We start from the raw sequence: 140,185 nt of genomic DNA, 5'->3' as shown, positions 1-140,185 counted from the left end.
ATTTGTGACAGCCCGAAAAAAGTTCCTCACCTGAGGCTTCTGATCGTCTTTTCCGTGAACCGCTTGTGTTCCGTGAACGCCTCTCCTCGACATCCTGCCGGTTGTTGTCTTCGGGCACGTCAACCTCTCGCTGGGGCTGCGGGCGTCCGTGAGGCGGTCTGACATAAAACTCCGGTGGGTCGTCGTCCTCCCTCCAGTCGTAATTTCGCGGAGTGAGCGGTCTGTCTTCGACAGGATCGAAATTGTACGTATCCCTAAACGATTGCACACTTTCCTGCACCGCATCATCCACATTCCTCCGTAACTCCGTTGGGTCAGGTGTACCGAAAAGATTTCTGCGAACCGAAGGTCTGATGTTGTCCCGCTGCCGCGCATCCACCCTCTCCAATGTCGGGCTCGCATTAGAAAGGCGAACATCTGACATTTTGTTGCACATATGACAAGAAAAAACACACACACGAGCAAGAACCAAACCCTTTCAAACGGCTATTTCCAAGTAGTATTCCTTTCAAATGCAAAGTCACGGGAATGCTGCGTGCATGCTCCGCGCGTATCATCCAAGACGCGTGCGCGCACGAAAAATGGGTGAAAAATAGCGTCTCCAAAGGCGCAGGGGGATTTAAGAAAGCCACTCCTGTCAAGTCCGTAGTAAGGCAGATGAAAACACGTCAAGTCATAACAGCCAACATGGCGTTAGAGGGAGCTATGAGTGAAGAAGAAAAGTTGACATCAAGGACTATTTAAACAGAGAAGGCGATTCATTGGTCTGCGCTCTAGGACCGCCCACTGAGCTCTTAAAGTTGAACAGGGGTAACAACAACACAGAGCTGAATTGGATTAACTCTATGCATGAATATGGCCTAATTAATCTGTTTGGTTAGTTAAACACACACGAACAAATGAAAGGGAGACTGCAGTTATAAATAAAGGCATGATCATCTTTTATCTTTCCATTCAGGATCAGGTTAGACATGAAATAAACACTTAAAGGTCACAGATTTTATTTGATCTCATCCACTGACATTTAGTATTAAGCGCACTGTAAGTTGCGGTGAATAAGAAAACATCAGATAGCTGTCTTGACTGTGACACCTGATAAGAAAGAACACCAAAAAAAAAAATAAAACACCCACTGCTTGTGCCAGTTTGAAGCCTTGCTGCAGGCTGGTAGCACTATCAGATAAATCAATCATCAAATGATTGTATGCTGATAGATATCACGGCATGATCTGATTTGGTGGCTCATAAACGGCTTAGGCACACTTGATTCAATCAGTGTAAATCTATTCAGTTACAAATTCAAGGTTACCGAAGGGCACGGAGGCGCAGGCTGAGGTTTTTGTGCAGGAAAAACTGAGAGAGAAAGCTTCAAAAATCAGCCTCCAATGACATCAGCTCTCGGCCAGAGGCCTTCCGTCATCGTTGGCACGGCGCCTATCGCTGTCAGACTTTGTCACTGGTGCCACAGGGGTGGTTTGTGTGCTTCACTGCTCGTAATTGCGCATGTGTGCTTAGAATTTTAAAAGCCAAGGAGCACAGTGAGGCTTTAAAAAAAAAAAAAATAAATAAATAAATAAATTTCCCCATTTAAGATTTAACATCTCAAAGAAATTCCTATTCTAAATTTATTTTCTGTGCATCCCAGAGCTGCATGATCCTGCAACGACTGGCCGAGAACAGCAACAGTAAGCGCTACTTCACCAGGAGTTCACGATGTCCCGCATTAAACTGTGCAGCGAGTGACATCTGCATTCCTCTGCAGCCTTTGCCAGTAAAAATCGCTGGGCCTGCCTATGAGTCCATGCTGTTTCAATTAACCCTTGAAAAGACTCAAACATCTCGTGATAAACACAGCGAGGCCGTCTGTTTTATCGATGTTATCGCCGCCATCGCACTTAATCCATAATGTGTTTATGCTGCTGCTGCAAACTGTGCGCGCCGTTGTTTTCCGAGTGCTTCTCGAACTGAAAATCAGTCTGAACACACTGATTAGACGGGTAAGTGAATAATGAGGCAAGGGAACATTTTGTTACGGTCACACATGCATAACCAACGCTTTAAGGGCCACACTTTTCTCCGCTATTAGAAATATTAAGACTAAGGCAGTATGACCTAGATAATCCACGATGTAAAACCTCAGCAAAGGAACTCAAATGTTCTGTTTTCTCCACCAGTAAATGTAATTGCACAGATATATTATTGTCATCTCTGTACAGCGTTATGTCTAGCATTTTGATTGTTAGGTAAAAAGGTTGGTGCATTTAGAGCGTCTCGTGAAAATGCCAGAATGGAAGTAACTGCTTAACACAGATAAATGTGACTGAGTGGGCTGATGCAACGGCGTCAGATTCAGACACTAAAACAAACATTAGTTACACAGTTACTACTCTAGTTTGACTCATACGTTCGGGGCTGTAATATCCCAGAATAGCAGCTGAACTTGCCTGAACAAGCGACAGGCTGAAAATGGAATAACTGTAATTTTACATCTGTATTTGATTCTTAATATATTTACCAGTCGTGACATGAAGGTGGAAAAAGCCCCCCGGCAAATAAAAGATATTATATAAGTCTTTATGATTGAGGTGATTCACCAGTTCTCTGATTTACCATACCCTACGTAGTGTTTTGATCCTGTGTGATTGTGTTTGAAAAGTTCTGGCGAATCCTTTGCACGTGTTTTGCTGCGTTTAAATGCACTCTGGCATTTGTTGCAGACTGGTGAGCAGGTTATGAACCTCTCGCAAGACGTCATGAGACGGCAGCCTTGGAGCTCTGCTTCTTCTTGGCCAGCTCAGCCTGAATCTGATGGGGGAACTGGTCCAAGTGTTTGTTCACACACTGCATGCAGAACCTCTTGGTGTAGAAGAGGCTGCAGTCCTGTCAGGAGACAAAGCAAAGCTCAGTGCAAGGTGCTCCGGTTTCACGCAAAGTCCCGACTCGTCACATTTACCCCCAAGGTGCAAAGACGCCTCACTGTCCCATCAGTTAAAGTGGATTAATTGATTTCAAGAGCTTCACAGTCACAGTGCGCTGGGTCAGCACATACGCCGCATGATTACAAAGTCATCCCACAAAAAAACATCCAAACCACAGATGCATGTTTATCAGCAGTTGTGCTCCTCTGCAAGGTCAGTTCATGCCAAGCGAAAAACTATAACAAGAGCGTATCAACCTCAGGGAGGACGTTCAGTTTTAGCTCATGATTACAGTTTTTCTCTCCCAACGTACTACGGCTTAGAAATAACTCAGTCTCGCACAGGCGAGTTGTGTATCCTTACAGAAACAGGGCAACGTTTGTGCACCCAGACACTAAAATGATTTGATAAAGTGAATTACAAGACATCATGTGGCAAAAACAAAGTGTTGAGAGACGTCTTACCGATCCAACACACACACACTTGTTGCACAAGCTGCAGGAAGACCCCAACACTAGAAACTTTTCCTTGTCTGGACTGAAGGGGTCCTTGGTCACAAAACACTCCTCAAGCAACCTAATGGGGACAAAACCAGCGTAATTATAATTTAATTGTGATTTGTAAGGCCGAACTAGGCATGTGAATATCGTATAGTTGGTGTAAGTGTGACTGTGACATAGTTAAGTAGCTTCTCTGCGCTTCCACAGCTGCAAATGACATGCTAACACGTAGCGGCTAACAACATTAGCTTTAGCAGCAGCTAGCCCCGGGGCGCTCTCAAATGCGCGTTTATTCTTCTTCACTTTCACTTACACAATAGCTCTGGTGTTGGGCGGTTTCTGGCCGTAGTAAGTAAAAGGGCTACTCAAGTCACACAACTGGCAAGTAAATGTTTTTTGAGGTTTTTCACTTGTAGTTTGCTCCATCGTTGACGGCAGAAAAAAAAAAAAAAAGTTACTTCCTGGTTTTGGTGTCGACTACACGTTCAATGTTTCGTGAAGCTTTAGCGCCACCACATGGAGCGGGGGAGTAGAGCATTAACCCGCGCTTTAATGCAAATGATAATGCGGTCGTTTTAAAATGATTGTTATTTAGTTATAACCGCCTTAGTGGTGTCATTTCACATGTTTAATATTCACAGACAGATGAATAAGACGTTCTGAACATTTGAACTTGATTATTTCGAAGTGAAGGATTTATTTTTATTATTTTCTTTTACAGTTTATTTTAAGATGCATGTGTCTTGTATATAAAATTTAATTAAAGTTTAAAGAGCGGGTTGCTAAAATAGGCAATTTACTATAATAAAAAGAGTAGTAAAATAAGTGGTAATAATTTGCTTTTTTTTTTTTTTTTTTTTTTTTTCCACAGCAGATAGTTAAACAACACGTCATTAAAAGAAAAACCCAGGCGTGATTAATAACATGAAAGGCTCAATGGGACGCCTGGAACAAAGCTATCATTAAGTTTATTAGTTCCTTCTGTGGGTTTCCTTCCATGACAGCTCAAAATGTCTGCCTCAGAAAAGCCTCTTAACAAATTCTTTTAATTCAAGAGTTCGGCGACTGAACAGACACGCCAGGCAAGTAAATAAATCACGCATCACAGATAAAACCTTGTTAAATATATTAGTTTATTTTAAACCACCACCGACAGACCCCTGACTTCACAAACGGCAAAGGAATTTTATTATACACTCTACTATACATAATAAAAAAAATTATTTATTATGACGTGACACAACATTTTAATATTACATTAGGATTTGAAGCACAGGAAGTGGCGCAGGGCGCTCCTCTTTTCGAGGGCCTACCTGCAGACACACGAGTCCCTTTCGCTGTTGTCACCACATTCTTGTCATATTTACAAAATACAACAGGAACCAGTTGAACAGATTACTGTGTTTATGGTGGAAATACTCAACACTGGCCACTGCCATTGTTTTTCTGGAAAGAAAAATGAATTAATGGCAGGACTGTACTCTGTAACACTGGTAAAAAAAAATGTTAACGCTTGTTGTACATAGGATTAATATAAATACATGAAATCACAGTCTTTCATTTTTTTTAAAAAAAGGTTCCTTTCGGTAGAAGTAAGGCTGAGTATTTGTTTTGAGGGGGATGCACAAGAAAATAAATGTGAGGTCAGATAGTGGCATGTGATGAATACTGATGCAGGCGTTTCTTAAACTGTAATCTCAAACTAGTCAAAGGAGATGTTACAAACTTCATTAAGGCACTAGTACACAATGTGACAGGACAATATTAATATGTGGACATTCATTTTAAAATGCAAATTTGCAGAACCTGCTCCCTGTTTAGCTTAGATACCTCTACACAGCAAGTGTTGTTCTCTACAAGAGCTGCCGTTCCCCTCTAAAAACATTAAGGTTTTTGCTCCATTAGCAGAGAGTCACATGGTCACAGCAGTGTGCAGCCACGTCAGGCTGCACTTGACACTACTTACAGTACATTAATAAGCATTATCAGTTAAAGCTGTGTATGCTTTATTACGTGTCCCCCGTTCAAGACCGCGTGTTAGCGTTTTAGTACATGTCCCTGTATATTTCTTGCAGGAGCGGGTGCAGCGAAGTGTCCTCCGTCGTCTTGATTTCCTGCACCAACTGAGCATGCTCCGTGACCAGCTCTCGGAGGTCAGCCAGTTTCTGCAGCAGCCTGGGGAAGAGGAAGGTGTCGTCTGGGTGGTTGGCCAGCAGGTGGAGCCGTAGTGCCTGAATAATGCTTTCCTGCAGCTGCTCCACGAGAGACACGTCCACCAGGCCTGGACGGTCTGAGAGGGGAAAGGACAACAAAGAAGGAGGATGATGTTTGACGCAAATTCACGCTCTTTTCGCATTTATCCGTTTAACCCTTGTGATCTGTTGTCAGTCCGTGCAACGTCACTTACCTCCACAGCAGATAATAGCAGCCACAAAAAGGGAAAGGTCGCTGTCGTCCAGCTCTAGAGAGTTGAAGCGCGTGGCAAACTGGAACTTTGGCTCCATCATGTCGCCAAACGGCCGCCGGAGGCTCTTGAGGAACTCACGAGTGATGAAGCCTCCGCCGCGCGCCACTAAGAGCCCGTCTTTGTTCATGCAGGAGGCCAGGAGGGTGAAGAGGGCTTCGTAGACTCCGTACTTCAAGAGAGTCACCTAAAGGTAGATGGGAAAGTAAAGCATCACTCACACATATAACAATACAGAGCATCCTTGACATAAAGCAACCTTGAACCCACCTGATCATTTAAATCCAGGCTCTGGAATCCCGGCACAGCCTTGGCGAACTCCGTCAGCTCCGTGACCGTCTCCACCGAGGTGCTCTGGCAGCAGTGGAAGAGCCTGGCTTCGGCCTCCGTCTGCTGGAGCTCCTCACACGCCACAGCTGGAAACACCTGCCTAGCTTCAACGCCGCTGTCAGACTCCACATAGTCACCGCTTACCATGTGGACCGCTAGCGTCCTCTCCGCCAGCTGGAAGGTCTCCATGTCATGAATGATCAAAGGCTGCTGGAAAACGCAGAGGAGACTATGTCTGTAGGTGTCACAGAGCGAATTCTCAAACTTAAGTCTGTGGCTTTATTATTCTGTTTACCGGTGTGCTTGTTTTTCCGGTGAGTATGAGCCGGGCTTTCGCCTTGTTCATGTTGAAGTTCTTCATGTAGGCTTCATGGATCTGCTTAACCAGGATCTTGTGGTCAGCCTTCATGGGATTTTTCACCTCTTTCTCCACCATCTTGCTTTCCTCCTTCAGCTTCAGCTTTTCTGCCTGGGGCATCCGACCAAACCTGATGGCTGGGGCATAAAACATTCATCATTAGAAACTTATTAAGGAGTTTAATTTCACAGTTAATTTACACACAGACACATTAGGGCTAATGCTTCTGCTGCAAGCGTACATGCATCCAAACAATCGCGCACAAAAGTTCTGTTCTATTTCTATCTTCCTCTCATGTTTCTGACACGGCCCTGTCTGCAGTGGGAGGCAACAATAACAAACCCAATGACCCCTCAGCAGTCAGCGCAGATGACAGGCCAGATGTGGAGCTATATGGGCTTGTGTTTTCTCAGCGTCAAGCCAGCTCCGAGAGGACGGCGTTCAATGTAAAGCATGTTGGGCTGGAGCTAAATCCCGAAAGGATACATCTTGCTGTTGTAAAAAACACATGGTATGGTGTAAACTGAGGACGTTCAGAGCCCAGGTTTATGTAACTGCTGCAATGCATTGGGTACGGTACATGCATGTTATTGCACTTCCATATGTATCAATGGATTTCAATGAAATACGATCATTACAATTAATACACAAAGTAGCCTTTATAAATTTGTTCCTGAATTAATACGATTTTAGCCGTTAGCAGAGTGCTTTCATTTACATATATTTATGTGTTTCCTGTAAAAACAGACCTAGATACGCCTGAAAAAGCCCAGTTTGCTCTGCTTGATCGGCTCTAGTGGCCCGGGCAGGATGGGGAAATGAGAAAGCGCTTCATTGGATGCAAAACTAATATCCGCCTCCGAGTGCAGAATGAGTCATCAACCGTCTCTAAGAATTTTCCAACACATTAACTCTAAAAAAAAAAAAAACATTAAGAAAATATACAAAGTGACTTTTTTTGTCACTGTTGGGCCAGATTATTACCTTTAAGTGACTTTCAGTACAAGACACTTTAATTAGATGAGAAGACTTTGTGTCAGCTTGTGATATCTAGTAGCTCATTTTAGCCAACATTAGCTAGACACTGCTAAAGGGTTTGGGTTTGACATTGTGATTCATCATACTTGCTACTGTTACATACATACTGTTAATCATTTCCCTGTAACACGGCCTATTATTTGGCTTAAGCAGCATGTAACCCTTACCATTGTGAGACATGCCCACAGACAGGCACTTGTGGAATCTGCAGTACTGGCACTTGTTTCGGTTCTTCTTCTGGATTTTGCAGTTGCGCTCACATTTGTCATACTCCAGCTTCAGCCTGATGGTCCTCCTAAAGAAACCCTAATTGAGAAAGAAGGATATTAGTTGTAGCCATCAACTAATTTAATATGAATATATCTTAAAAATTCACATTTAACACAAAAATACACTTTTCAGGCACCTAAGTGAACATAATAAAGCCTTTTAAACTGGAAATAATTTCATAGTGCTGTGCGTTATAAATGCAGACACTCTTGGTATCCTGATGGTAAAAAGTGTGGATTCACTTATTGAATTAATAGTTGTAATTCGAACGTTGATGCTGATGTTGAGGCCATTTTTGATCTCTAGGACAACATATTGGCTGAGAGGGAACATCTACTATCCATCCATAATGTCTGAACACAAAGGTCATCATCACTCAGTAACACCATCCATCTGCGATGTATGCTACACACCATAAATCTGACACCTGTATCAGCAGCACGTTATAAAACATGCATCGCGTACATGTTATGCTCCGGTCGGACCGGTGTTGTGTTACATTTTGGATTGCACCCCTTTGGATTTGCGTCTATTCATAAAGAGAGATGCACTCAAAGGTGTGCTGACCACCTTGACCTTTATGAACGAGATCCCTGATTGGATGAGACATCCTGCAGCCCTCTAACGTACACTGAGACACACGGAGCAAACAGATGTCACGTATGTGGCAAAACACACGAGCCTCTGATGTCAGCCATTATCTTACACAAGGACGCGGCTGCTTTTATGTTGAAGAGCGATTTTTGCGTCATTTTGAGTGATACAAAGAGGAAGAAACTGGGGAGACTCAGGCAAAAACGTCAACTCTCAAGGCCGTGGGATACAGTTCAGCACCACGAGAACTGCATTAAAGGACAACGGGAGAGAAAACAGATGTGTATGTTTACAGCATGCATGTCCCTGCATGCATGAAGGCAGAGGCCAGCACGGTGTTACCATATCTTACGTGAGACGTGAGTAACAAGACAAGCAAAGAGGTGTATTGTGCAACCCTTCCTTAAAGGTAAAACAGACAGAAAGGTTTAAATTACATCTTATTCAAACTTCCATTTATTGAGCAAGTAACGGTTTTATGATCTACCTTTTCCAATACTTTCTAGTTTTTCTCTGAATGTCCTTCTGGGCTAAACGTCCCACATATGTTCCATATAATCCTCACACCAGAGCATCACAGCACATTGCATTCACATTCCCACTGCTGGGTGCTCTCTCTCTCTCGCTCTCCCTCCCTCCCTCCCTCTCTCTTCAAAGCAATGTGTTGAAATGACACACAGAGCCTGCCCAGCGTGGAAGGCGTGTATTGTGACTGCTGCATATCACAAGCAAGACTTTTCCATGATGCCGCAACATCGTCAGTCAGAGAACGGGGTGCTGTCAGACTCTCACATGCGCCGCGTCAAACCGTCCAAGGTCGTCACGTCCCTGCATTAGAATAGACACAATGATGGATAGTGTGCCAGGACAGGCGGCAGGATGAGCACCCTTGGTGGTGATTCTGATGAATAAAATGCGGGTCATAAACCAGAGGTGTTTAATGAGACCGTTTTGCATCAAAAACTCTCAGATGAGCGTTGTTGTGCAACTGTCAGGGCTCTCTGCAAAACTTGGAGAGAGAGAGAGAGAATTGCGAAACATAAACCTCCTGCCTGTGTCTGTGGATGCACAGTGCCAGTCCAGATTACAGGAAAAATCTCCAGTTACTACACATGTGGCAACTCAAACAAATCTGTAATATATTAGCAGTACCACCCACACTCTGGATTTCTTTATCATTACGGTTATCAGGTGGATGGGGAGAAAATTTAAAGCAGGCAAGGACACAAGTTAAAATAGCAAACAAAGGCTCAGATTAGCAGCAGCAGCAACCTGCGGTCAGCTTAGAGAGGTATGAGGCTACGACCAGCACACATGACCGCACAAACAATGCGGTGATGATCCTCACACATACACAGACCAGATCACTGAGGTCTGAGTTACAGAATGTTCTCACTGTGATAAACATGTCCGTAATGCTTAAAATCCCAGGAATCCAGCGCGTAAATGTCCTGCTGAGCTGAGCAAGTTCAGACTTTGAGGATTTCCTTTCAATCCGGTGAAAAACAATGTTAATGCAAAGCAAATATCCCTTATCATTAAATGCCAAAAGTGACCCTGTGGGAGGTAGTATAAGCAGCGCCCTGTAGCAGCTCCATGTGTGTACAAATGTGTTTGTATTAATGTCATTGAGTTGGGCTGCGTGCCAAGCGGGGCAGAGGTGATAAGTCGATCAAGGCCACGTACCCCACCTCACATGACCTGGCTGCATGGCTCAGAAATTTTCCACTGGCCTCTAGGTCAGGCGGCTCGGCGTGCCTGACTTTGTGTGTGTTTGGGTGCCTGCGTGCGTGCGAGTGTGTTTGTGGGATGTTTTTCACCTTTGCACAGCTACACGCTGGCACACAGAAGTCAACATTTGTCTTTGAAGCACACGTTATATCAAAATCTACATAGGACTTGTACGGCCTTTGCCTCATTTCTCAGTTCACAGTCTGCCGACTACAATGTGCTGCGCCATTCCTGTTTTAGTCCCACACTTCTTACCTTGCAGCCTTCACAGGCATGCACCCCGTAGTGAAAGCCCGAAGCTTTATCTGAGCACACCCGGCACTCAAGGTTGAGGAGGCTGAAACTCTCTTCTGGGCTGGGTGCTGCTCCACACACCCCCGATGACGGACTGGAGGCTGGGGTCAAGGTGTCTATAGTAGACAATACAACACTGAGTCATTTCACTGAGATACTGGTTTAAAAAGCATCTGTTCCAATTTGGCAGATCAACTTCCTGGAAAAATCTACATCTACTCCCAAAAAAGCAGTTGCACATTTATAAATAAGAGCAGGTGGATTAGGGAACTAACAACACTTTAAGTTTTGTTTTTGTTGGGAAGTTGGGAAATAACGATTATTTGCTCCCAAGCTAAGAGGTAGATGAGGAGCGATGAAAAATAAAGCTAACGCGGAAGTGCAAAAACTGCAGTTCTTCAAATGGCCACTTGAGGGTTGCTCCAAAAGCGAGTAAATCCCAATAGGCCCAATTTTAGATGTTTCAGTTTATCGGTTTAGTGTATGAATTTAATACTCCCAACTGTAAATTACTGACTTAATTCTTCAGCAGTTTAACTACAATATTGACTGGATTAATTAAAACATTTGACGTTTGTAAAGTTTTGCAAACAGCCTTTAAATGGGGCTTCTAAAGGCAGCAGTATGCCGTCTTGAAAACATTCAGGTCTACGCTAATGAGTTGTGATGTGTTTGCTTAAGTTTTCAGCAATGGCTTGGGTGAATGGTGAATTCATATACTGTTACATAAAGTGGGAGTATAGAGTTTTCTTTATAATTTCATACTGAGTCTGTGGAAAAAGTCCTTTCATTAAGCCTTTTTATTTCCTACATTAAGTTAGCTTGCTAAGCTATTAGCCTCAGTGTACGGCAACAGTTGCCTAGCAGTGCCTTACGACTGAAAGCCATGCATTTTTTTTTTTTTGCACCATTTCCAATGTTGTAGCCGCAAGTTTTTGAGTTCCACCTGAACACCAGACAGGAAATATATCCCTGTTACGTTACTATATCACCACCATCTTACTAAGGACCAGACCTCTGGCTGCTGAATGCACGGAATGAAAATTAGCCACCATTAGCTTCCACACATAAGTATATTACACAGTGAATGACTGGATTATAATAATAGTGTGTGTTAAAAAGGACATTTTAGGATTAAAGTTGGCTAACAGTCCCGTCTGCATAGTAAATTCAATAATTCATATGATGAATACTTCTGTTATATTGTGTTTTAAGAAGTTTGAACAAACAAAAAAAGAAATGTGGCTATGAAAATGTGGTAAATGTGACCCGATGTGTCTCAAATACCAATTTGTGTAAAATAGTGTCAAATCTTACAATTGAACAGTGACTGCTCGAACCAATAATACTGGTGGAAAAACGTGTGTGACAGAGACGGTATTTCAGCCAACACAGGGGATTACTGTCAGACTGGCCTTTGCCTTTGTCCACTTCAGCAGTTGGTTAAGTGTCTCCAGCAGACCAAAAATGCTTTTGGTAAATTTTTTCAAGTGCTGCTCAGGAATGCGGGGGCAACATCATGGAGGAGACACAGGCCTGAGAGGACTGTCTGTAATCTTCTGTTATCAGATACAAAGTGCTTCATATGAGCCTCTTTAGTGAATATACATAAGGCTGAAAGGAGCCAAAAGGCCGGGAGGTCAGTGTAGTAATGATTCACATTACCTGTCAGCAGCAAGATTTTAAGAGCATTTTAAGACGATTACTCAGACAATTACGCATTTTTGTGTCTAATTTTAACACGGCTACTCATGGCCACTGTTAAATTTTCTTCTCTTTCCTTGCCACTTCTTCTCACCCAGTGCGATGGCGCTCTTGGACCCCAAACCAGTGCTCTGGTACTCTGGGAAATCAAACCCCAGCGTGTCGTCTCCTATGGACTGAGAGATATCACGAAGATCGTCCATCAGGTCCCCACACAGCGGACTGTCCAGGAGGGAGTCCCCCAGTGGGGACGGGGGACAGTACAGATCCCCCGCCATGGTGAGCAAGCCCTCACTCACGCACACTGTGACAAGGAGCAAAGTTAGGATGAGGACGTTGTTCTTAAAAACAACTCTTTTTTCATTAGTGCATGTATCTTAATATTCATATCAAATGAACACATTAACCAAACTGTAGTGGTCTGTTTGGCAAAAAGGCATCTACAAGCTACTAGTATGTAAATGGACCATGAATCAACAGAGGAAGAGCCGGGCGATAAAATTACAGCTCAGTAGTATACCATTACTGCTATGACAACATTTACAGTATACAGAAGCAGCACGACATGTATGGAGGTAGCTAGGGGCTGTTTTTTTTATTGTTTTGTTGAATTTTCAGGAAAGATATTCTCTGAATGAGTCCGATTACCTCCAACCTGTTGTCTTCTTTACACACTCAAGACATACTCCTGAATGAATGCATCAAAATTTCAGGTTTAGGGTCCTGGCATGGTTAAACTCCCTGCTGCAAACAAGGGGCAAGTTCAGGTAATGTTTTCTCACCTTGATGAAGGCTAACTAAGGTCAAAGCCCATTATTTCAAACAGCCATGCCCCCACCACTGAGTGCATCTCAAGATTTACTCATTAGGTGCACTTCTATCATTTGGAGTTAAAAGGTTGATTAAGCTAATTAATGCACTGGTACCAAAGCATTTTAAGCACCGACTGTGCATGAAAACAAATGTCAACCACATTCTCTGTAAATATATATATATATATTTTTTCTGCTGTAGCGTTGGGCATTTGACAGAGAGGTCTGCGGGGATTGGCGCGTTTTTAAAGCTAGCCTCAAGTGGCCATTTGAGGAACTACATGTTTCAGTCAGAGAAACAGCAATGGTTGGGTTGCTAAAGTTGAAGGAGGTGGCAATCATGGAGATGGAGATGGGGTAGCCTAAAGCAACTAGGAGTATGGTGGAAGAAGAGTTAAAAATGTAGCTAGGGCTCTATGAATTCACTGTTTCTGATCGCCACAAGGAATGAAACGGAAACTAGGAAGTCCAAGAAATGTTTCTGATGCTCCAGATAAACTGAAGGCGACAAATACAAATTGCTGTTATTGTGGGTTTTCCTCATTAAACAGCAGTGAAAAAATAGAAGGGACTGAGGAAGTGTAAAATGCAGGAATAAGTCATTTGCACACGCCAAATACGTGTGTATGTAATTCCTGTCTCTACCAGAAGGGGGACACAAAAGTTTTAACTGCAGCTTTAACATCATCTCCAACTAACCAGATTAATGTCTTACTATGTTCACATAAAACACTACAAGACATAAATCTTGGCACATCAGTGACTCCTCCACCCTTTCCTTTGCAAAACAGACGACTAAAATGTGCAACTGAAGCTCTTTCTGTGTGCTAATGAAGGAGTAAAGGCTGTTAAGTTCATAATATGAGAGTTATTGCTTGATAAGTGAACCAGGCGCTATGAGTCAACAGCAGCACGTCATTTCAACATGAACTGTCATCACATGCCAAATCTCAACTTGTTCTCATTACAAACTCTTTCACTGTGATTTATTGGCCGTGACCAAGTGTATTCTGTACATCACGCATGGTGTTTACACTGCACCAAGAGCATTTCAGTCTCTGCTTTGTCTCCTAAAGTAAACTGTCTACCTGTGTGTCTCTGCCTGTCCATCCAGGATATGTCAACTTTTTAAGAGTGGTTCTTAAAGTATATATGTGTGGGTGGGAGCTTGGTGGAGCTCGCAGCTGCTCACAGCGGGGTAAAGGACATCTGCTTGAGCCATCGCAACACATAACAGCGCTGCGGCCAGTGATCGTGTTCTGCAGCGCTCACTCTCCAACTTCCAGCAATTCATAGCGACAGATGTTTCTGTTGTTTGACTATAAACTATATGTACTTTGCAGAGTAGATCTTTGCAAGGCATATTATGGCTGTGAAAGGACTATGGATTAATAATCATATGATCCAGAACACAAAATTGTAGGATAAATGTAGGTGGTAAGACCTATCCCCCTTTTTTTTTCAAGTGGCATTATCACAATACAATTGTACGTGTTATAATGGCAACAAATCTAATCTAAAGAGATTGTCGGAGCCATCACACAGCTCATGTGATGCAAAATCTCAGTTTACACAGCTGCACGCATCAGCTTGTGCAACTTTAACTTTCATGCCAAAGTGTACTAACGGTTATAATCGGCAATTAGGTAAAGTGCAGTCTTTATTTGTACGGGCAGAAAACGCGCACTCTGTCAACCCCTGACGCCAAACAGTGAGGACGTGATTGATCCAACGCATGCTCGTTCTTGTTTATCTGCTCTTTGTGTTGCAGCATGTCGGGGGGACAGGTCCTGACGGCGCACCAAAATTGTGTAAGGGGGGGAAAAAATGTTTGTTTCTGTAAATGGGCGCGTTTTTCAACCTACAGTGTGCCTACCCACTGCGTACCATATCATATAGTCCGTCTGTGAAGTCTGCCTTCTCTCTGTTCTGGTTTACTTTTGAAATTAAAGGAGAGTAAGTATAATGCGGCTGTACACACTGAGACAACTGTAGACTAACTGGTCTGGCAGGTTGGTTGCACGTTTGACAAAGTGATGCTCCTGGCAGCTAGAATTAAATGGCAGGCTGGGTAAGTCTGGCACAACACAATAAAACAGTGAGATCACTCAGCACATGAACTTAGAAATGTATCTCCATGAATATCTCATCCGAAATTGACATATTTTGAGAATTTGAATTCCCACGTTCGATAGGATCTGATAATTTCTGCAGGGATTCATGTTTTGAAAATACTGATTTAAGTAACTCATTTGGAGTAACTCATTTAAGAGCCAAACCTGATTGTTCCAGGTTCTCAAACATCTTGGACTTACACAGTAAATTGAATATTTGGACGTTTCAGAACCTAGGATGGCCAGAAAATGAAAACTGTTTTCTAATGGGGTGATGAAACCTGCACTGAACAAACAGGTCAACAGCAAAACCTTTAATCGACTTTATTTCCCTTTTCAGATGACTCCGGCCCAGCCCACGTTTCCCCATCATCTCCGAGGACATTGTGTTTTAAATTCCCATAGGAACTATAGTCTCAGACGGTGGCCTCTATCTTTAGAAGAGGAAACGGGAGCTGTGACGAGAGACGTCAAAAAAAAAGAGACCTAAAATCAAAACACAAAGCAGTGTACCTGCTTGATGCTCCTTTTATCTCAAGACTGGCCGCCTGGTATTCAAGATCTCGAGCAGAACAGGGCTGTCTGTTCAGAGTAAAGAATAGCTCACATCTGTTAGTGCCATCTGCTGACTCTGGGTCAGCTGTCTGGACCTTTGATCTCGCTGCAGCAAGGTCACCCATGTGCCAAGGAATCCTCCACATGTTAAGAGTTTAGTTTAGTGGCTCTACTCTGTTTCTGTTGCACGCGCAAAGAGATGGAAAGACATCCTGAGCTTATCTTGATACAGCGTGGGTGGTTTGTTCCAAAGACAGGTGAAAGCTCCATAGGAAGTTAATTTAGAGCAAAAATCTTTATGCAAAACAACAAAAAAAAAAAGTTAGCAGCTACAGTGCTCACTTATTCTTTCTGTGCAAGCTATCAAGTTTGTCAAATCCACATGCATTGGGATGGGAATCCTCTTAAAGGCTGATAATCACGGTTACATAACAGCATTCTCTGGAAATAAAGAGTGTTGATTACCTCAGAGGCTGCTATCCGGAGCATTTCCACACCATGTTGCCGGGATGGTCGCCTGCGTGATAGAGGAGGGAGGGTGTTTTGGTCCTGGACGCGCAGAGGTCCCGATCGGCTCTGTTGAGAACTTGAAGCCTCCCTCCCTCGCTGTCAGAGACGTCGTTATTCCTCCGCAGGAAATAACGTAGCTAGGGACAGCGGCGTGACGCACGCACACCTCCCGACACACCTATGGTTGCGACCAATCGGCGCGCGCGGATCCGAACGCGGACCTCGTCGCTTTGCGTGCGTGCGTGCGTGCGCGTCTGCGGGACGCCGTCACTTCCCGGTGGCTCGGTATGGGACTGTGCGGGGGCGTGTTGGGACGTTTTGCCTCTTTTATCTCCTTTAACTGCGCAATAAAATAAAAAAGCGAGGATGTAACTGATTGACTCTGTTTGTCAACAGCTGTAAAATGGATGGGCTCAGCTGATCGCTTCCAACAAATCACTCCCTGCAATTACGAGTCAGTAACATCACACGTGACAGGGTAGTAACTGCTAAGAGCTCAATAAAATCCGTTTCTCCCTCAGTGAAATGCCAACTTGCAGGCGTCCCAGAAAAATACAGCCTTACAGCAAACAATGTGTATTTAGTTTTCAGTAATGGGAAGAGAGTGAGAGAGAGAGAGAGAGAGACGGATCAGGCATAACATTATGACCAACTTTCTAATATTGTGTAGGTCTCCCTTGTGCTTCCAAAACAGTTAGTGGGGGGGATTTTGGGTCCCATGAGTTGAGGGGAGGGGCCTCCATCTGTGGATCATCCCACAGATACTTGATCAGTTTGGGATCTAGTGAATTTGGAGGCCAGGTCAACACCTTGTGCTGTTTTTCATGGTTTTTTTTTTTTTTAGTTGTTCCTAAACCATTATTATGTGTGTACCTGTGTCAGGCTGCATCCTGCTGGGGATGGCTGCTGCTGCCATCAAGCACCAAGTAGTGTCATTGCTATGGGGTGGGGGGTGTCTGGTCTGGTCTAGGTGGGTGGTGCGTGTCTAAGTAACATCCACAAGAATGCCAGGTCCAAAAGTTTCCCCAGCAGAACATAATGTTATGCCTGATCGGTGTAGATAGATAGTGGTCGTAATTCATTCGTTTGTGCACAAAAACAGCTCTGCACTTTCTCTACCATTGCATGTACAGTACCTATGTTATATAGGAAATGTTAAAGTATATATAGAATCTCCTGTTTGTATTCAAAATGCAGATTTACTGTGTTTTTTTGTGTTGGTAACCCAGCAAATGTACAAATCTCATGACGTTTTAAGGAATCATTAGTGTAAAACTACAATGTGCCTTGACGCATGCTTTATGTGATGATTTAATCTATTGTCCGTGCAGGATTTTTGTCTTCATTGGAGGGTCGCTGCAGTAAAATCACACAATGAAATGAAATAATTGTTTAGTTTTCTGTCTCCCATAGTCTATAAGAACATTTGACTTCTTAGAGTTAGGGAGGGAGTCATTCTGGTGTCAGTAGTGGACCATGTAGTGAAACTATAGAAGCCACCAGTTGAAAACATTTCATTCTAGATTTTATTTAATTAAATATCAAGCTGTAAAACCTAAAGCATACTTGTCCTATTCCCATTTCTAATTCCAGCCTGTAGCTGTACTGTATGTCTTTTTGTCTGTGCAACAGTATGTAACGTGGCTTTAGATAGAAGACTGTCACCCTGCTTTTCAACTGTCCTCCTTTTATATATAGATCGGCCCTTTTCCGTGCCAACGCTCTTCGTGTTTTTATAGCCTGTAATAAATCTTATCCAGCAAATGTGTATTGACTGTTAACTGCCAACATCCCAGATAAATTACCGAGCAGTAATGCACTATCTGGCGCCATCTACTGTGAACCAACGCATCCCAGCAATCTCAGCTCGTCTCCTTCCAGAGACCTGCTGGGCTGTTTTGGCCGTCATCTTTTCCTGTTGACTTCCACAGCAGTGAATCAAGACAACATAACTCTTCTAAGGGTTCTCCGTTGCGCCTGCCCGAACAAGTGGGAGGGTGATAATTTATGATTTTTTCCTTTTACCTCAACACCTGGTCTCCTCCTCCTCCATCTGAGAGAGAAATCACATGCTTAGGTTTTATGAATTGTTTTTTCTAGACTAATCTCTTACTGAAGTTTCTGTTAAACTCTTTGTTGCTTCTTTTGTCTGCCTTCAATTCATTTCTGGGATGTTGCTCTGGTCCAGTACATACATTATTAACATCTTACATTGAAAAATCATGAGTAATTACCTTGGTTTTAGAGTAGAAATGATGCATTAAGTTTTAAATCCTTAACATTTCATCAAAGCTTTTAATATTTGTACACCAAATACAATGCGCTCCATCAAGGGTCATTTAGATTTAATGTAGCTCCTCAATGCAATCCTTATTAGCCACAATGATCAGACCAGTCAGTTTAGTTTGCCATTATTTTTTGTCCAATCTTTATTTAATTGTTGATGAAAAAATACAAAGAATATATATGAATGAATCTTTCTAAAGACGTTATTATTAAAAGTTTCTAAATGCCAAATACAAATCTACGCACATACTGTAAGTCATAGCCACTCACCCATGCTGTGACACTTATGAAATTAAATGCCAGTTCCTTTGTCTGGCTCAGTAAATGAGGCATTTTCCCTGAGCACAAAAGGTGACAAGGATGCGCGTGCTCCTGTGATGTATTGCTGCCCTCCAGGGAAGGCAGTAGGTTGTATAGTTAGCTCCTGATGGGGTAAAATCACAACCCTGAAACCACACAACCTACTACCTCACCCTGTACGAACACCATGAGTCACCCAGGTGGGACGGGAGAGGATGTGGATCGGAGGTCAAAACTTAAATGGAGCAAAGAGTACTTTGTCGTCAGTGAAGAGAGCGCAGTGAGGTTTGTGACGAGAACATGAGTTCAAATGAAAAACTGAAGCACTTGCAGATATAAAAAGCGCAATTTAAGAACATATTAGAGTTTAACTAAGTCCAAACAAGATGCTAATGGAAATTTAAAACCTGGCTCATGCTTTACAATGTACAGTACACTGTAACACATCTGGTCTCTTACCTTTCTGACTGCTTTAACTTAACTAAAAACAATACAAGACTGATCACTCTATACACAAAGTCGTATTTCTTGTCGCGACACCGATTCTGAAGACGATGCCATCACAGCCGCTTCAGGAAAGACAGTAAGTTGTATAGTCATCTGACAGCTTGGGAATAACCCTAAAACTATACAACCTACTACCTCACCCCAAAGGACAGTTTGTCTCCTGCAGGTGTCTCTCGTGTCAAGGAGCCGACGGGCGACCTGTGGGAACTGAAACCCGAAACGCCTCCAGGAAACGAGAAAGAAACACGTGAAAACAAAACTACAGAGAGCTGTGTGTTTATAAAAGAGGGAAGTCACTCGCCAGTTCATTAGGTACGCTAGTGAAAACGAATGCATCCTAATATAAAAGTCCTGCTTGATGAAGACGATGGCGTTCAGACTTTGTTTTAAAAATAATCGAGAGCTGTTTACTCGATTGTGTTTTCGTTTGGAAGGCTGTGGTTTGTAGTTTCTATTAAACAACCCCATTTTATTCAGTGGGCTAAATAATAGAAACACTTTAATTCGATGCAGTTTAGCAGCGCTACGAATCCTCTAAAACCTTCCTGACACTGATTTTCAACATGAACTGAACATTCAGTGAACAATCATGAAGAGAACATTTAGTGCAGGGCTATTTATATTAAGATGATGTGTGTAAAATTTAATGTAATAAAACAGTACTGATCACAAGTGTGAGATGCAGTGTGAGTGAACCTTGATGCTCACATATTATTACGCCATTAAACGTATTGTAGGTTGGTATTGTATTTAATTTAAACACACCTCTGTGATGATTATATATTTTAAATTAAATCGTTTTTCTTAATGGCGTGGCAGCATCGACACATCGTTAGAATGCGGCCTAAAGAATCACCCTGCTATAGCACATTTAAATGAATTTGTGCTTCTTATTCTAATAACTCTTTAGATAATTGAGTAATTTCCAAAATCTTTTTCATCTCTTCACATGATTTAACTGCTTACTGATACTTTTTTAGTTTTATTACTCTCTATATTCACAAAACAAAAGCCAAGTTGACGTGACAGTAGAGCAGAGCGAGCCCTGCAGTGAGATACGATCACTTCTTCATGCATTAATTGTTGCAAATCAAAGAATGCTGTCAAAATACTTCCTGTGTGTCACTTGAGCTTGACTGGTCTCCTCCCCTCTGCACGTCAGGTCTGTCTGCTCGTCTCCTCTTAGGTTTCCTCGTCTCGATGCTGACAAACGAGAGGAGAGAGTGAACTGCTGCAGCCGGCTGCTCAAAGGTCAGACTTTCATTTCTCGTCTTGACACCCGAGCATCAGTGCTTACACCTGCGTGCTCGCACATGTCACACACGCTAGCTGCAACCGTTTCAGTGCTAGCGTGTGTACACCTGCGTGCAGATGCAGGTGTTTGCATGCGTGCCGTCTTATTCATTAGAGTTGAGAAAAACAAAAACTATCTGTTGGACCGGTTCCGTGCCTTATTTGCGTGTTGCCGGAAAAGTCGGTGCAAATGAGCCTAACTTTGTGTGTCTGAGCGCGTGTTTGGCTGGAAGGTCAAGCACACAGGTTGTGGTTGTTTCAGGGAGTTTCCTGAGTGAGACAGGAGAGACTGCGGCTCTGCTGTGGTTTCCTCTCGAGCTGGCGAGCGACGGGGGGAAAACGCGAGGGAGCGAGGTGGGGTCCAGCTTATAAAAGTGAGTCACTGCCTTAACTCCTCACGCTCACACACACACTCACGCACCAGTTTGCGGCTGTTTTATTGCAGGTCGGTTATCCCATAAATGCCACACAAATCTCTATATGAGCTACTTAATGTCCAAGCCTGTGAGGTATACGGCAGACCTGACTGTGTGCAGCTCGCTCCCTCGCTTCCACTGCTAATGTGTGTTTAGACGGTATCAGGTTTACACTGGAGAGGACCTTTTACTTAAAGGGTCGGTTGAGGTAAATTACACAAAACGTATTTTCTCATTTAACTCTGCTGGTTCTATTCAAACAGATCGTTAGAGGTAAAGGTGGCTGACAGTCAAAGTGAGCTGAATTTCATCTTTGGTGTGCGCAGCTTAGGGAGCTTTCATGTTACAAAACTCAAAGGCAACTTTTTTTCCCCTCAGAAGCAACGTCTCCATCACTCAGGAGAATCCGAAGAACGTGCTTTTCTAATTTACACTTCTACTCCCGAGGAGATAGTCTGTTCAAGAGATGGATTATTCAGAGTAATGGGGACAATATTTCTGCGGGGGTTACTTAAATCTTTCTTTTTTATTTTTGATTTACTGCACGAGCACCACAGAATATTTCACCTCTGTAGTGTCAGTGGAATTAACTGGAAAGAGAAATATTTTTGGTACACGTTTTTAGCTATATTTAGCTCTATTTTTCTTCAGTAAAGATATATATATAAAATTTGTTCAGAGCTTCTTATCATATAAATATATTTGAAAACGGATCCGTATGCAGTTGGTAAAAATGAAAATATTTTAAATTAGAAGGGGTTTCACTGAGGAGCCCTTTAATGGCATAAACGCTCAAACAACTCCCAAAAAAATCCAAAAACTCCATGCTCGTCCCGAGTTTTAGATGCGCGGCGCCATGAACTGTAAAACTGTAGTGAACTGTCGAGATTGATCTATACATTTATTTGAGATTAACCACCGTACTCTTTGACGTGAGAGGAGGGTTGAAATAAAACAAAAATGTTTTATTCCAATATAAATCAAAATGATTTGCTTTTTTCCCACCGCTTTTTTTTATTATTATTATTTCTACATAAAGGCACACTCTCTGGGAGATAAGGAGAATGACATGAGATAAAAACTCATGACCCTGAATCAAACCCGTGACTGTATTTGTGTGGGAGTCTGCTGATCCATGCCGCAACTGGACTTGTTCATGTACCTTGGACTGGCATCTAGTTTCAGAAAATGACAACAAAGCCCAAAGCATAAAAGCTGGAGCTCCACTCTAGTGAAGGTGTCCTGTCACTCCGCGTGCAGTTGACCAAAACCACCAACAGGTGTCATGGCTCCCCAAGAACGCAGGGAAAGTGTGTGCGGAGCAGAGGGCTCCCGTGACAATGAGGCCTTTGTGCAGTTCCGGGGTGCCAGCCGGTGTGCCCTCGTGTACTGTTTCCCTCTAATCTTCATTTGACCTTTAGGCTGACGGCTTTTCTTTCCCCTTTTTCCTGACTAATTTCCTTTGAGGAGATTATCTTTGAGCTGCAGCACAGACTTACTGATTCAGATGACACGACACACACACAACGTGCCAGAGCCGGTTTTGACACGACGCATCGCTCGGTCGCCGAGAATGGTGGCGTTCGATAAACTAACAACAAACTGCGGTGACTGTGTTGTGTGCCTGCGTGCAGCTGAAAGAGGAAACCAAACGATGCAGATTCCCTCCTACCAGTCAAACATCATTTTGGACTTTGGGAATTCAAAGATGTGGTGGCACGCACACAGATACACCAAGTCAAACACTTGGAGAGCTAAGTAAACATATGCTTAGATGAAATAACAATAAATTAAAAACAGACAAAATGAATAAAAAGTTAAACTGACCTTGGTATTGATGTCTGAGCAGGAAAAGTCGAGTAATTCCCAAATATTGAGTCTGTAAAAGAAAGGGAAAAACAGAGACATAAATATACACACGTATCCACGTCCACACACACAGTACTGTTCAGATCTATTCACGAAAAATACACAAATGCACACACACAGGCCAAGGTGTCCATGTAGTGCTGAGGTCATAAACCTGCCAAGCAGTTACTTGAGTGTATCATTAAAGCTGATGTAGCACATGTTAGAGTGATCATGGCTCAGAATACTGTGGCCGAATTTAGACTGGATAACTGTATTACCATCTACTGGGCCAGTGCTGCAGAAGCTTAGTTTCATCTCTCAGAAAAGTGGTTAGTCCAGAAAACGACTGGCTGGGTTTTATATCAGTGTGTGTCTGTGGATTAACAAGTTCATGCTTTGTGTTAAGAGTTTTTTTTTTAATTTCTGTAATTAGTTGTTTCTTCGGGTCCAGTTTTAATTTCTAAAAATAAAATGCAGAAATTTAAAAGAAAATACTTAATATTTTAAAACATTTAAAAGACACTGGGTACTGCCCGGGAGACAGATATTTAACATTTAGAAATAAACATAAATAAAACGTAACATAAATCGGAATTAACCGTAATTTATTTTGTGCTAAAATATTTTTTATATTTATTTATTTCCCAATTTTGCCTAATCTATGTTTACCTGTGCCACATATTAATAAATAATCCAGGTGTGCCAATCACTGTGTCACACTCTCTCTCTCTCTCTCTCTCACACACACACACACACACACACATCTATAAAATATATTTATTACAATATATAATTTAAAAATATATAACACAAAAATACTATATTCTTTAACAATTAATTATATATATATATATTATTATTATTATTATTATTAATAGGAAAATTAAAATAAACTAAATATTTTTTTTAATTGTAAAACAATACAAAAAAAGTATTGCCGGATATTCTTTTGAATTTAAGTTTGAAATTAAGTTATATATATATACATATATATATACATATATATATATATGTATATATAAATAAACAGGAACACTGCACAAAGACACACACTCGTAAGGATGTTGCTTTCCTATATTAAATTCTCCCTCTCACACACACACACACACACACCCTCTCTCTCTTCCTCTTCCTCTCTCACACACAGGAAAAGAGGTGTAACTAAGTAAAACATTATAAAGACACCCCATACTTTATTTCCACGCTGCCTAACATAGTCTTTAAATGCCAAACTCCAAAAGCTCGAACAAAAACAAACAATCTTCTATTCACAACTTCTACTGTGGCTTCAAAATAATAATCAATATATTAAGTGGGTCGGTGCGTGTTTTTGTCTCTTTTTGCGATTTGTGTGTGTCTCTGTGTCACTCTTGCACCTGTGTGTGTGTTCGAGTGTGACTGTGTGGCCATCTGCAGTGCGTGCATTGTGTGTGTGTGTGTGTGAGAGAGAGAGAGAGAAGAGTGTGTGTGAATGCTCAGAGGAGGAGGCTGTGCCCTGCACTCCTTGGGAGAGGCGTGGGAACCCCATTCATCTTAGGAGCCTGGGTTCATTGTGGGGTACATAGCATCAAATGTGTCTGGGTGTTCGCCTGTGTGTGTGAGCCCTGGGCGTCTGGTGGTGCAAGATGTGCTGTGATGGGCTTTATGTTCTGTTTAAAATGTTGTGCAGCGATGAAACGTTTGTTTTGTTCGATTCAAATCCACAACTGCTTTAATTATTTTGTCTCAAATAAATCGATGCAGGATAATTCGTGACAGGACGCGAAATCAGCGGGTGCTGCTTTAAATCTCACGGCAAACTACAATTTTCTGCCAGTTTTACGTGAAAATATGAAATTCTTATGAATTCCAAAAGCTAAGCGAGTTTGTTTTTCTCATCTCATCGAGGTTGAATATTCTTTCGTAAGCCTGCCAATATTTTGAAGAAACATACTGTATAACATTCTTTGTCATTTGTGACATAAACCTCAAAAATACAAGATTGTAAGTATGTAGCGGACACGCTGATGTCTGTAATAAAAAAATAAATGCTACGAAATATTTCTGTATCTTCCCAATGTTAATTAAACAATAAACAGTTTTTAAGTTACAAAAAGCGTGAATTAAAGCGTGTTTCGCTCCGTTTCCCTAAAGACTGGACTGTGCACTGCAATGCATTGAAAAACATGGGCTGTACTGTATTTCTACAGTCCATGTGCTGAACAGTTGCACGGGATAAGAAATAGAAAACCAAAAAAATTAAAAATAAACAACAAAAAAAACCAACAGTCTGTCTGTATTCTATTCTTTATCGCTGCACCTTGTGAGCCAGTTGGTGTCCAACAATGACGCGTCTCTTGTCTAAATATTGGTGTTTCAACTCATAAATTCACCCAACCGAGGGTCTCAGAAAAGATTTTGGATGCGGTGAATGCGGGAAGCAACGTCAGGATTTCCGGCCAGGGTGATAGTGATGGAGGAGCTCGTGCCAGGGCCTGTGGTGTGAGAGTGGCAGATGAATAGGTCTGTCAAACGTAGGACGTAGGTGGGATGACTAGAGCTATCTGTGATGACTCACGCTGCCTCCACTCCTACCTTTTGGTCGTGGTGTGTTGAGGTGCTCAACATGAAGCCATATCGACAATTAATGTGAGAGAAGGGGAAAAAAAAAAGAAAAAAAAAAAGATTTTCAATTAGTGATCATCTGAAAAACTGATTTATGGGCGATAATTAAAAGATGCCGTGCTGGATGGTACTGATGAGGGGTGTGGCGCATGGAGTTTTTTAATTACGGGGAAAATTTGATTTAATGCAGACAAAAATTAGAGCTGATATTCTTCCTCAGGGATGAGGCAGGTTTGATATTAACGTTGATGACGATAAAACCTTTTATTTTGTTAAAAAAAAACAAAAAAACACCCATACTGCGGTCAAAATACGTCGCCTAAATACTGTGTACGTACGTACGTACTTTTTAAAATGTGCCTTCAAATTGTATAATCAGACTAAAGAAGAAAATGTCTAAAGCGTATTACATTGACGCTTTTTTGTTTACGCATGCTGAGAAAAATTTAAAAAACGCAAACGGCGGCTTCTAAGTTGTTCTGTATTAATAAGGAATAATAAACCCTACGTGCAAAAGGCCTATTTGAGATACATTAAAGCTACGTGGGGCCACGTGTCAGCGTTGACCCATTTTCAAATGTAGTACGATTACTATTAAACCTCGCACGTATTCACTAAGATGACAAAACTTAATATGAGATTGCGGTTAATATTTTTCTAATAGCTGACCAAGGAAGAAAAGGAGATAGAGACTCACACACAGACTGAGAGACAGAGAGGGAGAGAGAGAGAGAGAGAGAGAGAGAGAGAGAGAGAGCGTTGTGGTGGGGCTCGGCCTTGTGTAGCAGGCCTTGTCTGGCCCTCAGCCCAACATTACAGCACTAGTCTCTCTTTGCTCCCTCCAAAACGTCTCTCTTTCACACGCACTAAAGGACGGTCCGGAGTGCAAATCTGCAGGTAGGAATGTTCCGGAGAAGCGATTAGCTCGGTTTCATCAAAATTTCTAAGCCCATGCCACATTCTTCCCCAGGTTTGCCTATATTTAGTTAAGCCTCCTTTCGCTGGATAGCCGTGTAGCCCAGGAGGAAACAACACCCAGACACAGCGTTTAAATGCACCAACATGGAGGTCCGGTCAAGCGATGCAGCTCTCCTCCTTCGTTTAGTCTTTGTGCTTCATCGTTTTCCCAGAAGAAAACCTCTGCATGTGTCTTCACACATAATTCATGCACACACACTCTTACCTCCACACCCACTCTCTGACTTACCCACTGAGACTTTGAAGTAGCTGGCACACACCACAGCTATCCAGGATAAAGCTCAGAAATCTCCGCTGTTCATTGTGCCGGACCCGTCGGTAGCTGCACGCAGTATGTCCACATCTCCTCTCTGTAGAGAAGGGCAGAGAAGGAGCTCGGATTCAGTCACACAGCTCTGCACTCCCTGCAAGGAGTAGGCGGGCACGCCAACGAGGGACCCATTCAGCGTCCCAGAAAGTACCAGCCTCCCTGTCTGCCTCGATGCCTTTTCTACACGTCTGTCTGCCCCTCTGCCTGGGATTTACCCTGACAATCTGGTCTCCTTACACCAAACCCGACTCTAAGCCTCGGGTAACCTCTCTAACCTCAGCTAAAAGCTTTCTAATATTTACAAACCAGCTCTTCTTGCTCTCTCCTGTCTGCCACCTCCTAGTCTGAGTCTGTCAGGGCCCCGCCACAATGGGGAGGCCATGTGGGTTTCCCATGGAGTCGCGTGTTCCTCCCGTCTGGCAGTTAACAAGGCTTTGAATGAGGAATGTTAGCAAACAGAGCTGCTGAATGTCGGGTGAATGCTAAGCCAGGCAGCCAGTCAGATCGCAGCACTGGCCCGGGCATATGAATAATGCAGAAGACTCGGCAGGGAGGAGAGGAGGCGAGGCTCCGCCTCACTCTGCCCCTTCCCAACTCCAGCCGCTCCTCCTCCTTTTCCCCGCTCGAAACTCAAATGCCTTCACGGTAGCGAGAGAGCAGAGAGGGGTGGGGGGGTGGGGGGGGGGTAAGGAGAATTCAAGATCTCTGCTGCTGCTCACTCATGCAATTAAAAAAAAGTAACGCAAAAGGAGGACAGTTACACATGCACACACATGTAATTACAACAAAACAGCTCTTGAAACATGCCACTCTTTCCCTGTCGTTCAGAACTATCTCGCTCTTTTTTGGCTTTTCGTGTCTTTTGTCTGGAATTGGCACCTGTCCCAGAAAAAGCCCCGTCGCTGCTCCGCCTTCCTGCTCCCCTTTCACTGGAGACTGCCCACGAGTGAGAGAGGGAGAGATGTAGAGAGAGAGAGAGAGAGAGACAGAGAGAGAGAGAAGAGGGTGGGGCAGAAAAACCCAAAAGAGGGACAGGTTTAGAGATGGAAAGGGTTAGGAAGGTGGAGGGCAAAGGAGATAAGAGCGCAGGAAAATACGCGAGAAATGATCTGCTGAATTCTAGACAGGTAACGTGAATTCAAGCAGCTGGTCCAGCAACATGTTGAAAACAAATTGCTGCCTTCGTCCTCAGCTTCAGGGAGGACTCGTGAGCCAAAGAAGCATGGCGAGCAACCAAGAAACACGTGCTCAAAAAGCCTTCGCATCACGCAAGGCGTAAAACAAAACCGCAAATTCTTCCCCCCCACCTCCCCCCCCCCCGTCCTGTGGATCTCTGCAAGCAAGAAGAAGCCAAATCTGAGCGAATGCACGCGAAAATGGTGGATCCGAAAAATGCCATCGCAAATGGCGCAGCAGTGTCGAAGCAGGAGTAACGCAAAGCCACTTGTTGCATGATATTGAGGAACAGATCTTGCAGAGAGAAGTGAGAGCAGGCACAGGGTTAAAATCCTGGGACTGGGAGTAGTAAAAAATCCCTCCCTCTTTTGGCACAGACTAGCTAAAGGGGAGGGCCCGCCTGTAGAAATAGCAGCAGAGCGTTTTTCCCCTCTTTTTCTTTTTTTTAATTTTTTTCAGAGCTGCAGCGTCCTAGTCTACCCTCTTGCATGTGGCCGGGACCCAGGGAGAGAGGAGGAGGAGGAGGGCGATGGATAGAAAAAGAAGCAAGAGCAGAGAGGGGAGGGGGCGAGAAAGGGAGGGGAGACGAGCTGTGAGTGGAGGAGAAGGAGCTCAGCTGATGATGAAACAGGGACGTGTGCGAGTGCGTGCCCACTACGCGTTTTCATCACCGGCCCGGCACGACGTGCGCGTGCACGGTGCAGGGTGGGGAGGGAGCTGGCTTGGAGGTGGAGGAGGGAGGGGGGGGGGGGGGGGGGGGGGTTACAGTACACTTCTCCTGAGGAGGACAGTCAAAAACTCACTAATGAATAAAGGATTCTGGGAAAACTTGCAGCACCTATCTTACTAACAATGTATGTTTTCTTTCGGCGCTGCTTTGACTTCAATATCAGCCAGTTGTCTTTGACCTACATGTCCTTTATCTCAAAACTTCCAGGCAGCGCGGACGCAACGGCGTTCCCCTAATAAAGGCCAAAACAGAATGTGCGGTATGATCGGCGACGAAAATTGTTTTCGCTTACGCCTTCTTTCTCTCGATCAAAGACACATTAATGAGTTGAATGGCTTCACTGGCACGCAATCAAAGCCAGATAAGCACCTGGGTGCGACTGCCCCGTCATGATTGCAACAGCGAACCATGCTGTAAAATCCTGTAATATTTACCGCAGTGCGCCCGCCATGTGCTGTTACTAGGCCAACCTCGCATTGCTGCGAACTGCGGCAGCGGTCCTGTGCGTGAATAAGGAGAGGAGAAATGTCGGGCAGTAACCGAACGATAAAATGGACCCTGCTGATGACTCTGCTCGTGTCCTGCACCCTCCTTCCCTCTCCGCCTCCCCTCCAGTGTCCAGCCTTTTCTGTCTCCCACCCTTTCTTGTCCTCGCAGTAGCACTGTTATAGCTCACAGTAATAAACAGCTCTGAGCACCTAGTGTTAATTTAAGCCTGCACAAGAAGGATCTTTTTTAGGTTTTTTTTTTTTTTTTTCTGCCACATACCACCCCTGCTGTCTTTTTCTCTCTCCCTGTCTCATGCACACCTACCAACCTCTGCATCAGCATGCTGAAGGTTATTCACACCCCGTCCGGTTTCCACCCAACTTCCCTTCCCAAAAACTTTTCTCTGAGACCAAAAATGTTGTAATGCCCTGTAGCTGTTTGCAACAGATTCCCCCATGGCAAAAAAACAACTTCCTCTCTTTTGGACGCCATTCCCCTCCCCTCCAGTCTTCTCTTTCCCAAAAGAAACCCAGAACTCAGCGCAGGCAAATTTTTTCCCCTCTTCTCTCCCCAAAGTAGCAGCCTTACAAAAGAGAGGGGAAAAAGGGAAAAATGTCCAACAAAACGACGGATCTCACATCATGGAGCACGGCTAGCTGATCTCAAATTCAATCTGTCTGTAGTGCTCACGTAGGATCTAAACAGGACAAACTGAAATAAACGAAATTGGGGAAAACTACGATATCAAATAGTTTTTTTTTTATATGCATGTATTTTTACTGGGGAGACGAAGAACGGAGCGAGCATGAGCAATTGAACAGCGAACTAATATGGCCGCTCGGTTCGTTGCAGTCTCTCCTAGCTCCTCACTCTCAGTCTTGGAGGCTGAAAGAAAAGGCGTTACACTGCTATGTGTGTTTCTGCCTCACAGGACGGCTTGGAGAGAGAGTGAGAGAGAGAGAGAAAGACAGTAAATGAGTGCACTTGTCTTGCCTAACTCTCCTCAGCTTTCCACGGTCTCGAATGAAACTCAGCTTCCCTGTGTACTGCCGCACCATCCGCATATCAAAAACACACAACGCGAGGCAGCGAAAACCCGAAAAATGAGCCAGAAATGAGATTACTATGGGGTTCAACGTGAGACAACCGATCATTTTAATGCTCTTTTTCGCAACACAAATTCACTCGTGCAGCTTGATGTTAAAAAATAGGTCGAGCAACGAACAGTCATCAGACTGAACCCCGTGACGTCACATCTCGCCACGTCTTTAAACCAATTGCAATCACTGCAAGCACAGAACGCCATTGCAACTACATGCGGAATATAAATCAAACAATGGTGTAAACAAATGCATGTTTCATCAGCAATCTGAAGAGCCCCTTGGCTCTTCATCATCTCTCTAAGACACTGTTTCTGGGAGTCAGTTGTTTACCGTCTAACATGTGGCAGGAATTCAAAAAACTTGGCAGAGCCTGTTGCACCGTACGTCGTGGAGAGTTCATTTGAGGATACAGCTCTGGTTTTGGCTCAGCTGCCAACTTCTGACACTGTAGCCCTCTGCGCGGCCTCGCCCCTGCAGGAGCGGCCTGCGTAATGCTGCCATTGATGAAACTCCAATATTAACAACCTCATTTATGACACCTCCGTAAGTCTACAACCGCCGTTTTTATTTAATTTTTTTTTTTATCAGCACCGTTCCCCTCCAGATTAAAACCAAGCTGTGCTCTACCTCACCATGCATTTATTATCTGTGTGTAAAAGCATATTGCATTGTTGACATTGTAAATTTCCCCACCGTGGAATAAATAAAGAATGATCTCATCTCCAATAAAGGGTTATCTTTTTTGATATGCATGCAGGTCGTATTATAAAGCCCTGCTCATGTCACGTGAAGCGCAGGAGGCAAAGAAAGCCACCGAAGAGTTTAGGCTACACCACACAACCTTTCAGATATGCAAAAATCCAAAAGATGCATATATAAAACTATGTCCCCCCCCCCCCCAAAAAAAAAGCAGCACAGTAAAAGCCTCACAAGTCATGTTGCACAGTGGCAACATTGCAGTGAATGTCTCTGAGCGAGTCACGCATGAGCTGAAACAATGGAGTTGTTGATTCAGTGTTCTTATCAGAGCCCCAGTGCCTTTTTCACATCCTTATGAATCATCCCCACAAATCCACGGCTACATACACAACCAATTAACACTCACACACACATTAAATTTATGGCACACACACGCTGCTCGCTGCTTCACCACCCTGGTGTAAACAGCACAAAGAGAAAACAACACAAGAACTGCAATTAAATAATTAGTTTAGAGGAATCATGGCTAAATTAGCTATCGAATTCATCACTGGATGTAGTATAAAACGAATAAAAATAAAAATCTTCAATGCATTTCATCCCTAAAAATGTAACGTCTTCTATGTATTACTTGTAGATTTGAATAATGAGTTGAACCAGCTAGGAAATCCACTAAAGAGAGACGTGACCCTCTCTGAACCATCTAGTTCTGTCGATACGCGACTTATCGCCTTTAAAAAGCCAAGGTTCAAGTCCTATTTGCAAGCTTAAGATGTTCTCCTGTAGTCACACAGATTAGCGTGTTGTTTTTTTAAGCCCGTGAGTCAAAGCAATCTATACATTCACACTCCGGCGAACACACACGCTTCCTCTCCTCTTCGGTGACCAGTGCGGCGGGCCGGCTCCCTCTACAAGGTGGTCTATAGAGGGGCCCCTCAGCAGCACGCGCCTCAACAACTTCTCTATTACAGCTGTGACCCCTAAGGTCAGACTCTGAAGGGTTTCGAACAAAGGCCACGACCCTGAGGTCAGAAGTGTAACGCCGGGGGCAGGCCGGGGCCCCACGGCAAAGGGAGCGTGCTGTTTGCTTTGAAAGGTAAGGATCACTAACACAGACGCCTAATAAGGATTAAGGGGCCATCCCCTTTGGGATGTCACTCTGGGGCCTCATACATCAGTCTCTATTAACCTCCGTGACCCCCGGCGGCCATTATGAGGCTACGGGTCACAGTCACTCGCGCTGCAGAGCTGTAAAACCTAATGTCGCATGCAACTTCTAACTTGAGTGCTGCTGATTACATGGACAAATTGTTTTACAAGATAAACACCTTGTCAGATTGGATTCAGTCCTCTTTTAAAGAGTTTTGCCTGTCCAGGCAGCTTTCAACTTGTTGCAGAAGAGTGCAGATTTAGCTGTGTAAAGTAAAGAAAACTGTATAAGCTATGGTAAAAGAAAAACAGTTATTCATCATAATCAGGTTTGTTGTCTGAGCAAAGAAAACTAAAAGCTGACAAGTTCTAAGAAAAAAAAAAACAACAACATATAATCTGAAAAATCACACGAAAGCTGTGGATTTTTTTCCCCCCATCTCGGACAAAGATCCACAGAGAGCTTAGTAAAAGTCAGATAAAAGCAGGTGAGCACGAACAGAGACAGAATCACAAAATGGAGGACAGGAGGAGACAAGATGGCGGCCCGAGTGATGCAGCCACTCGATCGCAGCTTATACGTGGCAAATCGCCACGAAAACGTTGTACAGTTTGCAGGATTTCTTTGTATGTAATGCATGTAAAGTTGTTTTTTAACAAATGCCCGAAGCAGAAACCGGTGGTTGCTTCACTCTACACGATGAAGAGATGAATTCCTTCAGTCACTTTGGGACAGATGCAGAGGTTAACCCTGAGCAGACCGCCACTTCAACGAAGGAAGAGTAGAGACGGACCGTCTGCTTTTTGTTCACATCCTATTTAATGATAACTTCTTTTTGTCTAAACAACTTAAGGGACAAAGAAAGCATTTCAGTTGTTTCTAACATAGTGTATTTTAATTATTTCCTTTCAAACTAAGAAAGAGATATTGTAGCCTTTCTTTCTTTCTGTCTTTCTTTCTTAATATGCAGTAAATATCGGCAAACTTCATTCAAAAAACAGGAAAAGAGAAAAATATAAATCACATACCCATAAATAGGAATGTTGATATATAGCAGCATTATTAACAAAGACTAAAAATAAAGGAAACATTGTGAAGGATGTTAATTTAATGTGAGCCCACACTTTACAAAAGGAGGCAAATTTAGCCAGGGAGCAAAATGATTTTTCTCTGTTTGGATACATTATTTAAAAAGCTCTAAATAAACTCACGGATCATTTAAAAAAGTGTTTTCCTTTTTTGAAAAGCTGGAAAATTCAATTCTGCATTTAAATGTAATATTATAACAAATATATCAAAATACAAAATTCCTTCCCGGAAATAATTCCAGCAAAAGGACATACATTTATTCTAGAAGATTCTCTATATTTCAACCATTAAATGATGAATATGAGGTTTTCCTGCATCCGGCTGGACATGATTTTATAATAAATTTAACCTTTTCATAAATTACAGAGTAATATGGAAATGCAGGGAACTTCTTTTTACTTGACGCTTTATCAGAAATAATTCATAAAACAATTATTTTTAAAAATAAATGCTTCAGTTGGCACTTGAGAAGTACGTTTTTCTCCTTGAAATGAAAAATGAATTAAGAGTGCAGTTATTCTGGAGGTCAGAAAACAATTTTGAAACTTTAAATCTCTTTGTAGATTGATGCAATGGTAAAATAAAAACAGAATAAAAGGAAATTCGCTGCCAAAATGGTGAATTATATCATTTAAGTTTTGAAAATCATTTCAAAAGAACATTTTTACAAGTGGCTTGGATCTCATGAGATATATATGTGTTCTTCCTTCTTTCATATTAAAAGTATAAAATATGTATATACATTTTTATTACTTTCTCTATAAAAAAAAATCTCAGCACTTTTATTTAGTAAAAATACAAGAGGGTAAAGTAGCTCAGAGAAACTAAATAAACAAAGTGGTTAAAGCCTGCAAGGTCAGGAAAAGGAAAAAAATAAAACACTCAAGTGTTTTCCATACACAGCTCAGACTTATCAAGGGCACTAACTGAGCACTTTGATTCAAATGTATTTCTTTGATAATCATTAAGCCACTCACCTCTGAGAAGCGAGCTTCTCTGTGTGGAGGGAGCCTGTTCGGCAGCACAGCAGAGCAAAGGTTGGAACAGAGCAGAGATGGAGTGGACGTGCGTTCGCTCGAGACAAGTGTCCGAAAACAGCTTTTAAAACAACCAAACAGATAGTAAATCCCAAACAAGCAGTACTTTGACAGCTTCGCCGCTTCTCCCTTTTTGCAGCTCTTCCTCATTAAAGTAAGAGCAGAGCTTTGGGAGAATCACTGTCCTACTTTCTTTTAACCGTGAGACTCCCCTCTCTAGGTCATTTTGGTTTATTAGAAAAGTTTGGTTTCTAATTTAGCTAACTGAACACACTGCCCATCTTGAGGATGTTAAAAAAAATGTAATTAGAGTGATATTTAGTCAGGGAACAAAGAGATGTCACTCTGACCCTTGGCACAAAAAGGCTTTTTTCGATAATATGTAAGGAGCATGGCAAAATTTAATTTTCAAGATAAACTGCCCTTTCTTGGTTGGTGTTATTGGACTAAAAAACATTTTCACTGTGAGCTATCGAAACAGCCTGCAATGCTAGATGACACAGGGAAAAACACATGCAAAGTGCTCTCAAGGCTGCAACATTTAATCATTTCTGTCATTTCTATACGGACCGCGAATCAAGAATAACTCGCTGCTAAAAATTCAAAGACAAAAGGGCAATTACAACACCGCAAAAATACAAAAACTAAATGAAAACTGTATTTTCGGATGCATTTTTTTTTTTTTTTTACATGTGAAACTTACCCCTCTTCTTCCCTCCTCCCAACACACACATACACACCTCTCCTGATTTCTAGCTATATACTGCTCACGTTTCAGGGTCCATCCTGCATTAATAAATGATTGTTTTTGCAGCTCATGTCAAACATCAGCATACATGCAGGTCTCTGGCATTTTCAGGGAGTGGTACCACCTCTTAAAGCGTTCGGACCTGCTGTTGGTTCTAGTTTATTGCCACGTCACAGAGCCACTGCAGCCTGGATGGACCTGCGTGACCTGGCTCGGCCCCAGACAGGAGCCCTTCACGCCACAGCCCCCGTCGCGACCGTACGCCCATGTTTCATAAGTAGGTTGGTGGTGGTGGTGTGTGTGTGTGTGTGTGTGTGTGTCTGTGTGTGTGTGGGGTGGGGGGTGGGGGGTCTGGTCTATGACGTGAAGCTGTGTTTTATTTCAACTCTCCAGCCTATCTGTGAATCCCCTCCCCCAATCTCTTCTTATTTCGAAAAATCAGACACCTATCAGACTGACTGACAGTGTGTTCGTTTCAGTCGCCCGTGTCCAATTCAGCTGACTAAGGACTGAGGAACGCCCCAGATAGACTGTCTGTTTGATTTCATATCGAGCACACACATGCACTGCATGTCTGCACACACACTCACTCACACACATGGACACATGTCTGGAGTTGTCTGGGTTATCTGAGGTAACACAAGGCACACGAGTATATTTGCATGATAGCAAGCGTATGTATTTCGGAGAGCAGGAAATTCTCAAGTTTCTGAATTTAGGGTTAGTGTTAGGGTTAATTTACAAAATATTTGTATTTCTGGTTCAATAAGAAAACCATTCCCAGATAGAGAAAGAGTGTGTGAGACTTAGCAACCTACTCAAGGGCGGCCATATAGCAAGCTAAAATTGAAAAATTAAGAGTGCTAATAGGACGGAGCATCTCCCGCCTGCCGCAGCCGTTGACTCCAGTGATTTATCTTTAATTGGATTTTACAGAGACGTCTCCCGGCGACAGTCCCATTTTTGTAACTTTATACAAAAACGTCTGGACAAATAAGAAAAGTTGGGATTGCGGTAAACCGAAAATGCAATTACACTAAAATGTAAAATCTGATGATATGACCTGCACAACTATTGCTTTGTAAATCCATACGGACGCACAGAAAATATGCATCTGCATATTTTTACTTATATTCCATGTGAACACTTCTTTTTTTGTTTGTTTTGTTCCGCGGTACTCATGGCTGACCTCAATGTTAACCTCAAATCATTGTCTTCAAACAATGTATAGCATTCACTTCACTTTGGCAAAGTTTTGCCGGACCATTAATTATCAGAGGACTACAGACGGTGGAGATATTTATATCTTAGATGTATTTTCTGGGAAGAAATGTCCATAAAAAAATGCCAAACACATAAATCACTATTAAACCGCCCGCAGTTGCTTTAAATCAAGTCTTGTTTTTTGCTTAAAGTTTGACTCACTGTGGCGTCTACTGCAGTGTGCAGTCTAGTGAGAGGGGAAAGAGACGCTGGCTCTGAGGGGTTAAGATGCTAGCAGTCATGTGCCTGTCGGCTGCAACAAAAGCCTGCCTATGTAGGGTGCATACAGATGGAGTGAGCTCCTTTGTGTGCAGCGTTTCACACGTCGCAGCCTCGGAGCTGCCAGGTCTGGCTCTCCGGGCCTGGCTACAGGCCTAGCTAGCAGCTTGTAGCACCTGACGCTGGGCTCTCACTTTGCTTTTCTTTGCTTGAGACCCAAGTGCAGCGAGTTTCGAAAGATAATAGAACAGAAGTCCAAATAGTGGGTCACAGAGCTCAATACAAACAATCGCGACAAACATACAGCACGGCAGAGCACGGCGCTGTAGCCAGGCGGGCTCAGATCAGCATGACAGGAGCATTGTAAGCATGGCTCTGACTCAGGTCTGCTACAAAATATTTGACTTCAACCTCCTCTGCTGTCTGTCAAACGTCCCTGTAAAAGAGTCTCCAACACTACTTGTAATGTGCTGGTGTAAATACAACCAGTGCATGTTTTAATCATGTGTACAGTTGTGCATAATGTGTACATAGTTCTGTATCCTACTGTATACACTGTGTCTGTGTATGTCTGTATCTACTGCTATATTTATGCTATGTGCGCCAAGTCACTACGGGAAGTTCCTTATAGTGTACACAGTGATTAAACTAGTTAATGCTGGAACAAGAAAATGATTCGTCTGACCTTAACGCTGGGGGAAAAAAAATAAAAAATCCTCTTTTGTATATATTTGGTATGCACTGCATTCATATGGCTTCCTACCTGTATTGCTCTTTCTCAATCTTCTCATGGTTATTTTTCAGTCAGAGTTATTAGTTATTAGTTATTAATTGTAGGGAAATACAGAACCAGGATTGTAAAAGACTATAGATGAAAGGCTGTTAAAGTAAACTGAATACACCTACTCAAGTACTGTACATAAGTACAACTTTGAGGTACTTGTACCTTCGTAATATGCTTTTTTCTACTTTTACCCCCCTACATCTCGGAGGGAAATACTGTACTTTTACTGCAGCACATTTAACGGCACAAATATATGACGAACCTATATGAAAATATGATCTGCTATAAATTAAACTACCCAACAGTTTGTACAAGTACTCCCAAAATCATTCAATTATTCAATCGACAATTTCGATCATTTAGAGAACTTCTGATGGCATTCAGATTTTTTACTAAACAATCAATCGATTCATGGAGTAAATAATCAGAAGATCAATCTCCTCCCTTCTCCACATTTTATCTGTCTCTAAACCCGGCACACCTCAAGAAGATGTGTTCACCCATATATGCTGGGTTCTGCTCAAGGTTTTCTTCTGTTGAAAAGGGAATTATTCCTTGATACCGCTGCCTTAGTGTTTGCTCTGGTGGATTCAGGCTCTAGGTTTTGTGAAGTGTCTTCTTACCATCTGACCCCGTAATAATACAGCTGAACTGAATTGAAAAAGAAAACTGAATTAATTATCAAGTCGAGGACTTAAGTACATTTTCCCGACTGTGACTTTTGCTGAAGTTAAGTTTAACAAGCAGGGCTTTTACTTATGACAGGATATTTATACAGTGTTGTCCTAGTACGTCTACTGTGAATATTAGGCTGTGAATACCTAAACTACACACACTTGACCTTGTACAAGGTATTATTTGTTCACTATGTGCTGTACATTATATAGACATCTTTCAGGGCACTATCACTGTGGTAAAAACTGTGGTAATGTTAGTTATAATACATGTTTTATTAAAATAAACTTTAATAGAAAAGGGTCAGTATGATTTGGTGACACTGATAATCATCCTCACAATTATGAAAGTAGACATTTACAATATGCAGCTGTCCTGAATATAGTATTATCATGAGGCAGGTGGACTCTCATACCAACAGTGAATGAACAGCTTGGTGGCTTCGCTGTCTTGCCTGAGGACTTTTCAGCAGCACAGCTGACTGTTAGGAGGAACTGAGCCTTATATATCTGCGACGATATCTGTGAGGACAGGAACACCCTGCTACTCTGACTGCACTTAAAACCTACATAAAGAGATAAAAATCCTGCTTTGGTACAAGTGTTATTTTAATTATTTCAAGCCATCAGTGATTATCATCAGTAAAGATAACTTTATTTAGTGTCTCTAAGCTCGTAGTCAGTGCAAAAATTCTTGCTCACTGCAGTGTTGATTTTTGAACGTGAAAGCTCCGAGCATGAGGCGACGCTTGCTCAGAAGGAAATAGAACCATAAAAAGTAAATGCTGCTATCCCTACAAAAATCACAATAAATCTTTAATGAGACGATGCTCCGTTCTCTCAAGATATTTTCCTCAAATATGTTCACAAGCATGTAAACAGCAGTTTTACAACATTAGGACCAATATTGGGTTTAACGGTTTTATATTAAGCAGTTTTGTACAAATTAGCATGTGACACGTTGGAAGCGTTTATGTGAGTAATAACTTGTATTAAAAACAGAAGTAGTAGCTTTAAAGTGGTTTCTGTGATGGCAGTTGCCGAATTGAGAAATGACATGTTAGTGAAGTTAGCACTCGGGCTTGACATATTTAAGCTAACGGCCGCCATTAGTTTTCATTAATAATGCTAACGAAGTTATATTTCTTGTTTCTCACAAACAGTCTAATTTTTTTTTTCTATCTCTTTCCTCGAGAAAGAAAAGTATCAAAGTGAAAGCCCTTCAAACAAAGTGTTACTCTTTATAAATGGATCAATTTATGCTGCCAACACACTTGCAGAGAAGCTTGTAAGGTGCAATTAGCTCCTGCATATCATCACGTATTCATCCACACCATGTTACAAATTTTATTAAGAGTGTAAATACTCCAGGGCCAGGAAATGAAGCTCTGCAGGCCTCCAGACATAAATGTGCTCGTGTGCGCGTGTGTGTGTGAAAGTTTTTCTCTTTCAAACACACAAAACAAACCCCTTCTGTCACTCAAACAAGCTATAAGTTGTATGTTAATTAAACTTTTGTCAGTACAGCTTGAGAGAGTATTAGCTTCTATTTTCCGACCGTGCACCCTGCCGGCACCAATCATGTCCTAAAACACACACACATGTATACACACACCACATGCTTGAGTTACATACTACCGGGGCAAGCCGGCCGGGTGCCTGACAACCACAGCGACGGAGGAGACGTGAGGGAGGGAGGAGAAAAAAAGTTAGCCTAGCGTGTTAGTTTTCTGCCAGGGAGTCCCTATTGACCTGTTAAACCTTTGTGACTGGAACAAATGCAAATGGCGCTGACTTGTTCACACAAAATACTAAAGGCCCATTCAAATGAGGCCCCGGGCCACAATGCAGCAGTGGCCGAGCGCTCTGTGGAGGCTGGGCAGCCCCCAGTCTGAGAGAGAGAGACACAGAGAGAGGGAGAGAGAGAGAGGGATTCTTTTTGCCTCTGCACAGTTCATTCCGGTTGTCTGGTGGAAAGCAATCATCCACTCTGATTACTTCTCCTTCATGAACATAGACACACACCTCTGCCACACTGCCCTGAACTTTACCCCTAATTACTTTATGTGCAAGACTTTGTAAACGTATGCCAGTGGAACTGAACAGTCCCTGTTATCAAATATGACACCAGCAACGCTTGATAATCAGACACTACCTTGGCTTCTGCTGTGACTAATATCACAGTCTACCTTTAAATTTAAAATCACGTCCAAAGTGTTAGAAATAAGACATACGGGTACGGAGACAAAGAGGGAGGAGACGATAGAAAAGTTTAAAAGCAGGGAATAAATAAAGAATGAATAGCAATATCAAATGAAAGCTTCCCCCGCTCAATTAATCATTTGATTATTTTTCATACGGGGCAAATTTAAGCAACAATAATGATGAGTACAGCCAAGTCTCAAGTCATAAGATATTTACAAATCACAGAAATGGGAAAAGATCCAGACAACCCAACTGAGATTTTTTTATAATCATAGAAGGAGCAAAGTGAGATATGAGATTTGTATGAGTCAACCCACGACTGCTTTAACTGTGTCACAAAAACAAAATTCTTCTTCATGTAAACTAAATTGTTAAAAATGAAAGCACTGTGGGAGGCTTTGAAATAAAAGATTTTAAATGACTATTCTTAACTCTTCTCTATTCCCCCTGTAACTAATGGAACATGTGTGTATGCGTACGATTATTTCATGCTCCTTTAAACAGATCAGGATGTGTTTAAACAAAGAAACGAGAAAGATTATCAAAAAGCCATTTCATGTGTAGGAAAGAGGCTCACTTGTCTCTAAGTGCTGCTGCAGTATGAGACAAATCTTCATGTGATCCTGAAACAATAAGCCTTTTTAACAGAATATAGCATGTTAGGTTGTTAGAAATCCAGCAGAGCTTTCTTGTTCCATCCCTCTTCTCCAAATGGGAGATTAGTAGGGAGCCTGAGGATGACTCTGAACAGCACATCTGGACAACACCTGATCTGAGGCAAGTTGCCTACTGGACCTTCACTGAACTGGATTTATCAAATGAAGGGTTTTATTCCCTTAAAGGGATGTAGTGGGAAGCAGACCAGACCACACTGCATCCATCTTCTCTATCCAATACACTGTACATGTGTACAAACTGAAAAATCTACAAATTGTATTTTGTCTGATATTTAATTCTCACATCACTTAGCAAACATCTCTAGAAACACACTTTTTACTCTTTTTTTATATATATCTACGACTCATTTACGTCTAAATAGCTTCCTTTTGTCATTGGCTTAATGGCTTTTAGTGATTGTAGCTGCTGTATGGATTCACCGGCTCAGTGAATTGTATTTCAAATAAAAGTGAATTCTATATTTGCATAATTAATCTGAAACTGCAGCGACGCAGTAACAAATTTAAACGATTAATTAAAACGTAAAAAAGGTAGCACATCTCAAACTTTGAGTATTTTATTCTTGATTTGAAAGTCGGAGATTTGCTGCCCTTGAACATTTGTTAAGACTGTTAGCACAGTCAAGTGTTAGATGACGACATACTTGTGAGGAAAGGTCAATTTAAATAATCCTGTTTATTAATAAATATATGAAGCATCATTACAATAAAACTACAAAGAGAGCAGCTTTCACGGGTGACTGTAAATTCGGGTGATTTATTTGAACATGGAGCTGAGACCAGTTAGCCATGCTGTACACGGAGTGACACCTGCAGAGGTCACACATGAGCTAGAACTCTGCCGGGAGAAGGACAGAGGAAGTGAAGAGAGAAGAGAAACGCCAGAGAGAGACAGACGGACGGAGACAAGAGGAGTCAGACTTCAGTCTAGCGCCGTGGACAAATAACTTCTGTTCGAGTTTGTTTCGAAAACCAGAGAAGCTTTCTGTATAAAACAATACAATGAGCGCTGTAGGTCAGACAGATATAACTGAACTGCTTCATTTTCTTTTTTTTTTTACATACGCTTTTCACTCCTTTTAAATAATTTATTCCCTACAGACAATGAGACAAACAAGACTTCACACGCAAAACACTGTTGCTTATATAACGCAGATGGATACTCTGGTACAGTCCCCAACGCTACGGATCAGCAGGCGCGGTTCCACTGGCATTATTAACTCTGCTTTAATCAATTATTTACATTATTTAACTGAAGGGAGCTATTATTTGGAATGAGTAATACATTTTTGGGAATATTTTGCTGCTAAATCACTCCGAACCATGCGAATATCTTTCCTACTGGATAAAACAGACAAGCTAAACGGCACTGGTCCGGAGTCAAAATGTATCTCAACAAATCACAGAGAAAGGACACAGGTCAAGGCCGGCCGAGCTGCCACAAAATAATAGAAATTCATAAAACTCTTATGTCCCACTCCATCAGTCAAACGCGCGTCCTCCAGCCAAGCATTGTTCAAAACCAAAGAACTTTATTTCATGTCCTAGAGAAGTTACTAATGTTTCCAGATATACTAAATATGTCAAGTTGAATCATTGGGAAATTGTGTAAACTTGGTGTATTCATCCCAAACCGTTCAGGACGCAACCTTCAGCTCGGTAAGCTCAGCGAGCCAAACAATTACTGTCAAAAGTCTTTTTATGTGATCCCGGAAAAAAAAATAAAATAAAAAAATTCGAGCACAAACTGTATCTCAAATGTTTTTGGCAGTACAGTTGTTGTCCATCAGCTATAGCATGTTAGCATGACGTCTTAACTCACACTACATGTGGAGTTATCGTCGGCCTCCCTGCGACCAGAATCTGCGACTTCATGCGAATCAATCGACCGGCCACCTCGCAGAACTCACACTGAGTGCAAACACCAAGCCCCCCCCCCCCAACCCTCCCCCTGTTGCCTTTGTCAAGTGATATTTCAATAAAGTTTTTTTATTTTTATTTTTTTTTTAAAACAAAGTGTCTGTGTTTCTTTGTGCAGCTTTTAAAGCTGAAACTAAAGGCTGGCTTCGGTAGTTATAAAAATGTATGAATAAAGTTTTACACTTACATTTAATTTATTTACTAGACAGTTTGCAGAATTTGTTCAAACTTTTTTTAAAAATATATATATTTCCTTTTTTTGTTTCTGTTCTCTGTTGTACTAACTAAATGTATAAAACTATAACTGTCAGACCAAGGTCCATACCAAACAGCAACTTCTGAGTACTGTTAATATAATATATGAAACATGCAAAGTAAAGGTGTGACCATTAAAGGCTAGTCCTTCAGACTTGGATACTTAATTCAAAATAATCATTACACACCCTGGCTTCTAAACCGAATACTGCATGTATCTGGTATGTTCGTGTGTGTGGAGGATGTTGTTTTCTCATCTAAAAACACAGAACAAAATGAACAGGGGTTTAGGTAAACTCAGTGAACTTGCCTGAGCTTTATATTGATCTTATGCCACTGGAATTATATTGCACCACTAAACTCCACCCATCTGGTACTCCATGCAAGTTAAAACAAATACACTAATAGCAGAGCGATAGATAAGTTCCACTGTCACAATTTTTTATCTATCTGAAAAAGACGTTGCAAATCATTCTATTTCAGCGTTTCAAGAATGAGGATAACCATATGCGTCCTTATTGAGTAAAGACTGCACAGTTCACTCAAAACCACATTTGACGATAACATAACGTTCAGATTTAAGAGGAGTCAAAGACATCATGTGTCAGGATCAAGTTTGTGGAATTCGTGAACTTTGTGTGGATGTTACTTCGACATGTACCACCCACCTAAACCGGACCAGACACCCCCACCCCATAGCAAAGACACTCCTTGATGGCAGCAGCCATCCCCAGCAGGATGCAGCCTGACACAGGCACAACTCAAAAAACGTTGACGTGGCCTCCAAATTCGCTAGATCCCAAACTGATCAACTATCTGTGGGATGATCCACAGAGGCCCCCTCCCCTCAACACATAGGACCCAAAGTCCCCAAAACTAACAACATTCTGTTACCAGACACCACAGGACACCCTCGGAAGGCCCATGTCCATTCTCTGATGAATCACAAGGAGGCACAAGGGAGACCTACACGATATTAGGAAGGTAGTCATACTGTTATGCCTGATCGGTGCAACCATGTCCCTCAAAGACAGGGCCCTCTCTCCTTCTCTGGGAATGTCAGGGAGCTTCCACGTTGCTGGACAAACTTTAGCTCCTCGCTTGAATCCGACTGTGCTTATTATGAGCCATTAAAAACAAACTTGTCTTCTCTGAAACGTTAGGAGACTGTCAGTTTGAGCATTAATCATCTCCTTTTCTGTCTTGCTACCAATCACAGTTGCACAAGAGATGAGCAAGGAAGGCTACAGTGTGCATTAGATTAGAGAAAATTCTATTTGAAAACTCTAGAGATAATATTAAGAAACACAGATTTCACAAGACACCCGGCTGAGAGGGAAGCCTGAAAAGCCAAGGTTTAAACTGATGCATTATACATAGCATATAATTAGAATAAAACATAATAGAACTACGTGCCATTTTGTAACTTTCCGGATCAGGCTGCATAATACATTAGCGCGGATCGTTTTGCGCTTCGAGCAATCCAGAAACATCGCTGAATTCTGAGTTCAGCGATGGAGGAGAGGAGCGAGGAGAGGTTCTCCTGAATTTTGAGCAGCACTTTATTTTCTTCCTCATGTGCTCACCTGACTTGCAGTGTCTGAAGCCTCGCGGCGTGCCGTCCTCCTCACTCGTGGCATCACCCGCCCTGCGCCAAAAACACACACAGAAAGAAGGCTCAAATCGACTTTGAGGAACGTCTCCGCTCTGTTGTTTCAACCTGAGCCGGGAAAAATTATGGCGGTGCGTGATTGATTAGGACGTGTGGTGCGCGGTTTTGCAGCGTGTTGTTCTCTCACTGTGTGCCAGCAGGAACTGGGAACAGGACATCCTTACTGGAACGTTACATGTTACTGCTGTTAAGCAGAAAACCAGCAACAATTTATTAATTGTTCATTTCAATCATAAGTTTTGTTTCTGATTAGATAATAGGACAAATTATATTTGTCAATATTTTTAATAATTAGAATAATCTGGGATCACTCATTTTCATGTACAAAACAATTACTAAACATACAGTAAATAGGACACCTAACACACACTTAATGCAAACCAATAATCAAGGGTGATATGTGAATTGAGGCTGTACAATAATAAGAAATCTCACATATTTAACTGATTCCATTTTTTTTTTTTTAGGAACATCAGTGGAGAACGTTAGCGACCACTACAATTCAGACTGCAAAAGGCATTTTAGTAGACATGTTCTCTGAGCCTCAGCCTTACTAACACAAACTTTTATAAACACACAACATGCAAAGACAACGAAAAGTACCTCCATTATTCCGTGAACAGCGCAGTTCATTAAAAGCCAGACTGTATCTTCTCTATCGTTCCTTGCCAAAAACATATTCATGAATAATTCTGTCTTGCTGCAGCAGCGTCTCCTACAACGTTCCCAGTTCAATCTTCAGCTCACACAGTTAAGAGAGCTTGTGCACATATGAAAGACGCTGAGTAGGTTGTTTTAGTTTAAATATCTTGCCTTATTTAATCCTCCCCACCACCTTCTTTTTTTTTTTTTTTTACCACGATATGTACACAGAACCTTGAAGATGAGATTATCTGCAATTAGGGTTTAGGTCGTGCTGTTTCAACATTTCGAACATTTGCTTTAGCCTGAGCTTTGGTTGTTGGAATAAGTGTCATCCAACATGAAATATGTCTCAGAACTGATTTGAACTCAGTGACCTTCAAGCAGAATGAATTCATAGCCTAAAAATGACTACAGCTTTCGAATGTCAGCAAGACGATGTACAGCGTAACGTCAGCTTCCAATCGTGCTTTGGCATTTATTGCAATATTTTATCTCTGACCCAGAAAGGTTTATCAGCTACGTTTAGCTTCTTTTCTTTCTATTTTATCCCAGCATTAAGGAACACGAAAGGTTTCAGAGTCCCTCCTCGGCACTGGCCTTAATAAAGCCAGTTTGTGTAGGTGTTTTATGGTCTTTTTGCTTCCTAGCTATAACGCGGGCAGCCTCTTGTTTTTTTGCTGCATTAAAACTGAACCGGAAGAACCTGCACTGCTCCCCACAGAGCCCTGGTTCATTTGCTTTCCACCCTCCACTCCCCCCAAAAAAACTTCTCACAGGACTCGTGAACTCTCAATAAACCTGCTGATTCCCTCCAGACTGCTTGCTGACTATCCAACATCAGAAGAAACCTCAACAGAGTGAGAGAAAAAAGCTGAAACAGACAATAAGGTGCATAGGATGAAAGGAGTGAGAGAGAGAGAAAAGAAAGAAAGAAAGAGAGAAATAGAGAAAGAAAGAGAGAGAGAGAGAGAGAACGCCAGATTGCAGAGGAATCAATGCTGCAGCCTGGTCTCTTTTTTTCTCTCTCTACTCTTTTTTTGTTTTTTTTTTCTCTCCCTCTCTCAAATGATTCACAGTGGAAAGAAAAGGCCTTTTCCCTGTCCTCAGTTGAACTCCACATCAGCTTCCTGTTAGAAAGGCAAGGAGGAAACACCCAGAGCAACACGCGCGTGCGCACATACACACAAACACACACAGAGGAAGGCCTTCACTAGTGGATTCTTCGCTGCCAGAGAAATTAGGTCAAGCACTTAAATGCCCTGCACTGAGATGCACTGAGATTTTAAATGTGAAGTGTTTGCAGGGGACAGCGAAAGCAAACCAGAGCAACAAACATGCACGCAAACAAGCGCCTGTTGCACTCGAAAAATCTACACACTGTACCGTCAGCGCATGGCTCGCCACATTATTAATACCGAAGAAAACTGAAATAATCAGCGACAGACGCCCACCTACTGTTAATGCACCATCCATCTGTGCAGATTAGAACATGACAAGGTGGCTCAGTCTCACACAATAAAATAAATGCTGTATTTGAAAGGGATCAGAGCACACCTTTTAAATCCTGCGCATTCTCAAAACACCAGATGACCTGATTAGGGAGTGACAGGAGTCTCTGTGCACACACAGCTAAGGACAGGATGGGACGGGACAACATGAAACACTCCAGTATCAGCCGAGCTTGCCGAAAATCCCCCTGCAACGCCAACGCCTCCCGGCCTCTGACCTGAAATGCCCTTAAAGAAACAACACACCACATCGCCATCACATCCAATCAACTATTCATAGAAAGGCCGGATTGCGCTCGTCCCGATCTCGCCGTTTAGGGTTTCAATCAATTGCGTGAGCTATGAGAGGGAGCTGGGCAGAGTGGGAGGGTGGATGAAGCTGTTCTGAAAGCAAATGAGAAATTCTGGGTGAATCCAAGTCTCTTCTCTTCGCCATATCGGCCACTGCCAGTACAGCCCACAACGGGGCACTGAGCTACAGGGTGGCTGGGTAAATCAGAAGATAATCTCGCCAATTTTCACTCTGCAGCCATGTGCTTTCGCTTGTCCCACTGACTCACAGTGGAGAAATGAGCACCAGTCCATTGTCTGAGGGCCACCTGTGTTTCTGTTCCATTTTCTCGAAGGCACAATGGCATTTTCCTGTTTACAACAATGACTGTGCTTCATAAACAGGCGCTATCAGGGTATTAATACATCACATAAAAGAGCATGTTTGCGACCAAGCGCTGCAGCCAAAAGGTCACCCTGACCCCGTTCATATTTCGGGTTCTGACAGTTCTGTTCCTCTTTCCAGTCAAAGAGTAAGAGTCGCAAAGAGAATGTGTTAACAGCACAGCACCGTTTTTTCTGTCAGCTAACACTGATCTTTTCTTAAGAAACCCTGCTGCACTGCAGTTTTGACCGACACTCTAGAATGAGCAGAATCTTACCCGACCGGCCGACCAGGCTGCACACAAAACCAGACATACACAGGCACAAAACACACAGACAGATGTGCAGGATGCCAGAGATGAACCGAAAGGACTAACAACTCATTAAGATAACCCGATGAAGTGTGGTGTGCCAGTTTTAAACAACTGATTTGTGCGAAGGTGAAGATGAGCGGCGGTGCCGTTAGTAAAAGTTATCTTTGGCAAGAATGAAACCTGTGTTGAAAGTCACAAATAATACGGTTGAAAGGTTCTTTAAAACATGCGGCGTTTAAATAATTTATCAAGAAGTGTAAACAAAAAAATCAGTCTACAGCAAAGCTTCCATCTTCTAACAACAATAAATTTACATTTGCATTTTTGCGGCAGTTGCTTGGAGCGAGAGGATGACCCAAACTGATTATTTGTCAGGAAAATTTGCAAATGTATTAATCAATCATTTATCACCACAAGACGAAAGAGATTAAGGCTAAAACATGAACTCTGTGTGAACCTACAAACATCTCTAATGCGAATAGTCCTACCTGATGAATGTGCAGCACCTGTTATTACTGTCCAAGTGCACGTTCATACATAATACCAAATAAATCAGGCACTAACCCAATTTTGATGTCCCACAGGAATTTAAGCTTGTACCTGTTTGAAAATGTTTTTCCCCAAAGAAGCTCACGGTACACCTGAGCAGCAGCCAGGAAGCAGCGTGCAGGCCTTTAAAGCATTAAAAATACATTCAGCTACTGCTGAGTTAGCTCCTCTCAGATTTCAATGAATTAATTTCATCAAAAACTTCTCTGAGGGAAACCACAGTGACACATCAGGGGAAGCCACACAGCTCTACCATATGTTCTCGTGTCTTACATACACTGATTATCTCGGGCTCGACTGCTCGGGACGCCGCTTTTCTAATTAAATGCACATTTTACTGAAATCCTACAAATTGCTCACTTGGAGAGAGGCGAGTGTTTTCCGCTGGATTGACGCGATCCTCCCGGCCGCCTATCTCTGTTTGCATCGGGGACAACAAAGGGGAAGATTATGCCTCTCTGCGAGGAGAAACTAGGGCACGAACAGGCGACCTCTTTTCTTAGTGTTGCGAGGGGAGAATTTACAGCCTGGCGACCATTTCATCTTCGCGTAAAGACGAGGACATGTCTGGAACTTGTTCTCGCATTTACAGACGATTATGTTAAGCTGTTAAATTCGGAAAGCGCTCGTTTTTGGCACCGTGCAAACTTCCCCCCCAAGGACTGTGGACGGTTTCAGTCATAACAGTGTCAATATCCACTGACCCAGTCTGAGGGGAAATATATCGCTGCGATCCAGCGTGTAGCTTTCGCTTTAAAAAAAATAAATAAATAAATCCTATCGCTGTTGTTATTTTTAAGCACTTGACCCAAATTCAAACCTCTAAAAATTAAGCTACAAAGAGAAACGTTTTAATACGCACCGACAGGTCTCAAGTTCAAGTTGGACGGTCTCTTCCTCAAGGGTGTCCAACTCCAAGTCTGCGAGCTTCGTCTTCTATTGTCTGAACGCAAAAACAACAGACAATAAAAAAAATAAAAAAAAGCACGAGGCGACAATATATTTAAGCGGATAAATAAAAATGTCGTCGCGCTGAATATGTAGAGAGACGGTCTCCAAGAGCGGCCACGAAGGTGTTGCGTCCCCCCCCCCACCCCACCCCCTGTCTGCGTCTCTCTCGCCGGCCATCCTGCTCGGTTCAGTGGGGACACACAGGCTGCAGACTGCGCGGTGCGTCCTGCGCCGCCGATGAACCAGATGCGTCAAGTTCAGCTGAGGTGAAACGCAGTTATACAACCAGCTCGAGTGTGCGGCGGTCTGCACTGTCCTCCCGCTGCTTATTTAATGTCTCCAAATGCGGGGGGGAAAAAGCAGAAGAAAAAAAAGGCACATCGCGGTGAAATATCTGCAAAAAATAGGCTGTGTTGATTATGGAGGGGCTGCCTCACTCCCCCTCCTCTCCTGCCCCCTCCGCGGATCTAAAAAAGCACTATTTGCATTTACTTAAAGTCAGGAAGAGACATTTTTAATTCCACCAAAACCTTTTAATAGAACAGAAACTAGCCTAAATTACAAACTAAAGTACACCTATGGAAGATGAATATTAAAGGAGCAATACACTGATTTTCTAAAGCATTAAAAATGCAATAAAACACAACAAGGCTAATACAAAGTCCCATTTTTAGCATGAAACTTCGACGCCATCTTGGATTATTATAACAAATAATAAACTGCCGTTTTTTGCAGCCCTTAAATATTATAATTGTTTAAATATAAAGCAAACTGGGGGAAATTAAAACTGCCTTTTACATTAAATGTCCTGTATCACTCTCTAGAAAGTGTAAAGCACATTCAAACTGAATTCATTTCTCCTGTTAGCTAAAGGTTTAGCTCAGCAGCTAATTATTTTCTTTAAATGCTAGCTAATAAAACACACTCATGTGTGCCTTGAACACACCTGTTTCCCCCGCGTTAATGAGCCTGAATCAGTTTCACCCCCCCTCCCCGCAAGTTAATGAAGGTCGACTCATCCACTTGGACGCCACAGGTGACTTTCAGACAAGCCCAGACTTGTTCAGTTACCCAGTTTGCCTCACAGACACTTTATTGATTAATCAGCTATGGAAATGAGGCTGAGCTGTTTAAGGACCAGTGCGGCATTCACGAACCTGGGGGGAGAAAGAAAAAATGTCAAAACCGGCAACTTATGACCTAATTTGATACTCATTTTGTTTAATTGAGTCTAAATTTAAGTCAATTATATTTCACCATCTTTAATGTGACAGTCTGGAAATGGGTTTTGAACTTTCCAATATATTTTATTAATTTGTGAGCAGAGGAGAAAAATAAAGTTTTTGGGGGATTTTTTGAGGTTGCTTTCAAGGGGATGAGAGCAAATAGTAGATTTATCTTCTATATATTGTTGCCTGTCTAAAAAAGTTTACACTTTAACAACATATAAAAAAGAAATTAGTTAAAACACACCCACTAAAGGGCCCATGTTTAATAATGGAAACACAAATGTAAGTGGATGTCAATTAAAGTGGTTCAGGTTCAGATTTAGTCTGGGGTTAGACATAATTTATAATATAATCTTGGGAGTCGAGGATAAAAGTTTAAAGGAAAGTTCAAAGACACACTCCTTCCCTGAGAAATATTCTGACAAATAGAAGTGCCCAAAAGTCAATTATTAAATGAACACATTGATTAAAATAACCCTGTTGTATTTTTCGGTTCAGTTAAAATACTATAGAATTAACAGGTTTCTAGAAAAACTTGACATGAAATAATAAAATGGTTTTCTGTGAGAGAAATGCTTCAAAGTAATAATAAAAACCAGCTCTCTTATGATTCATACAGGCTTGTTTGTGCTGCTGTTCAGGTTCAAATTAGTGACAAATGATTTACTTTTTTTTATCTCGGTGAACAACACGAGCCGAAGCGGCAGTCAGTGGAGGTGAGTGCATTGAGTGCTGGTAAATTTATTGACAAGTGATATTGCATTTGCACTCGGTGACCCGAGCTGTGTGTACAGTATCAACACAGAAATATACGATAAGGATTAACAGTGTGTTTGAGTGTGTGTGTGTGTCCCTACAGCTCGTCTCCCTATGCAGCTGAGCATGTAGGCTATAGCTTACAGGATTAAAAGGTGACACGAGTTCATATTGATCCCCTGATGTGACTCACGACAAACACACACACATTATTTTTCAGCACCGAAACACTTTCTCTGTGTTTAGCAGCTAAGCAGAGATGACAAGTTAGCTGGAGACAGAAAACAGGATGAAAGCCACACTTTAATTATAGTCCACTAATCACTTTAGACCATTCAAAATAAATAATTCAAAATTAAAAAATTTAATCAGTGTATATATTTTTACCGAAAGATTATTTAGAATGAATATCGTATTAGAAAGACAAAAACACTTTAGAGATGATCTGATTTTTTTTCCATCGACACACACACTAGCTTATAAAGGCTTCATATAAGCATTTAATGCTTATGAAGACGTGAGTATTTAGTTAAAACACACTTATATGTTATCTGAATATGTTACATGTTGTTATAAATATTACACATTAAAAATTATGCTACGTAGATCTTCATGCTGTTCTATTGTGGTTGTGACAAAAGTGTAAAATTATTTTCTTCAGTTTGTTTTTTAAAATTGTGATCTATAGTAATTATAGATTTTTTGTAACACTAAATTTTTTAAAAATATCCATATTTATATTTGATATGAACGTATTTTCTACACCAGTGATTTTTCAGCTGTTCCTTTGGCATGTTTTTCTTTTTTTCTTTTTTTTTTCTTTTTATAAATGAATACACTAAAAACACGAGGAAATACAGAGTAAGTACCATTTTTTTCTTAATTATTTTCTGTCTTTTTACTCCACTTATTGCTGCAGGTGGAACTAAATTCCAAACTCCCATATTCCCAAGCAGCAGAATTCATCATGAAGTCACTGCCAAATAAAAAACCAACAGAGTAAAATATCTTTTCAACTAAGATGTTAAGGGAGCACCACCACTGATGGACGTGTTGTAGATATGATATATTATATGATATCATCCAAAAACTTTACACCTAAATGGGCTTTTGCACTCAACACTCATCAATCTTTCATTGGATAGAATCTGAACAAACCAATTAAGTAAGAAGTATTGACGAGAGAAAAGTCTCAACTCCGCCATTAACCTTCTTTCACCAGATTTTTTTTGGACGGTGCAACGTGTCCGAGGAGGAGAGGAGAGGAGAGGACAGGAGAGGGTTGGATCTCGTGGAGGTGGCCAGGGTGCTCCATTTGGCGCTGCTAATTTGCAATCAGACACTCTCTTTGAGCTCTTTTCCTACTACGTCTCCAGACAGTGTGGATGGCAGCCGAGACAAAGCTAGCATTCTCCGCCGCCCAAGGCCCCTCTTAGTTTTATTTCAGGCCACTGCTCTCAGACACAGACCATTCTGCATGGAGCACCCAAAGACAGCAGCTAGAGAGGGAGAGAGAGGAGAGGAGAGGAGAGGAGACGAGGAAGGAGCAAGTTTCGGTGGATGTTGAGGGGGAGGTGTGGAAAAAAGTGGGAGGAGGCTTTGTCGAGGACCAAACTGGTGTCTCTCTCTCTCTCTCTCTCTCTCTCCTCTCTCTCCTCCCTCTCCCCCCTGGACACCCTCACCACCTCCTCTCGCTGCTCATTCCTCATCTTGGACAGTACACCGGCCCGTTCCCCTCAAACGTGCTGCAGTGCGGTGCCACGCCCCAACTAGTATCACGATAAACACCCGAGACTTGATCGATCGCAAACTAGGACTGCTGATTACGACCTCTTCCTCTTTCTCCACTTAGTCACTCTGAGCAACAAAAAAAAAAAAAAATCTAACTTTAGATAAGCAGTTCATGAAGTCTGAAGTAGAACTCCTGACCAACTTTGGCTCAACAGCAGGCTTTCTTTTGCTTAAAAGAAATTAAAGCCACTTGGACAATGAGACGACTTTTAATGCTAACCTCAGTGAGTTCCACACAGGTGGGTACAGATTTTAATTCATAACCTGAAGCATCCGAGTCAGAAAAGGAAGAAGAAACTAAATATTATTTGAGCTTCTTTTTGTAGACCTCCTTTCTTTGTAATTAGCACACACTCAATATCCTTTAATAAAGCCGTGACGGTTGGGTGAGCATGTGTGCTTTTACAGTTTGAGGAAATAATAAATATGAGCAAAGGATAATAGCTCTTCCTAGGGATAACCGAGACGAGCACATGTCCCTAAGAGTCGGGACATGTGAACTATGTCTGTCATTTAATCTGATATCACCTAAAAGTGTGAGCACGCATGCCTGCACTGCTGTCTAAATGCGTCCCTGCGCCTACATTATCGCCTTATTATCAGCACTGCACCGGTTCTACGGCGTGTTGTGCCTTGGTTGCCACAGGTAACAGGTGAATGATTACCAGGAGGGCCGAGGGTGTCCTCAAACTCGGGTCAGCGCCGCTTCCCCGTGAGAGGGCGGGATGGGAGTGGACTGCAGCTGCCATCTGTAACTCTAGGCGTGTGTAGTTATCAGCGTGTCTTATCTGCATTGTGTTCACATTGTGTATGTAGGCTGGTGCTGGCCGGTAAGGCCACACTCCGGGAGTTTATTTTGTATTTCATGAAAGGAGAATGGGTTTTTTTGTTGTTTTCGTGTCATGCCAAACAATGATTTTATATTGTTTTAGGTTTCTTTAAATGCAGAGCTGATATATGTTCAACCGTGACGGAATCAATGAATCGGTTGTTGCGTTTACAGTAGGAATAAAAATGTCTCATGTAACCACGTCAGTCAGAACAGAAAGGTCTGATCTGATCAAATTGGGAGGCACTGTTTGTGGGCTTGAGAGAGGTGATGTAAACTTTTGGTAATCTGTTCAGTAGGAAAATATTAGTGTCCGAACACAGACAGAAAAGATGTGGTGAGAGACGGTGAAAACACGAGTCTCTGTCATCTTTTTATTTTTATTTTTTTACTGAATGGGTTCAGTTTTGTCCATAAGGTTAGGAATTAACATTTCCTAATAAAATGTAATTTTTCTTTTATATTTGCAGCAGATTCAGTGCTAAATGTCACACAAAACCACTTAGTGTAGGTCAAAAAAGTTATATGCTGAGCACATACATCTCTTCAAGTCATTTCATTTAGTGTCCATGTAAATAATCTAGTGGGAATTATTTAATTTTATTACTCCCCGTGTAAATGTAAACTTACCTGAAGCAGTGGTTGAAAGCAAACCAGTCTTGTAACCACTGACTTTTATCTTCTTAGCAATGTGATGTGCTCTTATTGTGACCTATTGTCCTGTCCTATGTCTCATCATGTTTTTGTGTTTCCTGCCTAGGGACTGCGGATGCAAATTAGCATTGTTGCTGTAATCCGGCGTATTTACGTCTATTGCTGTCTGAATAGATGTCCATTAATGTGCACTGTCCCTATTAAATAAATAAAATAACCAATGAATTAAAACGGACGCTAGTTTTCCACTAGTAACAGCTCAGTCAGATTAAAACTGTCCCATGAAAACACCTCAATCTGAACAGAATGACCGGATCCAAATTTAAAATACATTTTTAATTCAGACTGTGAGCGGTGACGTAAACCTGTCATAATTTAAAATGTATTTATTATCCATTCATACCTCGGCAATGACGTGTAAATATCTAATCCCTATAACCCTGTCTGCACTTTATTCATACAGCCATGTTTACATCCTCTACACGCTTTATAATGTTTCAAATATTTACGGCACAGTTTTTGTATATATTGTGAAAAAAAAGTGTATTGTTTTCCATGTTATGCTGTTGACATGTGCCTTAAACTGCCCCACGGAGACAAATAAAGTTTTCCGAATCTGAACTGACATCCGTCCCCCTCCAAATTCTGAGCACGTTGCACCGCGAGAGGCACAGAAGCATGGCAGGCAGTTGTTCACACAGATCCATCTTGATCATCAGATCATTTTATTCAGCGTCTAACCGGTTAAGTTGGACTCTCCGATCAGAATGATCTCAATCTGGTTGAAGAAATATTCTCCGTGCAGCCGTGGCAAACGCGTGCACCGCTGTCCATCAGCACACCCCCGTACAAGCGGACCCGAAAGTAGCAGAAATTCAGAGAGGTGGAAAAAACTGCCTCAGTCCTCTTTCGGTTTGGGCTGATTCCCACAGGTTGCCTCACTTATTAGCTGCTTTCCTGCACCGGACCGACGAGCACAATCCCCCTCAGTCTCACTCGAACACATAACAATGCCAGGAATGGCTGCATTTGTGCAGTGCAACCATTAGGCAACATCCGACTGCCTAATTCATTCAGTTTCTCCCTCTGCCATGCCAGCACAATTGGCCTGAAAGGGCGCAGGTGGGGTGCAGAGGAGGCTGCTTGTTGCTCAAACGCAAGCAAGCTGAAGTTGGTCACACAGTTCTAACTGTTAGAGGGCCGGTGGGGATAAAAGCTCAGGACACAGGGTAGACTGTTGGGAAAAGATCGTGTCCTTGAGGCGATCCCGGCTGGGCTCAGCGGTCACCATGACCCTCCCCTCCGAGCTTGACCCCGACTATATCTTTAGCAGTGAACGGTACAAATTACTGGATCGCATGGCTCTGCTTTCTCCCCTCTCCAGTCCCTTTCTCTTTCTCACTTTCTTTTTCTCTGGATGACCACAAACAGCCATTGTCACTGCAGACCACGAGAACAATTGGGTTCTTATGCTGTGGCCGGTCAGGGGATGGGAGGGTAAACTTCAGCAATGACTGCACTAAGTAAATTATAGCTCCAATGGCCTGTGTGGTTTGGAGAGGCTGCGCTTTGTGAGAGGTCCTGCAACTAAAACCACCAGTTCAGCACATTTGTTGCCTCTGCAGTGCAAAACGACGACGGCACGCTTTTTTTTTTTTCTTCTTCTTCTTCTTCTTCTTTTTTTCTTTCTCAATTGGTCTGATCCACGGTCATGTAAACACCACGAGTTGACGGTGAGAGCTGTTAAGATGCAGGAGCAGCTTTTTTTTTCGCACGGGACTCTCGTTTTCTAAACCATACCGGGTCACATCTCATGAAAACTGAATAATTGCGTGACTGCAGGGCAATGAAGGATCGCCACAGTCCTGCTCCCTCTCCACCCCCCACCCCCTTCTCCCCCCCCCCCCCCCCTCCTCCTTTCCCTCTCTCAGATGGAGGCTCCGCCCGTCGACTGTCCTCCCGCGCTCTGATCGCTCCACCCTCCCGCCCTATCCCCTTTCTACATGACATCATCTGCACATCTGTCGTCCCAACAGGGTGCTGGTGACACAGACAGGCCACAAAATTAGTAGAGCTCTCTCCCTCCGCCTTTGTCACCATCTCTTTCTTCCCCTCTGGCTCCCGCTTTCTTTCTTTCTTTCTTGCTCTCTGTGTCCCTTCTTCTTTCTTCCCTCCCTCCGTAGATTCTTTCTTTTTGCCTTCTTTCCCTGCACACCTTTCTTTTTTTTTTTCACTATTCTTCGCCCTTGCTGCATTATGCCCTGTAAATAATATGCTTGCATACTGCATTACATCTCTCTGTTTCCTTCAATGTGGCACGTACATGTGAGCAGACAGGAAACAGCCATTAAACTAAATGATCCATGGGCCTGACCCCAGCTCTGACCCATGTGATTGTGAGCAAACTCAATCAGCAAGGTCAGCACTAACGCGACGTGACTCTTGCAAAATATGTTTTTTTCCCCGACTTTCTCCCGATTCGAGCTAACAGAGGCCGCTTAAACCGGTTAAGAGGTTGTGGTTTTATCAATTTGTGAGTTCGTGTGTGTGTGTGTGTGTGTGTGTGTGTAGGACAGAGAGGAAGAGAAAGAGAGTGGGAGCAATTTTTAGTGTGTTTCGACAGAAAGGCCCAACCCATTAAGGGCCAAGTATTTTCAAGGGAATAGAAACTTACAGAAGTGTAACACATGTTTGATTCCCGGGGCCCCAGCGCAATAATTCTTCACATATGAATTACTAACAGATCAAATCAAGTTGTACCGGATCACACCAGCTGCGGAGGAATTATCTGTCTGGTGTCAATCTGGTGATGTGAAATGAACAAATACTGTAAATTCTATGATTAACTAAGTTTCATGAACAAAAAAATAAAAAATAACTGAATAAAATATACATTTCTTATTTTTATAGAAGGTAGTGAAGCAGCATATTCAGTTTCTAAAATATTTCTTGTAAAATTGCAAATGAAAACCTATTAAAAATATTAATAATTAGTGTGATTTGTTTCCGGGAGGATGTCTGACAATGATTTGGGATTTAAAAAAAAAAAAAAAAAAAAAAAGGTCTGATCTCGGTCAAAAGATTGCAGCAGATGGGGTTTGAACCCAGGATTACACAGGGGGATCAGAGGCCTGATGACCACCGAGAACTCCACCCAAATCCTCCAATTCTTCTCCCCGATTTTTCTTCTTTTTTGCTGTATCAATTCATACAGATTAGTATATAGGCTGCAGTACAATGCAGCACTGGAGTCTGCATTTAGAAAGCACTATGTGTGAATCAGATGTGTGTTTAGTTGCACTAAAAGAGCCGATTGATTCAAAATTACTAATTAAATTGTCGTGCGCACACGTAAAAATAAAGACTGTAAATTGCTTTTTTTTTCCTGAGGGGGAGTGCGCACACTTTTTATTTGTGATATCTTGCTTTTCCTCTTTTTCCCAGTCCAAATCACACTGAGTTGAATTCTGCAGTCAAAGTGCTTCAAAAGCATCACTGAACGCGACTACATTCTGGATTCATGTCCCCTCAACGCCTCGGGATCCGTGAGGCGGGCGCGTGAAAACCCGCGTTTACGCAAACGAAGGCGACGGTTGCATTTTGAAATTTCGATGGTAGGAACCAAGATGGTGGAACCACCGAGGGGTCGATGGGGGCGACGGGTGCTTGTACAGCTTCGCCTCCTGCTCTTTGAAATGTAGGAGGAAAGAGCCCCCTTGAGGATGCCAGAATTACTCACTTTCAATTTTACTAGGGCCACTGAACTGCATCGGGTTCAAAGCTGAATCGCTCACCAGACATTATAAACAATATCATTGGGATCAGAAGGACGAATTCAAGTCTCTCTAGATATGATTTAACATTTCTGGACTGAATGATTATAGGGTTGTAAAATAATAATAAAAAAAACATTGCTGAGCCGTTTAAAACATAAAAGCACTGGCTGTGTTGGATAGTGCTGTCTGCTAGAGCTGCTGTTTTCATGCCATGAAAGACACAATGTTGGTGTGAAGAGGACACGCTTGACCCGAGCCAGACAGGTTTGACCTGAACTGAGACCTTCTCTGGTGCTTTGTCTCCCTCTGCAGTTGCAAATGAGTAAAGGCTCAAAACCAACAAAGTGATGTGCAAAAAAACTAAAACTCCTGCAAAAACATGGCAAAGAGCAACATGGAATTGACAATAAAAGGCTGCAGGTGGGCTATACTTAAAGCAAAAGGTCTGTAAAGGTTTTCATTCATCACTAATTTCTCTATGATTGATTTATTTTCGCTTGTAGTGAAAATGAACTTTTCATGCTAAACGAAAAGCCGATAAAAAATCATTTTAACTCGCTCGCATGTATACTTCCTCACATGAAATATAGCTTACGGGGTTGAATTCAAAGGCCGTCCTGCTAATACCCTTGTATCCTGACATCTGCAACATGTTTACAACTCCAAATCCGTGTTTCTACACCAGAATCATAAATCCTGTTCACATAAAAGGAATCATTTCTGAAGACGTTTATGTGCCTCGTGGCATTGTTAAAAATATGTCCCTGCCTTCATCTGCTCCCAAAAAGGTTCAAGATGCTCCATAGGCAATAATTGCTCGAAAGTAGAATTGTTGTTCCTCAACATGGAAACAATTTCCCCCTGTCAGCTCTGTCGGGTTTCGGGGATCCTCAGACCGGCGTAAATTAGATTTGATTACAAAGTAGTTTCTTTTAGTCGTGTCATAAATACTCTCTTGCCTCTTCACCCCAGGGGTAGTTTTGTTTTTTATCTCTGAAGTCTGAAATCCCTTCCCAGGGCAGGGGACCGTATTCATTTCGCCAACCACAGTCAGATCTTTTGCACATTCCAGCATGCGTTTCACTCCATTACATATACAAGCACCATGTGTTTGTCTTGCCGTATTAGAGCCGAAACAATGACTCTGACATTGTGGTTAAGCTTTAAAGCCGCATGAGCCAAAATGGCCCATATGCACTTGTCTGACCTAAACAAATTAAACCCATCAGCATGCCTTAGTGGATCAGAGACGCACGCGATACACAAAACCGAGGCCTTTGATGCCTGTCTCTCTCTATCTAATTAAAGTTCAGATGTCATACTTAACGGATAAAGCTGACATTATTCTCTAGTTTTCTTATTGACAACAAATCCTATAAAGGGCCAGGGCTGTGTGTGGCACCTCAAGCCCTACATAAATCTGTAACAACTGGGAAACATATATATAAAAGCAATTGCAGTTGACGACTGCAAGCATTAGCAAATGCAAACAGGGATATATAGTATAATTGTTAGGGACAATTGTCTTCTGCTTCAATTTGCCATTGAGCTCAGACATGAATGACTATTAGGGACATGTGCTCTCCTCAGTAAAACCTAAGAAGAACTTGACAACCAAAGAGGCGTTCAATGACTTCCATAAAGAATTTCTCATTGGCCGGTAGCAGTACAATTATTAAGTGAAAATTCTCAATGGTTTCACCTATAACTATAATTAATTATACAATATCCTGGATGGGAGTGTAAGAGTATAAGTCTAAGATCTTGAGGAAAACATTTAGATAACTATACTTCAGCCTAAGATGCTGGCAACGCGTATCATTCTCACCAGCTTACGTCTTGGCTCCACTGTAAAGAGCCGCAGAGCTGAGGAAATCCTCCAGAAACCCCAAAACCAGCTACTCAATGAGAGAGTGAGAAAAAATTCACTTCACAATCGGGAGGTCTTAAATCAGAAACTGAACAGATGCTCAACCTAACCGGCGTCCCTTCTACCAGCGGAGATCCTCCAGGAAGTCTCCAAACCGGTGTGAGAGGCGCAGATTTCGCAAAACATCGAAGGTAAGAGACGCCAAAAGAGCAGAAACGTCTTCCTTTACAGACGCAGTGTAACAATTCACACAACACAGAAGAGCTTCTGTTGACTTTAGATAAACCGTGACCTCACTGGCCGAGAATATTCACGCACGTCTCCTCATTTCCTGATTTTAAAGCGGTTTAAAGCGGTTTGTAAGGCTCCAGTGACCTTGACCTTTGACTTTTTTAGCATAGGACTCTAGCCACTTCATCCGTGAATCTACGTGAACGTTTGGGCCAAATCTGAGGAAATGTTCTGGAGATATCGTGTTCACAAGAACAGACAAACAACCTGAAAACCTAACAAAACATGTAGCATAAATCCATCTTCTTAATGAAGCTAAGATGTTTTACTCTCCTCTTATCGTCAGTTCTTGTTTTGGTTTGTCTTTTGTTATACTGCCTTTCTAAAGGAAGTATAATTAAGCACGTCACGTAGCGACAATGGGCTGGCCCCTTGCTGTTCTTGCATGTTTTTCTCAGATGTTCTTGGTAATCTGGGAACATTAGGTATTCTTTTATTTAATATTTATTGTTATCCTTTCTTTCTTTCCACTCCATTAAAACTAAATTGGCAGCGACATTAAAGACTCTGCATTATGATATGATTTCATATTTATTAATTTTTAAGTACTTCTGACGTTCTGGGTTTGGCTTTGATTCCTTATGAAACATAAATTCATTATGCTTTCATTATTCAGTATGGTCTCATTGCATTTCTGTTGTATGAAACTGGAAGGAAGTGATGTGACACATCTAAAGAGGGTGATAAATAAATGCAGATCACAAACTAGAAGCATTTTATGGGAAGAATATTGGAGCTTGTAGCCAAGCAGTGTATTCATTGTGGTGATCAAACATACATGGGTATTATCTTCTCCGTTTCCAGCGCATCAGCCCGTGTTGGTGCACATCTGCTGGAGAAATCACTGTGAAACAGGGAGCGCATGCTTGAATTTTTCCATCATACGACTCTAAAAAGACGTGAATGGGAAATGGATTTATGTGGCAGTAAAGGAATGTGATTTGTACAGTAACGGAAGAAGGTTATAACGGCCATGTTGTACACCTTGGGATGGTGGCTACACAGTTCATGAATGTGTCAGCGACTGTTAAACACGAACGAAGAAGACGATGCTGATCAGTTAATTCAGAGGCAGCTTCAGGCCTCAGACTGAAGGTCGATGTGCTTTCTAGAGCAGGGGTCTTCAACCACTAGTTCATGGACTAGCACTGGGCTGGTAAGAATCTGCTAGCAAGTACCAGTAATTGCACCGAACTTGATCTGACCCGGTGCGCGTGTTGCAACAAGCTAGCTAGCTTTGTTGTCGTCAGAACTGGACCATTGCTTCCCAACGGCACATGACCCCAAGAAATGCAAAGAAATGGATCCCATTTATAAATCTCTCCGGCATATGTTTCTGTCAATGTGGACAGAAGATCAACTCCTCAAGCTTGTCATTGACAGTGGACTAAATGTATGTTTGACCTAACACCTCTGCACTCAGGCTGAATCTTTTGAGATGGCCCTGAAAGCTGTGGAATCACTTTCCGATTTCCTATACGTGAGTCTTTCTGTAGCTAATGCAACAAAAACTAAACTGTGACAAAGATCTGACATAAGGACATTGCTTTGGGTACTGGTGTCTCCCATCACTCTGAGAGTGTGATCGTCTAGTTGAGGGAGAACAAGCCCAAGACTACCACAGATCCACTGCAATTGTGGGTTATATCAGGGATGAACAGGAGCAGGAGTACAAGAATCTGGTGAACAACGTTGTCTCGTGGCGTGGAGCAAACCACCTTCAGATCGATACAGCTAAAACCAAGGAGATGGTAGTGGATTTCCGGAAGTCCAGGCAGTACCTGCAGCCTGGAACCATCAACGGGGAGTGTGTACAGGTGGTTCAGACCTATAAGTACCTGGGTCTACATCTGGATCACAAACTGGACCGGTCGGCTAACATAGACTCAGTCTACAAAAAAGGTCAGAGTCGTCTCTATGTCCTCAGGAGGCAAAGGTCTTTTAACATCTGCCGGAAGTTGCTGGACATGTTCTACCAGACTATCGTTGCCCGTGCCCTCTACTGCGTTGTGGTGTGCTGGGGAGGAAGCACTAAGAAGAAGGGCGCCTCACAGCCAGACGAGAAGGCGGGCTCTGTGGTGGGGGGCAGAGCTGTAGTCCCTGACATCGGTGGCAGATGCAAGGACCTTGAACAAACTTCATGAACAATGTCCACCACCCATACCCGATGGCATAGTCAGGCAGAGAAGCTCGTTCAGTGACAGGCTGCTGTCTCTGTCCTGCTGTCCATGGACAGGTTGAGGAGGTTGTTCGTCCCTCAGGCCATACCACTCTGCAACGCCTCCCTGTGAGGAACCAACTGGACTTTGGTCATTGACTGTTAATAAACTAAAGAGATATTTTCTACATACATGATGACATATATTACACGGTCCATCGGTTTGTAGGGCATAAACTTTAGGGACTTTTGGGATGTGTGTCTGGATGGGATTGGCCAAATGTAGCCTCGCTATTGTTAATAAAAATGTCACATATGATGAATTATCAGATGTTTACTATTACATTCAACAATAGAGTTTATTCGACGACCAGGGTTCTGGGCTCAAGGACAAGATAGACCCTAAATCCCACAAAACCCTATAATTAATCTGGACTTTTTAGGCCTGTTTCCAGCTCGAATCCTCTTGACGTCACCGCTCCAGTTTCTAACTCCCTGACGCCAGACCTGTTATTCATCATCAAACGCGGACGAGGACGATGCTGTCAAATATGTCAAAGCTCTGACAGCTGTCCAGCTTTTTAATAAAGAGGGGCGATGTTAGTTCAATAGCCGCTAACATCAGCGACGTTCAAGTATTCCTGTGCACACCGACCCACACTGCCCGTGTCTCCCTGTTCGCCTCGTCCTCTGTGCAAAAAAAAATATGAAAAGAAACAGATATCGGTGTGTGAGTGCCAGGACAGTGAGTGCACGCTGCTTAAGTGCTATCTTGGCTTTGGAAATTGAGGTTTAGGAGGATTATTTGGACAAAAAGATAGAAGGGAAGTGAGCAAGAAAAAGGCAGAAAAAAAAAAAAAAAAAAAACACTTGCTGACATATACGCAAAGGTTTCTGCCTCGGCTGCCCACGAGCCACAGACATTATCTTGGAGTTGTCCACTGATACGGCTGCAGATTTAGATCCTGTAACAAGGTTTCAGCAGCCAAGATGGTGCAGTACTTCACAGAGGGCCGTGTATATCTAACTAGCTATCGTTACACACTCTGAGTCGGCCTGAGCCAGTCTTACAACAACCAAAGAATAAAATTATACTCTTTTCTACTCCAAATCCCTGCTATCTCTCAAACTGCTTTGCTGGTTGCGACAGGGAATTTAAATTAAGAGGTTTCCTTGTTCTTTCCACAAATCTACCCCCCAATCATTTTCTGAGACGGGGTGTTGCTTTCGTTCAGACGGCAGATACCTCATTTTGGAAACAGTTTTTTTATCAGCAATATCTCCTTGCGGTTATTTGTTCAGGTCAAGTAAAACTCTCCGTTTCGGTCTCCAGAATGTCAACAACAGGCCAAGACAATATGTACTTTGTCCTCCGAGCACTCTGTGAGGCTATAAAACGGCCCTGCCCCTGTCAACAGGGCGCCGTTTGCTGTGGAACATCTTTAAAAGAATGACACAGCAAATGTTCCTTTTGTTTTCACAGTATTTTTACAACGTGAGAGCTCGTCCCCGTCCGCGGGCCCCAGCGGATTACACTTCAAAGTCCCACGGAGGTTTAACAAGAGTATTCAGCCGGTAGGGAAGATCTTAAAAGCGACATTTCAAATCCATGTAAGCAAACTTACAGATACGATGCTTCCAGGTTTGCAAATCACGCACCAATATTTAGCTGAAGGTTTTGAGAGGATGAACTTTTCCTTCGTGTCACCACATGAGGGCGTATTGTTGTATAAACACCAGCAGAGTAGAGTGGAAGGGCTGGAAGACCCCAGAGTCTGATAAACGTAAAAGTGTCTGAAGCATTCCTGCAAACAGAAGAAGAGCAGCTGAGACTGAAACTCCGGAAGTGGTCATTAGAACTTTAGTATCACTATAAATGCACTTTGAGATAATTGTCTCCACTATTTCATTAATTAAATACCCATTACAGGCCAGTGCGGCTTATTCTACAGACAAAAACGACTTAATTTAAATTTAGATTGCTGCCGTAAAAGAGGAAAAGTAGCAAATGATCCCATCTGAGCATGGGACGTCCCATTGTGTCATGTTTCTAAACGTTTAAATTCTGAATTACAGTTTAGAAATGTGTGATTATTAGATGTCACCGATATCCTTATATTTAAAGAAGATTATTTACTTGAAATAATGGGGTTCTTGACACTAAATGATGAGAAATGTGGCCTTTTCCATGTTGTGAAAATATGAGCTGGAAGTTTTTTGAAGTGGCATGGAGGCATCACTGTAACCAAAATGTGACAGTTCACTCCCACATCAGAGAAATAATGGAAAAGGCCTCAGGGATAGAGAGAGGGAGGGAGAGAGAGGGGGAGAGAGAGAGAGGGGTGAAGGGGTGGAGATACGGTGGGATGCGGGGTGTGCGGGCTCATCCCGGGGGCTGGTGCACCGGGAGAGGCCACTGTCTCCCTCCCTTCCAATGCCACAGCAGCCCCACTTTTTTTTGGAGAGCCGGGCGCATCGGACATCCGGAACCCCATCTGCCCCCACCCCTCTGTCCTCTCACACACACTCTCTCTCTCTCTCTCTCTCTCTCTCTCTTTCCCACCTAGTCCTCATTCAGTCCAGGTGGCAGAGCGCACATCGGCCGAGGGATGCAGCCTCTCATCTCCAGCAGCAGCAGCAGCAGCAGCAGCACATGGACAGCGGAGCTTGGAGCTGCCGCAGAGCGCCACGGCTCCATTAGCTAAAAGAACGCCGACACCAGGAAGGAGCCACCTCTGCGTTTAACTCCTGGGCTAAAGGATATATATATATATTTTTACAAGTCTTTTTTCCCCTCCTCCATCCTTTTTTTTTTTTTTTTTTTTTTTTTTTTTAAATCCCGAGAGAGCGAATCAAGTTGTGTTCAATGCGCAACCATGCTTATCATCTCGTCTCGCAGTGCGCTGCTGTCCGTCTACTACCCGCAGATCTTCCTCATCCTCACCAGCGGTAGCTACCTGTAGGTTTCTTGTTGCTGCACTTGATCAGTTCACATTCCACACCGCGCTTTTATTTCTGCTCTCAGGTAGCTGTGCCTTGCGCGCAAGTTGGACAATTACGCACCGGAAATTTAGATCGCACATAATATATGCAGGTGTTTATTCCAACTAGAGTACACAGTGAACATTTTTTATTTAAATTTATTAAAAAAAAGAAGCTAGATTTAGCATTTATTAACTGACGTAATCTTTCTTATTACATTTTGTTCTGGCGTGGCAAAGAGATTAATCTGGAAACGGAAAATAACTTGAACTTGGAATATCCAGCTGACCATAATTTTGGAATCACTCAATTAGATTTTTATTCCACAATTGAATCAGTCACGGGGCAAGAGCTGCGGAGTTTTCTAACATATGAGCAGTCCCATTCGAATACTGACTCATAAAAAGACTAGTTATATGGAGAGAATGAAGCCAATATGTAATCTACGTGATTTTTGTTTTAATACGTGTTGGAGTCTGTCCGCAGCTGATGAGATAACCTGCCCTTATGGATTTACACATTACACCAGAACCACTTTGTCATGGGAGCACCTCGTCAGACAAGCTCCATAACTGGACAGCAGCATATGGAAAAGAGTAATATTGGACTACTTCGCGCTCTGCCTATAGGCGCAGGCCCGGTGTAATGAGCTCTTAGGGCATTAAAAAGACCCGCGCAAGGGGAATGATTGCTGCACCATACATGCCTCTCATTCACAGCAAGGGCAGGCCCTGAAACCTAAAATAGCTGTGCACGTTCATGTTTTGAGAAACAGACAAAAAGACGGGTAGAAACGGCATTCCTATAATTAACTATTGTTCTCTGTTGTCTCATGAGATTGATGTGATCTTTTCATCCATCTCTTGGATATACAGATGTACAACAACCCTTACTTTTTGCCTATTAATAGAAACAAGGTTTAAACAGCACAGAATCCCAAACTTCCTTCTGATTTGAGAATGTATCTATGTTTTTTTTAGATGTATAAGTCTTGGCCATCCCTCTGATTAATCCCAGTTTTTGTATTTGCCCAGGGCTTTGTCTTCCGTGGTAGCTCTGGGTGCGAACATCATCTGCAACAAGATCCCGGGACTGGCCCCCCGTCAGAGAGCCCTCTGCCAGAGTCGCCCAGACGCCATCATCGTCATCGGCGAAGGAGCCCAGCTCGGCATCAACGAGTGCCAGTACCAGTTCCGCTACGGCCGCTGGAACTGCTCTGCCCTGGGAGAGAGGACCGTCTTTGGACAAGAGCTGAGAGTAGGTCAGTCTGTTTGAAACTCGGCTCCTTTAGTTTACTTTAAGGGTGTAGGGAATCAGCAAAGTAGGTTCAGGGGATGAGACATAGTTGCTTCAAGACAGGAGGATTTAAATGAGGTATTTCTGGGACAAAGTGGTTTTCTCTTTTTTTGGCGTTTTAATGGCTTTATTTGTCACAGTAGAGACATGGAAGGGATGTGACATGAAGCAAGGATCCTCAGCTGGACTCAAACTGGGGATGTTGCCTTTAATGGTCAGCCCCTTAAAACCTTTGGCAAGAAGCCCGAAACAGTTTTTCACCTTTGTAAATGTAAGCTACAGTATATGGACTGTACATTAAGATGTCTAATGACAAACTACATTAGATCCAGTAAGTGGAAATCTTCGCTTTGACACAGGACTGTGGACTGACAACAGGTGGACTGTCCAAACTGAGCTCTAGGATGATTCGGGCGAGCAGTTCAGGTGCCGTTCGGCGGGTTTGACGCGACCCTGTCATCTCAAGCTTCTTGTATTCTCCTTAAATAATAGGAGCTGACATCAGTGGCATGGGAAAAAGCTGCAGCATAGCTCATCAAAGAGGCATGAAATTCAGAGAGGGGTGGTGAAACTTTAAGTATGGCATGTTATGAGCCCCTCGTGCACCAAAAACAATGAATGAACAAACTCCAAATTGAAGGGCTTTACTGGAGTCCCCAAAGGGGTGCGACATCGCTACGCTTGCCACACATTGTCCCAAACCGGGAGAGGATTTATTCAAGAAGGTCTAAGCCCGTCTCAAAGCATTTATTTCACACCTACACAATCCATAAATACGGAAACTAACTCATCTAGTTGGCTTTAGCATTCTTCCAAGTATTATTTCTCACAGAAGCCTGTTTGCTCTTAACGTGAACCCCTTATATAAATTGTGTTTCAGTTCGAAATGTTTTGTTGCGGTCTCGCTGTGGGTTTGGATCCATGTTTAATCTAGCAGCTCTGGCAGCAATCGCTTTCTTCTACACGGGAGACGGGCAGACAAAACGTCTGGATCCCTTTATTTCTTTTGTCAGAGGAAATGTCTCTTCTCTCTTGTGGTGCGTCGGAGAGACACTCCGGACCCCTCTCGCGCTCACCATGAGGAACAAACAACAACTCTGGGAGGCTAAATGTAATTTGATGTGCTTAAAAGCTAATCAGAGGTTAAAACTGGGCAAAACATATCAGATTTCCAGGCAGATTCTTAAGCAAAATGGTTCCAATTGTTCTCCATTTTCGCCGTTTTTTTTAAAAACAGAAACACAAACCGGGGCTGCACACCCACCTGATGAGGCCAGTGTACCATCCACCACTTGGGTCTGATTGACCTGCTGGGCCTGTGAACTCATTAAGCACTGAGAAAGCGCAGTGAGATCCATGCAAACCACTAACTGAAGTCAGGTCCAGAAGCCGGATGGCAACAATGGAACCCTGCATGCGCTGCCGTACAATCAAAACAAATCACGGCGCGAAGAGATGGCTGTTTGGCTATTGCATGCGCCCGATGCCTTGAGAAATGCTCACCATACAGCGTATCTGAATGGGTCGCAGACTCAGCCTGATGAGAGAAGACTTCAGAGTTTGTTTTGAGTTATGGACCGGGGGAACCGCAGGCCTGATGGTTTCTGCGAGTGAGTTTGTCAGCTTGGAGGGGAGCCATTAGAATCGCCTCTACCAGAGACGCTGTGCATTAATACTCGGGGCTGTCGAGGGGAGCCGAGGCCCGGCATTATCCTGATTGGAGACGGAGGGTATCTTATTACAGAGTGTAGCGCCAATAAATTCACCCACCCACCCCCTCCGCCCCATAAATATAAATGCGTTTATCCCGAAGTTCAAATGGTGACATACAAAAGCTTGGACATGCAGTCAAGCCTGGCCGCAGAGTATTTCAACAACGCAGCAGTATCATTTGCCATAACAATGCGGACCGCCTAGGACGGACACAGAAAGACACTTAAGCTGCGTGAGAAATTCCATTGATGAAAAACATTAAAACACTGCAGCTCTATGAATGCCGCTCACAAAAAATAAAAAAAGAAAAAAGAAAAAGAAAGAAAGAAAAAGCTCCTCTCGTCAGCCAGTAGATGTCACTTTTGTTTTCTTCACTATGCTGATTATTGCTTAAACAGCCACTGACTACTGGAGGAGACCCGTGACAGAGTATGAAACGAGACATAGAGAGAAAAATCATAGCTATTATACAGATTACACAGATGTTAACAGTAATACTCTTTATACTTATGCTTCTCAAATTCACTCTCACTCATGTATAGCCTTTTAATCTGCTTCATATGGGGAGCTGGAGGAAAGCTGCAGAGTACTGCCGAAGCTGTGGTACTGATGCTGGACGTTAATAAATGCACGGAAAGTGCTGTTACGTTACTTGATAGCTTTTCAAATAAAAGTGCCACATCAGACGGCGTAAAATTTCCTTTGTATAAGCTACATTTACAGTTAAAGGAAACTGGAAACCACTACCTGCCGGTCTGCAGATTCAGGATTTGAAGAATGTTCTCGACCACAGTTAAGTCCTGGTTAAATGCTTAAGCAACCGCATCATCAACTCGTCATTACTTGAATGTAAAAGCTCACGTTAAATGTGACTTAAACTTGTTTTATGTCACTAGGTTCACAGTTTGTTACCGGCCGCTGTCGCTGCTTTTGTTTCTTACTGATGCCCATCAAAAGACACCGGACGCCGCTTCTTCAGAAGTTCTTCTGTGTTTTTCCCAAACAAAATAAACGAATAAATAAATACACGTCAGAAAACCGACGGAAAGACAGTTATTTACTGTGAAATGGCGGCTATTTTTTTTTTTCTTTTTCCCTTAAAGCATTTCAATAAGTTTGAGGTCTCGCATGAGAAGATGTTTTGCCTCTTTTGGAAAGCTGGAAACGAGGAGAGAAAGAGATGTAGGAAAAGGTCAGAAAACCTATTTTTTTTTGCTGCAGTAATGCAGCTTAACCCTTTGGCTCCTCGGGCGCAGACAGTTTAAAGGCATGTCATGTTTCTTTTGACTCAATGAGCAACCGTGGACATTTTGGGAGTGTTGAGAGTTTGCTCGATTGTCATCTCTTTAATCGTCTTGCACATGCATGAGGAATTACATCTTTATTATTAAACTCACTGGCCCAAGAAGTTTGGTGGTCTCGTGTTACTCCACCAAAGGTGCGTTAGCTCCTACCTGAGTAGAGGACTATTTGGCTGGCTTAAATGAAACAAGGGTGTAAGTCAAGGCAGATATATCCCTGGTGGGTCAAGATGCAGAAAAGCTAGATTTCCTAGAAAAGAACTCAACCTTGAAAATGCTCAACGCTTCTTTCAAACCCCACACTCGGATAGTAAAGCTTGCTGTCATCAAGAAGAGAGTCCAAAGAAAACTACACTAAACCTTTCTGCTGAGATTTTACAATCTCTCTACACAGCAAAGTAATTAAAAGTGTAAGTGAAAGTGCCTGAAGTGACTTTTTTGTATTTTAACTCTAATTTTTCGAGTTTCTTTTAATCAGGCAGCCGGGAGGCGGCCTTCACTTACGCCATCACCGCTGCCGGAGTCGCCCACGCAGTGACTGCAGCGTGTAGCCAAGGCAACCTGAGCCAGTGCGGCTGCGACCGTGAGAAGCAGGGATACCAGGACCAGGAGGAGGGCTGGAAGTGGGGAGGCTGCTCGGCCGATGTCAAGTACGGGGTGGAGTTCTCGCGGCGGTTCGTGGACGCCCGCGAGATCAAGAAAAACGCCCGCAGGCTCATGAACCTGCACAACAACGAGGCAGGGCGAAAGGTAACGCAAGCAAACACAAGCCCATGAAAGTGAAGTTAATTCATAGCAAGTGGGTGAATGTGTGAGATGAAACACAAACGGAGCACTGCCACATCCCTGCCTGCAGTCCGTCCCTGCAGTGAATTTCTAAGCGTTAAATCAGAACAGAGGATATTATTGCAAGTCTCTTTCTCTTCCTTTCTCAGTGGCAGCACCAAAGAACACACTTCTGCACCACCGCACACACTGAACCAACCAGTCAGGAGCGAACGTCCAAAAATCTGATAACCATGAGTGGAAAGGCAGAGCTGCTGATTTGAGCGCACGAGTTACGATTTGTTACAATTATGATCAAATATCTTGTACTCGAAACGCATCTACAACAAAAGGCTCAAGTTTTCCGCATGAGAATCAAGGTCGCTCGCAAAGGCAAACAGTCACCTGTCAGTTTTGTCATCTGCAAATATTTGCATGGCGTTAGAAAATAAATCTGGCTCAGACCGCAACGTAACTCTATACGTGTACGGTTACACAACAGCTCTGGTCAGTTTTCTGGGGCTGACACGCCATTCTGTGGTCTGAAGAAAGGTAAAGTTAATTAGAGACTACAGATTTTGGGGGTAGGAGTTATTTTCCCCAGGTTTTTTGACATAAAGTTGGCATGCCGCTCGCTGTGCTGAAAGTTGAAGTGCCCACAGAGAGCCCGGCTTACCAAAACACACTTGAAGGCCATGCAATTGCTATTAGCCGTTTCAAGTTTGCGCAACAGACACGTGAATTTCAAATCTAGAATACAGTGCCTAGGAAAAGTATTCACCCGCTTGGATGTTTTCCTCTTTTACTGCTTTTATAAATGGAATCATTGTTAATATTATTTTTCCTTTTTTGACAAGAAAAGACCCAGTGTAAAATAAGTGACCCCCTGCACGTCAGTATTTAGTAGATGCACCTTAGGCCACAATCACAGCTCCGAGTCTGTGTGGGTAGGTCTCGATCAATTTCACACTTGCAAAACTGCTCAAGCTCAGTCAGTTTGCACAGGAATCAGGCGTTAAGAGCACTTTTCAAGTCCAGCCACAATCTCTCTATGGATTGAGGTCACTCCAGCACACTCGCCTTTTTGTCTTTGAACCATTTTTTGTAAATTCTTGTCAAAAAAGCAAATGATATTGACCATATTTGTTTATTTACAAAGGCAATAAAAGGGGAAAAGACCCAATGGGGTGAATACCTTAACCTCTTAAAGGGGAACTACTTTTTTTTTTTTTACAAACTGGACCTTATTTCTGGCATAAAATACGGTCGTTTACTCACCCATATAACTTTTGTGTAATTTGTATTCCTTCGGAAGACATTTAGATCTGCGTATATCCATATAGTGGGAGTGACTGGGGCACCGAAACGCAGCCTCTAAATAATGCATTATCTGCCGCGAAACTCGTTCATTTCACTAATATTTTGTTATCGTACACTAGTGCTATTCCCCATTTAGTCCGGAGTTAGTCCAGGGTCTGTAGATTGACCTACAGACCCCGGATGAGGCTGCGTTTCGGTGCCCCAGTCACTCCCAGTACATGGATATACGCTGATGTAATTATCTCCCAAAGGAATACAAATGACACAAAAGTTATATGGGTGAGTGAATGACCGTATTTTATGCCAGAAATAAGGTCCAGGTTGTAAAAAACAGTAGTTCCCCTTTAACTATGTTTTTTAATTTGTACAGAGCTAACCTCTACTCTCTGTGTGATCAGATCCTGGAGGAGAGGATGAAGCTGGAGTGCAAGTGTCACGGCGTGTCCGGTTCCTGCACCACTAAGACCTGCTGGATCACCCTGCCCAAGTTCAGAGAGATCGGCTACCTGCTGAAGGAGCGCTACAGCGAAGCGGTTCAAGTGGAGCCGGTGCGGGCCTCGCGGCTCCGCCAGCCCTCCTTCCTGCGTCTCAAAGAGGCTCGGGGCTACCAGAAGCCCACGGACACGGACCTGGTGTACCTGGAGCGATCGCCCAACTACTGTGAAGAGGACACGGCCACAGGGAGCACGGGGACGCGAGGCAGACTGTGCAACGGCACCTCGAGCCACACGGACGGCTGCAACGCGATGTGCTGCGGCCGGGGGTACAACACGCACCACTACACGCGGGTCTGGCAGTGCAACTGCAAGTTCCACTGGTGCTGTTTCGTCAAGTGCAACACCTGCAGCGAGAAATCAGAGGTTTTCACTTGCAAGTAGGAACCGTGGAAAGGAAGAGGAAAGTAAAGTGATATGGCAAAGTGGAATCGAAGTGAAGGACTTGGAGGTATTTATTACATTTTGCACATTCCGACATCCTATTTGGAATTCTTTAAAGGAAGGAAAATGGAATATGAGGTTTGGAAACAGACATTTAAGCCACATATTTGTGCGTATACTGGTACAAATGTGACGCGATGACCCAAAGAGGTGAAAGGATTTGAGATTCTCTTTAGGCCGAAGACGACATTTTTGAATCCACGCAAGAGGAAAACGACTGCGGCTGGAACCTGAGACTTCGGGAGCAAGCCAACTGGAAACGCAACAAAAGCTTCAGACTGCCGTGAAATAAGACAAGCGCCTGACGACGCCTGACAGGAGGCAGCACGAGATGTTTAACTGTACACTCACACTGTATTCTGTTTGAACACTGAAAATAAAACAAAATTATTTATGTAAAGATATTTTTCAAATTTGGATGCACAGCAAATTCAACCGCTTTAACATGTTTCCCGATCTTTTGTAATCTCCAGTTGCTACTGATACATTTAAGGAAACAGGAAAATACTTTTTCTCATGTCTCGCCATAGATTCATTCTTTTGTTTTTGCACTCACACGCTCACGTTTTTCTTATTTTATTTCAATGGACATCAGTTATTTGGATTGCTGCACTGACATATCTCTCATGGACAAAATCCCACTCACCCACAGCCCAGACTCTTTGTTATGCCAAGAGCTAAAGAGGCAGGAAAAAACAAAACAAAACACATGTCGTATTTTAAGCACCCAGCTCGTCAGTATGAACGGCGCTTCGTCCTGACTGCGCTCATTGTTTTGTTTTCGGAGGGCTCTTGACTTCTGAGAAAACCGTGTAAGCCTCATTGGAACTCTATAGAGGTGCAATCAGGTTCAGATACATCCAACATTCCCATGAACGACAGAATTCCGTGGAATTCCACATCGCGGCCTCTGCTTACACAAGGCCTTCCAGCGCGGTTTAGGCCTGCCTGGGTGGATGGCATGTGCCTTAACCACACAGAAGGGGGTATGAGAGGATCAAAGGCCTCCGAGCTATTTTTGGACAGCAACCTTAATGTATTCAGAAATGTTTACTTAGGCTTTATATAACTTACAAAACAATTTGAAGAGTATATTTTTATATGAGGAACGTGGCACTTTATGTCATTTATAGATGGAAAGAGAGTCACTATTTACAAGTGTTTTCTAACGTCATTGTTTTCAGATTTGAGAGCTATAAATTATTTGGAATTTGTGTCTTTGATCGAAGTTCCTGAACTGTAAATAGTCCACGCGTTTTAGCCAAAGTAGCCCAGATTGTCCGTGTTGGTACGATCCCTCACAAATCACGGCAGCCCGGGGAGGTTGAGCGATTTGTCAAAGTTACGGAAAGTCCAGAAAATCTTGTGGAAACCATTTTTAAGTATTTGAGTAAACACGTGGAAGTTGCAAGTAGATGGTACGCCGGGAGTCGCAGCAAAGAACTAAATGCACAGGCTCAGACGGAGAGGGTTTCTGTGTTTCCAGCTGTCTTAATAGTGCTTTTAGTTAACTAGGAGCAACGTGTAATTATAACTTAAAAAAACTTAAAGCTTAATTTATTCTTTTTGTGGCAAAATCAAAGTCTACATCACTTACGAACATGGACGGTTGTATTACTTTTCTTTTTTTACCAATAAAATTTGTGCATATTTGTAACGCCTCCTGAGTTTTTATGTCACATTTGGCCTTTACTGGCAAATAATTACAAAAAGCTGTTTGTCACACACAATACTTTATTAGGCATTTTATAACCTTGTTACCTGAGCCAAACATGAAACATAAACGTTAGCAAGGTGCAAGGCCGAACCAGAAGGCACAAATACATTACAGTAGAGGCCTGTGGTATAGTGTGTAAGGAGGCGAACACACGGCCGCGGCCATGCCACCTCGTTGAGCCCGGCTGACTTGCACAGCCTCTTTCCTGTGGGGCTGAAAAGCATTGCAGCCAGCCAGTCGAGCGCAAGTAACAGCTGTTTTGTTAGCTGTCTGAAATCCTGGGGACCGGAACCGCGTAAGCTCCCTTCACTATGCCGGCGGATTGAGGGGAGAGTCCAGCCAATTGTTTCAATACATTTTGTCATTAAAAATCAGAGGCAGAGCAAACAGGGTGGAGCAGGGTGTGGGCAGGCCCGTAAAGCGCTGCATTGTTGAGGTGTCAGGACCGTTCAGCTTATCCAGCAGCGGGAGGAGCAGGGAGGGATGTCATTCTGCAAACTAATGCTTCTGGTCTGATTCCCTCACTCACTCACTCACTCACTGGATCGTTCAGCATGCTCTCATCCACTCTGCCTAATCTGTGCTCAAAGAAGAAGCGCAACTACAACTAAATATGAAGTATTTAATAAATAAATAAAAGTCTATGCACTCTGGTATAACTCAACTATAGCTTCCTCAGAGCAAAGAGAAGCTGTCTAAGGAGTAAAACATCAACTCAAACGAATTACGCTGCATGCCGTATCATGCCTTATTTATCACTATTAAAATAAAACAGAACAGAAATAGAAGTTTAGAAGGAGATGAAGGGGAAATTCACGAGACGATGTTGAGTAAAAAACTCATATCTTCCATAAGAATCCTTGCAAAAGCGAGCAGAGGTATGCGCAGCCTTACGGTTAAGTTACAAAACATGCATAGTGTTAGATATTAGTCTTGTTATTGCGCTTGGATTTTAACGTCCGTTTAGATAAGCAGTTATTTTAAGCGTCTGAATAAGAAGTCTTCCTACCGTGGCCAAGATGCCACTATTTAATTAGCTAAGGCAGGGAGGGGGTAGATTAGATCATGTTTTGGTCATTCTCTGTTTCATGGTTACTGCAGAAGTCACCAAGGGCCCGAGATTAAACTCCGACCCCTGCTGGTAACATCACCGTCTCTGAAAAGTGAAAAGCCTGGATGCTGCGGTGCTCTTTGTCTTTGGATTAAATCTCAAAGCATCAGCGGTGCCAAAAGGTGCCAGCATGAGCTCGCCTCTCACAGACTCTTCACTTCTCAGACTCGGGTTTAAGACAAAGTGAGAGCCCCCGACATCCTGACTTCTATTCCACGGACACCCCGTGGGCCTTTTGTGTATCAGTAATACCTTTTGCCCAAGCTGGGCATTAGGGACGGCATTACCGAGGTAGAAAGGCAAGTTTTATATACTTCTCTAATAGAAATCTCAAATTCAAAAGCGCTATTCAGCTTACTATATCGGCAGTGTGGCTGTCAGTTACTCTGGACAGGCACATAACTTATGTGCTTGATTATGCACAGGTCTTTAACCTGTAGAAGAAGCTGAACTACTAAGTAACATTAATGAGGTGTACATATTCAAGCGAGGAGATGGGTATGCATATGTACTGTATTCTAAACAATGACTTTGCATGGAAACCTGCTTGTGGGCTCTTTGTCCTCGCAGCTTCTTCAGTGTTTTTAGGAGTCTTTCCTCACAGGTTTCAGCAGCAGGCTTCCATCTCGTTCCTCCACAAGGAAACCCAACTCCTTCAGCGCAGAGTAGTCGGCCGTGCCGCGGCGTTCCAAGGCGGCGACCAGCTCCTGGTTCTGCGTGTTGTGTTCCAGGAGGTTCCTGATAGCGAAGATGGCCCACTGGCTGATAACTAGAGGCACCAAGTTAAGGACAGCACTGTCTGAATTTCAGTTGCGGAGAGTGAAATTTAAAGTGGTTCGTTCTGGTGTTTATGAGCATTTTTTGTTGGCATGTTGCCTGCTTTGGTATGTCTCTGGCATTAGCTGGTTTATTAGTTGGAATCTTCAGTGTCAGATGAACAAGAAGTAACATGCTAGCTACATCGCTAGTTCGCCTGGATGCATGGTAGCGTTTAAAGCTGCTGAAATTTTCCTCTTCTTCGCTTTCAAACTATGTCATTTGGTTTGTTGATCTGATGGGGTTGTCATAAGGTACGCTGAACCACCAGGGATGGACAGGCACCTCGAAAAACTAGGATTAGATGAACCATTCATCTGTCATCGTCTATAACAGGTCAACTTCAACCAATCAGATCAACAAACAATATGACGTACGACCTAGGGTCTCTGAAAGCTAGCCTTCAGTCAGGGTAGCTGACAATGTAGTTAGCCAGCCTGGCAAGGTGGATTGTTGTGTGATACCGTGATCTTACAAATCTTGCAATAATCTTGCCTCACAAGGAAACAAGTTAAATGAAGGAAGCAAATCAAGGGGGAGGTGGGGTCTGCCTTTTTGATGGGAACAAAAAATATGTTCGGTTACTTTGAAACATGCTAATCTAGCTACTTAGTAATAGCTCAGATTTGAAAACTTAAAAATAAGCATCAACTTCAAACACCACATTAATTTGTCATTTTTGTCAAGCAAGGTGTACTTACAAAATCATTTGTAGATGCATAAAAGACATGGGTACTTAACAGAAAGACAGCTTAGACCGCTGAGTACACAGACAGCCCAATATATATAATGGGTGTTTTGTACAAAACACTTCAACTCAGTCCTCTCGGTTTTCTCCCATAAATCCATAAAATCTTTTTGCTTTGACAATCTTTTTTCTTTACAATTCTATTCTATGAAGAGGTAGCTACAGAGGGTTGTGGATGTGTATGAGCATGTGTAGTAGGGGCGGATGGGGACAAAGGCTCAGCTCAGACTGTTGACTGGTGAAAAGGCAGCCTGGCACAATACCCCCACTTTGGCAAGCTAATATCAACTGGCAGCCTAACGCCCAGCAGGGTGTGGAGATGAGAATGAGTCAGAGGTTGGAGCTCAGCGACCAGCAGTATACTATACTCCCAGTCTAACAGAAACATGTGTGTTCTCAAAGGCTGTTGTGTAAAAAGCACATTATACGTCCTCTCCCTCCTGTTCAGAGCCAAGGTCTGCTGATTCCCACATAAACTAACTGAACCAAGCTCACGGCGCAGAGTTATCACGGATGGGCTGACAGGCAAATTCTCCGGCATTGCTCTAATAAATCTAAACTTTGTGCAAAGAAATGTTACTGTTGTATTTCTTCCTGATAGTCAGGGTCGGGAAGATTTAAGCGCATGTTGATTTTTGGGATCAAAGTTAAAAGCGCTGGACTGCATCATACTGAGACAACCCCTGTCTCCTTATATAAAAGGGTAATATATAAAAAGTTTAGGTAGTGGTTTAGTTGGTTGGTGAAACTGGTGATATCATGATTTGAAAAACCCCCGAAACAGAAATGTGAATGTACAGCAGAATAAGTCTCAATGTTTTTTTAACAATGAATGTCAGCTGATACTCTTGACCATCTGCAAACAATGACGTACTGAAAGTTGTGGAACAGGATTGTGGTAATATTTCAGACTGCAGCAATTAAAGCCTGAAATTTCTGGTTACAAATCCACCAACTGTCAAAATTTAACTCCAAATGCGGCAGAAAACGACAACTAAAATGACGTCTATGTATAAATATGAACAATATAATTGAGATACACTATATATACACATTAAACAAGGATGTGTTTCCAGGACAGTTAATAAAGGATACAGGGATTGTTGCTGTCTATGTTGCAGTTGTCCAGGATGAGGGGGATGCCTTCTAGTTCTCTGACCTGAGGAAACAAGATTGTGGAGGAGTTAAGACACTTGCGTTGACATACTGTGACAATTTGCTCAGAAAAATATCATGTCACTACTGTCAAAGTATTTTGCAGTGCCATTTCTGATTATATTACACAATGTTTTAGGTCATTCTGGCACCAGTATGCCATTCTGACATGGCTTCATTTCATTTTGAGTTTCATGGTCCTAGTATTGTTCATGCTGCTGCTCTGTAATGCGTTGTAGAGCAGAATAGAGCCATTATCTGTAGTTTTAGCAACACGATTATAAGACAAAATGTTTGCTGTGAAAAAAAGCGTATAGGTTTTTAAAAAATAACCCGTAAGTCCATTCTTTCTATGGACTAAAAGAACATAGCAGCATATACTGTCCTTTGTCTCGAACAAAAACTACAGACAGAGCTCTTATTAAACTATTTAGAGAGCAAATTTTAAATTATAGCACAGGTTTTCACCGTACAGTCTACCAACTGTGGCAGCCACTTCTTAAAGTGAAAAACAGTCAGCGTACTTAAAAGCAACAGATATATTACACTTAAAAATGATGACATGAATTTGTCAAGCTGACTCTACGTAAGACAGAAACAGAAAAGAAACAATATGGAGATTCCCTTAGCAGAGCCTCACATCCGTGCAAAGGCAGCGTTGTGGTTGTGGGTTAGACTAAGACCACGACACCGGGGTGATCTGCTCTTTTTCATCTGTCTAATTCCATAGGCTTAATTATTGTCTTTGCTTGCTCTTTCCCTCCTCTTGCCGTTGTGGTTGCTCTCCAAACATAGTGGTAGGAGCAGCAGAACAAGACACTGTGCTGAGTTTCAGAAAATGGAAATGTCATTTAAGCTGTCATAGAAACACAGTTGCTGACTGCTGCGATCACCCAGGTCTGCGTTTTCCACTTACAGAACGACTGTCTGAAGTTGCTTACATTATGTCCAAACCCATAAAGGGATGAATAACAACCGGCTGGACCCTGACTTCAGCCCAGTACAAGTAGTACACTGCTTTGCATGCACATCTTAAATTACAATCTCTCCCCAAGGTGAACAGAATGACATTTGGTTTACTGGAAGGGATCTTAGTGAAAACAGATATGGGGTGATTTCTGACCACTGACAGACCACAGATCAGCAACCATAAATATTATTGAGAGGCCAACTGAGGGTGGCCATCCCACAAGCATTCCACAAATCTGTTTCTATTAAGTGCAACTCAGTCTATAATGTGCCATAGATACTACAGAGGGTGCAGGACTCCTCCCCGTCTGCTTTATTATCTCGCCGTGCTTTATGTTAATACCGAGATGATGACAGACGGGACGGAGAAACACTGATAAGATCGCTAGAACGAGAGAGGGCGGGAATGTTTCACATTGAATAAAAATGTTGTGCTGAAGGAACACAGCCTCATGCTCCATTACATATTCCGCTCATTTGCACAGTTGTCCTCAAGAGGCTACTCGGTCTAACAGTACATTATTAGAGCCTGGACTGTGAACATGCAAATTTAACCTCTCAACTGCCTCTCGACTCTGACCGCAATCTGTTACGGTACGGACGCATCAAACCGTCATCAAAGAACTACTGGTAACATACAACACTCGTGTCAAAGGGAGATAACTCTTTATCCCAGCAGGCGGCAGTAATTTGTATTCCTCATTCAAACTGAAGAAAACCAGGAGCTACTATTACCTGGGAGGCTAGGAGGCCTTTCCTGTAGCATGCTGATCGGTTTGTCTACAGTTTACATATTGTAAATGAGGGATCAACGATATTGACTAAATGCTGAGAGACCCCCATATTCCACGAGCAAAGGGGTATAACGCACCTCTCCTATATTTAGGAATCGTAGGAAAATGTTTGTCATGAGAAACCAAACACAGTCTGTGAGCCAACGACCTTAGCCTCCGTGATGTCCTGGCACTGCCTATGATCTTGGCTTTTGTCAAAACATCCATTTCCTCCTCTTTACATTTTCCACTCAACTGCAGGCTGTTGTGAACTACGATCTCCACATTTAAAAAGGTACAACTTGTGGTGTAATTACATTTCATCATTCATCCACCTAAGGTACAATTAACCCAAACCTTGTTCTGGTTGTTGGTATTGCCGTGGCAGAGGTTTCCTATCAGCCTGATGAGGTGGGCCTTAAAGCTGATGACAGGAGAATGGGACGAAGAGTCTTCGTCGATACTAAGGGAGGAGAAGTTCTGAGCGGCGCTGAAAATATTCTTGCTGGCTTTCCCGATGGCGTGAACTTGCTCCAGGAGCTCTGCAAAGAAAACGTGAATGGTGGTAAGAGGGACGGAGGAACAAGCAGAAAGTGAAAAACACCTAAAGGACTTTTTTTTTTGTAGATGACTAAACCGGATGCATTTGTTGTTGATTACGGAAAACGTATTTGAACTCCGCAGTGTCTTAAATTACATGTCAGCGGTGAGGAGGGCTGTGTGCAACAATCCTAACTTGTTGTTTTGACTGGAATCTGGATGTTTAAAACCGGTGAGAGAGGTTATGCGAGTGTGGTGTTCCCATTTACCAACAGTAGTCACTACAAGGTCAGGATGGTCCTGCAGGAACATAAACTGCTTGTGGTCTGAGGTCATCTCACACAGCACATCCAGGAGACTGATCACTGTCAGCGCCTCCTGCAGGACCTGCGGGGGATTGCAACCAATAGGTGTCAGTGACACAGAGAAATAACGATTTGTGAGACAATGCTGAAGGCGAAAACTTGCTCTTTGGCAGTGATGGATTCAGTCACCTCTCCTACAAAAGTAGTAACAAAAGTGGAAATTTGGAAAAAGCTCCACAGTGGGTGTACCATGTTAACAATACCAGCTGAAAGTCTGCTAAACACACTCCTCTGTGTTTTTGAGCTATGTACCTTGTCACTGGAAGCAGAACCAGTAGCAAGTGAAAGCACAGCTCCGCAACCCTCCTGGAAGGAACTCGCCAGGAATCGAGCAACGCTGGGAGGGATGCCACACTCCTCCGAGTCCTCCTCTCTTAGCTGGGCGAAGAGCAGCTCTAACAGAGTAACTCTGAAAAAAGACACACGTGTATTTAGGAAACATTACTATTATAGAAAGTCTTAGATGTAGCTTTCTCTCTCAGTACGAGTTAGTATTCTCTTACTAGTAGGGCTGTCACAGTCATGAAATATTTGCTGTTGCAATTGTTTTGATTGTCTGTCATACTTGCAGTATTTCTTCTGCACGATAGAACCACTAAAATCGCTGGTTTAGATTTAGCCTTTTAATGACATTGACTATTATTTTTATAATAAATTAGCACGAATTATACGCCTTTGTGGATCAACAGTAACAGTGCCGTACCTTTCCTGGTGAGACATCCCTGAGTACATGCTCTCCACCAGAGCAGAAGACCTGAGGAAATGCTGAGTGGCAATGATCACCCTGGTGACGCATAAACGTAAATTAAAACTTTACAGCTCCACGCAGAAATTATACACACATCCGTAAACTCTTTTTAAATAACTTACGTCCAGTCCAGATCAGGTTGGGTCATGCAGAGCTCCATCACCCTGAGTGCCAGCTTGATATTCTGCGGCTTAGACAAATCCTCCACCCTGGCCTCATCCAGGCATGTGTGGAGTACCATAGAGGTGTAGTTCACTGTCTTCTCATCATCAACACTGAGCAGCTGCCTGTTTACACACATTTGGGGAAAGATACATCAGTCTGTGATAAATGTTTCACAAATAAAACTACTGATACATGATGTGTGCTATTGCAAAAAGAAATGGGTTCGATTTGGCCTCAGATACAGAGTCAGATTAAAAACGCATGTTGAAAAACTACAAATATGGCACCTGAAAAAACTTACAGGAGAAGATCTGGGAAACCAAGCCGCCAAATGTCATCTTTACACATTTGGTTTCCAACTGCTAAGTTGCCAAGAAACTGGATGCCACAACGGAGAGCTGAGCCACAGAGAAAAATGGATCATTTTCAAAAATAAAGCTGAATCATTGCATTAAATATCAGTTAAAATATTTGATACTCACGTTCGAATACTGCATCTTTGCTCCCCAAAGTCATGGTCTGAAGAAAGCTCAGGATTTTAAGAGACACATCAATGACACCTAGTTCCCTAGATGGAAGAAAAAAAAAAAAAAAGACTTAAGTTCAACTGCTGCTTTGCTTTTGTTTGAAAGTACACACGATGGGTGCAATAATATATTTAAGTTTGATATAATACAACCCAAAAAATCCACTCTAACTGATACTTTAACATAGTTTGTGCTATTCCAATACCGTATACTTCTACTTATATCATATGCCCTAGATTCTTGCACATAACTAGATATATTTGAGCCCTTTAGCACCTCAAATATATTTCATTAACATTATTCAGTTAATAATTTAATGATTCTGCAGCATCTCCCGAACAGTTCTTCAGAATAACAGTGGAGCTACCTGAGAAGGCTTTGGTTGCGTGTACTCTGGACACAGGAGTTCCTCTGGGCCCTGAAGCACTCAGCGGTCAGCTGGAGCTGCAAGGGAAGGTCCTCACCGTCCGGGTTGGCGGCTTGCAGCTCTTCACACAGGTTGGTCAGGACCTTGAGAAGATTAGAGAACACCTCGTCCTCCACGGCATCTCTGAGGACAGAGACATAAAGGTTAGAAAGGAATTATTTATGATTCCCAGTCAATAGGGATAATGTGGAGTGAAATTACAAAATGAAATTGCATATTGAGTGAAACAATTTACAGTTAGTGACATTGCTAACTGCTGCCTTGACCTTTAATATTTCTGGTGCGTTCAAATACTCCACTAATCTTCTGTATGTAAAATGTATCACAGCTATCCCAGGGACGACTTTATTTTCCACAACGGAGGTGGAAAAATAATAGAAACGTGCACCATAATGTCGATAATGTCGTTTCAATAAAAACAAAACATGTCTGGGATACTCACCAAATATAAATAAGCTACAAAAATATGGTGACAGCGGTCAAGTTGTTAATTTGTAACACACAGGTAGCATTAGCTTCCTGACTTTCATTCTGAAAAGGCCTCTTCATATTAGTTCAAACTAACGGTAGTGCTTCAGAAATTAAATTTTATTAGCCAACAACGCCAGCTGAAGCTACACAACGATATATTTAACTCATAGAGCAATTAGGTGGCTGACTACACTTCCAACACTAGAGTTAATTAATATTATGAAGATAATAATTAGCTCTGAATCCGCTGACCGTTATTCAGCATTTCACAGTACGTAGTTGACAGTTGGATGACTCGAGCAAACGCTAGCTTAGCAGCTATGCTAACACTCTCAATTTCCGTTATAAAAAGCCGCAAATTACTTCCGCCCTACCTGTATTCCTTCTCCCGCAGCTCGGTTGTAAACGTTTTTAAAACCTGCAAGTGCCTGGGGCTGTATTTTTCATTCAAAATCCCAGCGATAGACGCTGAAATCTCCAAACCGCTGTCGGTGGAAGCTGCCATGTTTGCCTGCTGCATGCGTGTGGGCGGGACGTCCGGCTCAGTCTCCGACACGCTATTGGTTGAATGCAGGAGGAGGGCGGGGTCAGAGCATGTGCTGCTGTTTTGACTCCTTTCACAGGGCAGCATCTCATACTGCAGTCAATAGGGAACATACAATAGGAAGTATGTCAGTGCAACAGGGTGTAGATGCTCCAAATGTTGGATCAAGCACTGATTATTTAGGGAATATGGAAAAAAAAAATTGTAAATTAAATTTTGGAGACCATCTTGCAGACAAGGCCTCAGATCAAGAACTAAAGTTGTCAGCTTTGCTTTTGTGCTACAATTCCTAAAGATTTTTAGCATGTTGACTCACCAGTTGGGAATAACAGCCCCCAGAACAGGAACGTACCTAAGTGCATGCCCTCAGTTATTTGAATTCAAAGTCAAGGTACACAACTAAATCATTACAATGTGACAGATGTACCTCTTAGAGCCAATGACCCCTTAAAGGTTTCACCTTCAACGTTGATTCATGAGTTCATGATACAGTTTAATTCCATCTAATTTCTTCAAAACTGGAGGGCACGTGCTTTACCTAAATTGGAGGATGACTCGAGCAGCAGCCTATATTTATCAAAGCTGGTGTCCTACCCACTGATGTTCTACAACTTTATCCCACAATGGGTTAACAAGCTTACCTTCCCAGATGGCATGTAAAGACTTTCCTGTTTCTGTCAGACACTTCTGACATGAATCATCAGATAGGTCCATCCTATCAAGTTTAGTGGAAGAAAAAAGTACATTTCCTCCTACTTTTAAGCATTTCTCCCCATTTATTTCACATTCATACCTAGCTGTTATGCATTTTGCTATGCTGTCTGCAAAACCAACTTGGTGCATTCTCATAAGCTTTTAGTTTGTTACCATTATCCACCAAGCTCGCCCCATTTGGCCTGTGATTCCATCCTTGTCCAGTATAAATCTGAGAAGAGGTTTCAGGGACATTATTGGTGAAAGTGGGCAGCATCCATCACAGACTGTATATTTTATTAACCTAGACCCAATCATTTTCCATTATTACATATAATACACCCAGCCTCCCTCACCAAAAAAAAATGCTGGGAGCTGCAGCTGCAATCCCATCTGCAATCCACGCACTTAAAGCAATGTTTAAAAAGTCTAAAGATCAATTCGCCCAGCCCGGACAAGCTGTGGGACAACTGTTGCAGCTGCAGCCACAAGACAAGCCTTTGTGATTTCCAAGCAGTGTGGCAAATTTTAGATCACAGAGCCGCATGGTTGTCCCCCGTGTTTCCTCTGGCCAGGAGCGGGCCCGGCGGTGGTGAAAGGCAGCTCAGCGCTGAGCAGAGTTGATTACGGCTGGTAAGAAGCGTCCACCTCAAGCAATTTGTCAGCCTTAATATGAGGCACTCGAAGAGGCAAACATTCCCATTATAGACTTCGCATAACTCATTCTTTGATTGGAATAACTGGAAATATCCTCACAAACTGGAAACGGTCTAGTATGATGGAAGGCATCTGAAGAGTTTAGTTACAGGGAAAACAAGACATCCTATCAGATTTGCGTTATTCTAGAAACCTCAGTTATGCTTACTAGAAGACGCCTGGTTTACTCTGCTGTGGCAGACTAGCTAGCCCTCGTCGTCGAGAAAAAAACAACACATGAACACAATCAACCACACGCAGTCTTTATTATTCACAGATGGCCGGACAGGCTGCCAGTACAAAAACACGATCAACGCCGTCGAAAGCAAGCCCGTTAGTGGAGCATTTTTATCGTGAAGTGAAGCATATATGGCCAAAATCAAACAGGTTAAGCAGCAGTGTGTTATCTTCGAGGTGAACTCATCACAGTAGAGAAGGAGATGACAGACGCTAATCTGCTGTATTATTTTGTTCCACTCTTGTAAAAAAAAAAAAAACAAACAAAAAAAACACATCTGGGGTTGTGATATGAAGTAAGAAATCAGTCTACTTTGGGGACGTGCAGGCACTGTTTCTCCATGAGTGGAGGTATAAATTAGATTATGCATCAACTTTAGGCATCCACTGACGTCTTCTCTTACGTTAGCATGAGGCTGCTATTTGTGATTTTAAATAAACCAATCACTTGTCATTAAATTAGTTCCAGACATTCATGCCCCCTCAGGTTGAGTTTTAAATGATTGTTTTTTACTACGTTGGCAAACACGGAATTACACCTCACATTAGCATGTTAGCGTTGCCGTTCTGAGCTCAAGCACATCCTCACAGAGGCTGTAGACACAAAGTCCAGTATCCTTTGATAACGTGTGGTTATTTTATCAGTATCTATTGTGTTAAAAATACATCTTTTCGACGAAGGATCAAGCTGAAGCTGTAACTGAATCTTGGTGTTCAAGACCAAGTTTAAGACTATGTTAAAATTAGAAACCTATTTTGTTGTGTTACTTGTTTTGTAGCCAGTGCAGTTATTTCCCTTCCATTCTTAGCTCAGAACCAGAATTCGGAGATGAAGACGTGGACGAAGACCACGTTGCGATGAGAGATGACCCCTGACTTGACATAGTTCATGGCCACCTGCAGCTCAAGGTCCCTGGGGCCGATGATGGGCTTCACCTGCCGGATCACGCCTGAGGGAGGACCCAGATTCAGATTAGTGAATTAATTAAAGCCCCTCGATTGAGGACATTTTAAGCTGAAACGCTCTCCTCTCACCCATGAGCGTGCCGTAGTGGGAGCGCTTCACCACGTCAAAAGAGAACAGCTCGTCTGCAGACAGGATGTCAAAGAAAACGTCGGTTGCACCAGGGAGAGGAGCAGAGTCAGCTGCCACAGAAGTCCGCAGTAGCACGATCTCTATTCAGTAGAGTGGGTTCAGAGTTTTAGTTAGTCCAGCAGAAGGAAAAAAAACTGTATTCAGCTTGTCAAATTGCACGTTTATATCATGATTAAATGATTGCTCTGCGGGTTGAAACCAGCACTTGTTATGTGTCAGATTTATGCATAAATTCACAAAGAACTTTGCCTTACCCTCTGGTTCAGAGAACTCTCTGAAGGTTGGCAGAGAGAGGACGGTATGGGTGATGAGGTGGACGGGATCGTGACCACAGGCGGTGTCATATGGCGGGCAGTCTTTAACATAACGCACAGTGAGCGAGGTATCCGCAATGGACCTGACAGCAGGAGATGGCAGCGATAAAAAGGAGAAAAGATGGAAGGAAAATGGCATGAGAAGTGGGGAATTTATGACACGTGCCAAAGAAAGGAAAGAATACATACTCCATGCTCTGAGGTACACAACAGTATTTCTAGGAAAACACTTTGTCCAACGCTCCACAGTTGACTTGAGCAAGAGGAACCTGGCAACACCTGAATAGTCCCATAGACTATTCAATGGTTAACCAAGGCTGAAGAAGAAGCCAAACCCTGATCCCAAACCCTGGAATAATGTTTGCGAGGGTTCCCCGACGTGAAGACAGTGGCGCTTTCAAACATGACCTCAAAGGCTGCAGAGGGAGCCGAGCCATGTAATTAGCAGCGAGCAGGTGAGTCCAAGTTGTTCGCCGAGCGCGAGGCCAAGCCGCGGAGATGATTGTGCGGTATTCCACACCAGTTCAGTGCCACCGAGGAAAAAACAGGCTAGTAGAAAACCAGAAGACCAAAACAGAGTATGCCCATTACCAACTGATGTGATCCAAGGGCATACTCAATTTGTAGAATTTTTTAAAAAATGAAGAGAGCAGTGGTTCACTATTTTTAACATGTATAAAATAATTAGGTGGTCATATAATCTAAAGATCAGGGAGTGTTATCCTGACATATACCTCTATTCAATATCTTTCAATAAGCTCCATATGCATCAAACCCTGAAAACCACCAAGAGGAAAGTGGAACAGTGGAAAATTAGTCTGCTACTAGCCTTTCAGTATCATTTACAGCAAATTAACTGATAACCACCCAACACCAACACTAAAAGCACCATCCATCATACGAGCTAAGACGCTGCCCCACCACTAATTGAACGCCCGCTTCTTGGCCGGGCCCCAGGTGCCCATAAATAAGTGCCACGCTTGTTTTTCTTTTCTGTCCGCCGAGGCCGTTTGATCCTCTGGTGAGACCGCTTGGAAAAGATCATAGGAAAAATTGGTTTCAGCATTAGAAGTGGCCGCAGCGCAGGAAGCAGCAGAGTGGTGGCAGAAACCATTGCCGCTGTGTGTGTGTGTGTGTGTGTGGATATTGCGGAGCAAAGAAAGACATTTTTTATCTGTCGCTTTTTAATTCAAACACATAGAAAGTACACTTGAAGGGAAGCTGCCGCACAGACATGAGGTAGAATGAGCTCCCATCAATACTTAAAGCTAAACTGACACCGCGTCGAAGCGATCCTCAGCAACTAACAAGCCCCATCTAGTGGTACATGACGTCTCCTAATGTTCCCAGTGTTTCTTAGAATGAAAGTAAAAAAGGCCATAAAATGAATTCATTTTCTCATCCTATTGATTTTTGCACCTCTCAAAGTACAGACAAAGACATAACATCCAAAAATGAAATTACTATTTTAACTTTTGGTTCACAGGTAACTAATTTTATACTATAAAAATAATGATTTAACCATGTTAAAAGGCATAGTTTTGCTATCTATAGTTTTCTGCGAGCTAAATGTGAAGCTACAACCAGTAGCGTGTTAGCTTAAACTCGAAACGGGTAGCACTCTCCAAAAGCTTACCACCATGCTGTAGCTGACCCGGTTATAGAATAAACTATGAGAATAAAAAAAAAAAATAAGTGGTAGATTTAAGTAGAGGGGTTACGTAGCAGGAAATTGTTTGGCCAGACACTTTGCTAGACATAGCCATGCTAGCGGTTTCCCCACTTTCCTGACGTTACGCTAAGCTAACCAGCTTCATATTTAGTTTACAGACATATGACTGCTCCTGATTATTCTTGTCTAGCCCTCAGCAAAAACAAGTGAAAAAATGTGGTATTATCCTATGAAATGGTATTAATGTGCCAACTGTTTCCAGTTTTCAAGTTTTATTACTGGTTTTCATATGATTTGTCTTTTTATTTATCCTGAGGTAAAATCTGGGCATTAATGAGCAATTGACAGTTCATTGGCCATTTTGATTGCTTAGCTGACCACCAACCAGAGGATCTCTGCGCTTTGTCAAGTCCTGACTTCCTGTGTTACTGGTGGTTAGGTCAAACGATAGCAATGGCACAGAAACACTTGTGAAAACGCACAGTCATCAAGTGTGTGGACAGCGGAGGAAAAGCAACAGTAACATAGGAAGTCCGGACCTGACAAAGTCATGCAGAGGTCCTCTGGTTGGCGGTATGCAGACCAATCGGCAGGGTGACAAAGGGTCAGTTGTGCAATCCCAGTCAATGCACAAAGCACTCCAGAGTCCAGAAAACTTTAGCACCATGAAAAAGAAGTCAATTCACTTGAATTAGACGATATTTAAGAGGAAAGATAACATGTATCCTGACTCTTTGTACTTCACAAGTGGTGAGAACAAAACAGGGACAGGCCTCTGATAGTCAAACTACTCCTTTCAGTTTGACATACTTGGAAATGTTCTCGAGGGCCGGATGATTTGCTCATGTGTGACAAACACTGCAATCTTGGCCATGTACAGGTGCGAAGTCCCGTAGCGAATCAGCCTCATCTCCACCGTCAAATTGAAGTCCCGGGGCAGGGACAAGGCATGCCGCAGCGAGATCACCCCGCCGTGAGCCTGATGCTGAACGGTGAAGTGTCCTTCTTCATCTCCCGAGACTATATTGAGCAGCACTTCGTCTCCGGGAACAGAATTGGAGGGGCCCATCCGGAAAACGTCGGCCGGTACTGGGGTGTCGGCGGGCAAGCTGATGTTGTAGAAGGAGATTCTCAACGGCAGCGAGAAACACGACGCAGGATCCCGCGTGAACTCGCAAGTTACGCGTTCGCAACGGCTGAAAGGGAAAAACGAAAGGAAGGGCTCATTGGATGTGCAGAAACGTCTGCGGTACTGACAGATGGAGTGATAGATGGAAGCTGGAGAGTGAGATAGGACTGTGTGCACAGAAATTGATGGCAACAGCGGGCCAAAACCAAACACATGATGACAGGGCGGGAGACCTACAAACAGACATTCAATCCTTTTATTTTAAAACCTCTTCAAAACCAGGTAGCCACTTGGCGGCTCTTACCCTGGCGCTGCTTGCCGGAAGTTTGTAGGACATTCAAAGGACAGACAGCGGAATCCTCCCTGGATGTTGAAGCAGCTCTGAGACACGGAACAGGTGTGGATTCCCGCGGCACATTCGTCAACGTCTACAGACACGGGAAAAAACGTTTTCATTAATTTGACACAGACTCGCATACAGAATTTTTCACATAACTGCCACATGTATTTATACTTCACATTACTGATACTCTGTGTGAATGCTGTTGTGTGTCTTCTGACCTTGACAGGTACGTCCATCGGGGCCTAGTGTGTAGACCGTGGGTGGGCAGGTACAGCCGAAACTTCCTGGAGTGTTGAAGCAACGGTAGGAACACACATGACCTCCAGTAGGTAGAGCACACTCATCAATATCTGAGGAGGGCAGAAGAGACCGGTTGGTCAGTATAATATATTATGTAAAGCTAAGTAAGGCTAATTTTCCGATGGTAAATCTTAGTAAACCAAACAGTACCATCACATGTTATCCCATCAATGTCACTCAGCTGGTAACCACGCCGACAGTAGCACTGATAGGAGCCATAGACATTGGCACACTCCTGGCTACAAGCTCCGGCCTCACACTCGTTGACATCTGTCATCAAACAGGCACATGAATTAGTATTTTTCAGACATCCCACGCCACACAGACAAAGACAGAAGTCATAATGCTTTGACACTTATAATTTGCAAGCCTATAAAATCTTTTCAATGGCAAAATCTTCAATTTCAAGGCGTGTTTACCTTCACAGTTTCTGCCATCATGGGCCAGTTTGAAGCCTATTGTGCAACTGCACTGGTACGACCCTTCTGTGTTGTCACACTTGTGAGCACAAAGTCGCCCAGGATAATGTCTGCACTCGTTGATATCTAAAGAACACGTGGAACAGAAGATGAATGAGGGAGATCAATCATGCAAATATACCATTCCGTAGTTGCTGTTCCTTCCCCTGTACCCACATTAAAATACCTTCTTTCGTGACTGATATGCTCCCACATAAAAACAAATATATATAGCTCAATTTGTTACGTACCATCACACAGCTTGGTGATGCTGTTGAACATGAAGCCACTGTGGCACTCGCAGCGATACGATCCCACCAGGTTGACACAGCCGTGACTGCCACACACATTGCCTGTGCGACACTCATCCACATCTATAAGATGACAGTGGCGAGAAGAAAGAAGATTGAAAATTTAATTACATGCTTTTAGTTAAAACCAGAAAACGAAAAGACACAAAGAAAAACAGACTGTGAAAAAAGAAAACAAGTTTATTGTGATAGTATGTACCTTCACAGTGTAAGCCGTCCTCTGTTAGATGATAACCTCGTCCGCAGGTGACGGTGTTACTGCGGCAGGTGAAGGAGCCCACAGTGTTGATACAAGTCTGGCCAGGCCAGCATGGAGTGGTATGGACCACACACTCATTAACATCTAAACAGAAAGAAACACCTTCAGTAATAGGCAGTCTATGCTTCTGCGTCAATTTGCAGACACAGACCCTAACGCCGTAGCCTGGCGTGCACCTCCCCAGCAATGTAACAGCGACACAGGCCGCAAGAGCTGTGATCGGTCCACTTGGTAGTAGCGTATTTCTGCTTTAGTATTTCCGATTACTTTTCCATCTCTGCAATTGTTTAATTGACTGTTTTGGATCAATAAACATGGACCACACCAAAGAAAGATTGACTGAGGAGGATTGAAGGTATAAGCATTTGTACGACTTGTCTTCAGCGAAATTTTGGAGAATGTGAAGCAGGAAGTAGAAACAAAAATTTACCCGACTAACAAAAAAGACATTTTTTAGCGTTTTTAGTGACCCTCTGAGTGTGACAGACAAGAAAACGTATAAATGTCTCACACAAGTGTAGGCTATGTGCGTAGGTTACGGCCTGTACTCCCGCAGAGGCATAAACCGCACTTAAGAGTGTTCATCTTTTAAAGCTGCAGTTTGGAACTATTATCTCCCCCTTCTGGTAGTGAGAGTAATTACACAAACTGTCTACAGTTTGCGGTTCCTGGTTCCTCAGTTTCTTCTCTTCTTTTAGTGCTCTTCCAATGAGAAAAAGATAAAAGCAATAATTCATATTTGTCTTTGCCACTGATAATTTTCATTTTTAGAACAGAATCCTTTCTCTTTTATCTGCAGTATCAGAAACATTTCTTGGACGCATCCAGTGTTGCTTCATACCTTCAGACTGAAAGACACAATGACCTCGGTTACATTCGTAACCCTAGTTTCTCTGCTATACTTCTGGTTGCTGTAAGTTACTATAGTTTTAACAGTGAAACGCTTTTAGTCCAGTGTGACACATACGCCTACCTATACAGGTGCCGAAAGCGTCCTGAATGTAACCGAGTGAGCACCTTGTCTTTGGGTTACAGCGGAACGAGCCTGCCGTGTTGGTGCAAGCAAAGTCTGCTCCACAGTTATGGGTTCCCAAAGCACACTCATCAATGTCTGGAACAAGCAAGGATGAAAACATGATCAAAGCATATTATATGCATAAATATTGTCTCATTAATCTTGTAAAGGTAAATTATAGAATTCTTTATGAAGTTGCAATTTGTTAGTTACAGCCATCTACACTGAGAATCGACATTTCTGTTCTGAAGTGCTCCTGATTGTTACCTTGACAGCTGTTGTTGTCCCTGAGTTCATATCCAGTGCCACAGCTAGTTTCTCTCTGACAGCGAAAGGAGCCCTCTGTGTTAATGCAAACTAGCCCAAAGACGCAGTTGTGACTGCCGGTCAGACACTCATTGACATCTGTGGAGACAAGACATCCAGACAGAAACAAGAAAAACGGTCAGTCTATGTTTTAGAGAATCTCAGTTGAAGACTCATGAAGAAGCGCGAGATCTGATCAGTCTGACGGTGATATATTCAGGCTTTCCATGCTCACAGTGACAATGCTAACATGCTAATGGTAAGCAGGTATGACGTTTACTGAAGCAGCAACCTCTGCAGCTGAAAAAGTAAGAGAACACGGATGTTCCAAATTCTGCAATGGCCACTCAAGGATGATTCCAACTTTAGTGGGCAACAAAGTGGTGCCTTAGTTACACTCACGCTCCACATCTTTGCCTATTTTGGGAATAGCTGACATTTCGGGGGCCAAAATGACAGTGACAACACCAAGCTTCAATACTGATCCTCAGGAAAACTGTGTACTGTAAGAGTGATATCAATGAATGGTTCATTCATCATCATAACACAAACTCCAATGCCCTGATGTGTTCTTGCCCTGCCTGTTATATCGAGGACACACTGGGAGTTAGCTTGTGTGGACTTGGGACAGGGAAATCATCAAGTACGCTGCGGTTCCAATCAAAGAAAGACCGTTACACTATCCTCCACAGTTTTTTTATGTGGAATTTTGTGTACTTGGTATTGATAAACGCTGTGTTTTTTCCATGTTCACAATCTCACTTGAACAAGTTAGCATGCTAACATTAGCTACTATAAAGAATTCCATCATTGTGTTGCCTTGCCATCATGGTAAAATTTGTTTCAAAATTTGTCAAACTCAAATTGCTAAAGACATCTATAAGCTTAAATCCAACAAAGAAGTTTTAATTTAACTGATGACTTAATCAAATCAATTGAATGAATTTTATTTTATTTCCATCAGACTTACATTGCCATAAAAAGAGCCATGCTTTTACGTACCCTCACACTGAACTCCATCCTTTTGCAGTTGAAAACCATCATGGCACGCGCACGTACCGTTACCCACACACAACTGGGAGCAGCTGGAGTCTGAAAACGGAAGGAGCGGAAATCACAATGTATGACATGTGCAATGTGCTGTACTGTACTGGATAAAAGGAGACATACACATAATTGGCTTACGGAGGACAAAAACCACAAAGGGGCATGCGTCTAAGCTTCTTACGACTCCAACTGTAACAAGGAAGATCACATTAAGAAATGAGAAGCCAAACCTCTGCAGGCGCTTGTTTCCTTTGGAGGCTGGGTAGTAACCACTTCAGGCTTTTCTGTTGCTAGAACGAAGATAAAAAAAAAAACTTCACAACATGTTTTGCTCAGTCGCTGGGCAGCGGTCAGCACTTTGTCACACGGTACAACTTTACAGATCTCTCTTGCTGCTGCATTGACGCGCCGGTATCACGCTGGCCTTTGCTCTACATCGTGAAGATTAGCTTTTCTTCACCCAAACCGAGTGTTTTCGCAGCTCTGTTCTTCCCACACGTTTGTGCTTTTCTCGGCAAAGTGACAAAAGCTACGAGCCACAATATGTCGCCAGTTGGCCCTGAGTCACCATTTGGCGGGGTGTCTAAAGGCTTAGCCTGCTGGGTGACCTAGTCTGTGATCTGTCTGTGTGGAAGAAATCTGGCCCGCAGCTGTCACACCAAGGCCATTTATCCGGCGCAATCCTAGAAACGCTGCTTGTTTTGATGCACGTTCCACACCGTTAGCCCAAACTATTTCGAGACACGTGAAATCTTAACCTTTGTCAAGGTTTCGTGCCCCAATTCCAATAAAATCCTGGCCACCCCTTTGTATACGGCATCTTTCATAATGGTGAAGTAACGAGAGTAGAGCTTTATTTATACCTGGTGTATTATTTGAAAGTAGTACCAAATTGCACGTGCGATATTCAAGATATTTCTTACCTAATGTGTACAAATCACCAAGTATATTGATTGCTTTGAGCATAACGGAGACCCGGCGGCTGTTCCTACATGATAAGACAGAGTGGAGGCAATGTAATCGGGATAGAAAAGATTACTGATGTCTTTCACCTCCGACGTTCGGTTTGGTTTCCTCCGTTGTTTCCACCACTGGGTTTTTGCCGCAGCAGGTTTTAGCAGCGTGTGCACAGTCTCTCCCCAGCAACAAACCATGAAGCTCGCAGGTCGCACCCCGGTTTGCTGCAACCACACCGAGCGAGCAGCAGTCGCAACACATCTAAACCAAAAAAAATAAATAAATAAAGAACAGCATTGTTGTATTTAAATTTAATCGTGCATGTACAATGACAGCAAAGATGGTCCATTCTGTTTTACTCTATATGTTTGTAAGAATAAGGTGCGCAAAGACGGAGAACCACCTTTGAGATTTTGGTTTCCCAGGCTTCTCCCTGGAAGAAGGGCCTCTCGCAGGCCCCTTGCCCGCGAGACATCCTGATGCCGTTGTCGCAGAGTCTGTCTCTTACCGCCGATCGACAGCACTGCTCGTGGGCGATGCTGAAAACAAACAGCGGAGGTTTGGCATAAAACCTCAGAAGGGACTAAAAGAAATCGCTCCTCACCTAACTCTGGGGAAAGAGTTCAAGATAAGAGGCAGGCGAAGAAAGGTTTGATGCTTTCTGCTGACTGAAAGTGGATTTATGTTGCAATGTTTCGCGTGTTTACCCAGTCAACGGAAAATGTTTCTTTTGTAACCTTAAAAAGGCTTCATGTAGCTATGCGTTTCCTAGCAAATGCTTCCTCTTCTAACCTCAGTGTGACGACCAGGTGTTCCACTGTTTCTTCAATCACCACTGCCATGTTCTTACAGTAAAACAGGGCCCTTTAGCGTTAGAAATGCTCCAGGGGGGCCCCACTTAACACCTGCACTTAGTTATTATGCAGTGGGATGAGTAGTTGAGGGCTGTGGGGAGGATCTGAAGCTTGCAGCCCTGAGGACACAAGCCCCACCCTACAGGATTGAGACATTTGCCAAAATCCCACACTTTTGTTATTTTTCTGCACCCACAGCGATGTACTTGGACCCTCAAATTAAACAGCCGAACCTTATCTAATGAGTACTAAAAGTTCTAATTCCCCCGTGGACTGATTTTGGACGCGGCAAAGCAGAGAGCTGTTGGTGAAACCAGGTGTTGCTTACCTGCAGATGTGGGAGGAGGTGAATTGGGCAATCGTACAATCTTCTCCTTCTAGGCCCCGAGCCCTCCCATTCTGACAGCACTCTTCCAAAGAGGGAGACTTGATCTCTGTATCATAAGGATGATGGCATTATAAATAGCAGCAGCAGATCAGTAGATGGAAAGAAAATAGCCTCTTAGTGCCAGGGACTCAGTCAGAATTAAAATTGTGTAATTCTACATCTCTTTGAGTTTAGGCTGCAACATGTCACAAAGTAACACAACTAATAATGTGCTATAAAACCACAAATAGCCTCTAAATGTGTTTAAAGTGCGTGCCTGGATGCCAAACTTGACAAGTGTTTCTTACCTTGTCCATGCGGAACTCCGGGTAGAAAAAATAAAAAAAGTATTATCCACTGCGCCATCGGGCTACGTTTGAACGGCGCAAGCCCTTTAAGTCGTTTAAACTTTGCGGTAAACTAATTTATATCAGATTCAAATGAATCAGAGCTACAGGTGGTGTCTCCTGCGTGAAAGTCGCTCCGTCAGAGAGGAGAACATCTCAGTCCCAGCGGCAGCGGAGGCGACACGGATCTCGCCTTGAGAGAGGTTCGGGGCGGTGAGAGAGGGCGGGGTGGAGGGAGAGGAGAGGAGAGGAGAGGGGTCTCACTGTCAGGGCTGCGGAATGATTAAAACACGATCGATAAAAGGATTCATTTAAAGCGACAATGACTCAGGCCAAAGTTCATGCTGTCTTCTGGAAGATAAATACGAAAATGTTTTGCAAAACGCGACAAAAATAAGCGTGGAATACGTCAAATAGCCCTAAACATTTAAAACAAATAAATAACTTTCAAATTTTGTGTACTTTTTTTTTTTTTTTACTTCAGAAGTTGATTACAATGTTTAGGCACATGTGAGAACATGTTAATGTTAAAATAAATGTTAAATTACCTCATGGCGCCTTTTGAGGTGACAAAACGGTGAAGAAAACCTTCATTAAACCGATTTTTTAGTTTCGTAAATTGTGTGTCTGTGGAGACACACCCCATTTCCCCTCGCCCGGGGAATTAGTGATGCTGCCGTCTGCCGAAAGACGGAGGAAAAAGGCTGGGATAGAAAAGCGGCTCATTGCACGCCACAGCATATGCTGGTGCTGTGTCATGGCGTACAAACAATGTGGCGTGACATACAAACAATGTGGCGGGCAGATGTAGGCCGCTGCCTCTGTACTTTTACACCAGTGTTGACACTTTTAGTGTATTCTTTGTGGTTCTAATAGTTATGTAAGTTAAAACAATTCGAAGCTACTTCACAATAACAAAATACCCCGAGGTTGATGCCCCGCCACATCGTTGGTATGCACATCGTCAGATGAAGCGCCACAGCATTCTATGTATTAGTAAAACACCTATATTCCCAACAGCCATACCTTTTCATGTCCTACATTTCTTACAAGTTGCCTAGTAATTAGCTTATTAACAGTTAGTCTCTGTGGCCCTTGGGTACACCGGGTAGGCCTACAGTAGGCTATGCCAATTTCTTGAGTTCCATTTTGAAGGCAGCAAGAAGCAAAATCAAAGTTATCTTTCCGCAAGAAGGGGCAGAACTAGTTGAAGTCAAACAGATGACAATGTTTGGATTTAGTGCTGCCTTCAAATGAAACTTGCATGTTAGAGGTTAGGACAGGGGAAGCTGTGTGGACATAGGCGAACAGCTAGCTAGCTAACAACCAGGTAGGAAATGCATCAGGGATCATGAAAGGGAAAACCATCAGTGAAACTCTATACAACAAAAATGTAAACATGTCACCAAATATATCATGTGACCTTGGACCTTTTTAAAACATTCTGCTTACTAACATTTGTTGTGTTTAAACACAAACGTTCAATTAACCTCCTTTTTTTTCCCATAGGTGCCACCAAACAGAACGAAACCAAGATAGTTGAGAATGTAACTAAAGGGAAAAAAATAAACAAATCCTTTCCTATTCTGTCAAATTTTGTTGCGACCCCTACGAAAGCTACCTTGCTAATTCTAACTCATAAACTACTGTATTAAAACTTAAAAGTGTAGCATTTAGTTGTAGGCTACTATTCAAAAAAATCAAAATAAAAAAATCAAAGAACAAAATCCAGTATACACATCCTGTTTATTACAAATATTGTAAAAACAGGTATTTTTATTTTTATGATCAGCGTTGTTTCTGGTGTTAATTTACAGGCCCTGCATCTTCAATTTGTAGTGAAATGACAGTACTAGACAATATATCAATCGTCTAGTACTGACTAGAGTTTTTGAGTCACTCTTTGGACATCTATACAGGAGTGTTTGGTTAGATATCTTGTTTAAAATTGGAATTTCTTTCTCTCCACATGATTTCAGTGAGGATAAACTGACTTCAACAGTAAGGCTTTTTGACGAATCTTACATGTAAGAGTAGTCATGATGCAGAAGGGCAAGGACACAATTTGGAACAGAGGCTGATGAGAAAGTGGTTATCAGGTCTCTGAACTATCTGGGATTGATAACAAGAGAGTCAATAAAATCTGAGGAATTGTTCTCTCAATGAAAACAACAAGGCTGCTCTGTGATAAAACTGTTGCGATTTGGGGGATAAAAAGGCCTCAAACCTGCAACTCAGAATAGAGGCACGCAAGCAGCACAATTTTCAAAAGCCAGCTTTTTTTTTTTTTTTTTTTATGGAATTGTTTAAAACACTGGTACACTATAGGATTTGTTCTGTACAGATATTACAGTACTTGCTGGCCATATTTGTTACATACATAATTAATACCATACTAAAACAATAGAAAATAATACTATTGCCATAAATCACCATTTGTCTATGAGCCAAATGGCTGGGGCAAGTAAGCTAAAATCTATAAATACAAAATGGAGACATTATTATTTATATTAAGACATTTTGCATGCATTTGCTAATCCCAAGTCTTTTTTTTTTCTTATTTTTACTGCAACATCTGTGCTTTTAATTTACTGAGTTATTATGTACAAGTAATGAGCTCATAACGTAAACATGATGAACAAAGAATATCTTATGTGTGCTTTTCAGTGTCATCATCACAGAAAATAACAATAATAATAATAATAATAATAATAATAATGTTACATCAACCTCTTTCCAGCAAAAAAAACACAAATGGAGCTTATTCACTCCGTTTGTTGTGCATCTACAGCATAACTGCAACTAAAGTTAATTTAGTACAGCAGTGACCCTTCTTCCTATTGAAAGTAACAGTACAAAAATGATCTAATTGCAGCAAATGTAGGTCCCCACTGGGGCCACTTCTGTGGAAGACTAAAATAATCCGTCTCTTCTACAGTTTCTTTCTTTGTGTGTTCTAATCCATCTATCCCTCCTCCTTAGCCGCAGGAGATGACTTCTCCTCCTGAGTTTCAGTCTTGTCTGCTGGCAGTTGAGGATTCTCCTCTTTTGGGGAGCTGGCCGCCATTTCATCTTTCGTTTCACTATCAGCAGCTGGACAGTTTTCCATCTCTTTAACAGGAGTGTCCTTGTCTTGTTTTACCTCCTCTACAGGAGGCATGCCTCCCTCCGTGGCTGCTTCAGCTTTCTCCGTGTCGTTTTTGCTAGTTTCAACCGGCTTTTTTTCCGTTTCGGACTTTTCCTCCTCTGCCGGGGCTTCTTCCGGAGGAGCCAATTCCTCTTCCACCGGAGGGATTCCTTCTCCTGCAGGCCCTTGGGGTTTATCATCCTCAGCGGGAGCCACACCTTCCTGCATCATCTCTTCCTCTTCTTCGTCTATCTCATCCTCTAAAGGAGGGATCATCTGTTCTTCCCTGCCTCCGGGGAAGATCTTGTCTGGGTAGATGAGCTTCAGCTGTTCCTCAAAATAGTCCTCTAGGTACAAGCCTGCACTCCCGACCTCAGAGGTTGCCTGGCAAAAACACAAAAAGGTAACATGCAAATGTCGTATGTATGAAAGCAGTATTTACACCATAAGTTCCCAGATCTTTTAGCCCTAGGAACTTTTTTCACAGAACTAAAAGGTTCCTCCACATCAGTGGTTGCCTAAATTTTCACCGTAGTGTAAATGTGAAGATTAAATTAATTAGTCCAATGATTGTATTAAAAAGTGAAAGCTTTTTTCACACTATGTTTTGCAAGCAACTATATAACAATCTGCAGAAGACTCTACAACAGCAATGAAATAGTATAAAACAGTGACATTGCAACAACTGTAAACACTAAGGCAATTCAAGCTGGGTGATTTATGCTGGAAAACACAGTAGTCGTAGCAAGGCAGATTAAAAAACACCCAAAATGCTAGGCTTAAAGTAAGAGCCAATGGTTCCTAGTTCCTGGGGAAAGTTCCTGGGGAAAGTTCCTGCGGTAGAAATAGGGCTAAAAGTGACATTTATTAAAGCTGATGCCTACCTTGTAGTACTTCGCACAGTTGAAAAATATAAGTCTGACATCAGCGACAAACCCCTCTGGACTGAGGTAACATTCGCTGTCCTTTGCTTTGGACACCAGCTTCTTCTTTATGATTGATAAATCCATCGGGGTCTTTATGAGTTCTTTGTATCTTCTTGTCTCCTATAATCACAGGAAATTAACGTAATATTCAATATGTGACACAAGATTATGAAAACATACTCTTTTTTACTACAATTGAGCTTTTTGTTTATTTTATGGCTGAACCAGTGTTTACCAGTCTACCAATGCTGAAACACAGGTTAACCAACGTTTATTTTTATTTTTTTACACTGTAGTCCACAGTTCTCTACCATCTCCAATGCATAAAAATGACATCTAATATTGTTTTTCTTACAATTATTATTATTATTATTATTTTTTCTGCTTGATCTATTTTCTTTTACAGTAAAAATATATAACATTACAGTACAAGTGCAAGACATTTTAAAGCTACACTGACTAAACATTAAGCATAATGCCTTACCGATGGAGAAGCAGCCTGCTGGAAGTCAGTGCTGAAGTCATTACAGAACAGTCGTAGCAGCAACCTCTCACATCTCTACATTTAGAAAAGACAAAACATAAAATGAGCCACTTAACTGATTGTAATCCTCAATGAAATGAGATCACTTTGTAGCAGTAATGGAAACGTGCGCAAAACTTTCTGAATAAAGACGTATGTTAAAAATAAAAACAGCTAAGCCATTAAAATGAAGGACAAAATCCACAGAAATGCTGAGGCTGCTGATTATACCCTTCTATCGATCGGAGGGAAATTCTCAGAGACCGGGTCATCCTTGCTGTTGCAGTCGTACTCCATCTCGGGAGAGACGAGGTCTCGGCAGAAAGAGCAGAACCACTCACCACTGAGGAGAGACGTGCATAAAGAAACATTGTTAGGACAGATACGGGGATTGGCTAGCTACAGCTGAATAAGATTTACTTTCTGCACATTGTGGCCGAGCTAAAGTCTAGACAGAAACTGGGGAACAGCTTGTTTGCAGTTCCAATTCTCTGATTGATCGTTCTGCAGTGCTGCACTAAGAGAAACATGCCTGAGAAACAAACTTTGGTCATTGCTAGAGTGAAACGTTCATCAGACCAGTTTCAGACAAGTTGTAGTCTTACAAAACTTTACAACAAAGGAGCCACATTAAAAGATCTCCCTCCCCTGCTCTCTTTCCTTATTGGTTCTCTCCCTCTCTCTTGCCTGCAAGTTAAGCATTGCTAAATACCGTGCAAGTAACAACCAAGCTTTCTGGTCAAGCACTATAATTTATTAACTAATATTGATGATAGACAGTAAGATGGATGGCTTTCGCTTCTGTATTTCAGAGATCACAAATTCACAGTCTAAGTCTGTGAATCTTCCTTCAAATCCACTCTGGGTGGCGCCCTTTGTCTTTTCAGTTATTGCGTGCTGCACAGTCAACTACTCCATCCTTCTGCTTGGTATTATAACAAATACCTGTACATTTGATCCTAGTCACTATAACGCCTCAGACCAGCCTAGTTAAGGTAGGTCAGTTCACATAAGCAGATCTGTTTCTGAAGCTAAACCTCATTCTTAATCAAACTACCTCACATTTAACCTGTCTGTTCCCTGATCAATGAGCGAATTATGGTGAGAAAACTACTCGAGGATAATGACCTTGTTGACCTGTTTTATTACAGAAATTCCGTGACATATAAATAACTTACTCACATGCCCAATTATAACTTTCTGCACACCTTCCTTGAGTGAATGCAGTTCTGCAAGAATGTTTGTCTTTCTCTGAAGTGAAAAAACACTCCAGTGAACAATGCAACACTTACAACATAGTTATTTCTTTTTATACAGTGGACTCATTCTTGTTTCCTATGGTGATTAAATAAAATATTGAAAAAGACAAGGAAAACATTCTTTGCAAATACAAGGTTTTTCCTTGGCATAGTCCAAGTTCCATAGTCCACATTCTTGTATTTGTGGAGATCTTCTCTAGAGCTTGAGCGGCCGCCCTGTCTGCTTTAAGTTCGGTAGCCAGCTCAAGGCTGGAGTTGGCCTGTTCTTCCAGCTGCTTTTTTAAAATCCTTCAGCTCATCCTCATTGGGATCTTTTTGTTGCAGTGTCATGGTGTCCATCTCCTTCCCTGAGGAATTAGTGTTGATGTTCCCTCATTAGCTTCTCTTTTCTTTTGTCCGTGGACGCAGCCAATTGAAACTCTGGCTGCGTCCTCGATGGTGTCTTTATATCTCTTAGGCTCCATTTCACAGTAGACACTGTTTAGACACCTTCTCAATTATTCCACCTGCTGTTTTAGATGATCCCCCTTGTGTTTGTTCACTTGTGGTCTTGCTGGCTGAACAGGATCAGTTTTCTATGTCAATCTCCACCTCCCACTGAGGAATCACCGCTTCTGGCTGGTAGGGGGGGCACTTTGCACCTTTTTGTTGGTGCTACTGCTGCCATGGAGGACGGCTCTCAATTAGTCTTCATCAGAGCCTCCATTTCTTTCTTCATCGTCCATCTTTAATCGTCTTGATTCTTGCTCCCGGTTGATCTAAACGTACCAAGAACTTGAGGCTTTAAGACTTAAGACCAGTTAAAGTAAGTCAAAAGCAATGTTTGACCCCTTGTGGCTTTCCACAGAGCTATTTGGTGAGGCATGTAGCGTAGCTCAGAGCCTTGATCCTTGGGTTTAATGTGTGCTTTTTGTGTTATTTGATGCATTGGATATTTGGCAGTGGCATTGGTAGTTTTGATTAAGAGGTGCTGAGCCAATCCAGCCACTGAAGTCACGTGACATAAGCATCAACAACTATGAAATTGCCAATATTTGATTTATTTGAAAAAGTAGAACATAAAATACTGCTTTTCTAATATAAACATATTGAATTTGGGTTAATCCACAGCTTCATAGAGCAACATTAACCAGATCTACCAAATTCATTCACAAATTGTTTAACCGTCAAGGTCCCAATCACTTAATCATATTAAGCCAACGTTCTTGAAATTTTGCAGTGTTGCTTGTACCATATGATATCATGTGCAAAGTTTGCTTTTTGAAAAAGTGGCAAAATTTTTAGGTTGGACCTGATGGCCTTGTGGTCAGGGTGCATATGGGTGCATATGCCCAAATCAACATATAGCTGAATTACCTGCCCGGCACAGGCATTTGCTGTCTGTCATTCCCCTGCTCATTCCTGCATTTTCTGCCTGTCTTCAATGTCCTTGTCAAATTAAGGCCAACAGAAGCAGAAAATAAAACTCAAGATCAGCAAGTCTGCAGATGAGTAATTGTGCATGGTACTGAGAGGTGACCGGTCTCTCACCTGGGAGATTCATTCAGAGTGGGAATGTGGCAGGCCAGATGAAAAACTTTGGGACATTTATCACAACAGAGCAGCTCTCCTCCGTTCTGACAGACGGCGCACCAGTCCTCGTTAGGGTCTTCTTCCGGATCGGCTCCCTTCTCAGACTCCGGCTGCGATGGTGGCAGAAGACGCTGGTTTTTGGAGTCCGATGCAGAGACTGAGACTGAGACAGGCCCGTTCTGCTGTTGCTGCCGGGGTTTTGACTGAACCCCTGTGCTGCTATCTGGCAGGCTAGACCCTACACTGGACTGCACCTGTGGGCAATGCAAATATGGGATATATAGTTATACACAATGAGGTCTACAAGTGAGACAAAGACACAGAGCAGAGCTGGTGTTGTCAATCAATTAAAATTACAAGCAATTGCATTCCCCGATTACAGCAAGCTGCTGCACGTCTCTTTGTGAAATCACATGAGGCGATGCATTCAGTGCTCCCTGACCTGGCCTATAGTGTGTGTTGAGCTATTCTTTTCAAATGTTGAAGTTAGTACATGATTTGATTTGAAGAGAAGAAGTTCTGAAGTTTGCCTGTGCGTGGCTCTACCTGATTTCAACATCAGTAAGGTTTTTCAAAGTCCTCTTGTTTTAATAACCGCAGAAAATGTATGTTGATCTCATCGGTGCAATCTGAGATCACTAATTACAAGAACAAGAAAACATTAAACATAGTCCCTCAAACATATTTGATGATGTATTTAGGTAATTAATGAGCAGTTTTCTTACAAAATGGACTTCATCCTCGTCCTCTGGTTCGTCCTTGATCACGATAACAGGCCCCGGGGATGACCTTTTTCGTCTCTTGGCCGAGGGGGCTGATGGCTCAGAGGTCTGCTTCCAAGAGGTCGTCCTTAAATGCATAGATGGTCGTAGAGAACAGAGAAGATTGGGATCGGGACATAGTTTGAAAGATAAGACACCAATGGTTCAACTTTGTGTCCCCAAAAATGAGATATACTGGATATCCTTATGTAACTGATCCATGGCACATCATTACAAAGATATGCCTAAGCTCTGACAGCAGAATCAAGAGCCAAGGTACTGTTGGAAGAAGGACAAACAGTGGCAGATTTTGAGATCTCTTCTTACCCCGTGCTTCTGTCTGAAGAGGACGGCTTAGCCATCGGAGAGTTCTGCCTTCCTTGCACTTGAGAAAGGATAATAACAATGACATTTAAAAGTCCAGAAGTCGAATGAAAAGTGCTCATTTCTGAGACAGATTCTCACATAAGGAAGGATCAATCGGAGCATAGACACTGACCCGTTATGTGATTAAGGGTGCTTGTTTTGTCTCCAGTTGCGGAGGCTAGACTCTGAGCGAAGCTGGGTTTGGGGACAGAGATGGTGATGGAGGGGACGGGTCCTCCAGCTTCACTCCTCTTAAGCAAGGAGGACTCTGGCAGGCATCTCTGAAGGAAACAAAAATTAAAGTCACAATTAGTGAATCGTGGCAGTTACACAAAACCTTCAGCCTCTGGAGCCACGAGTCTTTTATCCCACTCCTACCAACCTGATGTAGTGACGTCTGTGTAGCTGTTCCAGCAGTCAGAGGCTGTGGATAGCGGGAAGTAACCTGGGACACTTCAATGGGTTTAGGTGGGAAGTTGGAGCTATGGATCAGCTCTCTCAGGGACTACAAGTAGAGAAAATATGAAGTGTTTAAGGCATAGGATTATCAAACTGTATTCACGTGAATGAAATCTCATAGTATAAAAAAATGCCAGTACAAGCACAAGCACACAGAGCATTCAAATCTGTCTACCTGCACCCACTCACCTGTGCAGCTGGGTAGCCAGTGTTATGAAGCATAGATGACGTGGGGCTCCTAGGGTTGGGCTGGGAACTCCCATACCGGCGTCCCGGCTGTGCCAAGTTGGCGGGGCCCTGGGAGGGAGAAGACCCTCCGTGGGTGGGCCTCATAGGGGGCGGAGGACCCGGGAGCCGGACATTTTGGTACCAGGACCAGTGGTTGGGGGGAGGTTGCCTGTGGGGCTGCTGGGAAAGCTTGTCAACCTTGGACAAGTTAACAAAGTCAAATATACTTTAACTTTTTATATTATTATATATAAGATGTTCCACGGATTATTTATTCCACGGCGGCAGAAGAGTTAAGGAAAAAGTTTCTATAATAATCAGCAAATTCAGGATGCCAAACTGTGTTAAAAATCCTTGTACCTGCATCTGAAGCTGAGCCAGCGTGCTCTGTCGCTGCTGAGCTGAGACCGTGAGACCTCCGGTGGGGACTTCTGCTCTGGGACCTGGCTGCTGGTTGGCGATGGGTGGCCTCCCTGCGCCTCTTTCTACTACTAGAGAACCTGCAAGAAAGAAGACTATGAAGTGAATCCGCCCTCTGTTGCTGGCTTGCACAGTAAAAAAACAAACAAACAAAACAAATAGTACTTTCGATAGCTGGCATAGAGGTTACCCACAATGATTGAAGACCTTGCTCACAGGGGCTATGTAGCCTTGTAAGAGTAGCGAGGAGGAACCAGTTAATCAAAAGCCACAATTTTTCCACTACAGGAACTTTACCAAGGGACGAGGGAAATTTGGAGGTACCCCAGCGCTTTACCACTACAGGGACGAGGATTTAATTAAGTTCAGTTTTCTAAGTACAGGAACTGTGCAGGTGGGGTTTTACAGCACTGATTCTGATGGTTGAGTATTCTCGGCAAGTTATCTTCTTGCAAAATCTGTTACTTTTCCTCAAGAATTTAATTTTTGCTCGTCTCTTTTCCAGCGCTGAATGACCTGATGTATGAACGTTCTTGTTGCTTCTGAATTACTACCACCGTGCGGGCAGAAGTGGAGCAGAATGTATAGTTGGGTAGTTGTGCGCAAAAAATGGCACCACATTTTCACACATTAGCACACTAATGTCTAATCCAAATAGTTTTTTTTTTTTAAATCACAATGAAAACACACACACTGGCCTAAAGGAAGCATTTGATTCCGTCGTAAAAGTTCCTGGAACCAAATGTTCCGAGTACTTGGAATGGGAACATAGATAAACGGGTTTCCGGCTGCCCAAATCAATATTGACTAAGGTGATATCACTAAAGTTTGTCAGTCAGTCATATTTTCCTTCGAAGTCACATATATTCAGCTTATTCTAAAATGAGTCACAAATTCAGCAGTGTCAGGAAGTTATATATATATATATATATATATATATATATATATATATATATATATATATAAAAAAAAAAATATGTGATCTGGAATCACATTTCTTTACTGACGCAACTATTTTAAAAAAATCATCAAGAGAGAAAGTAAACTAAAGTTTAAAAAGTATTTAAATAGTTCATGGTATACTGTTTCGTGGTTACTCTAAATTTTAACAGCTTGAAAGTATCTGTTGTTGACCGAGCGTTTAATTCCCTGGTAAGTGACCTCATAAACACAGGTCAGTGAATCAACCTTCAACATACGAGCTCAGCTAAACATTACACCGGCCGCTGTTACGGCATCAGGCTGCTGATAAGAATTACTCTAAAGAAATCTGCATACTCTGCATAAAGGAAACAGAACGGGCCGGACTCAGAGTGAACCACAAATGACTCAGTTCCTGTGCGTCCCAAAATATATCTTTGAGGTTGAGATGGATTAAGAATTAGCACAATTGTACTATGTACTCTTACGATTTAAAATATTCTTCTTTGGAACTATTTATGAAATATACCCATAGAACAGGGGCATGAACACGGGTATTGTTGTCCATTAAACACCTTACTGGTGCTGGTTGTAGAAAAACTCTAAGTTGCTTAACAAATTTCAGCAGCAACAGATTAAAAAAAAAAATAGAAAGGTTGTTGGCCTTTTAGTAAACTTTAAACTCCTGTTTCTGTTTGACTACTGCTTGCAAGAAAACAAAACAAAAAAAAAAGATAGTGAGATAGACTGCCTGGATTGGACGGCATGAGCTTTTTCTTTTTTGTGGCATAAATGTATCATCCTCCTCCCTTTAACATCAGATGAATAAATATATGTACACACACCAGTACACACACACGCACACACACAAACAAACTGTATCTTAACGGATCATTTCATTTGAGGAACCTCCAATGACAATGATTTCAGTGGGCTGGAGAAATATTGTCCATGTAAACGAAGCCACTGTTCAACGTGTTAAACAGCAAAAAAAGTAAGCCCTATGCAAAAATGCAGTTTAGTGACTAAATATACTTGGAGACATGATCTGTGTCATCAGCCGACAAGACATTTGGGATTAATCACCAGCACTGGAAACACGGCATTCTACAAATTTTACTGAGAGCATCTGATTCTCTTTATTACCAGCAGCTTTCCAATACAAGCTGTTAGTGTTAATGTGCCAGTGTAAAAATTGCTCGGATGTATGATGTAGATAGTTGCCCGTCTGACTATGACAAAACTCATTACTAACTCATTTTTAAAGTGACCGGAAAAAAAAAATCGCCGTATTTCCTGACACATAAGCCATTTAGCAGATCAGCAGGAAACATTTCTTAGTCCGTAATTAGACGTCGCTGCTGCTTTACACATTTTAAAGTCCACAATTTAAGTGGTGACAGTCTTACCAAGGTCTACGTTCGTGGCCCAGAAACCGGAGCGACACTGGAAGCGAACAGAGCTCTGAGGGACGACGGAAGGATTGCAGCTTGCCCTCATCAGGTAATGGATCTGGTAAAGGATCTAGAAAAAACAAAAAGAAAATTCAATTTTAAATTGACTATGTTGCTAAAAGTACTGTGGGATTTAGATAGACAACCATAGATTTGACAACCATACTGTAATTTACACTAATATGACTATAGATTTGATATTAAAGTTACCCACCAGTCTTTTGCAGTATAGAAGAGCTGTTCCACTGTGGCTTGCCGTAGCCCATTTGGTGAAGTTGATGACGTGGTCAAGGTGCCGGCTCAGAGAGTTGACGTCGTCCTGCTGCTTCTTCAAACCCAACTCGTGGTCCTTAGTCAAAGCCTGGGAGGAGATGTGTTCACCAAGGGTCAGACAATGAATCCTAAGTGTCACAAATTTGAGAAACCCTTCAACTCACAGATTAAACATACCTCAAGCTGGTTAACCAGAATCTTTCCCTTCCGGTTGATCTCCATGATCAGATTACAGATGGACTTCTTTATTTCATTAGTGACGGACTTACGATTTTCTTCAACTTGTTGTAGTCTGTGAAGGTCAGTGACAGAAAATAAACAACATGTAATAACTCGCATTGATCTAGGCTCTGTTTCAATGTGCAAATGCCTCAATATTTTGTTGCTAACAAATACAATCTACATCTGAAGTGTGAATAAAACTGAAGTTCCAGCTGTGGTGGAAACAGTTACCCAGAGTTGATGCAGGTGGATACTTCCTCGATGGCCTTTCTCTTGTCCTGCAACTGCTGCGTCATGTTCTCTAAATACTGCCTGTGGTTTCTGTAAGCGTCCTCCAAAAACTGGTAGCTAGACGCACAAACGCCAAAACAAAACCACGACTCATGAACAAGTGCAAGCTTCTCATGACAAATGTGCGTGTTTTTATGAGTCCTTTCAATTTCCAGTCTGAAAAAACTCTGCATACTTGTGATCTTTGTGCTTGAGGAGCTGACAGTCTCGACAGGTGAGCCGGTCGCACGTCTCACAAAACAGCTTCAGAGGCTCCTGCTTGTGGACGTCACAAAAGACGGGCTTCTGTGTGGATATGCCTAATGCTTCTGGTATATAGAGAAGTGAGAAGTATGAAAACACAAAAATGTCAGCTTACATTTTGTATCAGAGCTTTCAATTATTAGCCAAACACGCACAAAATGTTCTGGTTTTGCCCTAAAGGAAAAATATCTACTAGGCTAGATAGCTAATGAAAGTGATTATTCAACAGATATTCCTGTAAATGCTGCAGGGTGTCTACATGCTCAATGAATGCAACCAAAAACGCGACTAATATTATTATATTAATATAATTCAACATGTTTACATGGCCCGTAACAAATACTGAATTCATTATCATGTTCTCAGCAAAAGTGGAATATTAATGCGCACGTACTGTTCCAGTCAGAAGTTTACATACACTTAGGTTCTGTCTCCTAGAGATGATCATACTTTGGAATGAGAAGTACTAATCCACAGAAAAAGCAGCAAAGGCACAGTAGGAAACTGCTCCAAAGCTGCCATTAAAAAATCCTACAGCAGATACACATGGGGACAAAGATCCCAAGTGTGAAGTACGGGGGTGGTAGCATCATGTTGTGGTGGTGCTTTGCTGCAGGAAGAGACTGGTGCAGTTTGCAATACACATGGAACCATGAGGGAGGAAGATTACGTGGATACAGTGAATCTCAAGACATCAGCCAGGAGGTTAAAGCTTGGTAGCAAATGGGTCTTCCAAAGACCCAACTATACCTCCAAACTTGCAGCAAAGCGGCTTAAGGACAACAAAGTTTGGGTATTAAAGTGATCATCATACCTCAAGTCAAATCCAATAGAAGATTAGTGGGCAGAACTGAAAAAGCTTGTGGCCAACAAACAAACCTGACTCAGTTACACCAGTCCTGCAATACGCTAAACTCCTGCAACTTATTGAAAGGACATCATGGAAGATTACCCAAAACCTAAAAGACAAAATCTTCTTCTCTACTATTATTCCGACATATTACATTCAGAAAATAAAGTGCTGATCCTAACTGAACTAATACAGGGAATGTTTTCTAGCATTAAATGTCAGGAACTGTGGGTATATTTAACTTCTCACTTAAAATGTAAATGTACTGCAACCAAACTGAACTGAACTGCCAAAAGCAAACTGCCTGCAGAACTGTCTTCTTTGAACATTTTACCATATTTGCACAGTATAACTCTTTCAATGCAGGAAAGCTGCTGCTTTCCGGCCTCACAGGGCCCACACTACCTGGAGACATCTCCTCTTTCTGGCGTATGGTGTGATCCCTGGTGAACTTGACCCTTTGGTGCGCCTCGATGCACGTCACGCACAGAAACTCCACGCACTCCACGCAGTAGCCCGTTGCCTCGGTGTTATCGTCACAGCTCATGCACACCTGTGAAAGACAAACAAAGAGCGGAAGACGGATGAAAAACCTCCACAGCAGCTGAAAGGAAGTAGAGCGATGACGGGGCCGGACACCTGATGACTAACCTGGCTGGTTTTCTCCACAGTGCTGCTCGGCACCTCGGCGGAGTCCTTGACAAAGAAATTGTCCAGTATGTCCATCTCCCAGCATTCCTGTCTGCATACTGGGCATCGAATAGCACCCACTAGAGCAAGGGACCAGATCCATTAATGAGGAATTAACTCACAACTGTTTACATGAACTCATTTACAGTGTGAACACAGAGCTGAACCAAGGATTGCAATATAGACACATAATGCAGAGCGTGGCAACAAGAAGCTTTACAACTGGCATAGCAATAGACAGAATATAATATTAGTCACTATATCATTTTGTTAAACTGGTCTTAAAGGCTACAGTTTAAATAATCTCCTTTTAACTGCTGCAAACGGCTCTATGTGCTCCTGAGGACCACAGCAGTGGCTACGTTTATTGCAGTAACGCATACACTCACTTGCCAGTTCATTAGGTACACTAGTAAAAATGAAACTAAGCTAAATCTTAGCTTCATAAAGGTTTTGGTATTCAGCTTATGGTAAAAATAACTGACACAGCTGTTCATTCAGATGTATGAAAATGGAGTTGAATCAACAACTCTCTCTTATAAGCTCTTGTTTGTAGTACTATAATTAAACTGTATTGTTGTGTTTCAACACGTTTCTGTTATTTTGGCAACCTCCTTTCGGTCAGTGGGCTAGGCTACATAACACAAACACTTCTGTGTTTAATTAATTCCAGTTTAGCAGCACTGCAGACTACATCCCACAAGGAAGATCAAACAGCTGAATCGCCACCTTTCTGACGTTGCTTCAACATCAGCTGATCATAAGAAAAGTCTTGATTTTGTGAGGGTCGGTATTACATGCATAGAGTGTATTCGTTTTCACTCGTGAACCTGGTTAACTGGCAGGAGAGCGTATATTAACTGTTCCAGATGAATCATTCAATCCACACTGCAGAAATAGTTTAATTTGTAAACATAAAATGGCTACTTTGTCATCACATCAGCATAAACTGAACATTATAACAGTGATGAAGGGAGGGTTTAGTCCAGTGTCACAGATAACCTGGAAAGTGAATATGAGTGAATATTAACTTTTACAGTAGAATCATTAACTTGAAACCGCAGAAAGGGTTTACATGTCCACACAACTAATGATTTGCCTACAGTGAATCAAGTTTCTGGCAGCAAAAAAAGTCACCACCAAACAGCTTTCAAGATTATGTAACGATTGAAATTTTTTACCCACACCTGCATGAAGACAGAAAGTCAACAAAGCACATGCTGAGACCGATCAACTAACAGCAAACAGGTGTAAACACACGAGGACACGAGCGGACACTTTTTCCTCACATGGTTTGTTGTCAACCGGACCCTGCGCGTCCCGTCTCGGCTCGGCGCTCCTGAACGGGGCGGGCAGGCACCTCTTGCAGAAGGAGTGGAGGCAAGGCAGGAGCTTGGGCTCTCTATTGTGGAAGCTCAACTTGCACATGGGGCAAGTGTCCATGAGCCCGAATGCGCCTTGCTGCTTCTGCCTCTCTTCTCCCGCCGGCAGGCTTTCCGCCTCGTTCTCCACGATAATGACGATGTCGTCGTTGTCGACATTTTCGGCACTTTCATCCATATTTTCTTTTTTCGCCCTTCCGACTGCTTCTCGATCTTTCCACTCAACCAATCAATATAACCAGCGTTGGAAACAAATGAAAGCCTACAATTCTCCCTCCTGCATTAAGATAAATACTGATGCTGCACATTACATCATTATATACATTGTTCCTTTACGTTGGTTTATTAAACTGTACCACATCAGCTTTAGCTAACTGGAGTGTATTTATTTCCGTAAGAAGCTAAATTAGCATTGTAGCCTATTTTAATTGCACATAAACTAGACACAATAAATACGCTATCCCCCCATTTGTGGCGGTCATAATTAAAACAGGCAAAAGATAACCGCTAACAGTCGCGTATGAGTTAAAATGAAGCTACACACGTATTGTTTTGAGGCTCATATGTCCATAGGGAAAGGCGACCATCTGTGCTTTCTTTGCTCAAAACACATACCATATATTACCCAGACTGCACCGCGGCATCTCAAAGCTACAGTGGCCGGCTGCGTTCAAACCACTTCCGCGAGCAGCTGTGAAGTTCGACATTGTTCTGTGGCCTTTGCTGCGTACATCTGGCGAAATACCAAATCGGTTACGAATGTGTTTTTTTTTTTTTTTCCTCTCTGCGCAAGAGGCTCCTCTTCCACTGTGGGAGGAGCCTTGGCCGTGGTCAAATAGGAGCAACATACGCCGCATTGATTTGCATGTTTGCAGAGTCTTCACTGAAGACAAAAGGCGCAGAACTTGAGAAGTTTTGACAGCACTCAGTTCTGATTAGACATGGAGTTGACAGCAGAGAATCACTCTGTTCCTCTGAGTGATGGAAACAGTATACCTTTGATAGGACTGGGAACTTATGGGGATCCCCGCAAGGTAAAACTAACCTGACTGAAATCAACATATAAGTTAAAACTGATCTAAATCTGTTCAGGATTCCACTTTTTTTTTTTTCCCAAGAGGTATTTTACTAATTTTTTTATTTTTATTTATTTTGTTTGACAGACCCCTAAAGGAACCGCATATGAGTCAGTCAAACTGGCTATTGAAACGGGGTACAGGCACATCGATGGAGCGTTGGTTTATTTCAATGAACATGAGGTTGGGGAAGCGATAAGGGATAAAATAGCAGACGGGACTGTGAAGAGAGAGGACATCTTCTACTGTGGAAAGGTTTGCAGAGTTGTTTTTGCATGCATGTCCACAAAGCGTAGCTACTCTATGCTGACCATTGAACCTGTTCCCTGAACAAACTTCATGGCCACAAAGAAGCTAAACAAGTTATGCAACAAATAACATTTTCTGGTGTGCTGATTTTTTAAATTTTTTTTTGGCAGCTGTGGAACACATTCCATCTTCCTGAGCTAGTACGTCCCGCTTTGGAGAGAACCTTAAAGACATTACAGCTGGATTATGTCGACCTCTATATTGTAGAAATGCCCACAGCTTTTAAGGTAAACATGTCACATTAAAAGAAAAATGCTTATTGGAAATGCAAATCTTATCTTTGTTTGTTTTGAATTATTTGCACTAAATATTCCATATGTACTATGATTTTCTGCAGCCAGGTGACACATTCTACCCCACAGATGAGAATGGGAAATACATTTATCATGAAACAGACCTGTGTGCAACATGGGAGGTGAGACTTGTTGACCTTTTCATTCAAGAAAAGAAACTTATTCATGCCTATAGGTCAGTTTCGAATCCAGCAAGAGAAATATAATACTGGTGATCAGCCAACAAAGATATGCGATCAAGGTCAGGGCTCAAAGTTCATGTATTGCTTTACTGCGCTCTCTTCTTTTTTTTTTTTTGTGTCTTCTGCATCTTGCACTGTTGTTTTCTGCCGCTGTAACACCCTAATTTCCCCAAGGGAATGAATAAAGTCTTATCTTATCTTATCTTACGTCACGGACAGGCTTTGGAAGCTTGCAAAGACGCGGGGCTCGTGAAGTCTCTTGGAGTGTCCAACTTCAACAGGCGACAGTTGGAGCTGATCCTCAACAAACCTGGGCTGAAACACAAGCCTGTCACAAACCAGGTACAGACAGAATCCACCTTAGAAGGACAGAACACTAATCTTTTTGCAGACGGAAAGGAGAAGACGGCAAACAAAATGTGATGGCTGAAGACTGTAAAGATGCCCTTGGGAATACTTGCTTGGTACATACATGCAGACTAGTACATATACATAATGATATGCTAATTCTGTACATTTTATATTCTATACTATTTTTATTTCATTTTACTAGATTTTACTTATATTTTACTTTCTTTTACTTGTGGTTCTTAAGAGTGTTTTTTATGTGCAATTAAGCTAATGTGACCAAGCAATTTCCCTTGTGTATCTAAGTTTATCTAAGTCTAAGTCTAATAAAATATATTTCTGTGGTTTGCTTTTGTTTTTAACACAGGTTGAATGTCATCCCTATTTCACGCAACCAAAGCTACTTGAATACTGCAAGCAGAAGGAGATCGTCATCGTTGGCTACAGCCCACTGGGGACATCTAGAGATGCATCTTGGTATGGGATCATCATGTTCAGTTCATGTGGAACTAGCACAGGCATGTTCTTAGCTTTACCTCAAATGTTCAGGCTTAAAACCTTGTACTTTACATGGTGGCATTTATCTGTGAAATGTGTCAAAGCCAAACACTTGTCCTTTGAACAGGGTTAACCTAAAATCCCCCCCGTTGTTGGAAGATGAGCTGCTGGTATCGATCGCCAGAAAGTATAAAAAGACCACAGGCCAGGTGTCGCTGAGGTTCAATGTGCAGAGAGGAGTAGTGGTCATCCCAAAGAGCTTCAACCCCGCTCGTATAAAGGAAAACTTTGAGGTTTGTTGGTGTCGCATCTGTCTAGGTTAGGGTTTTGAAAAACTGAACGAAATCTGTTTTTATTGATTTGTCAACATTTCAGATATTTGACTTCTCTCTCACGGAGGCTGAGATGAAGGCGATTGAGGGACTGAACACGAATATTCGTTTTGTGGAGCTCCTCATGTGAGTACAAGGTGCTGCCTGTGGGATGTTTTCATTCTCCAATATGCTCATGATTGACATTTTTCTTTACTGACTCAACAGGTGGTCCGATCACCCAGAGTACCCGTTCCATGATGACTACTAGACTCCACAGATATTAAGACTGCTTCAATTTAATGAGCTAGCTTGTTCAGTTTTTTTATTTTATTGCATTTATGTGCCTTAATTAAAAAATAAACAAAAACAAACAATAAAGTCTCTTTTTTTTTTTAAACTTCGTTTAGTAGAAAACTACTTTCTGTTTTTGTTTGTGTACTTTCGTCACAGGCTTTTGTGGGTGATTTAAAGACAATCGGAAAATGGAGTACTCTACTTAGCTTTTCTGGAGACCATAGACTGTATGTAAGAGAGGTTTAGACAAACGATACGGCCTACGTCTTTTTCATATGAGAGAAATAAGTCTACAGTGTTGTTTTAAAAGGGGTGTCCACGTGGTAGTCTTACCAGTAATTGTTCATAAATTTAATATTACCACCCATTAGTACTTATACCTAAATACATGCATAAACTGACTGTCATCGTATTCAGTTCCTATTATTAAGACAGCCTTATTTCCAGCACAAATTATAGTTTCTCGTACAAACTCATGGAATTTGCCACTGATACATAAACATCACTACTTTTACACTTACACAATTTGTGAATTAGGAAGTACAAAAATATTTCCGAGTGCCACTGAAGGCATCATAACAGCTCTCCCCACCTTGCTAGTGGTGGCTAGCACGTTAGCTAATGCGGCTACCGTACCTACAGACGACGTTAAATTAGACTGAAAGTCTTCTCTGGTAAAACAAAACAAATAGGTTGTCACATTTGTCCCATGTGACTGCGTTTAACGCATTTCAAACATGGCGGACTGCCCTGCTCAGTGGACTTTTTCGGCGAAGGCAAATGTTAGCTGCGCAACGGTAGCTGATTAGCTGGATGCTAGTTTTCCGTTGCATCAAGTGCTTCAATGAATGGGGGTTGATTTACGGATTGAAGACATCAGTCAACAAAGTACGCTTGCTGCTAGCCTCCTCCTTGTTGTGGTCCAGACTGACTGCGGTCCAGAAGTGGGGGGACATCGTTTATTTGAGGACGCCTGACGAGCGAGCAGTATTATGTTACCCAACGAACAATGCAACCAGCCACAGGACTCGGCTAACCGTAGATAACTTTAATAAAGATGCATCCTCATCGAGAAATCATGCACTGCCGAGGTACAGAGACGTAGCAACAGCTATGTTAGCTTGCGTAACGTGAAATCGCAGCCAGCGTTGTAAAGCTGGAGTGTTTTGTTGTGTGTTACCAAACTTCCTTTCAAAACCCGCGATCGTCTTTGTGGATTGATTTTTTTTTTTTTTTTTTTTTTTTGTGAAGCTGTTTAAGTGAAGGAATGGTTGGATTTCGGACTGACCCTGCCCTCCGTCCCGGGTAGGGGAGTAGCTGTGGAGACTCCCCGGCCTGGCTTGGACCTCTGTTTACGGATGATGGGGGGAAACATTCACCAGCAGCAGCAGCTTGCTTGTTTGTATTTTCGCATTCACTTTCTGACCATGTTATGATCCGCCTGTCACTGAAGTGATTTGTTATTTCGACTTGAAGCATCATGATGGACACGGAGGAAGTCCCCCCCGGAAGACAATTATTGCAGATAATCATGGACTACTGAGCTGTGCATTTTTTTATTTTTTAACCACCAGACATTATATTTAAAAGACTGTTTCAACCGGATCCTCTCCCGACATGTCTGCGTTTGCTGAGTTCGTCCCTCCTCCTGAATGCCCGGTGTTTGAGCCGAGTTGGGAGGATTTCTCGGATCCTTTAGGATTTATCAACAAGATCCGACCGATTGCAGAGAAAACGGGCATCTGCAAGATCCGGCCCCCCGAGGTAAACACACATTTTGAACACGTCTTTCGTGGACAGAGCGCTGGTTCACTTTGGGCCTGAATTATTTTTGCGTTACTAGTGTCCATTACTGCACAGTAATAGAGGTCAAATGAGGCTTAATTTATTTGCACCCAGCTGCACACATATTACACTTGTGCGACACTGGTTAGATTTAGTTCTTCAGAAAAGTTCTAAAAATGTGAAAATAGATCCCCCAGTTCTGGTTCCCATTGCTTTGTTTTTGTTTTCCTGGTGGCTAGCTAAGTTACAGGGATGGTTGTACCACGTTAGCTGCTAAGATGCGACATTGGGCCACATGCATGTAGGCCTGTAGCTCCTGTCAGATCCTTATTTAACCTGTACTTATATGTTATATATAGACATAGAGATAGTTTTATTTTTCTAGGATTTTGAGCTGAGTGTCTGTGTGGCTAGCAAAAATAGTTCTTCAGAATATTCTGAATACATTTTTTTTTACTGTACAAAAATCTCAGCTGCACTTTTATACCATTTGAATGATAGTTTTGTTGTTTGAATGTATTTTTACAGAGAAACACACAAAAAATCGTCAGAAATACCCTAGTTTGTCTAAAATGGCAGTGTTGTTACAGACGTTTCCTCATTGCCGAAGTTGTTCTTGGAAGACCCAATGTTTGTGTTGTTGTCTTTCAGGACTGGCAGCCTCCCTTTGCCTGCGATGTACGCAACTTCCGCTTCACTCCCAGAGTACAAAGACTTAATGAACTCGAGGTGAGTTTGCCAAAGAGATGCATCGCGCTGCTCTAAAGGTGTCTGCCAGCCTTTGTTTTATGAAGAACACGGTGGAAAAGAACATTACTTGCGTACAGTTTTAGTATGTTTCGTCTTTAAAGGGTGCGCCTTTAATTAACTCATCAGTGCTGATCATTATTGTCGTTTTTTTTTTTCCTCCTTAACATGCTTGTAAATGTTCCTGACACCCAACAACAACCAATATTTACGTGAGGACGTACACCGATCGGCCACAACATTAAAACCGTTGACAGGAGAAGTAAATAACATTGACCATCTTGTGACAATTTAATGTTCTGCTGGGAAACTTTTGGACCTGATATTCATGTGGATGTTACTTAGACATGTAGCACCCACCTAGACCAGACCAGAGACCCCCGCCCCATAGCAATGACACCCCTTGATGGCAGCAGCCATCCCCAGCAGGATGCAGCCTGACACACACACAGAAACAGTTTAGGAACAACTCAAAAAAACAAACAGCACAAGGTGTTGACCTGGCCTCCAAATTCACTAGATCCACAGAGGCCCCTCCCCTCAACCCATAGAACCCAGAGGCCCCCATTAACAACATTCTGTTTCCAGACACCACAGGACACCCTCAGAAGGCCCATGTTCATTCTCTGATGAGTTACAACTGTTTTGGAGGAACAAGGGAGACCTACCCGATATTAGGAAGGTGGTTTTAATGTTGTGGCTGATCGGTATATATGAATCCATGTCTCTGTGGACCCTTATGGAGTGAATTAGTATGATTGGCAGACTAGAACACTATCTTCTTCTCTTAAACACACAACATAGACTGACAGTTCCCTAATAAATAGGCTCTTTCTCCTCCTCAGGATCGAGGGCCTATTTTGGGATGGGTCAGACCTCTCCTGTATCTCAGATTTGCAAAATGTCCGTCAAAACAAATGCATGTAATAAATAATTAGGTACACATATAAATAAATTGGGAAATACAATGTCCCAACCATTTTCCACTCTGGGACCCCTGACATTTTTGGTTTTTGTCTCTTATTTTCTCAAATGTATTCTAATATATTCTAATTCTAACAGTCCTAAATATTATCTTCATGAAGGTTATGGTGTTCAGCATTCGTTTAAAAATAACCAAGAGTGCTGCTGATTCAACTGTGTTTTCATTTCGCCGGCTGTGGTTTGTAGGGCCATTGATTTGGATTGCGTGTTCCTATTGTTTCAACAGCCCTGTTGCCAGTGGCCAGTGGGCTAGGGTGAATGACAGAAACACGTTTGTGTTTAATTTAATCCACCATCCTACATTCTCCAAAATTATCATAGAGTTGAATTACCAAATTTCTGACGCTGTTTCAACTTAAACTGAGCTGAAATTTTTTTTTTGCTCATAAACACTTGGTGGCGGACGTGTGTGCAGACTCTGTTCCCAGCAGAACAGCTCCAATACAGGACTAGAATAGCATGTTTGTGTATCAAATTTGCACTCATTCAGCCATAACCTGACTTGAGGCGCTTGGCATGTGTAACAGCAGAACACTGGACTCTTGTGTTTATAATCTTTCCCCTCTCTCTCTCTGTCTCTCGCTCTCTCTCTCTCTCTCTCTTCCTCTCATCCAGGCCCTCACTCGGGTTAAGCTCAACTTTCTGGATCAGATCGCAAAGTTCTGGGAGCTGCAGGGATCCAAGATTCGATTCCCTCATGTGGAGAGAAAGATATTGGACCTCTATCAGCTCAGCAAGGTAAAAACTAGACAGTTTGAAATAGGTTTCTTTGCATGTTTTCTTTTTAACTTAATGTATAACACTGCTTTTAAAAGATGCTGAAAATGAGAGTGATGCTTTGACACGTCCTGAAATAAAATCATTTATTTAATTAAACATTACAGGCATACTTCAGTTGGATGCTACAATTGCACACTGCATGTAGTTGTTGATCCACTTCTTCCTCATCTTCCACGTGTTGTTCACGTCCACTCAACTTGCAAAAATGCTGATTGTGTACTCACGTGTGCGTTTCAGATTGTGTCGTCGGAAGGCGGCTTTGAGACGGTGTGTAAAGAGAAGAGATGGTCCAACGTGGCCAGCCGGATGGGCTTCCCTCCCGGCAAAGGCACCGGTTCGCTCCTGCGCTCCCACTATGAGAGAATCCTTTATCCCTACGAGCTCTTCCAGTCTGGAGCCACGCTAACCGTGAGTGGTGCTGACTGCAGATTATCTGCGCTGCATGTCATCACTGCACGATCAAAAGTAGTTTTATAATTGGAATGGAAGTAGTTTTTGTGGTTTTCAGTATTCCTGTACAGCAACTCCCAAAAGTAGATATCCACAGCGCTGTACAGCACCGATCAACTTACCGCATTTGTCGCTCTAACAGGGCCTCCAGCGGCTGTATGATGATGGAAATGATGGGGACGACGTAGACGAGGGAGTGGGCGAGGAAGCGATGGAAGAAGAGGAGCAAGACGAGGAGGAGGAAGAGGAGGAGAAGGATAAGGAGAAAGATGGGGAGGGCGACGCAACGCAAAACAAAGAGCGGCTTCTGCCTGAGAGACGCTCCAGGCGCCTAAAGTCAGAGGTAAAAGGCAGAGAAGCTTCAGGAAAATCTGCTGCAAAACCTTTATATTCCTGTTAGTCATCTGTCCAGAAGATAGTGCCAAGCTTGCCTCAGTACTGTAGTGTTTGTTTTCTGTAATAATACATTTCATCGCATGTAATCTTTGATGATATTGTTGCAACTTGGTCCCAAGCAGAAGAGTTTTGTCCTTGTAACGTTGACACCTTTGCTCTTGGCGTCCCTCTCCCAGATTCCCAGCTGTGGCAGCCATGCTCTCCAGAGGCCATCTTAACACTTGGCCTTTTAGCAGGATCACTCTGTCTCACCGTCTTCTGTTGTTTGTTCTGTTTCTCTAGAGGGAAAACAAGGAGCCAAAAGGCCACAAACTCTTTGGAACAAGTCCCAAAATGGTTGGCTTGGAGATTGTAGCGGCTGGTAAGCGTGCTTTTTTTTTTTGCTTGACTTGTCTTTTTACTCACATGGCAGACAGAAGACTACGGTGTGCGTCTGTTAGGAGTGTTTTAAATCTTACTTCTCCACTGTGACTTAGATGATGGGTTCAGCAAGAAGCAGCGTCACCTCAAAGCCCAGGCTTTTGCTATCAAAATGAGACCGCGCAAGGAGACGCTGGAGGTCAACTTTGTGAGTGTCACTCAACTGTGTTTAGCATCTGCAATAGTGTTGAGTGTTAACTGCATTATGAATTACTCAGTAACCTGCTAAAGGCTTGACAATATTTGTTTTTTCCGTGCTACTGATCCCCCAGATCGACCTCTACCTCTGTCTGGTGTGCGGTCGAGGCGACGAGGAGGACCGGCTCCTGCTCTGTGACGGCTGTGACGACAGCTACCACACGTTCTGCCTCATCCCACCCTTGCAGGATGTGCCCAAGGGGGACTGGCGGTGCCCCAAGTGTGTAGCTGAGGTAATGGTGGAAAGTCGTCTTGCTGATCTATAGACTGTAGAGAAGTAGATACCATGATGGTATCCCCGGGGGGAATACTGGCGTCAGTTTGTCCAGTGGGAGGAAGTGGAGACGCATTGTCCATATTTATATACAGTCTATGTAACATTTATTCATTTTTCTTCACAGGAGTGCAGTAAACCCAGGGAGGCGTTTGGCTTCGAGCAGGCTGTGAGGGAGTACACTCTGCAGAGCTTTGGTGAAATGGCCGACCACTTCAAGTCGGACTACTTCAACATGCCTGTTCACGTATGTAAAATCCACTCTGTTAAAGGCCAAATGTCACGCTCACAGGCCTTCCAGTGATACAGTAAAGCAGGAGATTATACTCGGCCCCCCCTTGTGCCCACAGATGGTCCCCACAGAGTTGGTGGAGAAGGAGTTTTGGCGTCTTGTCAGCAGCATCGAGGAGGATGTCATCGTGGAGTACGGAGCCGACATAAGCTCTAAGGACGTGGGCAGCGGGTTTCCCGTCAGGGACGGCAAGAGGCGGCTGCTGGGTGATGAGGAGGTGAGAAGATTACCTGTAGGGCTATAGTCAATCAAAAAAAAACTTGGTCAATCTGGGGCTTTAGAAGAACAAAACTGTGGCTTTGTTGGCCTCAATAAATTATAAATACATGTAATGATAACAAGTGAATGTTTTCTGATGATATGCCATGTCAGTTGGTGACCTGTTTTCCATCAGTTTTATCAAGATGCAGCCATGCTAACTGCTTCCTTGACACGGTGTCGCATGCACACAGGTAGTCCAGGCCCCCACAGCGTCAAACGTGAAATGAATCCAGAAAGACTATCTATGTAAAACTTTTTCCAGTTGAGAATTTGGTCAGACGAGAGCATGTTGACCATCCAGTCGACCAGGAGAACGCATTCTAAGTTACTTCGTCTATATATTACAATCTGTAATATGTTCACATTAAGTTCTAACAGATCTACAACTAATTAAACTCGAAAAAATGTTCTTAATCGAGTTACTTTAAGTAAAAATGGGACATTTACCCTTGACTGAATATAAAAGTACTTTTTTCCTCTTCTCTCAGGAGTATGCCAACTCAGGCTGGAACCTGAACAACATGCCGGTGCTGGAGCAGTCCGTGCTCACTCACATCAACGTGGACATCTCGGGCATGAAGGTACCCTGGCTCTACGTCGGCATGTGTTTCTCCTCGTTCTGCTGGCACATCGAGGACCACTGGAGTTACTCCATCAATTTTCTGCACTGGTGAGATTGCGTAATAGTGTAACAGCTAACGCCCTTGAAAATTAACCTTATTTCGCATGTGCATTGTGTAGGAGAAAACTTATTATTTCCTGTTCCTCTGTTCTCCAGGGGTGAACCCAAGACTTGGTACGGAGTGCCTGCCTCTGCTGCTGAGAAGCTTGAGGCTGTAATGAAAAAGCTGGCTCCAGAGCTGTTTGACTCCCAACCTGACCTCCTCCATCAACTGGTCACCATCATGAATCCCAATATCCTTATGGAGCATGGTGTCCCTGTATGTAACCTGGGCCAGAACATTTGATCTGATCACTCATGTGGTCTGCATTAATTACTAGTCTCATATTTATGTGTGATTCTTCCCTCAGGTGTACAGGACCAATCAGTGTGCTGGAGAGTTTGTGGTGACCTTTCCCAGGGCCTACCACAGTGGCTTCAACCAGGGATACAACTTTGCAGAAGCTGTAAACTTCTGCACCGCTGACTGGGTGAGGGGAAAGAGCAACTTCCTCTGTCATCTAAGACATGGAACTGATAATGTTTTTAAATTCTGAGTATGTATTGTATGTTTTTCCATCGCAGTTACCAATGGGCCGCCAGTGTGTTGCCCATTACCGACGGCTCCACCGCTACTGCGTCTTCTCCCACGAGGAGCTGCTGTGCAAGATGGCCGCCGATCCAGAAAGCCTCGACGTGGAACTGGCTGCTGCCGTCTTCAAAGAAATGGGAGAGATGATGGAGGAGGAGACGAAACTCAGACAAGCTGTGCAAGAAATGGTGCGCTGGCTGACTTTGTATTTGAACATAACCATAAAAAGCCTTTTCTTGGTTTAGAAAGGGGATCTGAACTTCTCTCTAATTCCTTCGACTGTAGGGAGTGCTGTCGTCGGAACAGGAGGTCTTTGAGCTTCTTCCAGATGACGAGCGCCAGTGCTACAAGTGTAAGACAACATGTTTCTTGTCTGCACTGACCTGTTCCTGCAGCCCCGATCGGTTGGTTTGTCTGCACCATGCAACTGATCTATGTGACTGTCCACTGGGCGACAAGTGTCTTCGGTACGAGATTTCCTTTTGGTGCTTTACAAACAGTGTCTTTCAACAAAAATATGCACAGCATGGGGTCTGGTATCCACATACACCATGTTCTAAAGTAGATATTTACATGATATATTTGCAGGTATCGTTACGATCTGGAGGAGTTTCCCTCCATGCTGTATGGCGTGAAGACTCGAGCGCAGTCCTATGACACCTGGGCAAAAAGAGTCACAGAGGCCTTGGCTGCAGACCAGAAAAGCAAAAAAGGTCTTAAATACTACTACAAAATACATAAAGGACTGCTAATTGTGACTATTTGTGACTAATTTCTTCTCTTTTCTTGACTATTTATAGATCTTATCGAGCTCAAGGTCTTGGCAGAGGACGCAGAGGACAGGAAGTATCCTGAGAACGCTTTGTTCCGTCGCCTGAGGGAGATGGTCAAAGAAGCAGAGACGTGCTCCTCTGTAGCGCAGCTGCTGCTCAGCCGCAAGCAGAGACACAGGTCAGCCAGCATGGATACACACAGCCCCCTTAATTCAATCCAACAGAAAAGCAATATGTGGATTAATCCCACACCAGTTGGGGACCTGTCGCCCTTAGCCTGCAAATATTTTGATTGTGGAAATCAATGTAATTGTTGGTCGAGGGGAACTAAATTGTATTTGTTTGTCCATGTGTGTCTCCAGCAGCCGCCTGCGGTCGGAGAGCAGTCGCAATCGCACCAAACTGACGGTGGATGAGCTCAAAGCCTTCGTGGATCAGCTCTACAGGCTGCCCTGCATCGTCAGCCAGGCGCGACAAGTCAAGGTTAGTCCCATTTTTTTTTCTCAGTCAGACTATTACGTCCTCTTTTTGTTGAACTACTTCTGATACTATCCTTGTGTGTCTTCAGGAGTTACTGGAGAATGTGGAGGACTTCCATGAGCGAGCCCAGGTGGCGCTGTCGGACGAGATGCCCGATTCCTCCAAGCTGCAGGCACTTTTGGACCTGGGCAGTGGCCTGGATATAGAGCTGCCGGAGCTGCCTAGACTCAAGCAGGAGCTCCAGCAGGCCCGCTGGCTGGATGAGGTGAGCTTTTATTAGATGCACAACATGGTTCCAATGAAGCGTTGTCATTCTGGCTCCATGTAACAACACCCAGAGCTGTGATTATGAGTATAACCAACAGTTCTATTGACTGGTAACAGGATAAGGCTTTTCTACATACTTCTGTGGTGGTGTGAAGGTTGAGTTCAGATAATACATCCCAAAAAGCTTGTGCAGAACATTATTCTTCATAAGAGATATTAGTTCATTTATGATCCACATTGAATCCCAGGTTCGTGTCACTCTTGCTGAGCCCAACCGTGTCACTCTGGAGCTGATGAAGAGGCTGATAGACTCTGGGGTGGGTCTAGCTCCCCATCATGCTGTTGAGAAGGCCATGGCTGAACTGCAGGAGATCCTCACTGTCTCAGAGAGATGGGAGGACAAAGCTCGTGCCTGCCTGCAGGCTAGGTAAGATTTAAATTCTGCTTTTAATGAGTAATTAAACACAAACCAAACTATAATTCACATAAAGCTCACAGAGACACACGTATCACCCCCTGCTGCTCTGTTCTGTTATAAACTCAGGCCTCGACACAGCATGGTGACCTTGGAGAGCATCGTTCTCGAAGCTAGGAACATCCCCGCGTATCTTCCTAATATTTTGGCCCTCCGAGAGGCCCTGCAGAAGGCCAAGGAGTGGACCTCCAAGGTGGAGGCCATCCAGAGCGGCAGCAGCTATGCTTACCTGGAGCAGCTGGAGAGCCTGCTGGCCAGGGGTCGCTCCATCCCTGTCCGGCTGGATCCGCTGAATCAGGTGGAGTCACAGGTGGCTTCAGCTCGAGCCTGGAGGGAGAGGACTGCTCGCACTTTTCTCAAGAAGAACTCCACGTACACGCTGCTCCAGGTGGGCCACCATGAAGACATTTGATTTGTCGTTTACATATGAGATGAAAAAATCTCTGTCTTGGGAGTTTCTAAAATGTTTTGCATTCCTTAGGTTCTCAGTCCGCGTGTCGACATTGGAGTGTACGGCAACAGTAAGAGCAAGCGGAAGCGCGTCAAAGAGCTGATGGAGAAGGAGAGAGGTGTGTTTGACCCCGACGCCCTGAGCGACCTAGAGGAGAGCCTCGAGGAGGTGCGAGACCCTTCCACTGTTGTAGCAGCCTTCAAAGCCAAAGAGCAGAAAGAAGTGGAGGCCATCCACTCACTCCGTGCCGCCAACTTAGCCAAGATGGCCATGGCCGACCGGATCGAGGAGGTCAAGTTCTGCCTGTGCCGAAAGACTGCCAGCGGCTTCATGCTGCAGTGTGAGCTCTGTAAAGACTGGTTCCACGGAGCTTGTGTTCCTCTCCCTAAGACGGGATCTCAAAAGAAAATGGGTGTGGGTTGGCAGAGCAATAGTAAAGACTCCAAATTCCTGTGTCCGCTGTGCCAGCGGTCGAGGAGGCCGAGACTAGAGACCATTCTGTCGTTGTTGGTTTCGCTGCAAAAGCTGCCAGTGCGGCTGCCAGAAGGAGAAGCCCTCCAGTGTTTGACGGAGAGGGCAATGAGCTGGCAGGTATGCTCGATGAAAGTTTCTAACCCGACATCCATCACTTTTAATTTGAACAAGTTTCCTTTTGACATCCGCCCGTCTTTACGCTGGTCTAACTGTCCCAACAGGACCGAGCACGTCAAGCTCTGGCCACGGAGGAGCTGTCCTCAGCCCTGGCAAAGCTGTCTGTGCTGAGTCAGCGCATGGTGGAGCAGGCTGCTAGGGAGAAAACCGAGAAGATCATCAACGCCGAGCTGCAGAAGGCAGCCGCAAACCCTGACTTACAGGTACTTAATCATTGTACATTGTTGTAATTGGTGTTTTACAACGGCAGAGCATGAGCTGGAGGGTTTGATTGTAGGGGTAGAAATCACTCCTATGGTGTGTGGGTCTGGAAGTAAATATAAAATGCACCAGAAGAGGGCAGTAATGTCTCAATATGAGCTTGACCACAAGATTGGCTTGGCCATCTACAAGTTGATGAAATACAGGAAATTACACATGTCACTGAAAGAAATATATATTTCTGTTTTGGAAAAGGTAATTTTATAGGGGATCAATTGGAAATAAAATTGCACTGGGGCTATTTTGCTGCTGATAATATATTATGTCAGTCTCAGTTGAAGTCTGAGAAAACATTAGAGTCATTATAAGCATATGTGTGTATGTGCATGTTTGTGTGTGTGTGTTCACCAGGGCCACATCCAAACTTTTCAGCAGTCTGGTTTCAGCAGAGCCACGTCGCCACGGCCGTCTGTAGACTATGACGATGAGGAGACGGACTCTGATGAGGACATCAGGGAGACTTATGGTTATGACATGAAGGTATGCAAGGCTGCAGATGCCTTGTGTTTTTTTTTTGTTTTTTTTTTTTCATTATTATTATTTTTTTTCTAATCCTTGCCTGTTGTGCCTGCTTGGTTCCAGGACCCAGGTGAGGTGAAGCCCTACCTCTTCTGCGATGAGGAGATTCCTGTTAAGTCAGAGGAGGTGGTCAGCCACATGTGGCCGGCCGCCACGCCTTCCTTTTGCGCCGAACACGCCTACTCCTCCGCCTCAAAGTCCTGCGTGCAAAGTGAGCTTCACTTATTATGATTTACTGTTTTACACTTCCTCATTTCCTCCGATAGAAACCTTTCACACTCTGAATATTTACATTCCAGACCTGGGCACACCCAGAAAGCAGCCCCGGAAGACCCCTCTGGTACCCCGGAGCCTGGAGCCGCCAGTGCTCGAGCTGTCCCCTCAGGCTAAGGCCCAGCTGGAGGAGCTGATGATGCTGGGAGACCTGCTGGAGGTGTCCCTGGATGAGACCCAGCACATCTGGAGGATCCTGCAGGCCACGCACCCTCCCTCTGAGGAGAGATTCCTGCAGGTCATGGAGGTAGGGAGGTCATCCATTATGCAACCTTATTTCACAGCTGGACCCCATTGTAAATGCAGGATAGTGACTAAATGTTGGGATTCTGGTCAGTTCTGATGACGTAACTATGATGGAGAAAGAAGAAGGTACATAATACCAAATGGAAATGATCAGTGTAATTTTAGCTTTTCTTCCTTTTCTTCAGCCTGACGACTCTCTGATGGAGAAGCCTCTGAAGATCAAACTCAAAGATTCAGAGAAGAAAAGGAAACGGAAGCTGGAAAGAGCCGAGCACCACCACATGCTAATGGCCGCCGCAGCTGCAGGTGGAGTCGCCGCGATGGGAGAAATCAGACCTCCCAAGACCAAAGAGCTAAAAAGAGTCGGTCTCGAACTCAGCCTGGGCAAACAAAAGAAGAAGAAGCTCAAGCTCAACCTGGACAAGAACCGCGAGATGAAACAGCTGGCCAAACGGTTAGCCAAGGAGGAGAAGGAGAGGAAGAGGAAGGAGAAGGCCGCTGCGAAGGCCGAGGCCATCAGGGAGGGACTGGAGAAGAGGAAGGAGAAGAAGATCCTGGACATTCCCTCGAAGTATGATTGGTCAGGGGCCGAGGACTCGAATGATGAGAACGCAGTATGTGCAGCCAAGAACTGCCAGAGACCCTGCAAAGATAAGGTGAGGACACGTGCCTTTATCATCCACAATGTTAGAGCGTGATCTAATGTTTTTAATGTATTTTCCTCAGCACCTCGGATTCAGGCGTGTTTTGTAGTAGAAGAAGAACACGCAGAGAGTCATAGATGATTGATGGACACAGCTATAGATTACCAATTAACAGGGGTCAGGGGTGACCATGTGACTCTGCACCGTTCTATAGTTGTGTTTTAAATATTTTGGAAGTGATGCATTTGCATTCCAGACAACGTGACAATTCTTGGCATATGTTGACAGTTTTCTACTTCCCAATTGCACACTACGTAAATCGCTGACCTTTAAAACCCCTTTTGCAATTTTCAGTATTGTAAGAACTCACATTGACAGAATTTAGTGAACTTTAGTGAACTTGTCATTCACATCATACCTCTTGATATGAGATTTTTTACAATATAATTGAATGGAAGTGATAGGTGGAGATCAATATGGGCTTAGTGGATCAGGGACCTTTGCTGCAGGTTGTTCCCGTCTCTCTCCTCTCCTGTCTAATAAATGCTCCAAAATACCCCCAACAAAATTTTTAAAACTGGAACATCAGCAGACATTTAGTAGTAGACCACATCTAAGAGATTAGGACAAACTGATCTGATACCCCTTAGACTTGATGTACACTCCTATATCTTATAACACATTTGGAACGCTTCTTGCAACAATCGCTTTTTGATTCTCTTTACTTACTTCTAACTCTTCCATCACTGGAGTTCCTTCTGCTTGATGTGTAATATGTCAAGAGTCAACATACTCCATTCTGCATTATAAAATTCCAATAAGTTCAGATTGACGGAAATCTGAACTTAATGAACTTAAGGAAATAGGGCATGATGTCATGTTCCCTGTACTCTTTGCGCCGTGTTTCTCCTCAGTAACATCACATTCATCAGTCCTGCCAACTAAACGTGACCCGGTCACTGACACAGCTTTGTCTGTTTGCTTAGAACAGAGTTAATAACGAACATTTCTCAAAATGAATGCCATGTAACTTTATTGAATATCAACAGCTGATAACAGCACTGGAACACCTCAAGTAGAGTTACACATAACGTATTAACAGCGCACACCGACGTGGTCCTGTTCGGGAAACGGCAGCCTAAAGTTAACCAGTGGCCAGTCTCCGTCCCACCTGTGTCCTTCTGGCAGCCAATCAGAGCGGAGGACTCGGCAGGCCTGCAGCTGCGTATGTGGAGAGGGGATGATGAAATTCTGAAGGTGCTGCTCCGAACCAGACCGGCAGCACCTGCATTTTGGGATGATTAACAGCTGTGCGGTCGGTATCGGGATTTGGAAATTTCCTCTGCCGTTTAATTCGTCAAATGTGCTCAGTCATTGCCAATGTTGATTCAGAATAATCAGTAGGTGTGACATCTGTCTCTGTGTCGTAGCTCGTTGACAAACTGGTGATCTGTCCAGGGTTGAACACACTATATATAAAAATGCACAAACCCTTTGTGACTACACTCATAGAATGACTGCCGGCTGCCTTTTCATGTCCTGATTCCCTCATAACACCTGGTATTAACATGCGTCCTTGGTAACTGGTTCACAAGTGGGCTACTCTGACAGTTGCGCTGTACATGCAAATCAACACCGACATCACTCGGCTACAGTATTGTGCAAACAGCTGCTGTCTTCCCGCCGTCATTTCAGAACCACGATGTGTGTGCACCTCAGTGTGGGGATATGATACAAATTGTGGAACGTTATGAAATGAGAAGCCTTTCTAAATCACAGAGAAAACACAAAACTCTGAACCCTGGAAGCGTCCATACGTAGAGTTATGTCACTGCTGTGCTGTTTGCAGCAGTGAAAAAATAAAGAGGAAATACAGAAACTTATTGTTTACTGTTTATTTAAGAAAGGGACAGTGCAATTTCACAGAACACATGATTACACATGGTTAAAAAAGCCAGAATTAGCCAGAAGGCTTAAGTCCACATGGCTACTTTGCATCCATCGTCATTATCACAGGGCTAGCTTGCCACAATTACAGAATCACACTAAGAATGAAGAATCTAATTTGCTATAAATACAACATATCTTAAAAGGCTCTCTACTAATGAACCTACAACACTTCTTACAACTCTGTTTCCTTTTTAGGGCGAAACTCTGCTCATGCTAAAATATGTCAGCTAAGTAGGTGGCCTGTCAATGTGTTCAGGACACATACAGTATGTGTTGACACCACTGAAAGAATGTGGTCGCAAGCAGCCCAGACCACATCTCGGGTTCCTCCTTAAGGCTCATTTAAAGTACTGTGGGACAAAGACGCTTTTTTTTTTCCAGTCGGGTTAATTTTTGTTTCTACTTCCTGCTTCACTTTCATCGATGGTGACTGAAACGTTCGCCGAAATTTCACTGAAGACAAGTCGTACAAATGTTTGTATCTCCGAACCTCCTCAGTTAACCTTTCCTTGATGTGTCCCATCTTTATTGATCTAAAACAACCAATTCGAAAATTGTGGAGATGGAGAAGCAGCCGGAAATACTAAAGTGGAAACACACTACTACCAAGCGGACCAGTCACAGCACTTGTGATCTGCATCTCCGCAGTGCGTAGTGACATCTCTGGGAAGGTGCTCTGTGCTGACGCCGTAGCTGCGGGGTCAAATTAACGCTGAAGCCTAAACTGCCTATCAGTGTGTCTTTGTTTTGTTCACTATTTAAATGGGCCACTTGGGATTGGATCACTTTGGACTGATGTTAGTACCATGTCTAAACAGGGTCTTAGCGTTTAATGAAGTTCACTGTGCTTTTCTTGCTTTGATGAATCTATAATAATTACAGAAGGATATTGATCATAAGATCATATCCAGTCTCTCTGTGTGGGGCTGGTTCTGTTTTGGCTCAGTCCTTCCGTTAAGTGGATCAAACACTGACTGACCTGCAGTGGTTAAACATTACTCATATTCTGTTCCAGTATTTTGTGTTTTCCTTGACAAGGAGCCTCTTCTTGTTGACCTACTTCACGCTAACATAACTGGATGTGTCCGTGTGTTTCCAGGTGGACTGGGTGCAGTGCGACGGCGGCTGCGACGAGTGGTTCCACCAGGTCTGCGTGGGCGTCTCGTGCGAAATGGCCGAGAACGAAGACTACATCTGCGTGGACTGCTCCATGAAGGCTTCCGGCGCCGGCGGAGGGATCACCGTCGAGGAGGAGGAGGTGGCGGAGGAGAGCGTCGTAGTGCTGACGACGTCCATGTGCGGCGGGGGCGGCGGCGGCGTGCAGAGCATACCCTCGTCGTCTGTCATCGCCTCGTGGTCCTCCGCTTCACATTTAAACCCTGTAGTTTCACATCAGCAGCAGCAGCAGCAGCAGCAAGAGCCTCAGCAGGGCAGTTAGCGCTTAACAAAAATGGGCAAGGACTGAGTACTTTACACAAAACCCAGGCTAGTGTTTCAACCTCAGAGAGAAAGGGCAACCTTTCATGAATGTGCTCGTCAGAAGATCTAAGCGTTTCTCTAACTGTCCGGATCATAAAGCACAACAAAAAAAAAAAAACATCCTCCGTGTGGCTTCAGTAAAGAAGCGCTCTCTCTCCGAAGATGTGTTCACAGTTTTAGCTCTAGAAACGTCCACCAGCTACTTCCTGGTCCTCCCTCTGAACAATAACAAGACACCGGTACACTTAACTTGCTGTCACACAAAGACTTTCTCCAGCTGTTGTATTCAATGCGAACAGAGAAGTAAATAAACATGTTCCCGGTCCCAGAACATCATGAATCACTCTCCTCTGCCCTCTGCCAGGCCCTCCAGACAGTAACATCTCAATATGTAGGTCTCAAGACTAGGAAAAACAAACGGTTGTAATGTAGTGGAATTATTTATAATGTACATAGCTTTTAAGCAATTAAACAAATGGATTGTGGCTTTTTGTTTTGTTTCTCACCTTTAATAAACTATTCCTAGTCAAATGATAATTGTTTTTATTGTTTTGATTTTGTCCAAATAGAGAACAGTGGAGACTACAATGGAAAAATCCATATGCTGGAACATCTGTAGGGTTCGTGTTTGACTCGGCAGTTGCCGTGTTATTGAAAGGTTGATTGATTTTCGAAGTTGTAAGTTAAGCTTCCTGTGTTACTCTTTAGCTCCATTAGAGGAGAGATGTTTTAGCATGTTGAATCATATGTTTTGTTTTTCCCCTTTGCAACAATCAGAAATCTCCCTGCTTGATACAAAATGTACTTTGAGATCCTTTCAATGTGCGTTTTTCTACACGATGCCTCAGAGCAAACAGTCTTCTTTGGTTCTTCCATTTGAATTCTTGAATACGGAAATAGAGAGGATGGTGGGTGGGGGAGGTCAGGGGTTGCGCTGCCGTCCTCTCTCCTGTCTCCTCGGCCGAGTTGGATCCGGTGTGAACTGACCTCGGCTGCTTTCCCCTCCCTTCAAAGCGACTCACCATGACTTTCTCTTCATCTGACCAGAGGAGGAAACATGCAGTCACAAGGGGCTGCACGGGATTAACAAACTAAACCGTGATGATAAATAACAAATTACATAATTTGTAACTTTTTTTTTTTTTCCCCACCTCTTCACCCCCTGCTGTGTGTTGTGTCTCCGGCACTGAGAGGACCTCCACCTAGCTTTCATCCTAAAATTGTTTCAAGCATTTAGCAAAACTGTAGCTTCTGTGAATTTCTTTTGATCTAACAACACACACTGTTTACAGCTTTCTCTGTCCTTCCTCATTCCCCTTCTCCATCAAATGCACTCCTTTATCAAAGACAAGCATCTTTCATCAGATGCACACTGACCTGCAGTGTCTTTTTGTCAGAACTTCCAGAGAGTATGTTTAATCATACTTCTTATTACATTTATTTAGTTGTGCTGAAGAAACTGACACAGATGGACACATACATCTCACAGGCCGAGTGTCATCCTTTCATGCTGCACCTTATTTTAACTGCAGGGCTGCAGAGACGAGGTAGGTGATGTACTTTGCTCAGGAGGGTGGGAAGGGCTTGGGGGGAGGGGGGAGGTAAGAGAGCGGAGGCTGGCCTAGGTTTACCATTACAAACCCCCGCCCCTTTCTGCGCTCATGTTAAATACTAAAACCTGAGCATTTACAGACAAACCTCCAGATTCTGCTTCAGCCTTGAGTTGTAGGCAGAAGATCCCTGCAATGAAAGGTAAGCCTTTTCTTTGGAGTGGAATTTGTTTCACTCAAGACAATGCTACTAAGACCAAATGCATGTCAACTGATTGGGATTCAAGACAGCTTCAAGAACTTACCCCTAGCCCTCCTCTTCTTTGTGATTCTTCTGCAGGAGACTCTGCCAAAGCGGGCCTCCCCAACGGCTCCGGCCGCCCCAAGGACATGCTGCCGCCCTCGGAGGAGAAGATGGAGGAGCGAGGCCAGTGGAGCAACAAGTTGGAGTTCATCCTGTCGGTGGCCGGCTCCATCATTGGCCTGGGCAACATGTGGCGCTTCCCGTACCTCTGCTACAAGAACGGAGGAGGTGAGTGGAAGATAGATCTAGCGTGCTCACAGAATTCAACGCACTTCCGGTGCATGCATTTGCATGCACTAAACGAGAAAGGTGAACTTAGTCTTCTGTTACTCGCTTGATCTCAGGTGAAAGAAATAAAAACATGTATGCAAGAGCTCTTATTCAGCCACATCATGTCCGGAATGGGTTTCCCCCCTTATTTACTTATTTACATGCTTGTGAATCTTCTAAATTGGATGCCCCCTCTTTCTTCTCTCTAGCTGTCCCTCCATGGGGTGGCGGGGTCAGGGTTCAGGGCCTGAGCCGGGTCAGACAGCTGTTGTTGCTCCTTGCTCACAGCAGCTGTCCCCGCAGAGAGGCGGAAATCTGAGTGCGCCAAACATCCTTGGGCCACCCTATGCGACGTGAACACGGACGCCCGAAAAAGAGCGGTGGCTTAGGCTTAGAATTAGGATCTAAAGGAAAGGGCATGAAAGTATTGTTATTCTCCTTTGTCTCTTCTTGCAGACCTTCATGAGTTCAGACCAATTTTTGCGTATTCTTTCAAATAGTCAATAAAATATTTGAAATTGTGTGCAGTTTGTTTGTATTTTGTGTTTAATTCTGTTTTAATCCAATCTGGTGCAGACAGTGAAAGCATATTAAGTAATCCCCTCTGAAATGCAGTTTACACCATAGAAAGTATGAACATTATTTTTCTTTCATCAACTTAGGTGCATTCCTCATCCCATACTTGATCTTCCTGTTCACCTGCGGCGTTCCCGTCTTCTTCCTGGAGACGGCTCTGGGTCAGTACACCAGCCAGGGAGGCATCACCTGCTGGAGGAAAATCAGTCCCTTGTTCGAAGGTAAGGAGGCCCCTAGACTGGCAAAGCATGCGTTGAATATACTTTCACGTGCTAAAAATGTCCCGTGTGCAGGTCTGGGCTATGGCACCCAGGTGATCGTGACTCTGCTGAACTTCTACTACATCATCGTCCTGGCCTGGGGGATTTTCTACCTGTCATTTTCCTTTTCTTGGGACCTGGCTTGGTCGTCCTGCAACAACACATGGAACACAGGTAACGCATGAAGACACACAAAAGGTTCCTTTAAGAGTACTCATTAGTCCAACTGAATTTCAACTTTGTTTCACAGAAAACTGTGTGGAGTTTCAGAGGAGGAACACTTCAGTCAACCAAACGATCTATCTAAACACCACCTCTCCTGTCATGGAGTTCTGGGAGTGAGTTTCCACGCCGCCTAACCTCCAATTAGTGATGGAGTGATGTGGTGGCCTAAATGATTTTACTTCCCGCCACTACAGGAGAAGAGTGCTGAGGATTTCCCCAGGCCTCGACCACATGGGCTCCCTGAACTGGGACCTGGCCCTGTGTCTCTTCATCGCCTGGGTCATGTGCTACTTCTGCATCTGGAAGGGGGTCAAATCCACGGGAAAGGTGGGTGAGAGGGGTCTCTAAAGTGAACAAGTGAGGTGACCCTTTTTTTTCTTTCTGTTTATTTGCTTAAGCAAAGACAGACCTGGCGCACATGCAGGATGACATCTGGAATTTATTGTGACCTGTTTGCACGTCGTATGTGTCGATATAGGTGGTCTACTTCACTGCCACTTTCCCCTATGTGATGCTGATCGTGCTGTTGATCAGAGGACTCACCCTGCCCGGTGCCGGGATCGGCATCAAGTTCTACCTTTACCCCGACCTGGGACGGTTGGCGGACCCACAGGTACCAATCGCTTTGCGCAATATATTGATTAATAACTTCTATTTGTTTCTGGCCTATGATTGGACTGAGGAAAAAATTCCCAAAGAGATGGTGTTAAAAGTGCAGGTATCCCATGGCTCGCTGCTGGCGATCCCGCTGGGTCCATCTGCTCTCCATGAAAGAGGAAAGGACCGCAGGGATCAGATGCAGGGCCAGAACACCACTGGGACTGTCAACACAAACTCTACTAGGACTGAGCTGCAGACAGCCAACTAATCAGCCCCCTCCCTTCCCCCACACTCTCCTCATGAAAAGATAGTTTAAACTGGCTCCGCTCGATTCAGAGTTGAAAAGGTTAAGCTGGAGTAAAACCTTTCATATTTACTATCTTGTTATGTAGTCAAAAAGCAGGAATCGAATGCAAGATGGAATATGATATGTGGGCTACGAGAACAAAAAGCAAGTCAAAACTTCAAAAAACAGGCTGGTAACAAAATGGAGAAGGCTGAAGCAAAATAAGATACAACATACAATAACAAAAACAGCAAACAAAAAAAGAAAAAGGTGCCACGTATGCACACACAAACAAAGAATTTGTCTCAGCATTTGGTCTAAAACAACATACCAATCTAAACAAATATACAGTATATAAAGAGTCTGGTTTTAAAGAGCAAAAGAACTGTACAAATAATGTATGGATGTTCATAAAAGAGAGAGTGTTCAAATGTTCACAATATTAAAGTTTTAATTAAGTAACATACTGTACAGGCTATAGTCCAGGAAAAGTGTATTAACATAATGACCTAATGGGGGCCAAGGAGTGCAGGTGAGTCAGTGTATGGTCTTTTATGTATTAAGTTGTGGGGGGCATTGCGTCATTGTGGCACACCCTTTCCACAACTTTTTAAGGGTCAAAACCTGTTAAGACTTGACTTTGGTGTAAAGGTCTCAATAAGGTTGGGTTTATGGTTATGGTCCTCACAAAGATAGATACACAAGGTGTGTGTGTGTGTGTGTGTTTGTATTTGTGCTGATAGGCTAAAAAAGTTTAAAACCTGATGAAGGTAGACCACATCAGCTGGAAAACAAACAGGGACAGGAAGTGAAACTAAACATGCCACAATGAAAGTGGCTCCTTCAAAATAAAACAGGAAACAAACCTACGAGCACCGGAAACCGTGACACATCTGGTTAAGTCCTTGTTACAGCTAGAATAAAGCTCAACGTTCTCTCACGTGTCAGACACATTCTATACACTTGTATATTTACGGAAGCATGGTTTGTTAATGAATGTTTAGATGGACGCTATCAATAACAGGCTTTTAACTGGTTACTATTGTGCAACCTTGCCGGTCAATGATTCCTCTGGACTATCTAAACACGGCACGACACGTTTGCATATATACACAAACCTAAGAGAGTGTGCACCGTTCTGCTACATGTGATTTTGCATCACAACTCAAGCTGCAATTGATGATCGATTTAGTGATTTTTTTTTTTTTTGTTAAGGTGTGGATGGATGCCGGCACCCAGATCTTCTTCTCCTACGCCATCTGTTTAGGGTCGCTGACAGCTCTGGGCAGCTACAACAAATATAATAATAATTGCTATAGGTATGTAAGCGATGCATTATTTACATGTTTCATGATTTCAGGGTCAAATAAAGTTTAAAATCATCTGAAAAACCAACTGATTGCAACGATCACATGTGTGAATGTGATGCTGTGTTGCAGAGACTGCTTGTCGCTCTGCTTCCTGAACAGCGGCACCAGTTTCATGGCGGGCTTCGCGATCTTCTCCATCCTGGGCTTCATGTCGTACGAGCAGAATGTTCCCATCTCGGAAGTGGCAGAGTCGGGTGAGGCTCGCGCAAACTTGCTGGCGGCAACAGAGCAGCAAAAATGATTTATTTTATCAGTCTGAGCCTTCAGTTTAATAATTCTGCCTTGTCTGTGTGCAGGCCCTGGTCTGGCCTTCATAGCTTACCCCCGAGCTGTGAGCATGATGCCCTTCTCTCCTCTGTGGGCCGCCCTCTTCTTCATCATGATTGTTTTCCTGGGGCTAGACAGCCAGGTAGAAACCTCTGCATTATTTTTAGTCAGTAAACACTGCTCTCAAAGCTTTCCCACAGTGACTCATGATTGCAGTTTTTCCAAGATTAAAGGTGTTTTTGTGCCGACTGGTAGGAGATGTCAGTCACATAAATGCCTCTGTTTCAATATATTTCATTCCTCTTATTCCTCTTCCAGTTTGTGTGTGTCGAGAGCCTCGTGACTGCGGTGGTCGACATGTATCCAGCTGTGTTCCGGCGTAAGAACCGCAGGGAGCTCTTCCTCTTAGCCCTCTCCCTATTCTCCTTTCTCATGGGCCTCATCATGCTCATGGAGGTAGGGGTCACACTCGGAGACTGCACACAGATGCATGCGCGTAGACGAGGATCTGCAAGTTGATTATCTTTGTGTAACTCTGACTCCATTGCTTTATATCTCTTTCTAGGGGGGCATGTACGTCTTCCAGCTGTTTGATTACTATGCGGCCAGTGGCATGTGTCTTCTCTTCATGGCCATCTTTGAGTCTGTCTGCATCGCATGGGTCTATGGTGAGCGAACGTGACACTCTCCTTCAGTCGCGCTGCATTCTTAACGAGCGTCTGTCCTATTTACCGGCAGACGTTCAGCTTCATTTTGAAGGCGCGGCGTGCTAACACGTGCCGTCGTTGTGTTTTTCCAGGTGCGGATCGCTTTTACGACAACATCGAGGACATGATTGGTTACCGCCCGGGACCTTACATCAAGTACTGTTGGTTGTTCTTCACCCCGGCCACGTGCATCGTGAGTATCAGTTCCCGAAAGTGACTCTTTTACAGTAAACCCTGTTTCATTAGCAGGAATTAATGTAAACTGTCTCTGCAGGGTACCTTCGCCTTCTCCCTCATTAAATACACTCCTCTGAAGTACAACAATGAGTATGTGTACCCGTGGTGGGGGTATGCCATTGGCTGGCTGCTTGCTCTCTCCTCTATGGTCTGCATCCCGTTTTGGATGGCATATAAGCTCGGCACCACCCAGGGAACACTCAGAGAGGTATGCTGTTCCTCACGAAGGTCCTGGAGATGCCATGGAATTTATGGATTCAATTAACACTGTGTTGTATTTTACAGCGCTTCCAGCTGCTCATCACGCCGTCCGACGATTTACCCAAAACCAAGAGGGAGCAGGAGAGGTTACTGGCCATTTTTGCTCCCGAGGGAGAAGCCGCCAAGACTACAAACGGATACTTCCCCGTTTCAGAGAGAGACTCCAACTTATGAGCGGTGACAAGCGTGTGGGACCCATCGGCTTTGGCTACATCTTTGACTTCCTGCACCCTTGCAAGAAGGTGTCAAATCATCCACTTAAATGCAGATGTGGAGGACTCAGAAGAGAATAGCTTGTTGTATTTTTGTACACTGAGATATAAAAGGAGGATGAAGGAAAAGAAATTAAAAAGAATTTGCCGTTTATTGAATTATTAAGAAGTGGATTTTTCGGGGACGAAACTAAATTGCTTAACTTACTCTGAAATCTGTTAATGAATTGGAATATACAGTATATAGGATGATGGTTAGATGTAACCAAGCCAATAATAAAAGAATGGGTTAACCGATGAAAGTTACAAATTACAGTGGGATACCTACAAATTCTTCAAAACGTAATGACATCTCTTTATATATCTGACACCACTACATGGCTACTATGTCATACTTGTATCATATATTTGTATTATGATGAATGATCTGGGAGGTTTTCCTTTTGTATTTACAGGAAATTCGATCAATTGCCGTGCTTTATAGTGGACACGTGAAGAAACGAGAATATAGAGTAGCAGTAAACATTATTACGACCGTAGTTTTATATCTAGAGGACTAACATGGCATATAAAGCTCATTTTTGTACTGTAACATAATATGACTGTACAAAGAAATGTGAATCTTGTAAGTATGGTTTTCAATAAAAACTCTATGTTGTCTTGACACATTTTGTGTGTGTGTCCTTAAACCTCTCTAAAAGTCGTACACTCAAATTTTGTTGTAGATTTATAAGGTCCGTTTTCATCTGTGTGAATATGTGACCATTTATTTTACATCTAGGATTTATTATTAATGTCTGAGTAATGTAATGAAATAAAAAGTGCAATATTTATGTATACAATATTTGCCTCTGAGATATAGTGGAGATAAAGTATAAATCTATACAAAATGCAAAACTCAAATGAAGTACAAATACCTTAAATTTGTACTTGTGCTACATCCTCAACCACTTTCACCCATTCATTTGATTCATGTGCTTATATGTTAATGGTGTCTCTTTAAGAAATGAACTATTACACTATTATGATGCATAAGCACCCTGTATAACACATTGACCTCATGCAGTGTTGTAAAT

General features: G+C 43.0%; 10 protein-coding genes across 17 annotated transcripts in view; 4 read left to right on the top strand and 6 right to left on the bottom strand.

The window, feature by feature from the left end:
* Positions 1 to 819, bottom strand: part of cdkn1ba (cyclin dependent kinase inhibitor 1Ba) — a 2,863-nt gene extending 2,044 nt beyond the window's left edge. Inside the window, exon 1 of the mRNA XM_084573687.1 lies at positions 31 to 819. Within this exon, the coding sequence (XP_084429813.1) occupies positions 31 to 436 (406 nt within the window). The 5' untranslated portion in view covers positions 437 to 819. The remainder of the gene's footprint in view (positions 1 to 30) is intronic.
* Positions 820 to 917: 98 nt separating this feature from the next.
* Positions 918 to 3,943, bottom strand: cdpf1 (cysteine rich DPF motif domain containing 1). The gene is made up of 3 exons (XM_084573688.1): positions 3,732 to 3,943; positions 3,383 to 3,494; positions 918 to 2,880 (listed from the first exon to the last, which is right to left on the bottom strand). Exons 1-3 carry the CDS (start codon positions 3,842 to 3,844, stop codon positions 2,752 to 2,754), a joined length of 354 nt encoding a protein of 117 aa, XP_084429814.1. The 5' UTR covers positions 3,845 to 3,943; the 3' UTR covers positions 918 to 2,751.
* A 587-nt stretch (positions 3,944 to 4,530) lies between these two features.
* LOC311508693 (peroxisome proliferator-activated receptor alpha-like) lies at positions 4,531 to 16,275 on the bottom strand. Of its 2 annotated transcripts, XM_084573606.1 has the most exons (9): positions 16,148 to 16,262; positions 15,641 to 15,709; positions 12,296 to 12,505; positions 10,459 to 10,613; positions 7,776 to 7,914; positions 6,508 to 6,707; positions 6,153 to 6,422; positions 5,826 to 6,069; positions 4,531 to 5,708 (listed from the first exon to the last, which is right to left on the bottom strand). In XM_084573606.1, the coding sequence occupies exons 3-9, from the start codon at positions 12,477 to 12,479 to the stop codon at positions 5,464 to 5,466; spliced, it is 1,437 nt and encodes a 478-aa protein (XP_084429732.1). In that variant the 5' UTR covers positions 12,480 to 12,505; positions 15,641 to 15,709; positions 16,148 to 16,262; the 3' UTR covers positions 4,531 to 5,463. The 2 variants fall into 2 exon arrangements, with proteins under 2 accessions (XP_084429732.1, XP_084429731.1); XM_084573605.1 differs by lacking the exon at positions 15,641 to 15,709 and having other exon boundaries at positions 16,148 to 16,275.
* Positions 16,276 to 50,074: 33,799 nt separating this feature from the next.
* atxn10 (ataxin 10) lies at positions 50,075 to 84,008 on the bottom strand. 2 transcript variants are annotated; one of them, XM_084573684.1, is made up of 12 exons: positions 83,824 to 84,008; positions 82,919 to 83,101; positions 82,507 to 82,592; positions 82,326 to 82,422; positions 81,982 to 82,146; positions 81,815 to 81,895; positions 81,364 to 81,520; positions 81,016 to 81,133; positions 80,564 to 80,748; positions 78,405 to 78,468; positions 76,289 to 76,514; positions 50,075 to 50,405 (listed from the first exon to the last, which is right to left on the bottom strand). In XM_084573684.1, the coding sequence occupies exons 1-11, from the start codon at positions 83,967 to 83,969 to the stop codon at positions 76,330 to 76,332; spliced, it is 1,467 nt and encodes a 488-aa protein (XP_084429810.1). In that variant the 5' UTR covers positions 83,970 to 84,008; the 3' UTR covers positions 50,075 to 50,405; positions 76,289 to 76,329. The 2 variants fall into 2 exon arrangements, with proteins under 2 accessions (XP_084429810.1, XP_084429809.1); XM_084573683.1 differs by lacking the exon at positions 50,075 to 50,405 and having other exon boundaries at positions 73,367 to 76,514.
* On the top strand, positions 65,468 to 72,876 carry wnt7ba (wingless-type MMTV integration site family, member 7Ba). Its single transcript, XM_084573686.1, has 4 exons — positions 65,468 to 65,561; positions 66,619 to 66,849; positions 70,377 to 70,644; positions 72,378 to 72,876. Exons 1-4 carry the CDS (start codon positions 65,479 to 65,481, stop codon positions 72,855 to 72,857), a joined length of 1,062 nt encoding a protein of 353 aa, XP_084429812.1. The 5' UTR covers positions 65,468 to 65,478; the 3' UTR covers positions 72,858 to 72,876.
* Positions 84,009 to 85,657: 1,649 nt separating the features above from the next.
* Positions 85,658 to 96,536, bottom strand: LOC311508430 (fibulin-1-like). Its single transcript, XM_084573180.1, has 17 exons — positions 96,356 to 96,536; positions 96,009 to 96,114; positions 95,230 to 95,365; positions 94,922 to 95,087; positions 94,100 to 94,159; positions 93,825 to 93,914; positions 92,784 to 92,921; positions 92,475 to 92,612; positions 91,442 to 91,585; positions 91,183 to 91,305; positions 90,893 to 91,018; positions 90,624 to 90,743; positions 90,392 to 90,523; positions 90,135 to 90,258; positions 86,970 to 87,112; positions 86,655 to 86,795; positions 85,658 to 86,569 (listed from the first exon to the last, which is right to left on the bottom strand). The coding sequence occupies exons 1-17, from the start codon at positions 96,411 to 96,413 to the stop codon at positions 86,430 to 86,432; spliced, it is 2,085 nt and encodes a 694-aa protein (XP_084429306.1). The 5' UTR covers positions 96,414 to 96,536; the 3' UTR covers positions 85,658 to 86,429.
* A 1,587-nt stretch (positions 96,537 to 98,123) lies between these two features.
* Positions 98,124 to 112,986, bottom strand: trim24 (tripartite motif containing 24). Of its 3 annotated transcripts, none has more exons than XM_084573599.1 (20): positions 112,269 to 112,986; positions 110,941 to 111,059; positions 110,695 to 110,842; positions 109,372 to 109,504; positions 109,137 to 109,253; positions 108,861 to 108,975; positions 108,625 to 108,771; positions 108,366 to 108,480; positions 105,976 to 106,115; positions 105,577 to 105,813; positions 105,311 to 105,433; positions 105,062 to 105,209; positions 104,890 to 104,947; positions 104,527 to 104,650; positions 103,760 to 104,055; positions 103,586 to 103,657; positions 101,202 to 101,313; positions 100,932 to 101,006; positions 100,406 to 100,567; positions 98,124 to 99,905 (listed from the first exon to the last, which is right to left on the bottom strand). In XM_084573599.1, exons 1-20 carry the CDS (start codon positions 112,537 to 112,539, stop codon positions 99,360 to 99,362), a joined length of 3,258 nt encoding a protein of 1,085 aa, XP_084429725.1. In that variant the 5' UTR covers positions 112,540 to 112,986; the 3' UTR covers positions 98,124 to 99,359. The 3 variants fall into 3 exon arrangements, with proteins under 3 accessions (XP_084429725.1, XP_084429726.1, XP_084429727.1); XM_084573600.1 differs by having other exon boundaries at positions 105,577 to 105,792; XM_084573601.1 differs by lacking the exon at positions 103,586 to 103,657.
* Positions 112,980 to 116,209, top strand: LOC311508691 (aldo-keto reductase family 1 member D1-like). The gene is made up of 9 exons (XM_084573602.1): positions 112,980 to 113,395; positions 113,525 to 113,692; positions 113,857 to 113,973; positions 114,084 to 114,161; positions 114,441 to 114,563; positions 114,937 to 115,046; positions 115,195 to 115,360; positions 115,443 to 115,525; positions 115,607 to 116,209. Exons 1-9 carry the CDS (start codon positions 113,303 to 113,305, stop codon positions 115,647 to 115,649), a joined length of 981 nt encoding a protein of 326 aa, XP_084429728.1. The 5' UTR covers positions 112,980 to 113,302; the 3' UTR covers positions 115,650 to 116,209.
* A 60-nt stretch (positions 116,210 to 116,269) lies between these two features.
* On the top strand, positions 116,270 to 132,510 carry kdm5a (lysine demethylase 5A). Of its 4 annotated transcripts, none has more exons than XM_084573548.1 (28): positions 116,270 to 117,439; positions 118,112 to 118,189; positions 119,807 to 119,929; positions 120,209 to 120,379; positions 120,564 to 120,764; positions 121,100 to 121,178; positions 121,294 to 121,385; positions 121,510 to 121,668; positions 121,837 to 121,956; positions 122,060 to 122,218; positions 122,751 to 122,932; positions 123,041 to 123,203; positions 123,295 to 123,414; positions 123,509 to 123,703; positions 123,801 to 123,982; positions 124,104 to 124,228; positions 124,316 to 124,466; positions 124,654 to 124,771; positions 124,857 to 125,033; positions 125,284 to 125,462; positions 125,580 to 125,898; positions 125,992 to 126,552; positions 126,657 to 126,815; positions 127,225 to 127,353; positions 127,456 to 127,603; positions 127,692 to 127,912; positions 128,097 to 128,567; positions 131,605 to 132,510. In XM_084573548.1, exons 1-28 carry the CDS (start codon positions 117,293 to 117,295, stop codon positions 131,941 to 131,943), a joined length of 5,268 nt encoding a protein of 1,755 aa, XP_084429674.1. In that variant the 5' UTR covers positions 116,270 to 117,292; the 3' UTR covers positions 131,944 to 132,510. The 4 variants fall into 4 exon arrangements, with proteins under 4 accessions (XP_084429674.1, XP_084429673.1, XP_084429672.1 ...); XM_084573547.1 differs by having other exon boundaries at positions 124,651 to 124,771; XM_084573546.1 differs by having other exon boundaries at positions 121,501 to 121,668.
* Positions 132,511 to 133,840: 1,330 nt separating this feature from the next.
* Positions 133,841 to 138,980, top strand: LOC311508312 (sodium- and chloride-dependent GABA transporter 2-like). Its single transcript, XM_084573022.1, has 11 exons — positions 133,841 to 134,066; positions 135,195 to 135,282; positions 135,364 to 135,496; positions 135,648 to 135,782; positions 137,271 to 137,374; positions 137,495 to 137,619; positions 137,722 to 137,834; positions 138,011 to 138,148; positions 138,258 to 138,360; positions 138,492 to 138,592; positions 138,674 to 138,980. Exons 1-11 carry the CDS (start codon positions 133,925 to 133,927, stop codon positions 138,899 to 138,901), a joined length of 1,410 nt encoding a protein of 469 aa, XP_084429148.1. The 5' UTR covers positions 133,841 to 133,924; the 3' UTR covers positions 138,902 to 138,980.
* The last annotated feature ends 1,205 nt before the right edge of the window (positions 138,981 to 140,185 follow it).

Source organism: Chelon labrosus (genome assembly GCF_963514085.1).
Source record: "Chelon labrosus genome assembly, chromosome: 23".
NCBI lineage: Eukaryota > Metazoa > Chordata > Actinopteri > Mugiliformes > Mugilidae > Chelon > Chelon labrosus.
The sequence above is the reverse complement of the archived record's forward strand: the minus strand, read 5'-3'. Positions and strand labels throughout refer to the sequence as shown.

What these genes read in the sequence shown, in the direction of transcription:
- LOC311508691 (XM_084573602.1), top strand. Translation starts at nt 113,303, where the DNA reads ATGGAGTTGACAGCAGAGAATCACTCTGTTCCTCTGAGTGATGGAAAC. An exon ending in CTTATGGGGATCCCCGCAAG is followed by an intron (nt 113,396 to 113,524) that starts GTAAAACTAACC and finishes TTTGTTTGACAG; the next exon opens with ACCCCTAAAGGAACCGCATA. An exon ending in ACATCTTCTACTGTGGAAAG is followed by an intron (nt 113,693 to 113,856) that starts GTTTGCAGAGTT and finishes TTTTTTTGGCAG; the next exon opens with CTGTGGAACACATTCCATCT.
- LOC311508312 (XM_084573022.1), top strand. Translation starts at nt 133,925, where the DNA reads ATGCTGCCGCCCTCGGAGGAGAAGATGGAGGAGCGAGGCCAGTGGAGC. An exon ending in CTCGGAAGTGGCAGAGTCGG is followed by an intron (nt 137,620 to 137,721) that starts GTGAGGCTCGCG and finishes GTCTGTGTGCAG; the next exon opens with GCCCTGGTCTGGCCTTCATA. An exon ending in TCCTGGGGCTAGACAGCCAG is followed by an intron (nt 137,835 to 138,010) that starts GTAGAAACCTCT and finishes TTCCTCTTCCAG; the next exon opens with TTTGTGTGTGTCGAGAGCCT.
- trim24 (XM_084573599.1), bottom strand. Translation starts at nt 112,539, where the DNA reads ATGGATGAAAGTGCCGAAAATGTCGACAACGACGACATCGTCATTATC. An exon ending in TTCTATACTGCAAAAGACTG is followed by an intron (nt 108,481 to 108,624) that starts GTGGGTAACTTT and finishes TGTTTTTTCTAG; the next exon opens with ATCCTTTACCAGATCCATTA. An exon ending in TCCCTCCGATCGATAGAAGG is followed by an intron (nt 101,007 to 101,201) that starts GTATAATCAGCA and finishes TTCTAAATGTAG; the next exon opens with AGATGTGAGAGGTTGCTGCT.
- kdm5a (XM_084573545.1), top strand. Translation starts at nt 117,293, where the DNA reads ATGTCTGCGTTTGCTGAGTTCGTCCCTCCTCCTGAATGCCCGGTGTTT. An exon ending in AGTCTGGAGCCACGCTAACC is followed by an intron (nt 120,380 to 120,563) that starts GTGAGTGGTGCT and finishes TCGCTCTAACAG; the next exon opens with GGCCTCCAGCGGCTGTATGA. An exon ending in CTGGGCGACAAGTGTCTTCG is followed by an intron (nt 123,983 to 124,103) that starts GTACGAGATTTC and finishes ATATATTTGCAG; the next exon opens with GTATCGTTACGATCTGGAGG.
- LOC311508693 (XM_084573605.1), bottom strand. Translation starts at nt 12,479, where the DNA reads ATGGCGGGGGATCTGTACTGTCCCCCGTCCCCACTGGGGGACTCCCTC. An exon ending in ATGCCTGTGAAGGCTGCAAG is followed by an intron (nt 7,915 to 10,458) that starts GTAAGAAGTGTG and finishes TTTCTCAATTAG; the next exon opens with GGTTTCTTTAGGAGGACCAT. An exon ending in TGTGGGCATGTCTCACAATG is followed by an intron (nt 6,708 to 7,775) that starts GTAAGGGTTACA and finishes TTTATGCCCCAG; the next exon opens with CCATCAGGTTTGGTCGGATG.
- wnt7ba (XM_084573686.1), top strand. Translation starts at nt 65,479, where the DNA reads ATGCTTATCATCTCGTCTCGCAGTGCGCTGCTGTCCGTCTACTACCCG. An exon ending in CTCACCAGCGGTAGCTACCT is followed by an intron (nt 65,562 to 66,618) that starts GTAGGTTTCTTG and finishes GTATTTGCCCAG; the next exon opens with GGCTTTGTCTTCCGTGGTAG. An exon ending in ACAACGAGGCAGGGCGAAAG is followed by an intron (nt 70,645 to 72,377) that starts GTAACGCAAGCA and finishes CTGTGTGATCAG; the next exon opens with ATCCTGGAGGAGAGGATGAA.
- cdpf1 (XM_084573688.1), bottom strand. Translation starts at nt 3,844, where the DNA reads ATGGAGCAAACTACAAGTGAAAAACCTCAAAAAACATTTACTTGCCAG. An exon ending in CCCAACACCAGAGCTATTGT is followed by an intron (nt 3,495 to 3,731) that starts GTAAGTGAAAGT and finishes TGTCCCCATTAG; the next exon opens with GTTGCTTGAGGAGTGTTTTG. An exon ending in AGTGTGTGTGTGTTGGATCG is followed by an intron (nt 2,881 to 3,382) that starts GTAAGACGTCTC and finishes GTCTCCTGACAG; the next exon opens with GACTGCAGCCTCTTCTACAC.
- atxn10 (XM_084573684.1), bottom strand. Translation starts at nt 83,969, where the DNA reads ATGCAGCAGGCAAACATGGCAGCTTCCACCGACAGCGGTTTGGAGATT. An exon ending in CTGCGGGAGAAGGAATACAG is followed by an intron (nt 83,102 to 83,823) that starts GTAGGGCGGAAG and finishes CTCTGTCCTCAG; the next exon opens with AGATGCCGTGGAGGACGAGG. An exon ending in GTTCTGCTTCCAGTGACAAG is followed by an intron (nt 81,134 to 81,363) that starts GTACATAGCTCA and finishes AATCCCCCGCAG; the next exon opens with GTCCTGCAGGAGGCGCTGAC.
- LOC311508430 (XM_084573180.1), bottom strand. Translation starts at nt 96,413, where the DNA reads ATGGCGCAGTGGATAATACTTTTTTTATTTTTTCTACCCGGAGTTCCG. An exon ending in GGGAAACCAAAATCTCAAAG is followed by an intron (nt 95,088 to 95,229) that starts GTGGTTCTCCGT and finishes TTTTTGGTTTAG; the next exon opens with ATGTGTTGCGACTGCTGCTC. An exon ending in AACCAAACCGAACGTCGGAG is followed by an intron (nt 94,160 to 94,921) that starts GTGAAAGACATC and finishes TCTTCGTTCTAG; the next exon opens with CAACAGAAAAGCCTGAAGTG.